Source organism: Oryzias latipes, chromosome 21 (genome assembly GCF_053564925.1).
Source record: "Oryzias latipes strain Hd-rR chromosome 21, Olatipes_Hd-rR_3.1".
Lineage (NCBI taxonomy): Eukaryota > Metazoa > Chordata > Actinopteri > Beloniformes > Adrianichthyidae > Oryzias > Oryzias latipes.
The window spans coordinates 23587787-23731965 of NC_136257.1; the positions used below are offsets into that span (position 1 = coordinate 23587787).

The 144179-nt window shown below is 38.4% G+C and overlaps 5 protein-coding genes and 1 long non-coding RNA gene across 12 annotated transcripts; 2 read left to right on the plus strand and 4 right to left on the minus strand.

Moving 5' to 3' along the window:
* Positions 1-499: 499 nt before the first annotated feature.
* slc4a10b (solute carrier family 4 member 10b) lies at positions 500-30725 on the plus strand. 4 transcript variants are annotated; one of them, XM_011489733.4, is made up of 25 exons: positions 544-729; positions 1440-1481; positions 8180-8261; positions 10699-10845; positions 11111-11249; positions 11660-11820; positions 11993-12178; positions 15018-15106; positions 17396-17553; positions 17636-17723; positions 19204-19350; positions 19435-19535; positions 20139-20313; positions 20402-20535; positions 20670-20915; positions 21433-21538; positions 22713-22874; positions 23077-23190; positions 23268-23429; positions 23507-23758; positions 23829-23897; positions 24525-24698; positions 27146-27265; positions 27355-27419; positions 28440-30725. In XM_011489733.4, the coding sequence occupies exons 1-25, from the start codon at positions 703-705 to the stop codon at positions 28513-28515; spliced, it is 3222 nt and encodes a 1073-aa protein (XP_011488035.1). In that variant the 5' UTR covers positions 544-702; the 3' UTR covers positions 28516-30725. The 4 variants fall into 4 exon arrangements, with proteins under 4 accessions (XP_020568760.1, XP_011488035.1, XP_020568759.1 ...); XM_020713101.3 differs by lacking the exon at positions 1440-1481 and having other exon boundaries at positions 500-729; XM_020713100.3 differs by lacking the exons at positions 544-729; positions 1440-1481 and adding an exon at positions 1689-1834.
* Positions 30726-35850: 5125 nt separating this feature from the next.
* gcgb (glucagon b) lies at positions 35851-38006 on the minus strand. Of its 2 annotated transcripts, none has more exons than XM_020713102.3 (4): positions 37557-38006; positions 37374-37479; positions 36781-36936; positions 35851-36470 (listed from the first exon to the last, which is right to left on the minus strand). In XM_020713102.3, the coding sequence occupies exons 1-4, from the start codon at positions 37648-37650 to the stop codon at positions 36350-36352; spliced, it is 477 nt and encodes a 158-aa protein (XP_020568761.1). In that variant the 5' UTR covers positions 37651-38006; the 3' UTR covers positions 35851-36349. The 2 variants fall into 2 exon arrangements, with proteins under 2 accessions (XP_020568761.1, XP_011488036.1); XM_011489734.4 differs by having other exon boundaries at positions 36204-36467; positions 37557-37786.
* fap (fibroblast activation protein, alpha) lies at positions 37977-52616 on the minus strand. Of its 2 annotated transcripts, none has more exons than XM_011489737.4 (26): positions 52158-52616; positions 51922-52003; positions 51690-51779; positions 51503-51597; positions 51351-51425; positions 51202-51254; positions 50060-50132; positions 49802-49922; positions 49578-49732; positions 49013-49110; positions 48784-48913; positions 48288-48326; positions 48105-48203; positions 47952-48022; positions 47829-47882; positions 47596-47720; positions 47370-47426; positions 46885-46983; positions 46477-46546; positions 46202-46396; positions 46044-46098; positions 45860-45959; positions 39073-39131; positions 38901-38973; positions 38646-38719; positions 37977-38468 (listed from the first exon to the last, which is right to left on the minus strand). In XM_011489737.4, the coding sequence occupies exons 1-26, from the start codon at positions 52158-52160 to the stop codon at positions 38367-38369; spliced, it is 2247 nt and encodes a 748-aa protein (XP_011488039.1). In that variant the 5' UTR covers positions 52161-52616; the 3' UTR covers positions 37977-38366. The 2 variants fall into 2 exon arrangements, with proteins under 2 accessions (XP_011488039.1, XP_078795414.1); XM_078939288.1 differs by having other exon boundaries at positions 38901-38981; positions 39072-39131.
* Positions 52617-54008: 1392 nt separating this feature from the next.
* ifih1 (interferon induced with helicase C domain 1) lies at positions 54009-67000 on the minus strand. Of its 2 annotated transcripts, none has more exons than XM_020712909.3 (16): positions 66432-67000; positions 66165-66324; positions 64178-64261; positions 63874-63924; positions 62399-62631; positions 61665-61875; positions 59270-59487; positions 58780-58881; positions 58538-58661; positions 58060-58275; positions 57512-57768; positions 57269-57418; positions 55970-56131; positions 55693-55886; positions 55515-55608; positions 54009-54802 (listed from the first exon to the last, which is right to left on the minus strand). In XM_020712909.3, the coding sequence occupies exons 1-16, from the start codon at positions 66861-66863 to the stop codon at positions 54602-54604; spliced, it is 2889 nt and encodes a 962-aa protein (XP_020568568.1). In that variant the 5' UTR covers positions 66864-67000; the 3' UTR covers positions 54009-54601. The 2 variants fall into 2 exon arrangements, with proteins under 2 accessions (XP_020568568.1, XP_004081944.1); XM_004081896.5 differs by having other exon boundaries at positions 64142-64261.
* A 1136-nt stretch (positions 67001-68136) lies between these two features.
* kcnh7b (potassium channel, voltage gated eag related subfamily H, member 7b) lies at positions 68137-111944 on the minus strand. The gene is made up of 15 exons (XM_011489738.4): positions 111469-111944; positions 111008-111238; positions 96116-96271; positions 93416-93856; positions 88000-88211; positions 84923-85348; positions 81793-82192; positions 81479-81678; positions 80438-80690; positions 76301-76506; positions 75908-75995; positions 75644-75793; positions 74095-74251; positions 71058-71238; positions 68137-70936 (listed from the first exon to the last, which is right to left on the minus strand). The coding sequence occupies exons 1-15, from the start codon at positions 111542-111544 to the stop codon at positions 70673-70675; spliced, it is 3441 nt and encodes a 1146-aa protein (XP_011488040.1). The 5' UTR covers positions 111545-111944; the 3' UTR covers positions 68137-70672.
* A 27224-nt stretch (positions 111945-139168) lies between these two features.
* LOC144988661 (uncharacterized) lies at positions 139169-139691 on the plus strand. Its single transcript, XR_013652623.1, has 3 exons — positions 139169-139308; positions 139409-139465; positions 139560-139691. It is a non-coding gene; the product is annotated as an uncharacterized LOC144988661 (long non-coding RNA).
* The last annotated feature ends 4488 nt before the right edge of the window (positions 139692-144179 follow it).

Consider the following 144179-nt stretch of genomic DNA (forward strand, 5'->3'; position numbering starts at 1 on the left):
TTCCATAAATCTGTAGGTAGTTTTAAAAATGAATATTTACCATTTACTGCAACTCTATGGGGACAAAACATAATGTAACAGGTCATAACTAAAAATGTTCCAATCAAAGGATTGAAGACGGAAAACATGAGCTAATTTTTCTTCTCTGAAGTAGAGATCGATATAGAACATGACAATTAAAATTTCCAATTCATAAATGTTTTTAAAATATTTATTTTATATTATTTATTTAATATTGAGTTTGATTCAATATTTTCTTAGCTAACTGTATTTTTGCCATGCTTATGGTCTTTTATTTTTTGTGTTCTGATAACTATTATAATGCTGTTCAGAATTCTGACATCTTTTGTATCCACTTCTTAATTTCAATGACAATAAAACATGTCAGTTGACAAAGACAAACAAAGTTCTGTTGTGACTATTGGGGGGGCGCCTGGGGAGGGTCTCGCCCGGGGAGTAATTCAGGGTAGAACCGCCACTGTGCTTGCCTCACAGACTCACACAGAAACATGCAGTCAGCTAGGAGCGCATGTCTTCTTCCTGAGCGCGTAAGAGGCGCTAATCACCATGAAGAGTCAAACGGAGGAGCTCAGCAGCAGCATGTGACCGCAGGCAGCTCCGCTCCACGCCGCACCGCTCAGTCATCGCTTCACCTGCAGGACCACACGCAGCTCAAGACTCTGAGTCCGACTGGACGACAGGATGGACGCTGCGGAGCCGAGAGTGCAGGTAAAGCCTTCAGAGAACGCGGTGGTTTATGGGCAGGCATTCTTTCACTGAATCCTGGCTGAGGAGGACTGCGGTGCTGAACAGCCAAATGAGCTCATATGTTCCTTTCAAGGATCAGAAACATGACTGAATGCTGTGGTGCTGAAGCTGTTTACAACCCTGCAGAATTTAATAATATAGGTTTCAATATGGAAGTTACAAGACATGCGCAAAAGACTTCTTACCTAATTGCTGCTAGAAAAGCATTTTTAATGAATTGTGAATTAACTTTTTTTTTAAAAATTAATATAAGTTTGGTGAAGCTATGTTTTTATATACACTAACACTGTTATGACAGACATATGCAAATCCATTGTGATTTATGTCATGTGTAGCAAAAATAATCCTTATAAAATAAATCATTCGTAATCTCTCCTTTGCTGAAATGATCTCTTCCGGATGAAAAACAGATAAAAAGTCACTGACCTCTGAAAGATGAGTGTCTAGGCTCTCAGGGTGTTTGAGCATTTGTACTTATTATCCACTTCCTGTTTATTTTAAAGCAGATTTTTCCGTTGAGTGACAGGATATAGTTTATGTTTTTCCAGTAAATGTTTAAGCTTTGGCTTTAACATGACCTAACCTTGAAAACCCATCAGTCTCATCATTGAAACAGACCCATCTTTAGGTGTTTTACTCATAGGCTCAAGCCAGCATCGATTTTCTTTCAGGTCAACTCTTCATTGGCTTCATCAGTCAGCCGAAGAAGTTTGGTGAGTTCATCACTGTTGCAAATAAATAATAAAACTGCCAGAGTCAACACAAACTCATTTACAGTTTTTTTCGTCATGCATGAATGGGAGATAATATTGATTCAGTGCAGCAGCAGCGAGGTCTAAATCTCATGACCAGAGAGCGCTGCTGCCCAATGCCCAGTCATAAATTCCAGTTGTTTGGCACAACAGACGGGCATCAGCTTTTATCAGCCGTGGTGTGAAGCAGGGCAGCAGGAGTTTGCTCAGAGCTCAGCTTTTCAACAGTCACATTCTGTTCAGACGGAGAAGACAAACACAGACTGCTCATGCATTCTGATAACTTAGTCCTTCCTTGGGGCTTCGGCGGTCAGGTAAGATACTTTTACCATTTCAGATTGTTCTTTGTTCACTCTGCTTTACTGATATGTGAACAATGTTTCTTTAAGTTAGTGGGTAAAATCTTAAGAGTTAAGAGAGAGTCAAGGTGTGTCTCTCTTTTTGTCCAGATACCACTGATGAAAAATAAACATTTTGCAGCTTTGGGGATGGATGCAGGGTTGGTCAAATGACAGCTCAACACAAAAAACAAACAAACACATTGAGAGTAGTTTGAGATAAAGGGTACTTTAAATGTGCTTTCCAATGGCATGTACAAGTTCTGGGCAGAAACATTTAAGGATTATGGTGCATTTTATGCCACATAAAAGCCTGAGTGCAGCTCGCTGATGGTCTGGAAATAGCCATCTGTGGGGATCAGATCCACATGTGCCTTCACTTTGACTCTGTCGTGGGCTGTTTTTCTTAAGCGTAGAAACTACCTTTTATTTTGAAAAGATTTCTTTTGAAACCTCACATTTTTCTTTTTTTAAAATCATAATCCAATGAAATACTAAGAGAATTGACTTTTTTGACGTTGCTTGAGTGTTGGTGCCTGTTAGGACCTGTATAATGACAAACATGTATGTCCTGGTCTGCTGCATCATGACAGAGATTTTGTGATTATGGAGCATTCTGCCGTTTCCTGGAAACCCCCACAAATGCACAGTTCATTACATTTACAGTGAATGTAATGCAGTCTTGTCAATTGCGTGTGACCCCTGTGTACATTCATATGGGCTAGCCTGGCTGGTATGTTGCGTATCAACCACTGGCAGCTTAATCTGAGAGAGGATGCTGATCCCTTTCCTGTACACAGATTATCAACATCAGCTCTGCGGCCTGAGCAGTCCATGTGGCGCTGCAGCTGTGAACAGCAGTTCCATTCATTATCATAATGCCTCGATGGTCTATTGGCAGTCAAGGTGGCTCAAGCAAAGCAAGAATAAAGCTAGCTCTGACCCAAAAAAAAAAAAAAAAGACGGGTTTTAAGTGCTTTGACAACTTTGGAAAAGTGAGCTGCTGCATGGTTGAAAAATAGATCCCGGCTTCTAATGGGCTTACAGTGCATTTACATTAATTTGATTAAAAATGTAACTTTTCTTCACAAAGCTTGGAAAGTTTCTTTTTAAGGACTTGGTTTACACAGGCCGTTTATTTCCTTTGTGAGTTAACCCTTGACTAAAAATAAGAAGCTCCCTTCTATGAACTTAAGTTTCATATGTTCTAAATAGTTTGAAATAATTTGCAGGTTCTTTGTGCGTTAACTCTTCAATCCTAAAACTTATGAGCAATCATTGAGCTTTTCGTGAGCTAAAGAGTTGGCTGTATCAGCTACATAGCAAGCATTTTGCTGGTGGCAAAACAATAGATGGAAATGTGATTCTTTTTAAACATTTAAAGTGGTACACATGTACAAGTCTCCTGTGTAGTAATTCGCATATTTCCATTGGACAGGGTATCCAAAATGTGACTTCAAACAAGAGTAATGTTACTTCAAAATAATGGTACTGTGATGGAAGGACTAAAAAAAAACATGAAGACAGTTGAAAAATCAAGGAAATTAAATGTAGATGCAAATTTAGGTACAACTATATTTAAAAAAAATGTTCAACTAAAAAAGGAATGTCCCTTTGTTTGCTACGTTTTTGATGCAATGTTTTCACTATAGTGTACAGAAATAAATTGGTGATATATATTATGAAATATCATTCAAATGCCTAATATCATCTAACACATGTTGACAAACACTTGATTTTTATAAAGGTTATTGAATATCTAATATCAGGTGTCTCTCTCTTTTTTTTTAACAAGCGTTGCAATCATTACATTTGTCATCTATGATCTCAAAACACTTCCATCATTCCAACATCTACAAATTATTTGCAGACACTAAGGCAGAAGTCTTTGGCTGGTTTTTACATTGACAGTTTCAATTATATGCTGATCCTGATTTGTTATTGATATTATTCTACATCTTTATAACAAATAGTATAAATGTTACCTAAAAAAGACAATAGACATACAGCCCACTGTAGCTGGTGTGTAGCAATACTAACAATACTAGCCTTTTGATTAAGGGTTTTTTCCTCCAAAAAAGTTAAGTGTATACATAATTATGACTATCCCAATTCTGCATCCATCTCCATTTCAGAAAAAAAAAAACATAAACTTGTTTTTCTCTTTGGATTCTCCCATCATTCGTGTATACAAGACTGCATCTCACTGTTGAATATTTCTAAAATTTTAGCATTTCTCTTCATGTAACATATTGATGTTAGATTTGTTGTTTACACCCCTAATTTGCATTGTGATGTGAGTAAAACTGCACAATTTGACAAAAAAAAAAAAATTATCAGCACACTTAGACTTTCGTATTGTTCTTTCAAATTTCATATTCACATACTTTTTCTTATATTTATATTATTAATTCTAAATTTGATTTAAAATATCTGAAGTTTTTAAAACTTCAATCAGCTCCTCCGTGAACCGCCACCTTAATGTGGTGGAGGAGTTTTAGAGCTTGCGTTATCCCTGGAGCTAAGTTGTCTTGGGTTTAAACCCGTGGTAGGGTCTCCCATGGTAGACAGGTCCAGGGTGACGAATTAGACAAAGAGCAATCCAGAAGCCCCTTATGAGAAGAACAAGCAATGATCCCGTTACTGGATTGGTGTCACAGAGCCAGGCCTGAGGTTGGGGCTCCCAGGCCTTCTTGGTGTCTCTCGAAGGGGTACTGGAAAGTGCCCCAATGGGGGACTCCATTGTCCACCTGGGGGACTACAATGCCCACGCAGCCAATGACAGTGGCACCTGAAGTGGCGTGATTGGTATGAATGGCTTCTCTGATCTGAACCGAGGGGTGTTTTGTTATTGGATTTCTGAGCTCGTCTATAACGAATACCATTTTCGAGCACAAGGGTATTCATCAATACATGTGTCACTAGGACCCCCTAGGCAGAAGGTCAATGATCAACTTTGTAGCTGTTTCAGGTGACCTTCAACCTGGTGTCTTGGACACTCGGGTAAAGAGAGGGTCCACCCATCATTACCTGGTGGTGAGTTGGATTCGCTGGCGGGGAAGGAGGCCGGGAGACCCAAACTCAATGTGAGGGTCTGCTGGGAATGTCTGGCTGAGCCCTCTGTCAGGGAAGTCTTTAACTCCCACATCTGGGAAAGTTTCATACAGGTACAAAGAGAGGCTGGGGACATCGAGTCAATTGAAAAAATGAACTTTCTCTATAGGGTGGCTGGGCGCTCTCTTAGAGATAGGGTGATAAGCGGAGTGCTTGGAGTAGAACTGCTTCTCTCCCACATCTAGAGGAGCCAGTTGAGGTGGCTCAGGCATCTAGTCCAGATACCTCCTGGACGCCTCTCTGGGGAGGTGTTCCGGGCATGACCCACTGGGCGGAGGCCCTGTGGAAGACCCAGGACACGCTGGAGAGACTATGTCTCTCGGCCAGTAGCGGCCAATTGCCCGGGGCGCAAATTTCAATGGGGGACGGCTTGTGCTTGGAAGAAAATAAAAATGGCGCCACTATCGGTTTTCTATTATCCATTATTTCACAGACTTTGGAACGGCCTAAAACCAGCGAATTGGCGCCCCCCCCAGCTGCGCGCGCTCCTGTCTTAGAGAAGGAAAACGGGAGGGGTAGTGGGCACAGGCTGCGAGGAGCGCAGCCTAGATAACGCAACACCTGGATCCTCGGGTGCCGTTGGATCACTCAGCCTATGTTAATAATGTCATTATTTACTAACTTTTGTAGATACGTTTATTACCTGTCTTTTCTGTCGTTTAGTTGGTGTCAGTATTTGACAAAGACAGCAGGTAATGCAGTAAAACAGCTGCGCTTCATGAGATCATAAATGAACAATCCATCATTTGTTTATTAATGTTTTAAGGTTATTTGGAGGATTTTTACTATTGGTGTTGCACAAAATTAGAAAAATGCCAAATATTTTTGGAGTAATCCCACTGATGAGTTCCATGATGTACTGTAGTTTTTAATGTTTTATAAGACTTAAAAGTTATATTTACAATTACAGTTTAAAAAAAAAATCAAATCCCTCTGATCCATTTCACAAAGACACACACACAGGACGTCACACACCAAGAAATGAACTTGATAAAAGTAATGCCAGGAGTCCAGCACTGAAAAAATGACAAAGAGCAAAGAAAACAGAATGATTTGATTTATTTCTTATTATTAAAATTTCCAGGCTTTGTTTGTTTTGTTCTGCAGCATGTTCATATTTGTATAATTTTGACAGAATACATTTTTACGGAGAGCAAAATATTATACGTTATTTAAGGTTTAACTGGATTTATTCTGGATTAATATTCATGTCTATTTTTTGTTCAAAAAGCTCAGTTTTAAAGATTTTAAAGGTTTAAAAGTTTAGCTTTAGTGTGTTCAATAACTGTTTATCTTGTTCAACCCAGAACCTAAAGCGTGTTTTTAATTTAGGCCCCCTGTGCGACTGAGTTTGACACCCTGTAACACGAGTCATCAAATTCATGCTTTTTGTGTAAAATGTTAAATAAAGATAGAGACAAAAGGATGTTGTCAAATTTGTATGTGTGCAGGGGGGCTGGTTGGGTTACTTGCCGGGGAGTAAGTTAGTGTAGAACCGCCACTGCTCTTGGCTGTCCTGGGAACGTCTCAAGTCCCCCCGGAGGAGCTGGAGGAAGTGGCCGGGGCGAGGAAAGTCTTGGGATTTTTGCTTAGACTGCTATCCCATGACACGGAATCAGATGAGTGAAAGAAGATGGATGGATGGATGGATGGATGGATGGCTGGATGGATGGATCAATCAGCTTTTTAAATACTAGTTTCTGCCAACATCAGCAGATTTTCTTCATGCCCTGCCCTGAATTTCCTACTCAGTTAAGATAATTATTTTTTGTCCTATAACTACCATCAATCTACCATCAATCTTTTTATTAGAAATGGTTGTCAAACAGAAGGACTAGTGCTAAGACTCACTGAGTGAAACACTTCAACGATAGTGTTTTTATTCTTGACACAAAGCTTGGTGGGATGTTTTTTTTGTGGCATGTTTTCTGTGCAATAACATGCCATATATATATATATATATATATATATATATATATATATATATATATATATATATATATATATACATATATAGATGAACTGTAAGACAAATTTTTGTTTGACTATATTGTTAAACTATAACAGATACAATTTTTCTATAGAATTTTATTGTTAAAATGTTTATGAGTTGGTTGTTGTGGAAGCGATTGAGTGGCATAATTAAAAATAAAAGTTAAAACCAGAAATGCTTTTTCATTTTCAAAATGAAGCTGCATTTTTGGACTGAAAATTAGTCTTTGTCTGTTAGCAGACGGACACACGTAGATAGCACTGACATCATCGCCCCGCCTCCCCTCTGGAAATGCTAAGTCGAATTGAATTATGCGACATTATTCGCAGGGTGGATGTGAAAATGAAAATGCAATCCCCTCTTTGCATTTTCGTTTTAATTATGACACAGAATAAGCTGTTTTTTTTTGTAGAAAATGAAAAAGCATTTTGAAGGATTGATTTTTCATTTTAATTTTGAGTCATTTGAGTTACATTTTGAAAATAAAAAAGCATTTCTGTTAATCCATTTTAATTGTCAAATTAAATATTTCTAAATGAATTTTTGCTGTACATGTACCAGAAAACTTTTTGAAAATGAAAAGTTAAATACCATTTTCTTTATGATTTTAATTGACAGAATTAGCAGTGTTGAAGAAAAAAATGAAAAAGCATTTTGTCGGATTGCTTTTTAATTTTAATTTTGAGTCAAAAAATGCAGCTTCATTTTGAAAATGAAAAACCCTTTCTGGTTTTGACTTTTATATTTTATTATGCTACAGAATCGCTTCCATAGGTTGTTAAGGAAAGCACCGTAACTTTTTTCAGATGAAAGTTTTATTTTTTAAAGCAGAATAACTGGGAATGACTCACTCTTCACATGGTTTTATCATTGTGGCTCAGATTTACGTAACTGAGCAGAACAGGTCACTGCAAAGGTTTACGCTGAACAGAACTGCCTGGACTATGATGAAAACCTTTTCTTTACTGGATTAAGACCTGCAATCAGTTTCCAAGACAACTGTGCCGTTCATTGGGGATAATGTGTTTTTTTCTAAATGCCTTTCACTGGCATGAAAGACCAACTCAGCAAACATTTTATTTTGTGATATCTTCATGTCAGACGGATGGCAGCTCAGGCAGAGGTTTAATTCCAGCTGCTTTGATTCGGTGCTGTGATCATTGTACTCCAGACTTTTCAGTCAAACGCTTGTTGTTTTTTTGTTTGTCTAACAGAGGAGTGAAGACGAGGCAGTGGTGGACAGAGGAGGAACATGGACCCAGCAAAAAGCCAACTTTGAGCAGGAAGATTTTGAAGGTATCAGATTCGTGAGACCGGGAATTGCTTCTGCTGCTGAGTCCACCCACTCTGTCCTCACAACTGCTGCTTTCCTCTTGATGGTTGTTGAGAGCAGAGTAGGAGGCAGAAGCTGTGGGTGAGCTGAGGATGCATCAGTAATTTCAGTTCACAAGGAAAGCCTTAAAAAAAAAAAACGATCAGGCAGCGAGAATGACTAATTCAAAGAACTAAATGCCAACACAAAAACAAAGAAGGAGAATTGATGACAGAATTGTGGATTTGTAATATGGTAAATTAGCTGGCAGTTTGCACAAAATATGGTCCTAACGATTTTACACAGCATTCCTCTTGTGATTTAATCTGTCTCCCTTTGGCATTACAGGAGATTTAAAACAAAAGCTCTTAACCAAACTTTATGTGAATTAGAAATCATTTGGAGCAGAAAAGGTTTTAAGGCCGCAGACAGTTTTAATCTATTTTTATTGAGTTTTAATTCCAAAGCTTACTAGCAGAAGAAGCAGCAAAGTGAAAGAGAAAAGCCCATTTTCCCTCCCTTCTCTAAGTCATGCTGACTCATATCTGCACAAACGCATTCATGCAGTAGTTTTGCTGATCAGTTATGTCATAAATATTGACATAAGAAGAGCAGAATTTGCTTATGTTTTGTTAGATATTGAACTTCAACAGTAGCCCTGGACCCTCTAGTATTTTGACTAGTATTCTTTGGCATCACAGCAGATGTGTTTTACACTCTCAGCAATGTAATCCTTTGTAGGTTTAACAGTATATGGCAGTGTTTTCTATGCACAACCCAGCTACCCTACGTATGATAACCAAGTAAAAATATCGAAACCATAAGACCAATGCAATACCTCAAAAGTGTATTTATCAATATTTAGTTTTTAAGGGAAACTTATAGACTAATATTGGATTTCTCTTAATTTTGGGGATTATATCTGACAGCTGATGAACAAAAGTGATTTCAATAAGGAGAGATCTCGTAAGTGTGATTGAAAGATTTATTAGTGAAGCATGAATTGTCAGTAGTCTTTGACGGCTGGAGACATCTTGCTTGCTTGGGATGACCTCGGAACAAGTGAAGAGACCCCTGAGCCCATGCACTGATGGTGGTTAAGGCCATCAGTGCTGAATCGAAGAGCCAGGAGGAGAACAGGACAGAGGTGGGCCGGCAATGTCTGGAGGCAGGAATTTGATTGTGATTGGCTGTAAATAAAGTGAGCACTTTAGCTATTGGCTCAGAGTGCGGACTAATTGATGAGTGACATGTGGAGTGAAGAATCAGCAACCCAGCATACCTGAAGGTGTGGTAGATCTTTAATAAAATTGCGCCAAAGCTTCAGTAATATCTCAGAAAATAATAATAAGAAAAAAATCAAGAGATCAATGCCAATTGAAGAGTTAAAAAGTAAATATAAACTCAGTTAAAAATATATGTACAGGCTTTTCCGGATTAGAAAAAATCTCAACAAACCACAATGTACAGTTTATAGTAAATTCTATGGTGAGAAACAGTTTAAAAAAATAAGTGCAATTTCGGAGAAATGAAATGAAAGAAATCCTCCAATAAGAAATTGCAAATGAGGAGTGGGAAGATATTTATCATGTGTATTCCTATTTAAGTTAAAAGTGCATAATACATGGTATGTTATGCACCACATGCATTTGTTGTTCTTTAAGATAATTAAGCTAAACTCCATAGCTCTGGAGACCCATGTCCCACACCTGCCTTACTTCCAGTTTTTACAAAAAATGCTGAGAGGCCGACCTTTTCTGTAGCTTTCTAGGCCCTTAAAAATCCTTATTGACATTAATTTCCAAGAGATTTCCCAATACCAGTTGAGGTGGCTCAGGCATCTGGTCCGGGTGCCTCCGTGGGGATGTGTTCTGGGCATGTCCCACAGGGTGGGGGCCCCGGGGAAGAACCAGGCCACGATGGAGAGACTGCGTCTCTCAGCTGGCCTGGGAACGCCTCTGTATGCAAAGGCCCAGTAAACCTTTGCAAGTGTTTTAAATATCTTAGGTTATACTGTAAAACACTTTCCCCAATATTTAAATTGTTCTCATTGTGTTACAAGGTGGATTTTAAAGCCTTATGGAGCAAAAGTGCAGAACTTTGTAATAAAAGATGAACTGCCAAAGGCAGGGACTGTAAAAAAAAATAGATGAGTGCTTGACAGGCATGTCATCAATAGATGGAAGATATTTGGAATTGTATGACAGATAATCTTATGTATTCTATATATTTTTCCATTATTACTAAAATAGAAACATTTTTTATAAACTCTTGTTGCTTCAAAAATTACAATTTTTTTTATTTTTAATCAATTAAAGCTCAATTAAAATGGAAGAACAGAAAGCAGAAGCACATCAGCATAAAGAAACGTGTTTGTTGTTGCTGATTTTTGTGTAAACCCTTTTAGATTTGTTTCCACAGGCCACAGGACTCTGTACATTGGGGTCCATGTCCCCTTGGGCAGTACTCGGCATCGGAGCCATCGCAAGCACCGTCACTATGGCAACAAACATTGGAGGAGGAGCAGGAACTCCCCTCTGGTGGAGGGTCGAGAGTCACCTCTTTATGGTACTGGGCATAGATATAGATGGGATCAGTGTAGTTGAGACCGGAATTGAAAGATTTTCCTGTTTATTAATCCTTTTGATCAAAGGGATTCTTTAGTTTTGATCTCTTGGAGACTGTCTGTGATATAATTTGTCGCATAAATAGTTCCTCACTGGCAGCACATTCAGATCTAAGCAGTCTGGAAGCTTTAGCTGACTATGTATGAAGCAAAGTAAATCTTTTTTTTCTATTAGCTTCAGTTCATTGCAAATCCTTGTATTACCAGACACGCCCTCCCAAAGAGTGCAGTTCCTACTGGGGGCGGAAGATGACGATGAGGAGCACATCCCTCATGACCTCTTCACAGAAATGGATGAGATCTGTGTGAAGAATGGGGAGGATTCAGAGTGGCGGGAAAGTGCCAGGTGGGGATGTCAGTCATGGTGGTGTTACATGTACACAAAGCCAGGATGTCTTTACAGACGGCTCAGACTGGATGGCACAAGCACGATCCCTTTTATCCTAATGAAAAATACATATTTGCCCCATATGTTTATTTCCACCACATTACGTAATTGCAATCCAGTAATTGTTTTGTGTCATTGGAGGAAATCGTAATGCTCTGTATGAGATCTTCTCTTGACAAACGTAGTCACCAAGGAATATTTTATTTAGAGAGTTTTCCAGATGAGGCCAGTAAGGAAGGAAAAAAATAAAGAAAACAAGATTTGAATGCTCAACGTGGAGGCCTCAGAGTGCATCAAAGTGGAACAGATGGCTGGTTAGTTTGCTGTCTGCTCGCTTGTCTTGATGGAAACACAAACCTCTCTTACAGGTGGTTGAAGTTTGAAGAGGATGTGGAGGATGGAGGAGAAAGATGGAGTAAACCCTACGTAGCCACACTGTCTCTGCACAGCCTGTTTGAACTGCGCAGCTGCATCATCAACAGCACGGTGCTGCTGGACATGAGGGCGAATACTATTGAAGAGATTGCAGGTCATCTCTGTCTTTTAGGCCTACTGGAGTGACTTTTGTTATGTACTACCGAAATAAGGGCATAGAAGTTGCTCTCTGTCGGTTGTAGGATCTTCAAAATGGTTCATTCTCTGTTTGCATAAAGTTTAACAAAAGAATATGAAGGATAACAGCTCCTACCTTTCTGCCTTAGATATGGTTTTAGATCACCAGGAGTTATACTCACCACTTGGAGACGAGCTCAGACAGAAAGTGCGTGAAACACTGCTCAAGAAGCACCATCACCAGAACCAGAAGAAGCTGGCCAACCGCCTGCCGATAGTACGTTCGATTGCAGACATGGGCCGACGAGCGTCTGACTTCAATCTGGACAAAAATGGTAAGAATGCTTAGGAACAGCGAGCAACCAGTGAAAAGGGAAAAACCTAACTTAAATTTTTATTAAATTTTAATGCAATTTTTAAATAATTTATAAGGAAGAAAATACGTAAAATAGGTTGTACCTATAAAAACATGCTTACTTGACAAATAATCTCCAGCGTGAACCTCTAGGGTTGTGAAGGATGCTTGAAGTGGCGTGGCCAACTGAGTAGGAAAGAGTACAGAAATATTTACTTAAGTAAGACTAAATTTACATTGTCAAAATACTAAATTACAAGTAAAAGTACTATTGGAAAAAAATAGGCTACTTAAGTAAAAGTAAAGTTTTCTCCCAAAAAATGCTCAAAGTATTGAATAGCTGATTATTTTTGAGAAAAAAACCTCCTTAACAATGGTGACCTGCATCCTAACAGTACATTATTGTTTATATATTAAAAGCAATATTAAAGTAACATTTATTTTGGTTTAGATAAAGATGTCAGAGATTTTAGCAAATAGGATTAGCCAAAGCTGCTTCATTCTTAACTTTTTCCTTTTAAAATTAGTCTAAGTTCATTTGAATATTATTTCAGGATGCTGCAGCAGAAATTGTAGCTTTTTTTGTTGTATTTAGTTCTTACTAGTTAAACTTGCACTTAAAGCTGTGAATGTAAAAATCTTTACCACATTAAGATAGACGTTTTAAAGAAGCTTAACATTATTGTGCAAGCAGTACTGGTTCAACCAGCCAACAGAATAACAGAATAACTAGTGGTCATGGCAGAGTGGAGCATCTTTACTCAGATACAATCTTTGTTCTGATAAAGTGAACAGTTTTGAGGTCGTAAATGACAGAAAACAACATTTCAAGCTGAATGACAGATATTGAGAGGAGGTTTAAATGTAATATATTTTAATAGATTTTGCACTCCAGATAAAAGCAAAAGTAGAGTTTCATGGTCATACTCAAAGAAATTAAATATACCGGTACTGAAAAAAGCTATTCAGTTGCAGTATCATCAGTAAATGTAATCCACTACTTTCCATTCCTGCATATATTCACAATAACAACTCCGTTTGAAAAATAGGCAACTGAGTGGAAACATGGCCCTTTTTGGTGCCAATCATATGCCAATTATATGCTTCTCATTATCCAAAGGTTTAGGCTCCAACAAAATCAAAATAGCTGATTTTGGGCTTGCTTGGGCTTTTAACATGCAAGTGAATGGGAAATTGCTGATTTCTGAAACCAGCCTCAGGTGGTCCTTTTAGGAACTACATCATGGAGTACTACTTGTCTTTGCATTGAGGTTTGGTTATACCATTTACCCATGAAGGCTCAAAAGACAAGTAAAGACGTTTTGAAGATTTGATCCATTTTTGTTATTTTTAAAGCAGAAATGAAAAACGTGGATGAAGAAACTTAACCAAAAAGGCTAAATGGATGTTCCATCTCTAAAATTCTCAGAGATATTAAATACTTTTTTTTGATAAAAAATTTCATATTTATTTATTTAAAACTCTGCATCTTTTCTATCCTCTGTCCTTTCCAGGTGTCTAGTTCTTGGAGAATTTTTTGTCTCCAGCTATTTTGTCCCTCAGTCAGACTTTGAGCATTTTAGTTGCTGTAATTTACTTTTTATTGCAATTAATTAAAATTTTATTTATTTTTCTACAGCAGCTTACCATTTTTTTTTTTTAGATCTTTTATACTGTGTAGAACTTCTGGCCGAGCCTTGCTGGAAAACAATCTCAGACTTTGTAAAGGAGTAGGATTACACTACAGGAAATATCCTGCTCTCCAAATGCTGCTTCATCTTTGTCACAGAGCAAAAACGACCAAAAACCTTTGGGTTCTTAGAACCCTGGGGCCACTTCATGCCAATAATTATCTGTGACTCTCTGTATCTGTTGCACCTTCTGTCATGGTGAGAAACTTTTGAAGTGTCAGGAGGTAAAGCAGATGCTGTTATAATTAAATAAAGAGAACCTGAAACACAGCTTGCATACTGTATACAAGCAAACCGGTGCTATTTTTCTGGGCCTTAATGCATTCTTAGAATAGATCTGCAACCCAGTCTCCTTTTATGGCTGCAACAACTTTACTGTTTTATTGAAAAGTCTTAGTTTTTTAAAGATCAAATTCAATAAAAATTGTGTTTGTAATATGTTCTATAGGCATTTTTCTCATGATGGAGGACATATATAAAAAATTAAGTTTGAAATTGCATTATTGCAGTATTTCTTTAATCAAATTATTGAATAAAGAATCAATATTTTTTTAAAAAGCTTGTAGTTTGCTTTGTTTGTCAGAGCTTTCATCTGACATAAAGTCAATTTAAAAAGGTTTAAAATGGCAGTTATGCATCATTTCTGATCATGTGCATCTTCTCTTTCCAGAGGTTTAAGAAAAGGATTCGGAAGAGGTCTTTCTGTGATGCGAATACTTAGTTGTTGCATTTTTGTTTTATCTCTGTGAGCGCATTAGCGCCGTAATGAGTGCTAATTTCTGACCACACAGTTTAACGGCTGCAGGAATTAGGCCAGACCTGTCAGCCAGCTTGGCAGTGATTTTAATGATGAGCCTGATTTTTTTCTTTTTAATGCTGCAGTTTAGCAGATAATTTGTGAGGTTTTACTTTAACAAGAGAGAAATGTGCATGGATATGGCCAATAAAATATTCCCTTATCTACTAACCTTTTGTCTTCTGTGCGATGCAAGGTGCGTATCAATAACTGGATTGTTTTTCCAAGAGGTTTTCATAATTTCTTCCCCCCTAGCATCATGTAAAGACTGTGTTTCATGGCTCTTAAAGAAAAATCTTTAGACCTGATGTTGGGCTCTTTTGTTTGTCCAGGTCAGATGATGGCATCCCAATCCCAGTTAGCATGTCCAGATGGAAAAGCAGATGTTAGCAGAGAGAACAGCTCTGTGGACTTCAGCAAGGTATGAAATAGATGTAAATATTGGTATGGAAGATGCATTTGTGGAGTGAGTGGCAGAACTGAAAATGCAAGATACAGGTTTCTCTGCCAATATCAAAGAGTCTGTTAATTTTTTTTGTGTACAGAACACAGTACCTTGTGTTTTGTGTCCTGATTGGCTGTAGACCATTGTCAATAAGTCTCCTTTGTGTCGTGTCTCCTGGACAGTACAGAATGCATTTAGCTTGCTGAGAGGATCTCAGTGTCACAAGAACCCCCAGACGGCTGGTTCCAATTGCAGCAGGTTTATTAGCTCAGCTAAAATTCCAAAGCTAAATCAGGGTCAGGCAGGGAGAAGTCAATAACAGGAACGAGAGCATCAGAGAAGAGACAGGGGTAGTCAGGATCCAGGGCAGGCAAACCGTCAGAAACTGGATCAGGAAATCAGACGCTTGGTCATGACATACTGCTCAGTAAATAAGGCACAAACAATACTTTGCACTGAGTGAGGCTCAGTACAGTGCTTAAGTAGACTGTGATTGATTGAGTGAATGTGTGTCAGGTGTGTGGCATCCAGGAAGTGCACACTGGGGTTGCTGAGAGATGAAGTGAATTCAGTACTCTGCAGACTGCTCCTGCCGGTGACCAGAAGGGGAGACAGAGCTCTGACTTCTTACACTTTGCTTTTATCTAGAATACTGGATTTATTTCTCTACAAAGGTTTGAACTTTGAGAAATTCAACAAGAGAGAAAATTGAACCATGTATGTATGTATGAGAAAAGCGTATAAAGGGTGTATTGAGGATGTTTGAACCCTAAAAACATCTATAATTATTTAAAAAAAATTAAAGCTGACTACTATGCAGATTCCTTAATTTATGCTTGAGAATAATTCAGAATAAAATGAAGACTGTTGATCCTCTGATTTCAAATTAAAGCACAATATTGATAATAAGAATGGAGGAGCTTTGGAGCTTGTTTCTTCTGACATAACTGTAATTAAGTGAAGCCACTAACTAATATTTACTGTTTATCCCACAAATGCATGGTATTTACTAATGTGGCCTTGTTTAAAATGTCAAACTAATGGGTTTTCCAACAATAAAAAGATTTATTGCCAAGAAGCATTGATGCAACAGAGAAATAACCTAGCATAAACACATTTTCTCAGGTATAAATACACACATTAATATGTATTTCAGCTGGATGTTGCAAATAATTTGTTAACAGCCCAGTTTTGGTTCAGCATCTTCTCAATGCTGTTAATTGCTGCTCTTGTACAAGGGGCCCCTATTGACCAAAAAATGATTAAAATAAGAAGGCAGTTTGAATGTTTTCTAGTTTTTTTTTTTTACATATTTGAGAACTTGTAACATAAACTAGTAGTCAGTTTTGTGGTTGCACATTTTTATTTATTAACTGCACTCGTTTATGCCTAAAACAGGTATATTTGATTGCATTTCTTTAAATTTGCATGAAGAGGTGGTTCGGTAAATTGACCAATATCCCTTTCTATGGGTAAAAAGAGCAAACACATTTAAAACCTGGATCTATGAATAATACAAGAGCAAATGTGTCACAAGTTTATCATAATAGAAACAAAAAAAATTCAATCTACATGTATAGAATGTTCTATAGAAAATTAAAGGTTAATTAAAAAGCAAACAGGTGGTCACTTTATGCTGAAAAGCGGTGTAGGGAGAGATTAGGATTAAAAAAATGTTGAGTAATAACTATTTACGGACCTCACATATACAGTAAAAGACAGAAGACCTCTATATAGATTTTGTTTCTGAAATAACTAAAATGTGCTCGACTGCTATTTTAAAGAGTTTAATGGAAAATTATGAATCTGTTGGATGCTAGATATTTTTTTCCCCAATTAGAGATGTATTTGTACTAAATAAATACAGTGTAATGTATTTGTCTTATGAAGTCTTGAATTATCGTAAAAACTGCTTTTTTACAGCCACATTCAGTGTGAAATGCAAGTTAAAAACTAAAGAAAAACAGTTTTTTTTTAACTTATTTCAGGGTTTTATAAAATTTACTTTTTAAAAATTGTGTTACTCTTTAATTTAGATAAGTGTGAAACAATTACAAACACAAAGTTGAGTAATGTTTAGACTTAAAGCTATTTAGACTCTTACATCCTGGGATTATTGTGAGGATAAACCATTAAAAAAAAACATGCCACATGAGTTATCCCCCCCCTATTATTTAAGTAATCCCCATACTCAAAGCTGCTTAAGCCATCTGAAACGGCGTGTCAGACCTTTCACATGTTCCTGCACCCGGTGTCCTCTTTCAGATAGACCTGCATTTTATGAAGAAGATCCCGCCGGGGGCAGAGGCATGCAACGTGTTGGTGGGAGAGCTAGAGTTTCTGAACAAGCCGGTGGTGGCGTTTGTGCGCCTGTCCCCCGCCATGCTGCTCAACGGGCTGGCCGAAGTCCCAATTGCCACAAGGTGACTGACTGCAGGACTTAATGCTAAATGCTTCCATGCTGCTGTAAAACGGTCACTGGAAACGCTCTGACTTTGCTTTCAGGTTCCTCTTTATTCTATTAGGGCCCTTTGGTAGGGCGGCTCAGTATCACGAAATTGGGAGGTCCATTGCAACACTTATGACAGACGAGGTAAGCATGGATCAAGGAACATCTGCACCGTGCTGCTGTCACCCTTAAATGAATTCCAAAAAAAGTGTACAGATTGCTCAGAGTTTCAGCCAGATATCATTGTCAGATTTTCTTCTCTTTGAATAAATTCACAGACCAGCAGAACGGAGCAAATTCCCAAAGTGGTGGAACATTTCAAAGTGTGAAGCACAGCTCAGAGCTTTCATAACTTGATTTTAGCGATTAGTCAGCCCTCATGCGCTCCTCTTTTGCCCACAGTTTATATTGTCATCCATCAGGACAGAAAATTTCCACAAGTTTTTAGGCCTTTCATCAAATAAAATGTGTTCATAGAAAAAACAGCTTTTCACGAAATTCTATAATGTACACATATGACATTTTTATACATGTGCATGTTGATAGGACATTTTTATTTAAAGCCTTGAAAAGCTTTGTTTAAAGACCTACTCTGATGAAAATTGTGTTTTTTGGTGTTTTTTAACACGTTCTTGTGGTATTTTTCTGATGATGATAGAGAAAATTAAGCTCAGATTTGCTTTTCCGAGTATTTCTTTATTCAAACCATTGTGTAGCCGGAGCAGCTGAAAAAAGATTGTATTGTGACACACAAAATACACAAAATGAGCTTCTTGCTCCAAGCTCTCTGCAGGGGGGGGGTCCATGTCAACAGTCCCGCCCACAGCACAGAGGCGTTTTTCTAATCAACCTCTGTTGCTCTGCTGAAACTATGTCCCAGAAAACGACACAGGTTTTTTTTGTGGATACGGCTAAAAATTAAATGGCTACTGCAACCTTTTAAAAAATAATCAAAAGATGAACAAAGTGGGCATTTAAACATCTCAAAGAGCCATCGGAGTAAAATAAATATTGAGACATTAAAAATTTTATGTGCCACAAAAAAAGTATGTTTTACATAATCTGTATTTTAAATTTTCATGTTGATGGTTACATGTTTCCAGATGTAACCATATTTTCTGAAGAGGGTGAATACCTTTAGTGCCAAAATTTCTGCCACAGTGTTTGACATTTCTTGCTCAATATTTGTTAGTGTGGAGCAGATCTGTGTTTGAAAGAAAATGTTTTTTGTTCATCCCGCCATTTGTCCCTAATGTTTCTGCACAGTAGTTGTAATCTCCTAATACACATTGTACTGAAATGGGTTTTTATTTTCTTCTTTTGTCTGTAGTTAAAAAAAAACCACATTATGTGTTTCTGTTTGTCTACTCTTAAGACTACTGAATGACAAAAGGTTGCATTCACACCACAATTTGTTCACTTGCTTCTAAAGGTGTGAAAGCTCATCTGAACCCTGGTGTAGAAAACACTTGTTTTTTAAAAAAATAGTCTGTTTGCTTGATGGAAAATCTAGTCTTCTGCACGTAAACAAAGAGAAACTTTTTTTTTTTTGCCAAAAGATGATGAATAAATAAGATGTTTTTAAAGAAAACTACGGCAGTCTGTCACTTTCTTCTGTCTGCAGGTTTTTCACGATGTCGCCTATAAGGCCAAAGACCGAAATGATCTGATCGCCGGTATTGATGAATTCCTTGATCAAGTGACTGTCCTGCCTCCAGGAGAGTGGGATCCAACCATTCGTATAGAGCCACCAAAAAATGTCCCTTCTCAGGTCAGAAGAACGTTTTGTTTAATCCTTTTAGGTCTCAATGGTTGCAGGATGTGAAGGTCAAGTGTTTGTGAACTGCTGTGACAGGAAAAAAGGAAGAAAAGCAACATATTATCGAATGGTTTAGTTGATGGGGAGGAGGAGGAAGCACATGGCCATGGAGGTCCAGAACTGCAGCGAACCGGAAGGTAATATTGTTGATATATTCTTTACTTTTTTTCTTCGAAATATCTTTGTAGACCTGAAAACATTGTGTGCCGGAGCACAGAATGGTTTCTCTGGAAATGCATTAATAAACATTTATACTTCTCAATCTGCAGTGTCATCATGAAATATGTTGTCCTTTGCAATACAGCAGGTCTGCTGTGTAATTAAAGAGACAAAAAGAAAACATACCCAGCTGATATTTGTGGTGCAGTAACAACTGCTGGTTCAACTCACCAGTTAACTCATTTCCCATGTCGCACCGATGTGAAGCGTGGAATAAAGTCATGAAAGCAAACATTTCCTGATATGATGGTGTCAATCAAAAAGCTTAATATAATGCCGAACATCTACAATGTTTGTGAGGAAACTTTAGCTGTAGTTCAAAGTGGTTTCCATAGAAACCCGTTTCCTTCCAGTATTCTATTTGCAGCTAGACTTTTCAATACCAGGGACCTTCCTCGTGGAGCAGAACATTAAGTAGGAACAAGGGGAAAAATGGAAAGAGGAATTTTTAATGAATTGTTTTAAAAAGAAAGGAACATGAAGTGCTACTAAAACTGATGAGTGGTCTTTCTTTTTTTAAGGCTGTTTGGTGGTCTCATTCTTGACATCAAGCGGAAGGTCCCCCACTATCTGTCTGACTACACTGATGCCATTAACTTGCAGTGCATCGCCTCGTTCCTCTTCCTCTACTGTGCCTGCATGTCCCCTGTTATCACTTTTGGGGGGCTTTTGGGCGAGGCTACAGAAGGAAGAATAGTAAGCCTCGTTTCCCCATCAAACCTTTCTGCTCTCCTGACTGCACACGCTTCTGTTTGCTTTAACTTCTTCCTCTGCTGTGTTCCAGAGTGCCATTGAGTCTCTGTTCGGAGCCTCTCTGACTGGAATAGCGTACTCCCTGTTTGCGGGGCAGCCCCTCACCATTCTGGGAAGCACAGGCCCTGTTCTTGTGTTTGAAAAGATTTTGTTCAAATTCTGCAAGTAGGTTTCTCGGCGCCGGCAAAAATACACATTTCAGTTTGACAGTACAAAGAAATTTAATTTATTGCAGCATCTGTTGTAGTTTCCTGTTATAAATAATTTGCTCACATGTGCACCTGTGCATCCACACACAGGGAGTATGGGCTGTCTTACCTGTCCCTGAGAACCTGCATCGGCCTGTGGACAGCTTTCCTCTGCCTTCTGCTGGTGGCCACGGATGCCAGTTCCCTGGTTTGCTACATCACCCGTTTTACAGAGGAAGCTTTCGCCTCGCTCATCTGCATCATTTTCATATATGAAGCGTTGGAGAAACTGACCCACCTTGGCGAACATTTTCCTTTTAACAAGAACAACAACCTGAACAAACTCACCACGTACTCGTATGTAAACATGATTCACATGAAAGGATGTAAGATTGTTGTCTGTGGATAACCAATAAGCACTCCATTTAGTTTCTTGATAAATGATCTGCACTTGATTTATTAAGGGCAAGATTATGGTAACTATGCAAAAATAAATAATAATTGAAACAGGATGGGATCATTTAAATTCCCTTCTACTCACTCCCTTACAAGAAAACTCTACTCGACTTTGATTGATAATCAATACGTTTAATCAATCTAATGTGGCATATATGTATGCATCTCTGCAAAACAGTCTATGATTATGAGTATTTACACACTATCAAGAAGACGGCATTTAACCATTTTTGTAATTAACTTCTTTATTTTCTAATCAATTTATTCATTAATATCTGTGTATTGTATTTTTATTGCAGTATTCTATTATTTTTAATGCTTGGAATCAATCAATCAAATCAAACATGTTTAATTTCAGAGCAGCAAGCACACAATCAAGAATTATTAATGACTCTGGATGTTCATGCGTGTCCTGCAGATGTACTTGCATTGAGCCTTCAGATCCTACCAATGAGACCTTGAAGTTTTGGGAGATTAACAATGTCACCGCCTCAGAAATCTACTGGGAAGCCATGGAGGCGAAGGTAGGACTTCACACTAGCCTTTAATCACAACAATTACAAAAAGTCATTTATAAAGAGAAAATAATCCGATTGCATGTCTTTAAGTGGCCTGCTTTCCAGATGAAGGATACTGAGTAGATGAGATTAAGGCCATGTGGGTTGGATTATACTGGATTATTTTACACCTAATAACGATGTAACTTTAGGGAGACAAATAGATAAATGGATGGATAGATGGATAGATGGATAGATAGATAGATAGATCGAATTCATTCCAGACTCATGCTCCAATCAGTAAAAAGGAGTACACAGACCCACTACATTAAAAATGTGTGTCAAGAATACACCAGTTGAGGGACAGTATATAGTTAACAAAAAAAAAAGAATTTAAAAGGATATGAATAAATACAAAGACAAAAACATTACTTATACATACCACACCATAAAAAAATTAGTTACAATGACAAATAAAAAGACAGTCCCTCCAGTGTTTCCATAAATATGACTGGAAGTGTATGGCACTAAATCTAATGTTGCTTATAGCCAAGATGAGAGTATTCTCTGAAGCATTTAATCTGCAGATAAACTTGAACACGAGTGGCTTATATATATATATATATATATATATATATATATATATATATATATATATATATATATATATATATATATATATATATATATATATATATATATATATATATATATATATATACTGTATATAGGATAATTTCTTTACTTAGTTTTTTCAATAGTAGCATACTAGAGCTGCCAAGTAAGAGATCTAGAGGAATATCAACGAGAAGGTTTATGGATGCTGTAAAAGAAGAAATGAAGGGAGCTGGTGTTAGACTAGAGCGGAGCCATACCCTGGTCCTCAAGAGCCTCCACCTTGCCCATTTTCCAGCTCTCCCTGTCCTGTTTGATGCTAAATCAGGCGTTTTCAGTCATTTAGGATGTGGAATCACTTGAGTCAGCTAATCAGCAGCAAGCTGGTCAGTAAGGACTGGAAGACAAGCAGGGTCTCTTGAGGACCAAGGTTGGCCATCCCTGCAGTAGAGGATGCAAAAGACAGGGTAATATGAAGGAAACTGATTCCCTGTTGCAAACCCCTGAAGGTAAACCGGAAAGGAAAGACATAGTTCAATATTAGTATGCTCACTAAGGCTGCCTTTTTTTTTTTTTTTTTTTGCAGGACTGTATTGAAAAGCAGGGCGAGTTTGTGGGCAGTGCCTGTGGCCCTCATGGACCTTATGTTCCCGATGTTCTCTTCTGGTGTGTCATCCTCTTTTTTTCCACCGTCTTCATGTCTGCCTTCCTCAAAGAGTTCAAGTTCAGCAATTACTTTCCCACAAAGGTATAATGCACTGATATCCCCTCTTATTTTCTTGGGAGCAGTTATTGAAAGCTGTGAAAATGATAGCATGGAACATCAGCAAACTCTAGTGGCCACAGAGGAAAATTGCATGACCAAAATGGGGAGGAAAAGTAAAGTTTTACGTTTGCATAATAGGTGTTTTTAGAACTTTTTTTTAAAGTTTTTTTTTTTATTTTCGCAGGTGCGATCCATCATCAGCGACTTTGCAGTTTTTTTCACCATTCTCACCATGGTTTTAGTAGACTATGCCCTGGGTGTTCCCTCTCCAAAACTAAAGGTTCCAAGTGTATTTAAGGTGAGCTCTGACACAAAATAAAATTAGATTAATAAAGAATTTTTCAAAGTCTTTAAAAATTGGTGATGTCTCATTAGCCGACCAGAGATGATCGAGGTTGGTTCATTAACCCGTTGGGTCCCAATCCCTGGTGGACGGTAATCATAACTGTGGTTCCGGCTCTACTCTGTACCATTCTCATCTTCATGGACCAACAGATCACAGCTGTGATCATCAACAGGAAGGAAAACAAACTCAAGGTACTTTCCGTCTGGCTGAAGGCTCGATTTCCTGTTGCAGAGCACCTGTGTTCACCTGGACTTTCCCTATCTTCTAGAAAGGCTGCGGATACCACCTTGACCTGTTCATGGTCGGGCTGATGCTGGGCGTGTGTTCTTTGATGGGCCTGCCGTGGTTTGTAGCGGCCACTGTCCTCTCCATCACACATGTGAACAGCCTGAAGCTGGAGTCTGAGTGCTCAGCTCCCGGGGAGCAGCCAAAATTCCTGGGAATTAGAGAACAGCGATTCACGGGTCTCATGATTTTCACCCTCATGGGCTGCTCCGTCTTCATGACGTCAGTGCTTAAGGTGAGCCTGCAATTTTGTCTTTTTCTTAAGTTCTCATGTGACTGTAAATCCGTTCTGACTCTATTCTCAGTTCATTCCCATGCCAGTGTTGTATGGGGTGTTCCTTTATATGGGAGCTTCTTCTCTCAGAGGCATTCAGGTAAACTATTTTTGAGTTTCACACACACGTCATGTCAAAATTTCTGTTCAATTTGAGCTTTAAAAAGAAGAGAAACAAATTTGTTTTTGGATTAACTTAAAAGTACAATTTTTTCCTTTCATTCTTTTTCTGTTAATTCAATGAAGACTGACCAAGTCTAAAGTAAAACATTTTCATTAATTTAAAAATGTTATTTCATAAAAAAAGCAAAAATCTGTGATTCAAAATGTAATGAATACTGTGAAAAAGGCTTTGGTTCACGTTGGGAGAAAGTGCAGCATGCATCAATTTACTGGAAAAATCACTTAAATACTTACAGGTTTCGTACTGAAAACAACATATTCTGGAACAATAAAGAAATTTGTATTTTTTCCTGAACGATTCATCTATTTTCCAAGTATTATCTGGAATTGTGATCAGAGATCCAACTTCCATCTCTACATATTCAGTGAGACAGTGAAGCTCTCCAGAGTCTGGTAACTTCACTCTGAATAAACCAACCTGGAAATGATTTTCCTAATCAGGTCTTTCTATAAATAAGACAGGGAGGCTGCAGATCTGTCAGGGAGGAGGTTTTTGTGGTTTAGTTTTTTTTTTACATCTTATTCTCTTTTTTGTCTCCTGCAGTTCTTCGATCGTCTCACTTTGTTTGGCATGCCGCCCAAGCATCAGCCAGACTTCATCTACTTACGACACGTTCCCCTGAGGAAGATTCACCTCTTCACCATCATCCAGCTCAGCTGTCTGGTTCTGCTGTGGATCATCAAAACCTCCAGGGCTGCCATCGTGTTTCCCATGATGGTTAGTTGACAGCAGGCTGGTAAAACCTACAGACGTCTGGCACCCCAGAGTTTCTCACATTCAAGGGTTACAAATGGAAAGCAAATGGCCGATAAAGTAGGGGGTGCATGATGTTTAATGCAGAAATGCTCTCCACAAAATGCTTAATTTTACTATAGTTTTGTTCAGAACTTTAAAAGCTTTGAATTGAAAAAGCCTTTTGGATAGAGGTGAAACGTCTTCCAACTTTAAAAACTAAGTCCAGATGACAACCCCTAAACCTACTACTATGGTTTATAAGCTAATAAACATACCGGTATTCTTAATTGTTTTTTTTTTTTTATTTCTTTAATTGATGAGCGAGAAAAGTCTGTCTTTTTCCAGATCAAAAAGAGGAGATGCTCCACCACAGCTCTCATGCCATAGCAGAACAAGGGTGCCACTCACATCCTCATGTTAACCAGATAAAGCTCAACACCAGAACTATGTATTGATCTGCTAACAATAGATAGACTTTCCTAAATATCTCAGCTCCACGTCAACAAAAAGTCTGCCTGATGAAAAATAATTAAATCTGGACACTCAAGTGTACTAGAACATGGCTTTGTGTGACGCATTGTATCTGGCTGTTAATATATCAGTCAGGACATTTCAATCAGTGAACAGATTGCACCTGATTCTCATGCCTGCCAACAATGCTGATGATAACAAAAAAAAACCTAGAACTTCAAGAGCTTCTGTCAGTTCTGGTGAAGAGCCACCAAACAAGTCTAAAAATGATTTTGCACTCGCACTGAAGAGTAGGAAGCTGTACATTTCATGGAATGTAAACAGTTTGCGCACAAGTCTAACATTGCCAACAGGAGTGACAGTTCACATTGCGGTCGCAAGAGGGCGCCAACGCAGACAAAAAGGAAGTTAAAGTATGAAAAAGGGAGAAAGAAGGGGAAGCTGACTGGCTAAATAAAGAAAATAATCACTGGAAAAAAAATGAGCAAGGTTAATGCAATGTTGATATTAAGCTTTTGCTACAAATTTTAGAGAACTGGATTGAACTCATAAAGATTGATGCGACTTGGTCAATGTTGATGATAAGAAAGCTAATCAAGGAGTTTATGAAAATGCTATGACTTCAAGGTCTTTAACCCAAAAATGCACTGCAGAAAGCAATACTTCCAACAGATGAGTACCGGTATGTAGAAAAAACAAAAACAGATGCTCATGGGGATTGTGTTCATCACAACTATCCCTTTTTCACTGGGAATCCAGTGCTGTCCACTGATGTTGGTGTCAAAAACTCTACATAAGCTTCTGCTACATCAAAACGTGGCTGTAGAAACAGTTAAGTTCCACACAGAAGCAGTCCACTGCTCACAGGAGATTCTGTCTAGCAGAGCATGCAGCTCAAAACGAAACCTGACAGCTATTATGATCGCTATAGACACGAGTACGTTTATGCTTGCACAAACATGTGAGACCTGAAGTATATCCCACTTTTTTTCTCAGTGATCACAAATCCCCTCTAGTGGAATTTTGTCATCTTCACATAATGCAGCTCAAGCACCAAGATGCTTGAGGATTCAAACATTTCATAAAGAAACAGATCTGATTTATGGTCTTTTTTTTTATACAAGTTTTTGACTCATTTAATTTTGCATTTTGATGTTTTAAAGCAAGTGAGGGTGTTTCAGTCATTGAACGCATTTGATCTCATGCTATGTTCACAGCAGACTCGGAAACGCACGTTCAAACGACCATTTCCAGTGAAAAATCTATGTAAGCGGGTGCATATTCGCATTTTAGGCTTCCGCGTTCAAAACTCTTGCGTTTGCGCGTTGCTACGCAAATCTTTAGGTCCGCTTTCAGGGTCGATGTATGTGAAAATTAAACCAATGAACTTTGATCAACAAGGAACTCTGATTCGGTAGTGATACATGGATGGCATCATTTTAATTCACGCAAGTGCCAACCATATTGAAACTTGATCATGGAGGAGAAATTAAATTGGAGAAATTGTAGTTTGTGACCAGCCATAATTAGACGACAAGTCTTTCATATATCAGAAAGGAGCTGTGAAAGAAAAAGACTTGGAGCCAAATTCACTTTGACATAAATTAGCAACAACTGTGTTCACAACTTCCAACTGTAGATGCATGCACTTGTGTAGGGTAGCGCCAGTCCAGTGTGTGAACACAGTATGCTAAAAGTTATGTAATTATTATATCATGTAATTATTTAAGGCTACACTTTTTTGTTTTATTCCTCAACAACTAACGCAGCAATTGAAGAAGTAAAGGAAGTTCCGATTGGAGATGCTTTAGAAAAGAGCTTTAGAGTGAGAATATACGTTGTAAATTCCTTTCCTATTTTAGACTCCATGAAATAAATTAAAATTCAATTTTTTTTACATGCATGGTGCATTGTGAAACCTTTGTGTGTTTTCCGTTGTTTCACTGTAAACCGTGCAGGTGTTGGCTCTGGTGTTCATCAGAAAGTTGATGGACTGCATCTTCACCAAGAGGGAGCTGAGCTGGCTGGATGATCTCATGCCAGAAAGCAAAAAGAAGAAGCTGGAAGACGCTGAGGAGGTATGCTATGTTTATGTTAGCAGTCAATTGAATGTGTTTGGTAACATTCGTGCATGAAGACTGAACTTTCTGTCTTTATTCATCCATAGGATGAAGAGCAGAGTATATTAGCAGAGGAAGAAGGGGCTGTGCAAGTGCCATTAGGCGGATATAAGTGAGTTTCTATACAGTTCATAAAGTTTTACTTTGCAAAAAAGCAATAGCAAAAACAAGTCAGTCCCAACAGGAAGTTACAATAAAATATTGTGACTATTAATGCAAAATGATTTTTGACAATATACCCAAAAAATGTTTTAGTTCAATTAATTTTTATAAAAAATCCCATCATGCCCTGCAGCAGTCCTGGACTGCAGGAGCCACATTGTTTTTTCAATTCTTCTTCTTACCGCATGTTTGAGCAAACTTTGGCCCCCATCATGTATCCGGTAAAAATGTATTTTTGACAATTTTTGAATAAGCAAAAAAAAAAAACATATGGGAAAAGACAACTTTTGTTTGAGCGATTTTCACGAAACTTTATACACACAATTAACTAGCTTGAGGCTACAACCACAGTTTCGTTGACCCTCGACCTTGGAAAGAGGCTGCCATCTGGAATTAAAATTAATTAATAAAATAACTCACCTTTACTAATTTCTACAAATTGCAATCTATTGCCTCCCAACTCCTCAAGCATCATTCAGAAGCAACTTGGGAAAAATGTTGATTTTAAAGGTTGTAAATTTTTTAATGGCGTTACCATTGTAAGCTTGCAAAAGCGGCGTTCCTTTATTGCTTGTAAATTGTCTACCGGAATTTTGTGAAAATGTAATACGTGAAACCTTGGGTCAAGCTGAACAAAACGATGTGATATACAATACAACCATTCTAGGAATGTTGGGGTGGTTAACAAAAAAATAAAACCTCTGTTACCAAGGAAATCCAAAGTTTACTTTTGGAGATTTTTCTAAAAATAAACATGTTTGTCACCCCCTGGCAACCCAAAAACAAAATGGTTGTGAGATAAAAACAAATAGAAAATCTGCCATTTAAAAAGAAAAAAGTGTTTTTTCTGACCAGGGCGGCAGGGGCAGAGGGGGAGAGTAAGGGGCGTACTTTGCATCTTCTGGGTTTTTGGGTCACAACAATCTCGAGTTGTTGAAATTTGAACTGTTCGCTGTCTCTTGTTTTACAGAGGAATTCCTGTCATTAACATCACAGATGAGATGTCAAAGGGTTCTTTTGGAAACACTTGGGATGCCAACGGTTGAGAAACTTTTCTGGATATTTTTTGCAACGCTACTTGGATCACATTCAACCAGTCACAACCACAGTCTTTGTTTGTGTCTTGAGTCGCTCAAAAAAGCTGTAAAAGTCACTTGAACTTAACTTTTAAAGAGTTTGACAATGTTTTTGTTTTGTTCAAATTAAGAAGTGTTTTAAAACTTAAGAGGCTGTTATTTTTGTTTTTTCATGTCGTAAACTTGCAAAAAAAAGTGTTATACTGCCCTCTGCTGGTTGTTTAATTTTTGCCAAGACAACTCCGTTGTTTTTTTAAACATTTTATGAACTGAAATATTTTTAGGAGCACTAAGCTTCACTTTTTTTTATAGGGAGTTGTCAGTTATTTCCTTTGTCTTTATTATACATTTTAATGTACATTTGCTTCTTTATCCCTTGTCCTATCCTAGGCACTTTAACATTGGGAGTTGGGTCATCTAGACCAGTGTTTTTCAACCAGTGTGCCGCGGCACACTAGTGTGCCGTGGGAGATGGTCAAGTGTGCCGTGGAAAATTGCCCTCATTAACTGATCTAAAAGCATTTCCCATCTCCAGGAAATCAGCTCTTTGTTCATCCAAACAGGTCCTGATAAAACACTGAGTAGTTAGGAATATAAACGATCATAAAATACTTTTTTCTTTGTGTTTATTTGATTCTATTAGAGACATTTTAATAAGAATGACGGTAACGCGAAATAGCTGCAGCTATAACTGTGTAAGGAAAAGTCCCGCAGCTTTTACTGTCTCCACGACTCCACCAATCATTCTTGAAGGCTTAATCACATGTCATCAGTCTGACCAATCAGAAGTGGTTAAAGTCTCCACTTCCTTGTTCCAATTTCGCTCATAACTCACTCAGTTCCGACAAAAACACCAGCTAAAGCTCGTCTTTAGCAGTGTAGCTTTCCACAGAATCCGGTATCAGACCGTGGAACAAGTGAACAAAACCATGAAGCTCAGAGACGCGAGTCTTTCTGCCGTTTTCTCGCAGTTTTCACACTACATCTCCCATGATGCATTGGCTCAATGAGTCGTCCTTCTTACACGTCTTGAAAACACAACGAACATACAGTTTGTATGTAACTTAACTTTTATTACATCTTTTAGAAAAACATCTGCAACTTCCTGCTTTTTCTGCCACAATTATCACAAAAATGCACGTCAGATTGCCGGGGGGGGGGGGGGGGGGGGGCTGTACATCAAAACAGACTATGAGTTTCTGCTTTTTTTTTTTTTTTGGATGCTGGTGTGCCGCGGGATTTTTGTCAAGGTTAAAGTGTGCCGTGGCTCAAAAAAGGTTGAAAAACACTGATCTAGACCCACTAGACAGTGCACTGAACCTTTTTTCTTCAATGGTTTGTGATCTTCACTGGTGTCCATAGATTACATGAAATCTTTCCACCTTTATCCACCTTTGTCATGGTAGGGAGAACATGTCAATGCAAGGGTGGGGTCATCTAAGATAGCGCAAGGGTTAAAGTTAAGAATATGTTTAATTATTTGCAATTTTTCCAAACTCAAGTTTTCCTTAGATAATTTATACACAAAATAATTGTATTAATTAAAAGTTTGTTCTTTTCCAGTTGAGGAGGTTACCCGTTTCGCATTAAATAAGGCCCACAGCCCCATAATTAGAGTGAATATTGTGCAACTCTTTCAGGTTACCTTCTTTTGGACGATTACTGTTTCAGAGGTATTTTTGGAAGTCTGTGTGTGTAAATTAATGTGCAACTTGACAATTGGTGCTTGAACAAAGAAACCTTTATAAATATAAACTGAACTCTGTGTTTTACCATTACATTGATAATTCAATATTTTGATAAAGAAATAGCCCTTTTTGCTAAAAGATTGGCACCATAATTCTTCATAAAGGTATTACTTTAAATGTAATTTTGTTGTGTTTGTACTATTTGGTATTTGCTACAGAGTGTTTATCTTTTACCAGACTTAGTATTTTGTAGTTAAACTTTACTGCTTAAACTGTTGATGTCCTTTAAGGTTATTCAGATGTGTTTTAGTGCTGTTTCTGCCTGATGTTTGTTCAGTCATTGTTTACAAGTATTCTTATTCAAACATTTCACTCTCAAAACTGCTAAGTCAAAAGAAGTGGGATGAACTGGTTAGGGAATCATCTATGAAGCAACGTTATCCTGTTATACATTGCAATTGTGTGAACCTAAATAAATTTCTATGTGCAGTACATGTGCTTCCTACTTTTGTATAAAGTATTAGTATAAAGTAGTTGCTTTTTTCCCCCCTATATCTAAACAGAAAGGGGGAAAAAAGCTAAATTGCAGACAGAACAGTTAAAAAGAAGTAGGCAGGTTGTGACTTAATTTGTGAAAGAATGTTCACTGTACACAACTGAGTTTTTTTAAATCTATACAAGTGTCAGATCTGGTGATAATGATGATACTCGAACAAAAGAATCTAAAAAGCACATACAGAAACATGAGGGAAAACAAGAGAGCAGAAATTGAACAGAAAACTTGCTCAAAGTGAAACCACAAACTTAAGTAAACTAAATGTTGTTAACTAGAAAAGAAAAACAGCTGTGGTGATTGGTAACCTGAACCATGTGTGAATGTGAGCAAAAACATCCCAAACTGGTGGCCTAAGAAAAAACCTAAAACATATCAGAAAGTAAATGAAACAAATGACTTAATATCCCTAGATGCCCACAGATTTTGCATTTACTTATAAGAAAAATATTTATCTTTATCTATGACATAAGAAATATGTTAAGTCCACAGATTAATTTTGTATTAAAGTATAATTTTGGACCATTTTTATTAGTATAAGAAAAACTGAATTAACAAGTTTAGAAACACATCTGTAAGTCTAGTAAGTCAATCCAAAATGACTTAAATTAGAAAGAATTAGATCATTTTTGTGATATATATATATATATATATATATATATATATATATATATATATATATATATATATATATATATATATATATATATATATACACACACACACACCGGTATATATATCTGAAGTACAAGATCAGAAGGTGCAAGGACTGCTACAGGAAGAAGCTGGAGCAGCACCTGGAACAGAACAACATCCGTGATGTGTGGAGAGATCTTAAACACATCTCGGGCCACGGTGAGGCTGGAAATGGACTGAATCTGTTCTTTAAGATATTTGATTCTGCCCAGCCCCCCGTCTCCATCCACATGGCCCCCTCTTCACACCTTTCAAGCTCAGGCGTCTCCTCCCAGCTCCAGCTGCTACCACCTCAGCACCAAGCGGTCCACTCTGCCCTTCTTCCAACAGAAGCAAAGGGACCCCCCCCCCCCCCCCCCCCAACGACTCACAGCACCAGACCAAAAACCGCCCCCCCCCTCCACCCCCCCACCCCCTGCCTCACCCTGAATCAGATTAGGATGGAGTTGAGGCGAACAAAGGCCAGGAAGGCTTAAGGCCCTGACAACATCACCTCCAGGCTCCTCAGAGAGTGTGCAGACCAGCTCTGTGAGGTGATGATGTTCATATTTAATATGAGCCTCAGACTGGAGAAGGTACCAGTCCTCTGGAAGACTTCCTGCCTGGTTCTGGTTCCAAAAGTACCTCGTCCTACGGAACCGAACCCCTTCAGACCTGTCGCCTTAACCTCCCACCTGATGAAGACTATGGAGAGGATCACCCTCAGCCATCTCCGCACCCAGGTGAGCTCAGCACTGGACCTGCTACAGTTTGCATATTGACCAGGCATCGAGGTGGATGACGCCATCATCTACCTGCAGCATTGGGCCCTGTCACACCTGGAGTCCCCTGGGAGCACTGTGAGAGTCATGTTTTTTTATTTCTCCAGTGCTTTCAACACAATTCAGCCAATACTGCTGAGGAGGAAGCTGGAAGTTGCAGGTGTGGACCAAAATCTGGTTGCTTGGACCATCAACTACCTCACAGACAGGCCACAGTTTGTGAGGCTGCGTGACTGTGTGTCTGATGTGGTGGTCTGCAGCACAGGGGCACCTCAAGGGACTGTGCTCTCCCCATTCCTGTTCACCCAATACATCGGACTTCTCCTACGACTCCCACCACTGTCATCTGCAGAAGTTCTCAGATGACAGTGCCATTGTGGGCTGTGTATCAGGGGGGACGAGCAGGAGTACAGGGGGGTCATCACTGACTTTGTTGGCTGGTGTAAAATTAACCACCTGCTGCTTAACACCAGCAAGACGAAGGAGCTGGTCCTGGACTTCAGGAGGTCCTCACCATCACATTCACCGGTGAACATCCAGGGTTCAGACATTGAGATTGTGGACACATTTAAATATCTGGGTGTTCACCTGAACAACAGACTGGACTGGTCCAACAACACGGATGCTCTGTACAGGAAGGGTCAGAGTCGCCTTCACCTGCTGAGGAGACTGAGGTCATTCGGCGTGTGCATACAGCTGGTGAGGACCTTTTACGACACTGTTGTGGCCTCAGTGGTCCTTTATGGAGCTGTGTGCTGGGCGGGTGGCAGTACAGGCAGTGACTTGAAGAGGCTTAACAAACTGGTTAGGAAGGCCGGCTCTGTCCTGGGCTGCACACTTGAGTCCATTGAGGAGGTGGCGGACAGGAGGATGTTACCTAAGCGAACATCCATCATAGATAATAACCCCTCCCACCCCCTGCACCAAACTGTAGAGGCGCTGACCAGCTCCTTCAGCACCAGACTGTTACACCCACAGTGCAAGAAGGAGCGTTACCGCAGGTCATTCCTCCCCACAGCCATCAGACTGTACAACACCGTGTTACAGTGACACTCCACGGTCCCAGGGCTGTTTTTCTTTCACTCATTAATTTATTTATTTTTGTTGTAGTTGTTGTTTTTTTAATTTTCAATTGTTTTTGTTCCTGAACAGTCGTTTGTTTTGGTGCAAACTTTATTACTTATTTCTGTATTTAAAAAAAAAAAAAAGTTTTTACATGTTTTGTGCAGTTGATCACATGTTTTGCAGTTCACCACATATTTTTTTTACACTTTTGTAGCTGTATTTATTTATTTAATATTTATTTATTTAATACGAATCTCAATTTTGATAATAATTTTCATAACAATGGTATTAATAATTTTAATTATAATTTTTAATAATTTCAAATGAATGTCATTTTTGATGTCCTTTTTTGATGTTATATTATATAGATTATTTCAGAATGTCGTTTTTGCTGCCACAAATAAATGAAATCTCCCCATTGTGGGATTAGTAAAGTCATCTATCTATCTATCTATCTATCTATCTATCTATCTATCTATCTATCTATCTATCTATCTATCTATCTATCTATCTATCTATCTATCTATCTATCTATCTATCTATCTATCTATCTATCTATCTATCTATCTATCTATCTATCTATCTATCTATCTATCTATCTATCTATCTATCTATCTATCTATCTATCTATCTATCTATCTATCTATCTATCTATCTATCTATCTACATATAAATATATATATACATACATACATATACACACACACACACACACACACACACACACACCCACACACACACACCCACACACACACATATATATATATATATATATATATATATATATATATATATATGTATGTATGTGTATATATATATATGTATATGTACATATATGTATGTATGTATATATGTGTGAATCTACAATTTCCATAGTCATGAAAATAAAGAAAACACTTCGAATAAGAAGGTGTGTCCAAACTTTTGGTCTGTACTGTACATACCGTATATATGTGACAGATTTTACTGAGAATGTTACAGTAGTGATGTTACAAAGGCTAAAAGTAGTGGTGTAACAATCAACCAATCAATCCATTTATGTATATAGTACTTTTCATTAGCATGCTGTTGAAGACAAGATGCTGAACAAAATCAACAGATAAACCGAAGTTAAATGATTTATTTTAATATTGGGAAATATCATTTGGACTGAGGCATAGCAGGTTTATTTTACTAAAACGTAAAAACGTTCCATCACAGTGGACAACAGACATGTGAAAGGATTTGTCATAAATTCTTATTTACACGTACACATATTTTATTTTGATTATTTTGCAAAAAATACAAGGAATCCGGAAAACATCACCTGCACTGTTCAGTACCCAGGTGTTTATCTCAGTCACACTGGTTGGATTTTTGGCTGAAGATCCCCTGAAGACCCCCTCACGCCCCCTCAAATAAAACCTTCTTGCTCTGCCACTGTTCTGGATTAATTTTCCGTCAGTGAATCAGATCCAATCGGATTGCTCAAAATGCTGACACTGTTGTTGTTAAAATGAATCATAACACCCCTAGTTAAAATGGTTTCATTTATTTGAGACCATGTAGTGAGATAACACATTAAATGACAAAAACCCATTGAACGCATAAAGAGGTAACTTTAAAATATTAAAGCTGTAAAGAGAAAAATTAAACACTGCTTAATTGCTTTGTGATTCATGCAGGTGTAAATCTTCACCATCTGTTTGAGTTTAATCACCACAGGTTGGAACTGCAGCTGGATTAAAGCCAATTAACTAAGATATTAACTATTATTGGCAAAAATTAAACCTTTAAAAGTGATAACATTCCCATACACATAGTATATCATTGAAATTATGTGATTGCTGAGAACTTTTACCAGTGTTTTGAACATTTATGGCTTGCTGAAGCTCAAAGCGCCCAGAACATTAACTGTTAACTGAAAAGGCAGCTACACTAAAGCCTACAATGACATGAGGAGAAAATGTGGTGTCAGTGCCGCTCCACATGTTTGCCAATTCCTAGCCCTCATGGGTTTGTCCTGCGAGCAGACAGCAGTGGGCAGAGGTTCCTTCCTGCAATAAGCAGATGGTTTGATGTGCTGCGGATGACAGCTCAGACGTGTGGCACACCCAAGAGAGTGTCAGGCTGCTGGCTCATGTGAATCACTGTTTAGTCTCAGCGCCAGGAGAAAATCAAATGTGTCGACCCAGTCGTTCCTAACGAGTCTGACAGCCAGTTGATTGGCATGGTTTCCTTTGCTTTGATTTAGCATAAGTGTCCTCGGTGTGCAGTCTGAGCATCGGCAGTGAGCAGTTGACAGGTGACACACACGTCTGTGTTAGCGTGTGTAAATTCCACAGCGCAGTTCCCAGTGGATTCATGTGTTTATTGATTTTTTTTCTCCCTTTTAAAGTTGGATTAGAGGAACATGACAGGAAAAATAAGTGCTGGTCTGTGGAGAGTATTGGTTTGATATTGGTCCATCAAACCGCATGTCTCTACAACAGTTTATGACAATGAGTGAATGCTTTCATAAAAATGTTGGCATTTCTGAAAAAAACAAACCATCACACACACATTTTTGTTTAAACGCTTATTTTTTATTTGTCTTCAGGAGGAAACTCTGGAATTGTACACATTTCTCTATCTAGACCTAAACAATTCAAAAAGAAAATAAATCGTGATAAATGAAGCCCACAGGCACAGTTGAAGGAAAAATCGAAACTGCATCTGAATGTCCGAGAAGGTTAACCCTAAAGTCACATACGATGCTTTGAAAGACACAGAAATGCAGCGAAACCAAGAAGATGAAACATGTGTGAGAAAAAAGTGATTGAAGTTTCCTACAACATTTATGATTTAGACACAATAAAAAAAAAAAAAAAAAAAAAAAAGACTTCAAATTGGTTTCTTTTGAACACTAAAGGCCAACAGGGTATTTCATCAGTGGGATTTATTACCAGAAGAAAGAGATTAATACAGATTGAAAAACTGAGCTAATGGCACAAAGTCGTTGAAAAAAAATAGATGTGCCATATTTGGGGATGGAAAAAGTTACGAGGAAGTCGAGTTTGAGTTTAGTCTCTTCTGCCCCGGCCGGCCTTCAGCCAGGACACAAACTCCTTTGCTGCCTGGTCCTGCAAGTAGGAGCTGACATCGCTGGTGTAGGTGCCGTCCGCATGACGCCTGAATAAACTGCTGAAGAAACACCCAGAATATATGTCAACAGTTGACGTCAAACCAATCTCTTAACCACTTCATGCCTGAATTCATCTCCGATTGTATAAAAAAATATATTCTTCAATGTTTTTTCCATTCAAGGTGATGCTAAATTAAGTGGAGTTCTGGATTAAATGGGCCATATTATCAAACATACGGCGTGGAGGGGTTAAATCCTACATTAAGCGTTGATACCCTCTATGCTTCAGCATTACATTTACGTCAAACAAAGCCTATTAGTGTAAAACACTTCAAAGTTAGAGTAACCTAAGAGAAAATAGACACTCACCCATTCCTTTTAGAATTTTTCAGCCACTGAACAAAGTCGTGGGCTCTTCTTGTCTCCAGGTATTTGCTGTAGTCGTTGGAAAACGTCCCCTCCGAGTGCCTCTTCATGTTTGGGGGCTCGCTGAGATCACTGAACATCGAATTTTCATTCATTAACCTAAAATCACACAATATGAAAACAACTGAGTACACTTGGAAAAATAACCTTTGAGTCTAAGCTTCACAATCTGCTGTTAAAGTCTAGTAACAATAATAACAAAAAACATTAAAAATAATTCATTTTTACTTTCTCTGGACATAAATGTTAAGCCGATCAATACACAATTATAAGACGTATAAAGAAAATAAAAACAAAATAGAAAAAAAGTATTTCAAACAAAAACTTAAGCTGTTAAGAAGGTTAAAAGTATCAGTTGTCAATCAACAAGTTTCAGCGAAACATCAAATCCCCTCTGAACACACTTTCTGCAGCTAACATCTGTTTTAAAAATCAAAACAATCAAAACGTTTATTTCACAAGTTATAATGTAGTAATCCTCCAAGAAAAATGACATCAGAGGAAAGACAGAAAAAATATATAAAAGTTGAGCTTACACAGAATTTCCATCCGCGTCCTGATCAGGCACCTGCCAGCTGCTTTGGATGAGGATGAGGAGCAGAAGTCCAGCAAGAGACTGAGCTGTTTTCATTGTTTGAGCCTCTTTGGATAAACACAGACCTTGAGGATAAGTACGTTTCTATGTTTAAATACATGTTTTTTAGAAACAAAAATCTTACCTGTGCTCCTTTTGAGTCGAGTGTTTGACACAAGAATTTGCTGCGTGCTGATTGGTGCTCTTCCTCTTCCCTGTGGCTTCTGAAGCTGTTTCATGGTCTCTCAGTGATCTGCTCAGTCTTATATAGCAGAGCTGAAGAGTGGTCTCCCAGGTGACTCCCCCTTTACCAAAACCTCAGCAGATCCTTGGCTACACTCAACATATTAGTCAGCATCTGGCTGGTTCTCCTGATCGTATTTAACCTTGCTTAAAAAAAGCAGCCTAACTGCTCTTTTCATTTATTTTTAATGACATTTGCTCAATTTTTTGGCCATCTTTCTACCTGAAACTAGTTTTAGAGATGGATTATTTAAAAAAAAAAAAAAACCTCACTCCTCAAAGTATTTACTAATTTTTTTTTTTTTGGCAAGAAAAATTTCCCTTTGTTTATTTTGATCATTTTCGTTTATTGTTTTTTTACTAAGAATTTTTGCTATTTAGCAGATATGAAAATTTCAGTTAAAGAACAATTTTAACAATCTTTAATGTAGCTGCAGTACAAATGACACCACGACAAAACAAATCAGTGCAGTGTTATTCATCCACCAAAAACTTCCACTTTTTTGTACAAAATATGTTACCTACAGATGCATGCAATGGCTTTATTTCTAAAAACCACAAATTTAGATGTAATTCCACATAAACTGCAACTGTATGCCTATATCAACAGTAACGTCTGTGTGGCATGTAAAATACACTGAAATTTCTTTTTACAAAAATAAAAAAAATGTTGGGAATATTTACTATAAATGCTGACATTTTCTTTCCCATTTCAGTTGACATTTACAAGGCATTTCTGCAAAAAGTGACTCATGTGGTTGAATGCGTGATAGCGGGCAGATCCTGAGAGAGAATGGTCCCTGTCAGTGTACCACTGAAATGAACAAGACAACAAGTTCAGCTTGTTGATGGCGTGATCAGATTGCCTGATACGTGAACAACTGTCCACATTTGAAATCACACATTTCTTGCATGAAAGGTTTTTTCCATTTGAAATAAATCAACACCCTCAAGGTCAATATTAATCCCACTTCCCAGAGCCAATATTTACCATCGCCTCAAAGTCCACTTGCTCATCCACCAGGGCTTTGGAGATTTGTGCGGCCTGCTGGAAATGGACGTTGTCTACAGGAAGGACAGCGCTTTAGACTACGTGACTGAACGCTAAAGCTCAGGTTTCTCTCAAAGCAAACATGGTTCATTTATGGACACATTTAGAGAATAACCAGGTAGCATGGTGGGAAATGAAGCAGACACTTGTTTCAATCAAAAAACCTAAATGAGTGGAAGAAATGATGAAACGTACCATCTGCTGTGCCATGAACCAACAGGAAGTCAACCTTTGTGAAGTTCTTGGCTCTGGATGTAACAGTGGAATTCTTCCAAGCCAAAAATAAATAAATAAATATCCATAAAGTCTGCAGACTGTTTTAGAATTTTTCTGTGTTTTTGACAACTGTGTTTGGATCGACACTCACTTTATAATTGTCAGGATTCTCCTCTGGCTTGCCCATGTAGCGTTCAGTGTAAACAGCATCTAAAAAACAAAGGTTAATAAAGTAGTTGTGTGGTGTGTTACTTACAGAAAGAGAAACTAGATCTTTTTTTTTCAATGAAGAGATTCTTCATACAGAGATTTAAAAGTTTAATTTACGTAACTTTAAATCCCTAAGCCACTAAGATCATCTTTTGTTCTTTTGTAAAAGTGTCCCCAGTAGTCTTTGAATTATGATTGTAACATGTTTAGGCAAAATCAAGAAATCTGTGTCTTTTTCTAGGACATAGTTTCTTACAGAGCAGCAGTAGCTCAATAGAAATTCATCTCTGTCCCCCTGGTGGTGAATTTACTCATAAGGATAAAGTTACTGACCCAGAAGGCAGATTTGTAATTATTAATATATCCATTCAGAATAAGGACCTTTGCATGGCCCGAATGTTGACAACTCTTCCTTTTTTCACAGATTCTTCACCTCACTATTGGTTCACTCTGACTCCACAATCATTATAGGAGGAGATGTCAATCTGATTCTGGATCCTGAACTTGACAGACTCAGCACAGCAGCACACCAACGCACATGGCGGTCTACAAGTATTCTAAAGCAGTACATGAATGATCTGGGTCTCTGCAACGCTTGGCGCTCATGTCATCCAAACACTAAAGGTTCACCTTTTTTTCTCCGTTTCACCACTCACACCCTCGTTTAGACTATTTATTAGTCAGTTAATCTCTTTTAAAAGATATTAAAAGTTCCAGCATTCATCCAATCATTATCAGTGATGATGCACCAGTTTCTGTTAATATTTCTAGGGAACTATCCACACCCTCAGGTACATCCTGGAGGTTTAATACATCTCTGCTAAAACACCAAGAATTTATTCAATTCTGTAAAAAAGAGTGGGCAACCTTCTTAGACTTCAACAATACTCCAGACATCCCACCGTGCGTTCTTTGGGAAACAGCAAAAGCAGTAATGAGAGGGGAAATCATTTCTTACTCAACTCATAAAAACGCAAAGAGAAAGCAGATTTATTAGAATTAGAAAATAAAATCAAAACTCTGGAGGCTGCTTGTGCTGCTTCTGCACAGGAACACATTCTGGGAGATCTGAAAACATTAAAATTGCAGTTAAATGACATCATTAATAAACAAACACAATTTCCAATACAAAGACTTGAAAGATTTGAAAACTCAAATAGATCGGCAAATTTCTAGCTTAAAATTAATACAGAAAAATCAACAATCACATCTATTATGGACCAAACAGGAAATGTCACTCACCACCCGGTCAAAATTAATAATGTGTTTAAAGACTTTTGTAAAAACGTATACACATCACAGATCAATCCATCAGAGCGAAGTATTGACTCATTTCTTAATAATGTAAACCTACCCAGGTTAAATGAGGATCAAATCACAAACTTAGACTCACCACACTCATTGTCTGAACTCCATGGAGCTCTGTTACTTATGCCTAATGGCAAAGCACCAGGGCCTGACAGCTTTCCTGCTGAGTTTTATAAAAAATTTTGGGAACAGCTGGCACCAACGTTTTATAAAACGGTCACATTTATCAATGAAAGCCAATCACTACCACCTAATATGAACTCAGCCAACATAATTCTTCTTCTAAAATCAGACAAAGATCTCACTAGTCCTTCAAGCTATCGCCCCATTTCTTTAATCAATGCAGATGTAACAATTGTCTGCAAAGCACTAGCACAGAGAATAGAAAAAAATCACTCCTTACATATTTAACCTTGATCAAACTGTATTCATCAAAGACAGACACTTGGATGACAATGTGCGCAGACTTGTTAAAATAATAGACTTTATCACTATTAAAAACCAGGAAATGACTATACTGTCGCTGGATGCTGAAAAAGCTTTTGACAGAGTAAATTGGAAGTTCCTCATCGCTGCCCTCCATAAGTTTGGGTTTGGAGAATCATTCCTCAATTGGATTAAAATATTACATCACAACCCCAATGCATCAGTCAGAACTAATAGACAGACTTCTAACAGTTTTTTTCTTGAAAGAGGAAGCAGGCAGGGTAACCCACTCTCTCCCTCTCTTTTTGCTATATTTATGGAGCCTCTAGCTGCATCAATAAGACAGAATGAGAGCATTAAAGCAATTAAAACCAAACACAGCCATCATAAAATTAGTCTATATGCAGATGACATATTACTGTTTTTAACCCTTGTGCTATCCTAGGCACTTTACCATTGGGAGTTGGGTCATCTAGACCCACTAGACCAGGGGTCGGCAACCCATGGCTCCGGAGCCACATGTGGCTCTTTCATCCTTCTGTTGTGGCTCCCTGTGACTTCGGAAAATAATGAGTATTTTATAATAATTAAATTTAATTTTAGTTTGTTCATCTTCTGGCTCTGTACGAAGCGCGTACCACATCAAAACCAGCTTCCTAAATGAGCTCGTATTTATCAGGCGAGAACTGCAGAGCTGATAGCAGGAGGACACACGCGGTCCGGAGTGATCTTCTGCCGGGAACTTGATGTGCCGTGGGGCAGAGAGAAACTTTCTGATGACTGAGAGTTTGCGCCAGTTCCAGCCCAAAAGTCATCTGAAAACCGCGAGACCCAGTCAAAAACCGCCCAACACAGCTTTTGTTGATGTTTTTTTTCCGTACTGGACTGATTTAGCAAAATAAAAGATTTTTCTAAATAAAAGAAAGTTCAGACTAATAATAAAATGTGTACAATATTGAATGTTTCTTTAGCAGGCCGCCTTCTTCCATTCATTTGCTTAACCCGCTCTATCCCCGCTATAACCTGCGTCCGGCTCTTTCATCCTTGTGCGGCGCTGGAGCGCCCCGACTATCGTATTTTGCGCTCTCTGTGTGGGACACACTGAGGAGCACGGGGAAACCAACTCTCAGCTGCAGAGGATTTGAACAGGTGAACAGGTAGAGAGGAAAAGCAGGTAAAGAGGCAGAGGAGGGGCTTTGGCTTTAAACTCTGTCAGAGAGATGAAAACACGGGCGTCAGATTGAGACGCAGCTTTCCCTGCGGGAGTTGAAGCAGAGACTTTCTCTGAAATGATTTTATGAACTCAAACATGGAAACATGATTACCAAGTAGAACTCTTCAAAATAATAAACCTGATCTCCACATTCTCCGTGTCTACCATGCATTGAAAAACACATCGCTCCATGCAGCGATCAGACCAGAACTAATAGTTCCTCACAACGCGACCGCGGTATCATCCTTTTAAGAACACAATGTGCATTTGCAGTGATGTATGTTTCAGAGGATGTCCGATTGGCCAATCTACATGTCAATCAAGTCCTGTACTTCTCAGTGGGGATTTTGATTGGCTGGTGGATTTTTAAGAAGTACTTTTTTTATCTTTTCTGGCCCGTGATCTACACTCATGTCCTTGAAAATCGACGTAATGAGCACCCTTGATATAATATATACATGCACAATATATATAATGATGTCAAACGGGTTGTGGCTCCGGGTGCTTTCTTTTCATTAGGGGCGGTCCCAAATGGCTCTTTGAGTAAAAAAGGTTGCCGACCCCTGCACTAGACAGTGCGGTGAACCTTTTTTCTTCAATGATTTGTGATCTTTACTGGTGTCCATAGATTACATGAAATCTTTCCACCTTTATTCACCTTTGTCATGGTAGGGATAACACGTCAATGTAAGGTTGGGGTCATCTAAGATAGCACAAGGGTTAAATAATTCACGTTCTGTAAATGAAACAGCAACAATTATTAATGAATTCTCCTCCATATCAGACAACTCAATTAAATGTAATAAATCTGTTTTATTATCACTGAACAGTAATGTGGAGCAAAGACTCACAATACCAGTCAAGTCAGGGAATATCAAATATCTAGGTATTTATTTTTCCCCTAAATTATCAGAATTGGTGCTGCTAAATCACATCCCATTACTGAAACGCATACAGGACGATCTAACCCGCTGGGTCAAATTGCCTCTGTCCCTCATGGGCAAGGTGGCCACGGTTAAAATGAAAATCTTACCCAAAGTTAATTATCTCTTCTCAATGATCCCCACTAAAACCGCCATTAAAATGGTTCAAAACTTTAGACTCATCCATATCAAGCTTTTTATGGAACAATAAACACGCAAAAATTAGTCTAAAAATTTTAAAAATCTGTAACAAGCTGTGAAGGCTTAGAATTACATAACGTCTACAAGTACTTTCTTGCCAATAGATTACAATACATCTTAAAATGGTTAAAAAATAATCCAGAAACCAACTCATGGTTGGACTTGGAACAGGCATTGTGTGGAAAGATCAACCTGTCAGATCTACCGCTTATACCAAACATTTAAAAACCAGGACTGTTTCCAAAGTATTAATATAAACACCACTTTAAAAGCCTGGTGGGAATTTCCCAAAATATCAAACTCTTCAACTCAACCGTGCAAAATAACAGCCATCTGGAACAACCCGGACATCCTTCTAAAAAAAAAAAAAGCAGGGGGTGTAACACTACTAGAGCACGCAATTATTGAAAGAAGATTCATAACACCCCAGGAACTTCAAGACAAACATGGAATAAATAACTTCTTGGAATATCAGCAGCTTAAGTCTATTATCACTAAAACGTTTAAATACAAAGACAATGAAGCCACCAGAGGTAGTTACCTCTATGATTAATTTTTCAATGAATAAAATTCTCTCCAAAATATACAAACTATTATGCAACTTAGGTAATAATATTTCACTCCGTTAGTCAGGGGGTCGGGTCCGGTGCCTGGGTGCGGCAGGCTGGGGTGCTGCGCGGTCTTCCGGGCTCGGGTGTGTGTGATGGGGGGGGTTGAGTGGGTGTCTGGCTTGGCTTGGGGGGGTGGTCTTTTTGCCTGTGCTGGGGGGTGGGGGGTTGGTGGGGAGCCCTGCTCGGGGGGGGGGTTCAGCGGCGCTGGATGGGCTGCCCATCTGCACCCGGGGCTGGGATCACTATCGGCACGGGACCCTGGGGGTTTGATGGGTCGAGTTCTCCGCTGAGGCAATCGGCGGTAGCCCCGGCTTGTTTGCTGCCTTGGTCCCGTCGAGGCCTGACCAGAACTCTCCCAGGGGCAGCGCCTGGGGGCTGGGGCCTGGGCTTGCTCCGGGGGGCAGCGCTTTCTCCTCTCTCTCTGTGTGGGGTGGGTGGTGTGGGGCCTGGGGGGTCGGCGCTTTGGGGGATGGGACCCCTGGGCTGGGACCCCTGGGCTGAGGGGACCTATGCTGGGGGGGGGCTGTTTGACCACCGGGGGACAGTCTACCAGCTGTTTCGACTTACCATCTTCCTCATATAATCTCTTATTAGGGTGATGGGGGGGGGGGGGGGGGGGGGGGGGGGGTCAGCCTGCAATGCACCTTGGGGGTAGGAGTTACTTTGGAGTGGTCCCCCTCCCATGGTTGTCCCCCCTCTTGGTATTATTTGCACCTTAGACATGTAGGGCCCTTGGTGGGGAGGGTGATTGAGGGGGAGTGACCAGGACATGTCCTCTCAGTGCCCTACCCGGCAATTTTAACTGCACCCCTTAATACACAAACCCTGTCGGCCCTGGCCTGGGTGGTGGATGTGATCACCCGGGGGGGCGGTTGTTCTCTATTTGCTGGCGTACGGATTTGGATGGCTGGACACTCTCCCTCCTTCTTTTTACATTCCATCATCCATTTTAGAAGAACATAAACACTCACTTGAGCACAGGTGTTAGCTCACCTTTGCACAAATATTTTGTGTGATTGAATGAATTGTTTCACACTAGTTGGCTTGAAGGCATAAGTATGCATGTGGAAACAGTATTTGTGTTGTGTACATGTTGAAATGTGAACATTTTGGGAGCCAAAAGGTGTGTTTATAACATTTGAGTGTGTATGTGGACAGGCCCCGCCCTTATAGAGTTGTATTACATCTGAACCTCACTATACTAAGTATAACCATCTAGAAACTTGTTGCTTTATGCTGCCTTATGGTTTTACCCCCCCCCCCCCCCCTTTTTATAATCACCCTTCTATCCCCCCCTCTCTACTATCCCTCTCTCTCCTTCCCTCCTTTCCTTTTCTTTCCGGTCCCACACAAAAGATTTTCAAGTATGACTAAAATGAATAAAGTTTGGCCTCGATTACAAAAGGGGTTTATTCAGACATACCTATGGTTTGTCAGAAGATTCATAACCCCTTTTTTTTAAAGTAAAATATGTCCAACGCAAGAGGCCTTCAGCTCTCATCTGTTTGCCCAGCTGTTGGACAGGACAAGTAAAAAAAAAAAAAAAAGAAATTCATCTCTGAGTTGTGGGTGAGACTGTTGGCGTAGAGCAACCCCACCTCCCTTTCCCTTCCAGTTGCTGAGAGCTCTTTGTTTACACGTTCTCCTACTAGCTTACAGCCCTTCACACCCCTAACCTTTAACACACCTTAGAGCCTTTATGCTGCAGCTAGGCAGCAACACGCTGTTACAGGTATTTGTGAGGAAATCAAGTATAAACATAAAGGTTACAAAAGTCCAAAGTATCGTTTTTTAAGAAAATGTTCAGCCCTTTTCAAAACCTTCCCAAAAGCCTTTTGAAGATTCTCCAGGCTCTTATTTTAAGTCAACCAATTTTTTTTTTCAATCATTTCCACAGATCTTCAGGTTTTGTTCACAGGAATTGACCTTTGAAGCATCAAGAAAAATGCCACAAATAACACAAAAGCTGCTAAATCTGATGACCTATTAAAATGTCTTCAGACTTTAAATCAGTTCTTTACATTATAAGGATAATTCTCCACTCACCATAATATTGCCAGTTGGCCACTGGTGCAACTGCAATCCCACACTTGAAGAGCCCAGTTCCAGCACCCAAGGCCAATGAGGCAACGTATCCACCGTAAGACTAATGAATTACATTAGCAGATGTAAGAAAACTGTTTAAAAGCTATAAACAAAGACATAAAATAGCAGGGCAAGAGAAACCTACCCAGCCCCAAATTGCAATTCTTTTTGTGTCAATAAAACCCATGTCAATGAATTTCCTGCAACGCAGAAGTTAACAATTATTTGACAAACACCCCCAAAAACACTTGGAGATCTGAGTCATCTAAGATCTTATAAATCCCAAAAGTCCAAACGCCTTACCTTATAGCTGCTATCTGATCTTCAACTTCATATGTGCCGAGCCGCCTGTAGATTGCATGCATTATTTCATCACCTTGGTAACCGCTTCCCCTTCCATCGAAACTTGCAACGATGATCCCATGAGAAGAGGACAGGTACGAGCCCCAGTTAAGCTTGAAATTGTAGCTAACACTCTGACTGCTTGGGCCACCGTAACTGAAAGGTACAAGATCATTGAGCGCGAAGGGTTTCCACTACTAGTTTCTACTTCACATGCTGGGACAAAGTTCACTTACACGTCTATAAGAAGTGGATATTTTTTGGACTTCTTGAAACCTGGGGGTAGCATCATTTGGTACCAAAGATCTGTTGGTAAAAGTAAAAAAAAGCATTCTATTCTAAGGTTTAATTCAGTTTACATCGTGTGTATAAACATGGAATGTAATATAATAAAAGTGAGGATAAAGGTCATATATAATTAGCATGAATGTAAAGTAACAACATCTCCAGGAACCAGCTGTGTTATTACACAGTCTATATGCTGTCTTTTGCACACAAACTGTTATTTGTATATTTTTACAGATTGTTTAGAAAATGTAAGCAAATGTTTTCAGTTTAATCCTAAAATGGTGAAGTATAAAAAAAGAGACAAAGATCTGACAGATTTGGATTTTTAGTTCCATGCTCAACTGTTGTCTTCTCACCAAATCCTGACACTTTTAGAGTTCCATATTTCATGGTTGGCATGTGGAATCCAGAGAGAAGGTTTTTCAAATCCGTGTTGTCTTCAAGAATAGACAGCTCTGAATCAAAAATAAAGAAGTATATTACAATTAATTTAAGACAAAACAGACGTTTCTCTCTAAAGGTTGATCATTAAGTTTTCACAAAAACATTTACCATATTTTTCTACAATCTGCTGTTAAATATAAGCATATGTCCTTTTGATTTATGTAACTAATACTTGTCACCTTTTGATATATTGTGAAAGTGACCCCAGTGGTCTTTTAATTAAGATTATACCGTTTTTAGCCAAAACCACAACACTGTCATTTTCTAGGACATAGTTTCTGCAGAGCGGGAAGAGTTCATTAGAAATTTGCCTCTGAGGTGTGGGCGGGACCGATGGTGGGGATCAAGATTCCAAACCTTTAATTCATGTGAGAAAAACAGAAAGCCAAGTGTGTACCTCTAGGTGCACCTGAGCCCCTGTTGTCCACGAGTGTATATAAAGGCGGTCCAGGTCCTGACAGAAAAGAAAAAACAAACCAACACTCGCAAATACAAGTTGATTCCACTTCATCTCTTCTGCATGAAATTAGACAGGGCTGTTCAAGCTCCTATTCTTGTGCACAGATGTTCCCCCTTACATGGGTGAGTTATTGCTTAGGAGAACAAGAAGAAGGTTAACTGACCGTAGCAGTCCATCCGGTAGAAAGAGGCATCAAAGCTGAAGTAAGCTGAGTTGTGCTGACACCTGTCCTCATCCAAGTCACAGGTGAGGCACTGGGTGTCTGAATGGCTGCTTCCAATCAAAACTCTGAGGAGCAAAATGACCTCTGAGGTAAATTTGATTATTATAAGCTTTTGCTAATGTGTTTGTGAGTCTTTCTGAGCACTACGCATCAACCAAAATACTCAAACTTACTTGTAGAGATTTCTCTTGACTGGCACTCCTTGGTGCTGATTACTCACAAAGTATCTGTAAACCAAAAAAGTTCAACGATCTAATTTTCTTAATATTTCATAACTGCATGGTTTCGTCACTTACATGGCATCATTTGTTAGCTTGCATATGTAAATAACCTCCCATTTCCCAGAGGTGATGGCTGTTGTTTTGCCCTTCAGAAAAAAAACACCTTGAGTTATTAAGAACAAAAGAAACAAATAGTTAAATTTTGCAACTGGTATAGAGAATACTTACATCTTTCACAAGATGAATATGTTTGTAGCCCTTATCATCGCTCATGACTTTGTAGAAGCTGATCTTATCTTCAGCAAAGAAGAGGGGCAGGGGTCCATACTACAAATAAAATCCAAAACGTTCTCACGTGTTGGTACGTTGACTTGGTACTGATAGCTTAGATTTTATTTGTATAAAACTTACACGCCCCACCCAGCCCGTCCTGCTAGTTTGCTCAAATTCCTGCAGAAGGCAAAAATATTTATTAGCTATGAAATATATAATCCTTTAGAGACCCACTCCGATCATCTTTTGATGTATTTTAAGAGTGTTCCCCATGGTTTTTTAAGTATGATTATCAGTTTTTGGCCAAAATAATAATAAAAAAACCTGTGTGGTTTTCTAGGACATAGTTTCTGCAGAGTGGCAGGAGTTCTTTAGAAATTTGCCTCTGCATTGTGGGCGGGGCCATTGACATTGACTTCCAAAGGGCATTTTATTGTCTGCAACTCTAGTAGTGATTCTCAATGATTGGAATAAAGAAATACCCAGAAATTAAATTTTGAGTTTAATTTTCTTAATATGAGTTATACATCATCAGAAGAATGGTCCAAGAACATGCTAAAAAGTGGGTCTTCAAGTTGAACAAAATCCAAAGCAGAAGGGATTTCCGTACTGGACAGGTAGAACTTACACTTACCCGCTTTTCTCTCCAGCTACTTCCATCAAAGTCATAGATCTGTACAACCACATGATTCTGTTTCCTTGTGAGCCACTGCACAGCAATGCGCTCGTCTGTAACCCAGGTCACTGAGCACAAAATGTGATCACTACAGCAAAGGGGGACAGATAGTGACAAGGCCGTCACATGAAGCAGTCCTTAAAGCTCTTATTTTGAAAAATACAGTGCTTGAATGAAAAATACAGACCTGGATGCAATGGAAGTAGGAGGAGCCACCTGCATGGAGGAGGATGGATTTGTGACATTGACCACAAACAGTTTCACTTTGGTAAGATTGGATCCAGCCTAAAAAACAAGCAAATTCATTAAGTTTTACGAAGTTGGAGTAAGAAGACAGAAAATGGCCACAAGCTTCTGGATGTAAACAGATATGTGATGATTTAGTGTTTGCAATGACCTTCTCCTCTGCCATTTTTCCCACGATTGAGCTGTGAGAGTTCAGCTGTGAGACTATTTTAACTTTTTGTTTGGGCTTTAAGACACACAGCAGGCAGAATGACCTGTTTTGGGTAAGACAGCTAACCTATCCTTGAGTCTACTGGTACAGACACTTCGTGCTTTGAGAAAAACCTTTATTTAGTCGTCCTATGCCTGAGACACACCAAACGGAGGAGCTCAAGGTTGTCCACACTTAAAAACAGTATGTGTTCGGATGTCATTTGATTAATTTCTTCAATAACACGTGTTTTAACATTCATACCAAGTTTCAGGAGATTTGCCACATCATGAATAACTGTCGTTTATGATCCCACCTTTGGATAAGGAACAGCCACTGTTTCAGGGTATTGCTCGGATCCGTACCAAGTGTATTCAATTTTCTGAACTTTCGTGTCATTAAATTCTCCGTAGGCCAAGAATTTTCCCGTTGAGGACCACCATATTGCACCATTGGATGCGAACACTTCCTCTGGAAGAATCAGAAACAGAGGTTACACACATGCAAAGCAGAAACCACCAGACGTGAAACATCACTCACCCTCATACACCCAGTCAGGGATGCCATTAAGAATCTCATTCTTCTTGCCGTTCTGAGTAACCTGAACAGCTTTAGTGTTCATGTCAGAGTTTAAATAAATATTGTAGTTTGACACATAGGCCTGTGAACACAAGATTTAGATGTTTGTGAAAAAACTGGCTGTAGAAATAGAAAATTAAACTATTTTATTTACATTTTAGACAGTTCTCAAGTTAGGAAAACACACCACAGTGCAACAAAACACGGTATAATGCTTACAAATTGGCTTCCTGTGGACGCCCAGGTAAAGTACTGCACTTCAGAAGGAAGACTGACTGTTGTAACAAATGTTCTGCAATAAAATGGTAAAAAAAAGAAGTAAAAAAAAACTAGAGAAAAATCAACAATAAAATGGTGGTTAAACAGGAAAAATTCAGATTTTTACTTTTACAGAGAAGCTGCCTGTAAATACAGGCTAACAGCATTGGTGCTAAAAAGAGCATCGGATTCATCTTTTGACCCTTTTCCTTCACTGGAAAATACACGTGACCAGAAAATGACTGAGGTGAAAAATAGCGATAATCAAGATAAAAAAAGAGAGAACAGACTTTAATTTGCCAATATAACAATTGCACAATTAAATAAACAAACAAAGTGTAGTATTCATCAAATTCCCTCATCATTTTAGCCACAATGATTGTTTTTTTGCTTTATTATTCCTTTTTATTTGGTCAAATTCAAGTTCATTTTTCAGTCGGCTCAACCATAAAATGGACTAAGTGTAAACACATGTTTACACCCATGTGTTTACAGCTGGGTGCACAGTCAGTGTTCCGTGTTGGTGTTGCATCACAACAGTTTGCGCTTTCACCGCAGGGCTTCGCTGGTAAACTTGCTACTGAAGCAGTCAGTAGACCGTCACTATTTCACAGCAGAACAAAGGAAAACCAATTCTACTTTCCTTGAAGTTTACATTTTCTTCAGTAAGTTAGGTTTGTACCGTTTTTCAGTTTTTACATTTCTTGACAAATCAAATTTTTGCTTTTTTTTAAAATTCATTTCTGGATTTCAGTTTGGGTAAAAACTGATAACATACATTTCATTTTTTTTATTTTTAACATTTGTATGTTCTAAAATTAAACAGACTTTTTATTTCTTGAAAATATCTTATAACATCAGACCTCTAGATAGAAAAGTGGCGTGTCATTTACACAATAATTGTCATCTGTCTGTCTGTCTGTCTGTCTGTCTGTCTGTCTGTCTGTCTGTCTGTCTGTATCTATATCTATCTATATATATAATTTTTTAAGTAAGAAAACATGGCAATGCATTATTCAGCATTTTGAGTTTTGCAAACACAAAAATGTATTAATCTCGTAATATTGGTACACTAATACACACAAAAGACCAGGGCTACTTACGAATTCTCCTTATCATAGATGGAGTATGAGGCTGTGTATGAATGTCTCCAATTCTGTAGCATTTTAAGCACAATTACAACATATCTAATTGTCAATATTTAAAGTTTATCTGCAGTGTCAACACAGATCATCCAGCTGAGGCTTCTCACCTTTGTGTAATTGCTTTCTAAAGCAATGTACTTACGATCCCCAGACAGTAAATACCCAGTGGCCCCTACTTTGTCCTAAAATACAGAATATTATTAGTATAAACCAAAAATTTTTTTGTATTTAGATGAAAAAGCTTCTACATGTATATTACAAAAGTTGAGTTGCTCAAGAAAAGTGTCTCCTTCATTGTTTCAGCGTTGTAGAGGAAGATGTTCCCGTCAGTTGTTTTATGCAAATACTCCTTGTCTGCAACAGAAGGGAGTATCAGATTGCAGGAAGTTGCAGTTACTCAGACAGGACAGGCATTACTGCAGAAATGACTTTTATGAGCATGATACCTGATATCCAGTACAAGTTGTAGGATTTCTTTCGAAAGGTATTGTTGAAGTAATCACCCAGTGTGAAAGGCCTTTTGGTGCCATCAGACTCTGAACAGAAAAGCAAAAAGTACTTTTCCATACATATAATTCATGCATCGACCATATTGGGGAGAAGGTTTTTGGATTATTTTATGTCTACATGAAACTGGATCAGATAGAAAAGTGGGACAGGAAGAGGTGAAGTTCTTACTGCTATAGAAAACAGCTAGGATTGTTATCATAGTGACAGTGACAGCCACTCCTGCCAATATCCATATCACCTTGTTGCAACCCTGGCAAAAAAAAAAAAAAAGGAAAAAGTTACCAACTTCTCTAAAACAACAGCTGAAGTTTGCATTTCTCCATTTTTGATGATGGTCTGAGCCTCTTACATCATTATTTTTAACTATTCATTCTCAAAGAGCAGCTGGTTAATCGTTTACTGACCATGATAATAATGATGATGATGATAGTAAAGTCCCAGTGAGGGTCTCCGTCCAACAATCCCTGACCGCGTTTCGCTCCTTCAACATAAAAGCTGAAAACGCACAAAACCCCGCAACTTTGAACCAAGAACCGCAGAGGGAAAAGAGACCGAAGCTCCTCCGGCTGTCCTTTTGTCCAAGTTTCCTGAACTTGCAGATCCAGTCCGTTCCGCGGAGCAGTTCCAAACTTGCAGGAGCGCTGCGCGCACTTTTGGGAAGTGGCTCCTCAGTGCACAGAGAAGAGGAAAGCAGGAAAAGCCGGAGTCAGCCTTCCTCCAGACCCCGCCGACGCTGGACTCCACTGCACGCTTTAGCAAGGCTATGGCAGGTAAAGTGGATGCATTTCTGTGGAGTTTGTTGGTTATGTGAGGGTGAAGCAGTGGGGCACAGTGGGGATGGGGAAACTTTGGAGCTTTGGTGCAGCAGCTCACATCTGTCATCTAAAGGTAACATTTGGGATTCTACAAAAACACGTGAACTTATTGAGTCTAAAGATACTTTGAAAAAAAAAGTCAAATTGTATTTTTATTATTTCCTTTAATCTGAAATTGATTTTGCAAAATGTATAATACTTTTGTGAAAGCATTCTTTCCTCCTCTCCTATTGTAAAAATGGTTTCAATCAATTTTAATTGTTCTGTCGCATGATTTAATTTTGATCCAGAAAATTTAATTTTTTCTTCCATCTCGTGTTTATTTAAGATCAACGTTATAATAAAATCCCTATTTTAAAAATATCGCCTGTATGAATTAAGTAGGTTGGCATTTTATAACTTTAAAAAAAGTGAAGTAAAGCTTGGAAGCATTTATTTTGTTTGGCACATGACTTTTTGTGTATCACATTTCCCCCTCAGAGATATTGTTCAGCTCTTACAAGAAAAAACAGCTTGAACCATTTTTTAAAAATAAATTTTAAAGTACTTCACATTTTCAGATTTTTTGTACAAAAAATAGAAGGTTTTGCTGCATGTGACAATTCAAATTTACAAAAACAAAACAAAACAATTTTTTTTGACCTTTTTCATTACTAATACATACACTTTAATTAAAAAGTGGCAGTTTGAGTGTTCTTTAAATATTGGCTAATTTGGTAAATGGCTTTCTGTGTTTTTTTTTTGTCTGTTTGCCACCTCTTTAAAGCTTTTTTTGTTTGGTTTTTAATACAAGTAAGACTTTTTAACCTGTTAGAAAGTTTACACAACAAGACGGGTTCAGAAACTTCTGCCCAACTCTTTGCCTTTCTGTTCATCTGCTAATATGAACAGATCTGAGCTCAAATGAAGCAATCTTTGAGTTTAGTAAGCCGCTTATTTAAAAAGTTATGTTAAATACTTTTTTTTTAAGTGCTTACAAAACGTTTTAGGAGATGAAAAATGTAAAAATTACCTTAGTTTGTTGATGAGGATGTACAATTCTGCTGCTGGAGTATTAGGAAAAAACTTTTGGGGTCTTTATGCAAAAAATAAAACATGTAGCGACATACATCTGTTTCAACTATATTGAAACACTCCCTTAAAAAGGCAGCATGATATTGCTTTACTGCAAAATGTAATTTTTTTCTAAATGAAATGTTATTTCGTACAGCAGCCTGGTTTATTTTGTTGAAAGGCTTATAAAATCTGCAAAACATGTTAACAAAAGTCTAATCACAATATCTGAAATAGCAGCACCAACAATCTCAACAGCAAATACTTGCAGCTGACAAACACACACACACAATATCTGCAGCACCTGTTTGAGGGGAGTGAGCTGACAGGTAAACTCTGAGGGGAAATCACATGCTCACTGGCTCCTGTCTAATGACAAAATAGACCTTTGAGAGAAACATTTTCTTCTTTTATTGATTACTTTCCAGTTCATTTCATTCCCAAAGATACCACGTCTCATTTGACCTTTGCACGCATCATATGTAAATTTGTGTACAGCCTTTCTTTAAACCAAAAAAGAAAAAAAAAGGCACAATATATTAACAAATGCAGACATTTGCATCAGAGCTGGGTTTTAAACATTTCCCATGTAAGTACTGTATGTGCTTAGAAAATGCTACACCAACTCATCAAATCCACTGAATAATTTTCTTTTTTAAAGTAGTTAACTTTCCTATAACTTTTTAATGTAAAAAATAATAACTGCAATACTAATAGTTTGTGTGTTCAGTTCCGTAAATCAATAGTTATTGATAACAGTTTTTTTAACCAATTAAAAAGTTTATCAATTAATTTTAGATAAATTAGTTGATATTTAATGGAGTTTCAATCAGAAATAAAGCAGATAAGACAGTTGGGCAGTAAAATACAGTTTTCTTTAGCATCAACCATATGGGTTAATGATTTGCAAACATTTTGAAGACCAAAAAAACATTTAAAAAAAAATTAGTGCATTTGTATATTTTACATTTCTTTTTAAATCAGTTTGTTTCTTCATCGTCACTATCAATCTCAATCACCCGAATGGCATATTCATTGTAGTCAAAGGCAGGGAACTTGACAGGGATGTCACTCCACTTGCTGCATTTGCTGATATTTTCCGTATTTATATTAACCACAAAGTTTTTCACCAAAAGACAAGGCAGTTCAATCCCTCGGAACATCATCATCGAACCCCAGGGCTGCAACGAGGGGAGGGGAAAAGAAGTGACGTTTAAAAAAAGCCAACCCAATTACGTTAAAAATGATAAGAGTTACCAATTGATTATAAACAAATCAGCTTTAAAGTCCCACTCTAATGAAAATGATGTTTTTGGTGTTTTTAAGATGTTCTTGTAGCATTTTTTTTTATGGTGGAGGAAATATATAGACAATTAGGATTAAAATTGCATTTTTTCATTCAAATCGATTAGAATAAATAGGCTCAAAAATGCTGTTGGAAAAAGCTTGTAGGTGTGGTGTAAAAGCTATTACGGTTAGCCACAACCTCCCTGCCTCACTCCATTCTGATGCATGGCCTCTAGATCCATCAACGTCTTTGTGTTCCTCGTCTTGGCAGGCATCTGGCTTAATACGGCTGAATAACTACAATATTGTTCGCCATTTGTGCTGCACCATTAATGTTATGTAGCTAGCGGGAGAGCATGTAAACAGATGGATGATGGGATGTGGAGGCAAGGTTACTCCACGCCAACAGTAAGCCTCAGAGGTGAATTTTTAATGAATTACTGCTGCTCTGCAGAAACTATGTCCTCGAAAATGCCACAGGTTGGCTTGACGTTTGGCTAAAAATGGCATAATGATAATTAAAAGACCACTGGAAACACTTTCACAATAGATGAAAAGATGGTCGGAGTGGGACTTTAAAAAGTGATGCCAGGGATGTTTGCTCACCTGACCACAGTCCTTGCAGGCTATAATGCCATTGGTCTCATAATCCACAAGTCGTTCTTGCAGAGAAGAATTTTCTCTCTGTATGAATAATTTCCTGTTCAAAACAATTATAATTCACATTAAATCTAGTTAGTAAAAAGAAACAAACCAAATCAATACTTCAAATTGCTTTCATTACCTAAAGTCCACTGTGGCGTTGACTCTGTGCATGTCTTCAATGATACTGATGTCTTCTCCAGTGCAGACTTGTTTGTTGCAGTGCCTACAGCTGAACTTCACTGCAGCTGGGTTCACATTCTTCATGACTTTTTTGTTCTGTCGGTTTTGTCTCACTCTGTTTTCCATTATAGCCTGCAGCTGATAGTCTGTAATCTGAATAACAGAAGAATAAAACACTTTTCTTACCGCAATACGAGTTTCCCTCCCACTGAAAATGCTTTATTGTTTGGACAAACCTGCTTGTCATAGTCTGCTTGACTTAAAGCTTTGATTTTCTCAATAGCTTTATGCATCATATCCTCGCGATGCTCGTTGACGCACTCCTTCTCAGCTACTCCGGAGTTCTTGACATCGACCACAGTGTAAGTGCTGTCCTCAGCTCTTCCTCTGCCTTGGGACTATGCCAACAACAAAGCAACCATCCACTGTTAGATTTCACATTCAAGAAATACATTTTTTGAATGTTATTAACATTTTTATTTAAAGATTGGTTAAAACTGCAATAAAATGGATTTGTTTCAATCCATGAGAATTGTTGGGGTTTTAAACAGTGGCCCTAAAGTGCAAATCACATCAACAAATCACTCAACGCAATATTACAACACAGTTGTCTTAACAGGCTTCACTTATTGTGAAAAAAATCAAATCAGTTATAAAATACAATAGCTGATTGGTAAACTAAACAAAACAGACTAAGCTAAACTGGGCATCCCTGAAGAAAAAACTTTAGAAATGTCCACATGAAGAAGGGGATCCTCTCCCAGGACGGACAGGCAATGTACCAGAACTCTTAGAGAAGAATTAGCTTATCTAACTCTACAACTACATATTTGAATAGTGTAGCAGATGGGCTTTATCCAGATGGAACTGGGGGACAGCCGGGGCCATGAGACGAGCCAGAGGTGAGGTCCACAGCAAAGACAGGAGCACAGACGAGCCTGTGGCATGGCAATGTCTGTCTTTAAGCTTCTGGCCACAGCCACAGCAAAAGTTCAGTGATTGCTAGCTCAACTCTTTACCACAGTTCGAGTAAAACACCCTTCAGCTATCCCTCTTCTTCAAAACTCAAACGTCATCATCAAATCAACCTTTCCGATTTCTTATTTTGTTAACATTTCCTATCAATTTCTGGAAATTATTATGAGGTTCTTTTTAAAGTTATGGATTCTGAAATTGTTTTTGATTTCTAACATTTTTAAAATTACTTTTTAAATTGTCGTTGCTATCTTTAATCTCTACAGACCTTGCATCAACAAGCAGGGTTATTACATTTTGGGTTATATTACCACAGTAGTTAATTCTGCTTAACTGAGGCCCTGTGACTTTGTGTAGAGGGTTAGCACAAATATTAGCTCCAGTCTTAAGACATTATCATGTTTTTACTTGTACTGGAAACGTACTAAAGTGAAGTAACAAGCTTCCATTCAGAGAAAAACAAACTGTCTGTTTTAAAAGCTAGAGGAAAAACTGCCCAAAAAATCTACATACATTTAAAAAAATGACATAGAAGTGTCATTAAACAGAGTTGACATCACCTGGATCATAGCAATCTCATTGGTGACGTGTCCATATCGGATGACAAAATTGCACGCTGGTATGTCCAAACCTTCTTCTGCCACAGTTGTTGCAACCAACAAGTTTACTTCACCAGTACTGAATTTCTTCAACACGTCCTTTTGCTCTGCCTGTAAAAACACAATTATTGTTACTTTTAGGAGGGAGTTTAAAAACAAGTACTATCTAAAAAGGTGTTGGTATAGTACTTTGTGTACACTCACCGCAGTCATTGGTTTAACATCGCTCTGGTCTCCTCCTCCAATCACATATGCTGGTTTGATTCCAATGTCATCAAACTTTGGATTTTCTTGAATCCACTGATTTAGAGTAATGGCGCTGTGGCGCGTTTTGGTGAAAATGATTCCTCTGGCCTGCTTCCTGCTGCTGAACTCCTTCAGGATTTCAGTTCTCAGCTTGGACAGGCTTTCATTTTCATACTCTGGATTCTTTGCCAGACTTTCCAGCTCTTTCTTATTTTCTAAAAAAATAAGGTTTTCAAAAGTGTGAAGTTAAAATCTTATAAATTTCTCCCAGACATGACACTTATATGATTTTTTTCTTCTTTATTATGCATTTTTGGCTGCTGCAACTTATACTCTGGAGCAATTTACTGTACAATCTGAAATATACTGTACTAACAATATTGTTTTTTAATCTTAAAAACAAAATAAAAGTGCTTTTTTAACTGTAAAAAAGAAAAGAGTGCAATCAAAGAGTGCAATGTATTGCTGATAAATGAAATGAGCAAAAAAAAAGAAGTCAACAGTACCTTTAAACAGATTGAACAGAAATCTCTCTGTGTCTGTTATTTGTATGTTTTGCTCCTCATCTGGAGCACTTTTCTTCTTATACTGCTCTTCATAGTAATTGTTCAGGAGGCTGAGGGCGTCGTGCATTCGAATGGTGTTGCGGAGAATCAGGCCGTTATTGTACTGACGAAGGTATTCAGCACAAACTCGCACTTTCTGATCTCCCTCTCTAGCAGCTAAAATGGTTAAAAAAGGAGTTTTGTCAATTTATTTTTACATTGACAAATTTTGCAAGATATATATATATATTATTAAGATATTGAATTATGAAAACTGTGTACATTTTGCACCGATAAAAAATGTAAATATAAATAATTTCTAGCATTTAGAAACAGTTTTTCCATATTAATTAAACTTGCCTTATTGAACTAATAAAAAAAGGTGTTTTTGAAATGTTTTAATAACAATTAAAAGACAGAGAAATAAACATGAACTCACCCTGTCTTTCTTTCTGAACAGACCACTGTTCATACACCTGAGTGCCCAGGTCGCCAGTGGGGTTCAGTTCGGCGTGACGATGAATTTCATGCATGATTCTTTTGATCACATCACCAAAGGGATCCTGAAAGTCACATGTGGTTGTAGGCAGAAAAGCACTTCACTAAAAACAACTGGTAATCTGCGTTTCTATATCAAAAATGACAGCCATCCTGAAAATCCGGGCTTTGATACAAACATACTTGTTTTTTGTCTTCAACAGTCTGAATAGATTTTCTTGGTTCCCTTTTGAAATCCCTGAGGCTCCTTGTCATGATTTGGGAAGCATCTAGGTTTGCACAAATCTAGAAAAGAACCAAGCATTGGCAAAGTTAAAAGTGGAGCAGGCTATTACTGCCCGAGGTTTGAGTCTAACTGAGTTAAAACCACATTGGTCCTTTTTTTAAACTCTGTGGCAATGGGAAACTTTAGAGCTTGGCCCAAATAGCGAGTTCCAAAGCGATTAAGAGAAAAATCAGGCAGCAAAAGGAACTTTAAGCCACTAACTAACAACATAAGGAAAAGTTATTTTCTGATTATAAATTCTCGCTTTTGTATGAATCTTTAATCACATTAAGAAAGAGTCGAAACATGTTTTTGCTATTTTGCTTTAAGAATTGATTTAGTATTTTTTTCTCCCACAATAGTGCACATACGGACATTTATATATGCAAAAAAAGCTGACAGTATTACTTGGAGTATGTGCTCCTTGGCTTTCTCCAACCTTGCGGCTCGTCCAACCCCTGGCGAGGCGGTCAGACCCAGGATCTGAGGGAGGGGCACAATCTCCTTCTGTTCCTTTTTGAGTTTTTTGTTCTTGTGTTTCTGCTTCAGATATCGCATCATTATGTGGTTGTAGGCCTCTCCCTTCTGAGTGTGGTGGCACTCGTCAATTATCATTAGTGACAGATCTGCGTGCACACATGGCAAAACAATATCCACTTAAAAAGATACACATCATAAATGTTGAAAGCAGATTGGGTGAACTACAATTTTTTTTGTAGTTTATCCCCAGAAAGGGGACAAAAGCATTGAGTGGCAGCTTGATGTATTGAGGGTGATAAAAGCTCTCTTGTGAATTTGATCATTCGCACACTGATTGCTCAAACAGGCAGACAGCCTGGACACCAGTAGTACAAAAAAAGAAAAGGTGCATGCTTTCAGGCGTTTCAACAAACAGCATATGCTCCTCTGTGATGGATATTCCACCTTAGACTTGTGCATGCCAACAGCAGAGTCGGAAGAGTGACAAGATCCTGTCAGGGGAAAAGCAGCCTTGATTCATCTGGGCAGCTTTACTTTCCAGAATACGTCAAAGTTGGAAGTTAAGATCAGGACAAATTGGAGCTTAAGGTTAAAAAACACTAAGTAGGGTTGTTTTCTCAATACTTGCTTTTCCCAATAATCACTAAAGGGATTTTCAACATTTCAGTCAGAAAATCTCAGGTCTCTAAACTCTTTCTTTAGCTGGGTTTGCAACATTCGCATCAACATTATACAAATCTTTTAAACTACTTTTTAAACCTCTAACCTGAAAAAGAAGATATATTTTATCATACTTTATCTTCACTTTAGCTGTAGCTTTCCAATCACCTGAGAACCTCTTGATCTCCCACACTCCAACAAAGCAACAAAGCTCTCTTTTCTTTTTCAGCTTTCACCACTTGCTCTGGATCCTCTCATCCATCTTCCTCCAAAATATCTCCTTCTCTTCTTGCTCACATTCTACCTGGGAGGCACAACCACTGCCAACATTCACCACCACACCTTCAACTTTCAGTTTCAGACTCAACTTATCTTTTCAGACCATTTTCAGCTAATTTCTCCATTGGGATCACTCCTTCTCTCCTACTCTTCTCTTTCCATCCACACCACAACAAAACAGCTCGAACCTGCTCGCAATCTACAAGCTTTGCTACTTCTCCATCTGGTCTCTTGAACACATAGGATATTCATCTTTCTTCTTCCCATCATGTTGGCCAAGTCTTTAGATTTCCCAGTATAAGTTCCTGTAGGTCAGAAACTCTTGTCTTTCCTTTTCTCTTCTTGCCTACAAACATACCTCCCTCCTCTCCACTGGATTCCTGTAGGTCAGCAATGGTCATCATTGTTAACCTGCGCCATGACTGATCTGCCATGAAAGATGTTGGTTTATTTGCAGGACCGGCTTTGGTTCTAATGCCCTTCCTGACATGACCCACTGCATTTCCTCTGACTTTGGACCGGCTCACATAAGCACTGGATTGTGCCCCCTTGTGGTTGCATTACACTCTACTCAGCCGCTTCTGTAATAGATTTGCGGGTTCAATTATTTTTGTTTATGGTATAGATTATTTTTGACATGACTCTCGAAAAGAAAGACTTCTTTTATATTTGAATATTTAGATGAACAAAAAAAAGAGCTTATTTGTGAGCACTAAGTCAACTGGGAATGAAAACTCAGGGTGTGTCCAAATTCAAGGGTTGCATCCTTCAATGGCCAGGTCCTTCGTCGAGCGGGTAGGCCGGATGGTAACGGCTGTGAATTTGGACGATAATTCCTTTAGATAATTCCAGCTGCTACATTGACGAATGTCCTGTCGCCTAGCAACCGTGAGTCCCGAACAGAGAGGAGTAGTGAACCAGGCATGGAGCTCAAAATTTCCCTGGTTTATTTGATCTAACTTTTAATCTTGGAGGTGTAATTATAAAAAGGAGTAATTATTTCCAACTCCGGGTCCTGCTTTAAAGTCCGCCAGGTTTGGTCGCAATGCCTCTTGGGATATGGACAGCGTACTGTAAAACGATACACTAAACCAATCCTTGAAATCAGGTAAAAGAAGGATGTATTTGTTGGCCGCATTTAAAGGAGTCGTTGAATTTGGAAAGCACTTGTCGCGGCGCTGTTACATAAACACCCTGCAAATGCAGCCCGGGAAGAACGCACCCCTCGAATTTGGACACGGTCTCTGTCTTTTGACCCACTGTCCATCATTGGATTTCACTGAAGGCTTTGGGGCTGAACAAGTATGTTAATAAAGATAAAAGATGAAACAACAATCTGAGAGCTGAATAAACATCTCCTGGAGAGCAGGACAAATCTTCATACCGCTCAGCTTCACTCCTTCATCCACTCCACTGGTTGCTCTTTCCAAGTAGTTTTCCAGAATCTGGGCTGTGCAAATGATGATGTCATTTCTTTGCACAATCTTGGCAAAAGAGATCTTCAGCTGGGAGTCTCCACTGACTCTTTCCACTTTGTACGAATGCTTCAGATAGGGAGTGAACTCTTTGGTGTAATGCTGCTCAACCAGGGGAACCTAAGGGACACATTATGCACGCAAGGTTATGAAGCTGACACAGCAACTGCATTGTTTTTAAAGAAACTCTATTTATTTCTAGCCCAGCCTTAGCTATAAATGCATGTTGCTTTCTTTGCTTTAAGACAGGGCTTCTAATTAGTTCAGCAATGATGAAAGGGATTTTGAGGCTTGTTGTTTAGAGAACAGAGCAGCCATGCTCAACTGCAAAACAACAATTAAAACGTATGGGTTTGCCCTTTTAAGCTCCTATGTAAATTATTCTAGTACAATACCGTCTCTACTATAATTCTTTTAAGAGAAAGGAGACAGTTTTACAGCTGGAAAACTTTTTATTCAGATGGGAGTCATTTGTTTTTTTTTGTCTTCCAGCTCACAGCAGATTCCTTACGTGTGGTATACGAAGTGCAGGGGTGTGTGCAAACTTAAAGAAATGGAATTCACAGCAGGCTGACCCTTGTGTGTAAATCCAGTATATTCTTTGGGACTGAAATGTAAAACCCCTTAAATCAGAAATCAGTACCTTGTTCACCAGGACAACCACCTTCCCTAATTTCCCCTCCGCCCTCCTGAGGTCCAGATGTTCTTTGGTAATGTAGACCGCGACTCTGGTTTTACCACTTCCTGTCGGGAGGCATATGATGATGTTTTTTCCCTCCAAGGCAGGTTTTGCGACTTCCATCTGATAATCCCAAAGAGAGATCTCAGCTTTTTCTGGGGAGCTGGGCTCTCCTGCAGCAGCAGAGGCGCTTCCATCTGTGGGGGAGAGAACATATTTTTAAAGAAATTCTGGTAGAATAAAACAAAAAACCTTCACATTGTGGTTTTAAAGTTTTGATGGAATGTCTTAAAGCTGCAAAATAGCACACATGCAATCCATTAACAGCTCCAAACTATAAGTGTAAAACCAGTTTTTGAAAACTACAGAGCAGAAATTCACTAAATAAACATCCAAGTCCTAAACTAGATGAAATACAAAGAAGTGTCTTAGATAGATTATATAAAAGAAAACTAAAATGTTTCCGATAAACTGAAATCTACATTGTCATAGCAAATCACTTCAGTTTCTTTTTCCTTTCTGAAGCAACAGTTTAGGTTTTCTTTTACAGCACATGTAACATGATCCACCTTAGTCAAAGTTGAAACTGCCAGCAGGCTATGACTCATTCGTCCTCTCTAAACTCTTAAAGGCCCTATATATAATCAACAGAGGCCGGGACTCATGCAGTCTAACTTTAAAGGCCTTATAGTGAACGCATAAGTGCAGCATCATTTTTGCGACTGTTTATAGAGACTCTGCAAAGCTGAGTGGACGTTAAAATGAGTTATAACTGTGTTGTGAACATTTGTCGCCCCCCCACGCTGTGATTTCCTCTTCGAGTTTGGCATTTCCTCTACATTATGAGTTGAAACCCCCCAGAAAGTTATTATTTGCTCTTAGCAGACGGCTTAATTTTCCTCCCAGACTTGACGTGGCAGAGGTTATACTGATGCTTCAAGTCAACCTCATGTGAGGAAATACAAGTCAGTGTTGATGGAGCGATCCAGCGGAGTGGAAGTAAACAGTGGTCCGGGTGGCCCCCTGAACTTGTACCAGCAGCTCTCAAACATGAGAAAAACATGTATTTTTCCCAGTAACATCTGTGGTTGGTTTAATTAGTGGAAATGCGCTTGGTATAAATTTAAATGCCATTTCCTGTCTAAAAGACACAAACGTGTACCTCATTTGTGTAACTGATTTTTTAGGTCATCCCTATACTGGAAACTAGCACATTAACTTGAACTGAACCCACTGCAATACGATGGGGGCGGGCGTGTTGTTTAATGATAAGGAGAAAATCCTCACAGTAATCAAAGTTTTTATAGATTTTGCCGGCATCATCCTCTGGCTGATACGTTCCAGAGATTTAAGACAAGATCACACCTGGTTTGTGTCTGCACTGATCTTTTTAGATCTAAAACTATTCTGCAGGATGACTGTAGGTAAATGAGTCTCACCTGGCTGGGAACGCTCCTCATTCTGCAGCAGGTCAGGATCTGAATAGAGATCTGGAAACAAATGATATCAGGGGTCATAGGTCATCAGTCCTTACAAGAAGCTGTTTGTTCTGTTTTCTAAATAACAGAATGAATCAAAGTATTTAGCTGCAGACACACCCATTAAATATATAATGTTATGTAAATGTGGGTGTGGCTCTGTTGGACTTTGACTGCTTTGTCATGATGTTTTTCAGTGGTACTTAAAAATAGAATAGCACATCAAAACCTGCAGATTCTTCCTGAATCTCCTGGATTCCATTACTTTCTTTTGCTTGAGGACTCTCTTCTCCTGCAGGTTCACTCTGTGCAGGCTCATGTTTCGGTGAAGGAGGCTCCTCATCTTTTCCTAAAAAAAAAGATAAAAGCTATGGCAACTTGACCAGTGATTTTATAATTCATTGATAAGATTGTAAATTCAAACACACGGAAAATTGCAGACACGGACAACGTTCCTCTATCCAGAAAAAAAAAATCCCTCACAGATCCATATGATTGCTTTTGAGCATTCTAATTTGTGAAAGAATGAGTTTCTCTCATGAGCTTGGGGCTTGGTGAATTACAGTGGGACAGGATCAATGTAACAAGTGCAGTAGGAAGTTTTCACCTATTCCACAGTCAACTGTCGGGGGTTTTGAAAGGAACATGTGCTCTCTGGAGTGACACATATCACTTCTCCATCAGTCTGATGGAGGAGAAAGACACCTGTCTGCATAACCCTCCGTTTAAATGTTTAAAGTAGGAAATTTGGTGAAGGGAGGATCATGGTGTGGGTTGTTTATCAGGAAATGGACTCAGTCCGTATATTTTCAATCAGAGAGTATTCTTAGAGATTCCATGCTCCTCAACCATTGACTGTATGAGCTCTGGACTGAAAGTGGTTTACTTCCAGTTTAAAAAAAGGCCCAGATTTAGCCAGCCCACTTTGGGATGAAAGTACTGTATCTGGGGGTAGGGTGGGGGTGTTAGGGATGGGTGTGGTGGGAGTTTGAGGTGCAATATCCTTTCAAGCCTGTAAAATGCATAGAAAATCATTCTACCATCATATCAATTAATTTATACAACTATAGATTTTCTCTTTTGATATATTTAAAATGTCTTACAAGTCTTACAAGTGACACTACCCTCTGCATTTGCCAGACTTGGGACATGTACAAGCAGGACACTGGTTTGTGCCCTGTTGCGGCTGAATTTTTAGTTTTTTCCCCCTTTTATGTCGGTCTGACTATTTGTCTCTCTCTGTTTGTCCATCCTTAGCATTTTTTTTGGTCTTTTATTCATTCATCTTCTAAACCGTTTTTCCCTTTCGGGGTAACGGTGTGGGTACCGGATGTTCTCGGGTTGCCGGATGTTCTCAGGGTCCTTCGGGGTCCTTCCAATGAGTTATATCACTAGAGGAGACATCACGTGGTTCCTCATGGGAGGAGAGCACCGCCATCTTGGTGAGGTCAAGGTTTGAAGACCAAACCACTTTTTATAACATTTAATAAAGAGCTCTGTTTTTACTTTCAATCACTTCATTATATGAAAAAGAAGAATGGCTTGAAATTGCTTAGTTTTGTTCAGAAATACAAACTTCACGAGTACCCCTAACTTAACTAGTATTAGACTATTTAGATTTTTTCTATGTTCCTTTATTTTATTTTACTTATGTTTTTATTTATTTGTGTGTTATGTTCATTGTTTCTTTTTTTCCCCTCTATTCTTTATTTTCTATGTTAATATGTTATGTTTGGCAATGGTGACTGATCTTCGACGCAATATTCATTACATTGTTATTGTTCGTTGTGAACGTTAATGTCATTGTTAATGTATGATACCGCAATTGTCAATAAAGTTTTTTAAAAAAATTAGCGATGTTAACTCATTGGTCGTGGCAACTTACAGCCAATCAAATAGTGTGACGTCATCATTGGTCGAAGGACCCCGAAGGACCCCGAGAACATCCGGCAACCCGAGAACATTCGGTACCCACAACGGGGCTGTCGGAGCCTATCCCAGCCACTTGTGGGCGAAGGCAGGAGACACCCTGGAGAGTTCGCCAGTCTGTATTTTATTCTATTTGTACGTTTTTTGTGTCATTTTTGGCCGGTTGTGTTTTGTGGTTATATTTTTTGTAGTTTTTATTTCTTTAGTAAGTTGTGGCTTTTTGTGGGCCATCACATTTGTGTGTGTGTGTGAGGCACACACTAAATTTAGGGGGCATTGGCCCCCTTGCTCATGCCTTTATCCGGCCCTGCTCTGAAGCTCACCTGGTAGTCTACCAGTCAACTCGCAGTACACTGCACGTTCCTCAGCTCTCAGCAGAACCTGAAGGAACTCCGAGAACCAAGGCGGTCGTCGTCTTATGATCCTTTTGAGAAGTTCTTGGGCTCCCCTCCCGTTTCCGTAGTTGTTAGTCTCCGCTAAAATCTAAACAGTAACAGCAGGTGAGCCTCAGTGCGCACGTCACGGGGCCACCTGTCATCACGTGACAACAACATCTGAAACCCATAGAAGCAGATGTAAAAGTGACTTACTCTCTCTTTATCGTCGGCGGTGAGCAGCTCATCAGAAAAACAGAGTTCACAGACGACTGTTGTCTTCATCCCCGCCAGACTGGGAGCCAGAAGCCGGATCAGCTCCACGTACATGTCATTCTCAGCCTCCTCTTCTGGCCTCGGAGGTTTCGTTAAGTAATCGGCCGCGAGCTCCGAGCCTCCGTGAGACAAGGCGTCAATGAAGGCCCGGAACCATCCTTCATTATGAGGCCCTTTAATCACAGTGTCTATGAGCAAATCTGCCGCTGCCCTGTCACCGTCGGTGATCAGCTTCTGCTTGATCTGATCTTTAGGCTCCTGGTCGAGAAAGTGTAAATAAGGCAAAACCTGGTCCACGGCTATTATGCCTTTCAGCTTGAACCTGACGCCGTCAATAAGGTGCTCGTGTCCTTCATCTGCTTCAGATGCCATGACGGATCTCCTGGATGGCCGAGAGGTCCTCTGAGCGACTGGAGTCAAAGTTCCTTCACCTGCAGGTTTTAATAATGACTCCCTGCTGGGAAATCCCAGGAAACGTCATTTCTTTCACTTTCGTTTTCCCAAAAGAAGAAGCAATACCTTTAAAGACCACCAGATGGCACTACTGCCACACGTAACTAGACATCTGACTTTGTCAACGTAGTTCTAAGTAAAACAAACAAAAACCTAAAAACAAAACACAATTATAGAGAGACTACATTTTGGATTTTTAGTGTCCTAATTTTCTACAAGGTATTAATGAAATTAGTCGTTGTTGGCTGTAAAGGCACACTTCTGTAAGAACTCAAGTACAATCTAAAAAGTTATTTGGAAACTGAAACTATGAAATTATTCTGGACACCACCTAAAAAAATAAAACATCAATATTAATAATAATAACAAACACAAGCAGATTAGAATTTTAGCAACTTAATTAACTAATGTTATATTTTCAAAGTAAGCAGTGTATGGTCGGCTTATATTATGCCTTAAATAATTTGTTTTTGGAATGTTTGAACCTTCAAGTGTGAAAAGGACACATTCAAACAAGTGATAAAATAACATGTTTTAATGAAGATTTAAAAAGAAAAAAAATGTCTAAATTTTCTTGTAGATTTAAGTCCCTCCTGTAAAGCAGAGATTGAGTACCTGGCTTGTTTATAGGGCACAAATCATAATGCCAGGATCTGAGACTGAATGCAGGTGCATTAGGGTACATCATGTATATCTGGGGATCTACTTTCAGATTTGGACTTCCAGTAATAATTCTGTTTTAAGATCAGAATAGTTCAAGTTTGGTTAAAACATTTATTACAAAGATTAAAACGTGGTTTTTGAAAATGTTTTGACAGGTTTTTCTAATATAAAATTTAAAAATAGTCTAGTTGAAAATGAAAAAAAAGTTATATATTATAAATAAAAAAATAAATGTAAATATGTCCAAGATCAGTGTTGACACCAGTGCAATGTTTGTTAAAAATCTTAGCTATAAAATATTGATATTAGTTATTGCAACATTAAATCATTGTGAGCCTTAGCTTCTGAAAACCCAAGTGACCTATAAAAGTATGGCAGGCTGAAAGTGCCATTATTTAATAATTAAAGAAACTAATACATCATTTACCAGTAATAATGTAAATTTTGTAGGTTAAAAAGTTTTTCAAACACAAAATAGCTTTTCAAAAACATATTTTTTTAAATTCTCCACTGGAAAAATACCCCAAAATGACTGTGGTTTCATTTATTGCTTCAGGAGTTTCAAAACAAGTTTATGCACAACTTTATTATTACAGAATCTCTCATAAAACGCATTTTTTCAAAAAACAAAAAAGACTGTTTACATCTTGCATTGAGATGTATTTACAGTCACACCATTTTTTTTACCCTTTATGTACATCACGGTGAAACTTCATAGGGAAAGTATTTATTGATACATGTCAAATTTTACTTCTTAAAATTAAATGTTTGGATTGTATAGGCACAAGACCTAACAAAAACTTGTGATTTATTCCCTCATCCTTATTTACAAAGAGATCAAATCATTTTGTATCATCTTGTTATATATAAGACTCATAGACAGTATAAATTTACTTGAATTATTAATGATATATATTATGTTATGAATAATTCTTAATTTTTTCATTTAAACAAGGGAATAATTCTTGAGTTTCTTTATTTTTGAGGGTGTGGTTGAGTCATAGTCAGTTGGATTTATTGTTTTGGTCATCACTATTATCTTTAAATAGTCCCCCTTAAACGCTGGAAATAAATAATAAATTCTCCATTGAAATAATTGCATTTTAGATCATTTAAGCAAAAACAAAAAACAAACAAAAAAAACATCTTTACAGTAAAAAAAGTAAATCTCATATCTGTTTTAGATGCATATTTACACACAAGCATTTCGTCTGCTCCATTTTTATATATAAGAGAAAAATGTCAGAGGTCCGACTTTAGGAAAACTGCAGAAGTCCTGCAATCTGCATGTTGCATTTGCACAAACAAGCATGTATGATGTGTGTGATGAATGCTGTACAGTAGATGGACATCAGGGGTTGAAGTAGTAATGCACATCATGGAAAGACAATTACTATACTGATATCGTAGTGTATATTGCAGTCCAATTGTCCATAAACCCTGAGTCACACTTCAGAGAAGACAGGCAAGCAAACAGATAAAAAAACTCTCCTCACCCTTTTGTCAAAATATTGTGTACTCCAGATCTTGCAGAGAATTGTTTGCACATGTAACCTACACCTTTAATGCACTGCAACATCAGTTACATCTGTGAGCAGAGCAGCAAATTTACGGTTCCCAAAGTCCTGATTGCTGTGCAGCAGTTACATAAGCTGGAAGAAAAATGTCTGTGGTTGTTTTCCTGTTGTAAAAAAGTCAGGTTCTCATAACTCAGCTGATGGCAACGAGGACACAAAGCAGAGCGGGGCCCTACTTTTGGCTCCCATCCTTGTTCCGTTGTCTCAGGCTGCTCAGGTCAGCAGCTGGAACAACCATCTGTGCTCGCTGGCTTGCCAGCAGACCTTGAAAACAGTGATAGACTGTCACCATTCAGCGCTCATGATCTGCAGTCCAAACTTCCATCTTTTCTTGCCTGACTCAGATCTTCAACACACTGAGTGATCAACCAGCAATCTGACAGTGAGTACGACTGTGGATAGTTTACTCCCGTTTTCTTCTACCAGCACCTGGTTTTATATAGGTAACCTATATTTATGATCTTCTGCTGATGCTTTCTTTTTCTTTCTAAACAAAAGAGCCTAACTGCTGACTAGCTGGTAATAATAGTTTTCTTTTCCAGATTTTGTCCTCAAATAAAGTTATCGTGTTAAACTGCTGTTACTCTCACCCTTTCTATCTATCAGATGGGTCGAGCGTCACAGCTAAGCGTGCAAGACCACAAATCTTTTTATATCTTCCTGGACAGATGACAATTATGCTGTTAATTGCGTGCTGGGGAGTCAGCCAGCTCAAGAATCACATTTCGGGATGAGTCTGTCTCCAACTGTTTTCAGCCAATTCCACATGTTCTACAGGAAACCGATCCTGGGTCGCTGCTGGATAAAAGCAGCCCGTCTCCCAGCTGCTAAGAAGCTGGTTCTCTCTGTGTGAGGTATAGCTGCATGCAGCTCGTCTTGTTCAGAGAAGGGAGAGCAGAGGCTCGTCTTTCTGATTGTCAGAGGTTTTTTTTTCTGAATATAGTGAGGAAATCTAACTGTACGACAAGCCACCCGGCTTGATGGCTGTCTCCAGTCTGAACTCTGAAGACATTGAAAAGCTGCATCTTAGTTATATTAAAAACAAACGGACAAATACATAAATGAATAGACACAAAGCCCAATCGAAACAGGATGTCAGTTATGTTTGTCAAATCCTAGCACAACTAAGTGAAGCCCTGTTACCAGCATCCCTGAATTTAAGTAGAAACTGTAACTTGATAGTAATATTCTCAGAAAGCTTACACATATGGGTATCTCCATGCACATACAGTATTAACAACGACTGATGATGAAAGTGGATCTTGGTTTAACATAGATAAGGTATGAAGTTTGCTGCAGCTGTTTGGCTCCCCGTGAAGTCTGTTTTCTTAACATGTACACCAGAAGAAAATCTCTATTCCATAACAAAGCCACTTTAAACAGGCAATACAGATGGCTGTACCAGCATGCTCATACATATCAAAAAGGTGCTACTCAGAAATAACAGTATAGTAACCTCAGAGTTAGAGGAAGGCGCTATTGATTGGACTACAACCTTGGAAATTCTGGCTCTGACACTGGTCTCTGCTGGCCAATGACGTTGTGGTCGGGGTCGGAGGGTGTCGCGGAGCAAAAGAAGGAAGATGAGCTTTCAGCTGGAAGAGGGATCAATGCAGTTTGTTGCTGTGGATCTGTATGTCTCTGCTCAAAAAATGCTGCAAGGCTGCCATCAGGGGGTGCGCTCACGACGGCTGAGCTGCACACAGAGTCTTTGGATTCCTGAATTGTGCTCTCCAGTTTCTGGCTGGGGCCCTATTGACAAGAATGTCAGGGTGAGTATAAGAGTTTACTAAAAATAAAGATGTTACCAGAACATCTCAGGAAGTCACACACAATAGATTTATTTGTTAAAAAATATATATTTTTTACACACTTGAGTTGCTGTATGGCTGAAAAAGCTGCTTGCCGTCTGAACAGCTGGTTGAACCTTTACAGCAGGTCTGTGATAGTCCAGACTGGCAGTCACAGTGCTGTAGGCGGGGGGTCCCGGAGTCGACTGTCTCTGCAGCATCTGCAGGATGGACTGGATATCTGATATCAATTGGGACTCCAGCCTGAAAAAGATCAAAGCAGGGAGGACAGTTAGACGGAGACAACGCTCAATCTCTGACAACGGGACACGGATGCTTAATTCTGAAGAGTGTGATTCTGACTGGGTCTGATAATGGCTAAAAGCACCCTCTATCTGACTTCACTGAGCAGTAGATGGAGGGTCTGTTCCTGAGAGGAGGAAAATGGTAAGAAGAGAGCAGATTCTGCAGGAGAAGCAGCTGAAAAACGCAGCAGCCTGGAGTGAAAATGAGCTCCATGTAGGAGGTGTGACACCAGCATTTACGGTGGGAATTACTTATCATACTTGTTCTGGTCAATCTAATTATAAGTAGACATCATCCAGGATCTATATTTGGAGGTGTCAGGCAGAACCATTAGAAAACGTAGCCACGAGCATTCACTTTTGACATATAAAGTCCCGTTTTCATTCAACTGGATTTATTATATTTTAAACAGATATTTTAAAGAATTTTTCGTGTCATATGCTTTAAGACGAGCGAGCCGCAGAATCGCACGGCATGACAGAAAAGTGCTGCTGATCCTGCAGCCAGCATGCATTAGATGAGAAAAAAAAACAGGTCAGAAACAGTGCACTGGATAAAATGTCTTGTTAGTGCTTAATAAAATGTGCTAGTCCAGCTTTTCAGGCACTCTTATGCTATCTTTCGCTGTCTGTTATAATTCCTGCTAAAAATAACCCTTCCTGCTCTTTTTAATGTCTGTGTCAGGTGCCTGTTGATGCGTCGTTGAAACCGTGGCCAATGCATGTCTTCAGAAAATAATGAGAAGAAAATGTCAGCTTCTGGCAATTGGCAGACCACACATTATTTCTATTATTAAAAGCTGATTCAGACTTTACACTTGGTCATCAGTTTTCTAAATAGTTCTTGCCGGCGCTTGCAAAATAGCACAGACATCAGTTCCAGCTCATTCTCAAGTTTGAGGTGCAGCGGTCCCTCCATAGAACGGTATATTTTGCGCACGGTGGATTCAGTCTTATTCAGAGTCTTTAAGCAGCTTCTGCCAACTAATAGCCTTCCTCCACCTACTCACGAACATTCAGAATAACTTCCATGTACTTTTAAAAGTGTGGGAGGTGACAATGATAAAAATATGGCACCTCATGACCATTTAACAAAAGTCGCTCGAACAGTTTAGTAAAAAGTCCAATGAAAAGAAGCACTATTATTTTAGTTGATTGACTGGTGCTTATCATGTAAACAAAAAATAAATAACTATTAAAAAAAAACGTGATAGTTTCTATCACATGTTCAAGCACAAATCTGGTATTTTTATTTTTTAAATGTTCCTACATTTTCTTAGTCTGCACGCAAATCAAAAATGTAATCTAAATTCATTCATCGTCCTTAGTTTAGGAGCGTTTTACTGCTGCATTTTACTGCTGCCTTTTCAAAAACTGTACAACCAAATGAGTCACGTGATTAAAATATAATCAATAACAACCCATCAAATGGTTCATCGTCTTCCGTTTTGTCCCTTTTGGGGTCACAGGGCTGCCAGAGCCTATCCCAGCCACTGGTGGGCAAATGCAGGGGACACCCTAAACAGGTTGCCAGTCTGTCGCAGGGCCACATATCACACATCCATTCACACTCACACTCACACCTAAGGACAATTGACAATAGACCAATTTGCCAATTGACCTATGGAACATCTTTTTGGACTGTGGGAGGAAGTCAGAGACCCCGGGGAGAACATACAAACTCTACACAGAAAGGTCCCCCAATGACGTTCTGTTTCAAGTCCCCCAGGCAGGACTTGAACCGGGGAGCGCTAACCACTGTTTCACTGTGCCAGGCTGCATGGTGGAACAGTGGTAATCCAAATTCAAATTTGACCATTTAGGTTTCTGCACACAAGCATGCAAGTGCCTAATATCAATTCTATTTTTTTCCCTATTTGTTTGTGAAATAAATAAAAAAGTTTAGGAGCGTTTTACTGCTGCCTTTTCAAAAACTGTACAACCAAATGAGTCACGTGATTAAAATATTATCAATAACAACCCATCAAATGGTTGGGGTTTGCTTTCTGGAGAACCATATTTTCCGCACTATAAGGCACATTTAAATGCCTTATTTTTTTTTTCAAAACTCCGGAGCACCTTATGTATGGATTCATTCTGGTTTTCAAAATGATTTTGCGCTCCGTCTAAATGTCAGTTTTTTTTACGAGCTGGGTTGGGTGTTTTATAAATACACTATTTTATCAAAAGTATTCGATAACCTGCCTTGACTCACATATAAACAGTGTCTTTATGGACCTTGCTTTGTGCACAGTATTATTGGAAGAGGTAGGGGCCGCTTCAAACTGTTCCCACAAGGTTGGGAGCATGGAATTGTTGGGAGCATGGAATTGTACTTAGCCAAGCCCACGTACTAAAAAACAACCCCACACCATAATTTCTCCTCCACCAAATTTCACACTCAGCACAATGCAACCCGAAATGTACTGTTCTCCTGGAAACTTCCAAATCCAGACTCGTCCATCAGATTGCCAGATAGAAAAATATGATTCATCACTCCAGAGAATGCATCTCCACTGCATTTCTGTCTCTGCACTGAGTGCTTGCCTGAGTGTTTGATTTCAAACACCAGTTCAAGTGATTAGTACACCTGATTCTGATCATTTGAATGATAAGCGAATATTTATGATTGTTTTGTCTCGCTTAATATGCCTTATAGTTTGGTGCGCTTTACATTCGACACAAGTTTGAAAATAGACGACTCATTGACAGCGTGCCTTACAATCCGGTGTGCCCTATAGCGCAGAAAATATGGTAATTCAAAATGTATTAAAGGAAGGGCAGCCTTAACGTTGATGATTCTAAAAAGCCGTACCTGTTTAAGTGATCCTGAAGCTGACCTAAGCGCTGTTCCACCTCTCCATATGTGACCTCACTGGCAGAGTTCTCATACTCACGGAGGTCCTGGAAATGTGCCGACTCATCCAGATAGTCTGCAGGTTTCTTGCAGGCCCATTTATCACTCTGCAGATCTGAAGAACGTGATCAACACACGTGCCTTTCAGTCTGACTCTGGGTTAGTTATTGAACATTTCATAACACAATGATAAAAAACAGACCATAATTAATCTCAGCAGGATGTGTGGGGAAAAAGGTTCCTTGCTGTATCTTTATCAGCCTTGGTGCACCAGGGATTATTGCAGGATTGTTTACACTGTTATCTCTGTTAGACACACTTTTGTTTTCCACCTGTTCTTCTGTGATATGTGATTGGTCCCTGTGGAGCTTTTAAACAGGGAATTGAACATTTAATTGTACATTTTAAATATATATCAGGCTGCTGTGTGCAAATGGCCCTAGCACAATAGATTATCTATATAAATCAATCAATAAGTCAAGCAGAAAGTGGTTGTTATGGCTGTTGGTTCACAGCAAGAAGGTCTGTGTTGGAGCTTGTTTGGAACATTTCAGAGAGGAGTTTCCAGTTCTTTTTACGAAATTTTTAGGGTTTTTTCAAAGATAAAAATGTTTTTTTTTGGGTACGTGTTTTTAACATTTTCTTGTGGCATTTTTCCGATGATGGAGGACATTTATTAAGAAAATTGCACACAAAATTGCATTTCTGAGTTTTTCATTATTGAAATTGTTGTGAACCAGGAGCAGATGAAAAATTTGTTATGAAGAAAATACGCTGTTTTCCTCATTCGAGGTGGCATTTGGCTCTAAACTGTACGGCTGGATAGCTCCAATATTGCTCGCCATTTTTGTTGCACATCAGGTTGAACGGTTGTAAACAGAATGCTTGCAGCAATGGGAGGGGGGAAGGGGGGTGGGCTTGCTTTGTAGAACCTATGTTTATCTGTGATTTTGAAAAGGGACTTTAGCAAAATAAGTTTATTTTTAGTCTCCTTTCTGAATACAGCAAGTTGGTTATAGTTTAAATGTGCAACAAAGTGCTCTTACAAGTTGAAAGTGTTTGCATTTAATAAATATGAGAGACAGAAATGCTGCCCTAAAGCCACATACTTTAAATGTAACAAGACGTAAACACAAAAAGACACAAATATACAAGAACAAAAATCCCATATAATAAACTGACAGCAGGTTTTGGAGATAACAATTGAAAACAATTGTTAATACTGGTTTTGGTTGAATTTATTTTTTGTAGCACCTTGAGTCAATGACAATACTATATGTTATAATGCTGCTTTTCTTCTGTTCATGTAGAAGCTAGAAAGTCACTTTTGCAAGTCTCATTCTTCAGGTGAATATTTTATTGCCACAAAGTTAATATCTAAAGTTTTAGGTTCTAGGGTTTGAGTCAGACTTTAGTATCAAGCCCAAATCTCTGTTACTGCATCAGGATAGCTGAAAGTGTGTTAATTTGTTTTTTTCTTTTTACAATCATTATTAAGAATAATTACCTTCAACAGATGGTGTTACCTCCAAGCCATCTCTGTGAGTAAGCTCTGTGTCCAGGGCTGGAACACTGAGTGATGAAGAACCCAGGACCACTGAACTTCTCTTTAAACATGAGCTAGAGCCTCTTCTTTTTTGATCACCTTCATCCATTTCTGTTACACGTAAAAAAAATATCATATACATATATTAGCATTAAAGTAAGAACAAAACACTTTTCTGTGTTTACTTTCTCAACAGAGCAGTACAGCAGGAAAGTCTCCACTGACCTTTGGGTAAACCTGGCGTGAAAGAGATTCTTCTTTTTATGGGTTTATTGGCCTCGCCATCTGGTTCACATTCTTCATCATCACAGGGCTGCAGAAGTTAGAATTTATGTCTGAATGAAAGTGGTGTCATTCTTCAAGTTGAAATCCAAAAAAAAAGTCCATGCAATTGTAGCAGCAACTTAAACTGATCTCATCCCATCATTGATTGATTGATTTGGTTTATCTTATCATTAATTGTAGACAATACAAGAAAAAAATCACACAGATTTATCAAACTTATTACAGAAATAATGAAATACATTGATTGAAAAACAAACAGAAACAAAGACACACTTCAGTCTCATTTGTTTCATTAAATATAGTGATTATTAACTGAGATCAAGTTATGTCTACCTTTGTGGGTTCATCTCTGAGGTTGAATGTAAGCTCCAGGTTGTTGAAGAAATAGTCTGCAAATTCTGGGTACATATCCAGCACTTCCAGCAGATCCTCCCTCTGAATGGTGCACAGGTCACAGTAACTCAGAGCTCGCACATCCGCGTTAGACTTCCCCGGCTTGGCATAAAGATGAAACATTTCTCCAAAAATGTCATTTTTTCCTGGTCACAAACAAAGACACATTCCCATCAACTATTCAATTATTCATCATATTGCTAAGTAGAAAGTTACGTTAACTGCATCTTTTCCTGCAATGGCTTTGAAAGTGAACATTTGCAGATAATGCGAACTTGTTTGGAAGTGTCTTCCCAATCCTCAGCTCTAAATCAAACATCCTTCCTTTCTGTTAAGTTTTTCCAAATCCTTTGAATCATTTTCCTTTCCATCTTTGATCGCTTTTTCATCCTCAAAAATAACGGTAACACTTTGATGTGAGACCAAAATAGAGGTTAATAATGACTGAAACCCTTTTTCTTTTACTTCAAAGGAAGTATTTGTGTCAATTGAGGCCAGTTTTTGATCAAACATCCACAATGCTTTAAAAATCCAGTCCATCATAGGTTTATTTTGGGAATAAAAGAGTTTCCTCCACTGAATGAGGGTGGATCCACTTTTCAAAGGTCAAGAGGTCTGGTTTAAAGGGCATCATGAAAAATCCCTTTGTTGACGTGTGGGGTTCATGAAATGTCAACACTGAAAGCAGGGGTTTGGCACAGAGATATGATAGACTGTCTGCTGTGTGCCTTTCACGCTGCACACCTCAGAGGAGAGCTTCTCACTGAGGTGTGCACCTCTCTCACATGCAGCTTTCATTGCAAGGATTTAAAACCCTGTTGGAAGTGTAGACTAATTCCTGCGGAGTGATGTAATGGAATGGCTTTGAATGTGTCCACATCATGCTTTAGCACTTTGAGTGGACAAATACCGAGGGCCAAAACTTTATAATCCAAATAAATTACAAAATGAAAGGAATGACTCATTCATGAACCAATATTTTAGTATTGACAATAAAATAAATAAAGTTATTTGTGACTGTAAACAACCTAAAGATCCACTCCGATCATTTTTGAGTTTTTGTAAGAGCGCTCCCTCTGGTTTCTTAATTATGATTGTTGTTTATATTTAAAAAAAAAAAAAAAAAAAAAAAAAAAACTGTTGTTTTCTAGGACAAAGTTGGCAGTAATTTTTTAGAACTATGTTGTGGGCAGGACGGTTGGCGCTCAGCAACCCAGCCCACTCTTCCCCTCCCTGATGCTGAGAGCTCTCTGTTTACATACTCCCCTGCTAGCTTAAAAGCCCTCACAATCCCAAACTAAAACTAAGAAAATGGTGAGCAATATTGGAGCTATCCAGCTAAACTGATTTGAGCCAGACGGTAGCTCAAACAAGGAAGACAAAGACGTACATGGATCTAGTCGTCAACAAGTGGATGCATCATAAGAGAGCTTGTGGCCCGACCATTGTATTTTCGTCACAACAAACATGATCTTTTTCAAACAGCATTTTTGGCTGCTCCTAATTGACAACGATTTGAATTAACAAGTACCCAGAAATACAATTTTGAGCATAATTTTCTTTATATGTGTCCTCCATCAGCAGAAAAATGCCACAAGAACATAAATAATAAACACCAACACTACTATTTTCATCCCAGTGGGTCTTTAAAAGGTATACGATATTATTCCAAATTTTTATTTTACTGTTTTGGTCGAAGCTGTGGGCTTAGTTAATTGAAAATGTCTTATTTATCAATTACCTTCTTGTTTTCTCTGAAAATACAAGATAAGAAAATCATTTCTTCCTTTTCTTATAGGTGAACAAAGTTTCTAGTTGTCATAAATCCATATTTATGTTATCAGACAAATAAATTAAAAAAACAAGATGTGTGCTTCAAAAACTCAATATTCTGATTAAAAAGAGATGCAATGTAAAAATAAAATCTGTTTATATACTTCCCAACACGCTACAAACTTATAATTGGTCACACCACAGTTTCATTTCTGTCTTAACTTTCACTTTTCAGTTTGCATGCTTCCTTAATCCATGTGTCTTTTTCATAGTCAAAACCAAAAGATAAAGCTAGATAAAGCTAATTCCTCTTGTGCTTTGGCAAAATAAGATGTTTCCTTATATACTGCCCTTTTTTAAACATGTGGACCAGCAGCTCTGCGTGTGAAATGCCACTAGCTTCATTAAAGACCTTATCCCCTTTTCTTATGTCTCCGGAACTCCACGGTACAATACAGCGAGAGTTTCAACCCTATGACCAACAGACTATTAAAGAAATGTCACACTAAACTAGACTTATTAAATCTGCGAAACACACGGACTCTGACTTGAACAAAGTCTCTAGTTTCACAGGGATAGGTACAAAATCTGTGCTGTTAAATTTTTACATTTTCAACTCTGCAACCCTCTGTGCATAGCTGCATGGCAACAAATTGAATCATAACAATTTAGTGGATAATTATTTTTTTTTTAACTGTCTCAAAGAGTGTTTTAAGTGCAGCTTTTTTTATATAGATTTAGAACAAACAAGGTTTAATGCACACTGACCACTTTTAATTGCACTTCAGACTGTGAGTTGAGCTGATGCATTTACAATATCATTTCCCTCATTCATGTGGTGCAGAAGCTTTTGCCAGACAAAATCCATCAGTAGCATTAGTTTTAGCATCAGCTTATTTATGGATAATGTTACACAAAACCCCGTCAGAGGGTGTAACTGTTCTGCCCTGAAGAACAAGATCAGCCCCTGATTTTGAAGAAAAAACAAAGTCTAACCACTGCTTGAAGAAGACACTATTTTTAATGTAGCATCATTAGCTCATATCCAGATAAACATCAGACATGAGTAGGCGCTCTTATATGCTGTTTTTCCTTTTTTATTTTTATTTTTTTCATTTTTAACATTGCTGTTTTAATTAAAACTGTGCTGAACATTGGTCATCGTGGATAAATTAGTTGATTATTTTTGCATTTGTCAATTTTGTCATATAGGCAGGACTTAGTGGATGTTTCTTTTAACAAAATCACAAAAGCCTTAAGCTGTCAGTTTAGGTGAGGGGTTACATAACAACACATCTGCTTCAGTGCCAAAAGGAAGGCAGGAGTTGTGTGAGAACAAAAGCATGAACACCTTTGAAACATCTACGCCTCAGGCTGCAGAAATTCTGTGTATGAAATCAGGATGCTGAAAAATTCCATATAACTGAGTAACAACTGGTTCAGCTTTGATGATTTTCTTTTTTCTTACTTTTTTTCTTTTATCCTTACGCTTTCATACATTCATCACTTCTTTCTTAAATGTTAAGTGCTCTGAGGAACAAATGACTTGCAGCAAATTCTACGGCATTAAGATTTTTCAATAAAGATAGACAAATTAAAATGTTATTTTTCATATCGAGCCACAGTTTTTGCTGCAAGCTTTTACGTATTCAGTCAGCTTTGGCTTTAACCCCTAAAATCTTTATATTTGTACAAAAATGGAATATAAAACCACATCAAAAAGTAAAATATACTTTCCTACGGTGCAAAAACCATATCTTAAGAAAATAAAAAGACCCTTGATTCAAGAAAAATGTCGTAATTTCTGTCTTGAAAGAAAATTAATAATTTTTAAGAAGTTTTTCAAAAGCAAATTAATCTAGAATGTTCCTCTTAAAATAAGAATTCTCCGTAAGACTACTTTCTTACCCGAATGGCAGTTTTTTTTGTTTTTTAAAAACAAAATCTGCCAATAGGGCAAGCATTTTTGACCTTTTCTAAGAGGTCTGTCTTTGAAGAATAAAGTTTTATTGAAGGCATCACAATCACAATTTAAATCTCCTTGTATTCAGTTTGAAACCTGGCTTTGCTGACTCTAAATCTAAATTCTCTAAGTTATGCATTTCAATCACTACAGAAATTTACTCTATGGCATCATTTTCTGTTTTTTTTTTTAAATATCAAAACTAATTTATTTATTTATTTTAATTTTATCTTGGTCTGTTTCTTTTATTTAAGCGAATACATTTGTGATGTTCATTGCATATCCAAATTAGGAGGGGGAAACTTTGAAGTGTAAAGTCATCCACAGTGTAGTATATTTACCTAAGATGGCCACAACAATGTCATCTTTCAGGATCTCAATGGAGCCGCGAGACAGGAAGTAGAGAGCAGTCAGAACATCCCCGCTGTGGACCAGAGTGTCTCCAGGAGGTGCATGAGTGGTCCTGAAGCGCATAGCCAAAGCCCTCAAACACCCCTTGGTGGCTCCTTGGAAAGCGTTGCAGTCATTAAGCAGGTTTCTGTTGAGGTGAAGGCAAATATCTGCCTGCAGACACTCAGGAAAACCTTTTAACACCTGTGATATGGAAACAATCTCTGAGTACAACCATCCAAAAATGTCCAAAACCCCATAAATAAAATAGAATACAAAATGTTCTTTAAAAAAAGGGCAATTCAAGATCCACTTTTAAGACATTTGTGTCATTGTTTGCATAAATATCTATAAATATCTTAATTGTGAATTCTTAGATTGCTATCTGGGTCTGTTCTGTTTACACTGCAGCCTTCAACATGCAGCTGTTTTCCCCCTGACCCTTTTTCACAAACATGCCCTGAATGCATCTTTGTGAAGAGCTGGATAATGAGACCCATCTCAAATCAAATTTCAGCCAAAAGCAAAACTTTCTTGAACTTCAATCTCAACTAACTGGGAAAAAGTAGTTTTTTGCTGGAAGCTCTGGGATCACCAGAAATCCTGAGGACATTGTTACATCATGCTGAGAACAACTGGCTCGTGAATTTGTGAGATACACTCTAAGCTTGAAAGTAAAACCAACACAACAGCTTTCTTACTCACAATTTGAGTTGTTTAGCAGTGATGTTTTAAATAAAGTTATGCATATTAAAGCTTCTCTGTACCCAATGAGAGAACTTAAAAAGAGAAAGAATAAAATGCATGTACCTCCTGCTCTTACCAATCAAGATATGTCAATCCAAATGTCAGGCAGACAAGAAAGAGAAAGTAGAAAGTTTTTTTTTTAGTAAAAAACCTTCAAGAAAATAATTTAGTAGGATTGATTTGTTTGATTTTTAATCCTTTACAGTTACATGAGAGAATGTGATAGATTCATTTGTTTTATTTACCGTGTTCAAATCAATGCCGTTAGTGTAGGTCCATGAGTGCTGAAAGTACTCCTCCAGCCGTTGCCTCAGAGGGTTGGGAATCTGATGAAAGCGGATGAACTCCTTGACCCGTAACATTTGAGCGTGATAGCGGGCGGTCCCTGAGTACAATCTCTGAATGATTGCAGAGACGTTTCCAAAAATACTGGCATACATGAGGGCTGAAATAAAGACGGTGGTCAGTGAAGCTGAATCTTTTTGAAAGTTAAAAAACATGCCGTCAATCTAGACTTAATCAAAAATGAATGCCTTAAAGCATAACATGGAATACTCACAACCAATTAACATGACGCATATGGAGAAGATCTTCTCTGAGTTGGTGTTTGGAGAAACATTTCCAAAGCCAACGCTTGTCAGACTGCTGAAGGTGAAGTAAAGAGCTGTCACGTACTTGTCCTTGATGGAGGGACCTGAGTTAGGATCACTGTAGTTGTATCTTTTTCCTATGGACACACCCAGGTTGTCTAGCCAGCCAATCTTGTGGTCCAAGTATGGCTTCTCCACGTTACCAATGGCATACCAGATACAGGCCAACCAGTGGGCAATCAAAGCAAAGATGCACATGAGCAGCATCAGCACTGCGGCTCCATACTCAGAGTATCGGTCCAGCTTCCTCGCCACACGCACCAATCGCAGGAGCCGCGCTGTCTTCAATAGACCGATCAGTGTGGTTGTCTAAAATGAACATAGAGGGAAAAATGTCTATTATTCTTAAAAAATATCCACACATAGCAGGTCATTTTCTCCCTCACCCATGGAGAAAGGCAGAACTGTTAAATAATACAGCATCATTTTATGGTTGACTGCTGCTGGGTTTTTCTAGCTGTGAGGGTAAGTGCAGCTTCAGTAGTAGCGGCAAAGGCAAAATCCTGCATCAGTGAATTTTGTAGGGGAGCTAGGGGTGTTAAAGAGGCACTGAACCTCAACAGCAGCTACCTCAACCTTACTCATCACAGATGCACAGAAGCTGTGCTTCGGACTTCAAGAGAGTAGACTCAACTCTCTTTTCCAACACATTAGTTCAAAAATTGAACTTACAACAGCTAGCTATCTGTTAGGAAGAACCATTGACTGTATATGAGAACTGAACCAAGTGAGTGTGACATCACCCATAGAAAATGACTTACTTCCAACCAAATAAAGTCAATTCAGTCTGCATTTTTTCACAATATAAACATAGTTAAAGCCAGACAACGTCAGCAAGCAGTGATCAGTCCAAGTCAGTCTGAGTCAACATTTCTATGGCAAGCACTCTTGCCAATCAGGAGTGAGCTCAGGAGAATCTGTCAACTACATTCGACATGGGACCACCTACTTTTATTGAAGCATTTAATTGGTCAGTTTATGACTTGAATAACTTGCAGTACAAGAAAAATACCAAGAAAAAAATGGGATCAGCAAGAACATTTTTAAAAAAAAGTAGCAGATCAAGAATGATTATTCTGACAAATAGAATGGTGGAGTAATATCTGTTTATTTCTCAATAGAAGTCTATGAGTTTTTGGCTTCTTGGAGTCAAGCGAGTACTTCCTCGTTGGAATAAAAGGGGGAAAGGGTCACTCTGTCCAGTTCTCATACACAATCAGTGGGAAGGACTTGTTGAACTCTAAAATCTCATGTACAAAAAATGGAAAACTGTTTTTGTTGTTGCAAAAAACCATGGAAAATCTTAGAGGCAAAACACTTTTCAAGATTTGAACACAATCTCTAATTGAGTTTATTTATTACAAAATGCTCCCCAGGAAAAAAATAATAATCAGAGAATTCATACTGTGCTCATACAAAGAATACATCAGACATGCAGCATGAACAGCTTATTGTCTGGTTTTCATTGTTGCATTTGCACATTTCATCTCATTTCTGCAAACGATACACATGCAAGAAGGAAACTGTCTAACCCAGCTTTTAATCTGAAATGATTGGGACTTGCCAAGTCTCCATTTCAGGAGATGTGGCTCCTTTCAATAAGACATGAGCACTTAAAACATGTTTAATTGATTTTTATAGCGTCTCTAAAATATTGATGCACCAAGGAGAGAAAAATGGTGTGGGAAAAAGAAGATATGTACTTTTTAGTACAAAAACTATAATCCATGGACACTTGAACAAGATTTTCATCAAAGTGGGTCTTTAATTAGTTTGTGAAGAATAAAAAGAGAATCGCTAAAACTGATAAAATGTTTGTTTGTTTGTTGAGGTGTTTAGAGTTTAATTTTAAACCTTTAATAAACCTTACAAAAATATTTAAAAAGTAACATTTTGGTAGCTGATATCAATAGGATTCCAGAACACAGAGCTAACTCTTTGTTGTCGATGGCAGAATTTGTCAACTGTGGACCTCATAGTATATTTATCTCATTTCATAGTTCCTAACACAAAAATCCCCTGGATTAATATTTCAGAAAAAGTCATATTTGGCACAGAGGGTTGTTAATAATTCAATTCTTCAAGAAAAAAAAAACCCTGAGATAATGATAGTAAAATAAACATATAAAAAACCCACAAAATTTTCTACCACTCAAATCTGAAATAAGTCCTTTTGTTTTCACTTCTGTCATACTTAATCCTCCCTGCGTGGTGCCTGCTTTGCCCAGAGCTTTCACAATAGATTTCCCTCTTTGCAAAGACAATAAAATTCATGTCACATATATTACCTGCCTCAATCCTAAGGTTTGCTTGAGTGCTTGGAGAGTGAAATTGTCTTTTTAAGCTGCCAAATGAAATGAGCCTAGTGAAAGTCATCTGCAGCCGACTATAATGCTCTCATTCTCTGAATGAAAATGAAGCTGAGTGGGTCTTGTTCAGTATATATTGCAAACATCAGCTTAAGGGGCTAAAAATAGAACTTATGAATCACCCTGTCATCAGAGCGTGTGCAAGTCTATTTATAATTTAAAGCAAAAATTGTTGTTTAAAAAAATGTAGTCAAAAAAACAAAGTCTTACTAGAAATAGAAAATACATGATTTGTGGCAGATTTGTTGTGTTTTTTTTCCATTTGTTGTGATTTAGTGAACTTACTCAGCAGTGACAGCAGCAGCAGCTATGATGGGAAAGATGATTATGCTCCATAATCAGGAGATTTTCCGGTGTAATGGAGTGCCTACAAAGCACGATAAAGCCCTGAAGTGGATCCAGATCTTTAGGGAGAAAATCCTCGCACACAAACAAGCTGACAGGCCTGGCAGCCGGCCTGCCAATGGTCTTCTCACATCTACATCTAAGCTGAGCAAACAGTGCTCTGGGTCTGCTCTTCACATGGATGCATCATTTACAGCCATTTGGTGAGCCGTCCATTTTTTTCTTTTTTTTGTTAATGGATAAGTATGGGAACCATTCAGAAAAAAAAATAATGTAAAAGGGAGGAATAAAAGGCCAGTGAAAGATAAAGGAAGCAAAAACATACCTCATCTGATCCTGAGCCAAAGATTAGAAGGTCAAATGGGATTGCTGCAACCATATCTATGAGGAACCATCCTTTAAAATAATGGATCGCTATCTTAGCTGGGTGGCTGACAACCTCCTCATTCTGGTTGACGTAAGTGGTTCTGAAGTTTATGAGGATGTCAATAATAAACATGATGTCCACCATTAAATCTACAACATTAAGAGGGCTGCAAGAGTATCCACATTCCCGCCTCTTCTGCTCTTCTTGGTCATTCAGGAGAAATGCAGCAGAGTATGGAGTGAGGATCGCCGTGTAGATGACCAGCAACAGGATCAGCCAATCCCAGACAGCTTTGAAAGGGCTGTAGTGGAGGATGGTGAACTTATCAATGCGAGGTGTCTGGAGTTTGTACTCCGGCAGCACATCAGCTCCGAGAGACAAGACCTGGAAAATCAAGTAAAAGAAGGGAACCATGTAGGGATTTAAAAAAAAATATATATTTTCGTTTTTACTAGAATTAAGTGTTTTCAGTCTATGTTTTCATTTCTTGTAATTCTGTACAATTACTGTTTGTCTAAATTTAAGTTTGAACTAAATGGAAAAAAGGAGACTTGGACTCGATGAGATGCCAAATTTATCCCAATGCCTTTTTTAAACTTTGCACACAGTCATTTATTCTTTTACTTCTGTTAATGATGTTTATTTTATCATTTTGAAACAAATACCGATATATAAAAATAGAAATAGAAAACAGCTGAGAAAACCAGCATTTCACTACTATTAAATGACAATGAGGGAATTCATTCAAAACATTTAAAAGTTTATTTAAAAAAAAAAAGTTATATTCCCTATTTAGTTTTTATCCAGATGGCTAACATTTCATGCAGTCTTTGTTTGTCATTAATAAACATTTTTTTATGAATAAACTGTGGCTGAGTTCTGAACATATTAACTGCCCTGAAAGTCAAAGTCTTGTCCTATCTTGGCTTAATGACTCAGAACAGACAGAGAGAAGGGTAACTTACTGCAGAAAAAAGAGTTGGAGTGAAGATGATTGTAATTGGTCTTTTCAGTACATTGCCTTATGTTCAGTGCATGAATCATAGACCCACCATGAATGCAGTCAGACAGCAAATACAGCAGTTATTTGTCTGCAGTGAGTCCAGACATGGAGGTCTACAGTACAGAGGCTTTTACAGAGATGATTTGACTTCATGAAGACTTCAGTTAATTCATTTCTAGGATGGTTTTTGGCTTGGCTGTTGCTGGTATCTGTTAGGAGTAACAGCCATTATATTTGTGGTTATGTAACCAACCAATATTTTGCAAGTGTGTGGACTTTAACAAGTTACAAAATACCCCAGTAAAAGAAAGGAAGGTGGGTGGCAACAAGATGTGCACTTTTTCTCTTCTAAACCAAAGGCATTATCATAATCAGTGGAATATTTTCTCTTGACATACAATATACTTTGTTAACACCAATTTTGCTTTGATTTAGAGTTTGGATGACTTCTTATAGGAAAAAGAAGAGACACTCTGTGAATTAAGTTGGTCACATGCTGCCTAGATGATGTATCTTAGAGAAGAAGCACTGAACCAGCAGGCACAGAAGGCTTATCTCTATCTTCTTTTCATAAAGAAGGCAGCTATCTACCAGTGTGAAAACAAACAGCAGTGACAACAGGGAACAGAATGGCATCACAGCAACATCTGCAGAACTTTTGGCACATTGCATCATAAAGGGGCAGATAATAACAGTTTTTTGGGGGGAAACAAATCCCCTCCCTTTTTTGGCCGCTTTCTCGGCTTATCGCACTGTTTTTAGCCATGTGCTCTAAATCTCTCTGACTTTGAAACAGGATAGAGATGCTTGTTTTAGTTTATGTTTTGTGTTCATTTTGTAGTATGCTCAAACATGTATTCATAAAATTTGCATGCCTGTATTATAGTAATTAATAATTACAAGATCCAGGAGAAGCCTGGATGTATCTGTGTTTTTAAACAGCCTATGCGATCACAAGCAGCAAGCGACTAATAAACTTTATTTTTATTATATGAACATGTTCCATTTCCATGCGGTGAAATATTTTTAAAATCTATTGATGTTTCCACTCATGATTACACACACAAGTGTATTTAGATTTTCACGTTTAAGCAGAAACAGTTAAGCGTTTATATACACCTATATAAAACTCTATTTTGTACTACTACATGTAATCCACACCTCAGCCACTAAACAATGTTTTTATTCTAGAAATACCACTTTCCCCTTAATGAGGAAGATGAGAATGAAATGTGACATATGCTACTTTTGTAAGCCATAGGATTATAAACTGCTTTTTTTCACCTGGTGGGGACAAAAAATTGTAATCTGCAAAGTAACAGCAGTCTATCAGGTTATCACAAAATCCTAAATCCTCCTTGGAGGCAGCCAAGCCACTAATTCCCTTTGAAATCAGTAATTGTCTGTTTCAGACAGAATAAAAAGTGGCATATTTTTATCGGATTAAAAGAAAAAAAATCCTGTACAAACAAGCAGTTGATCAAATTTTTCTATTGATTTTCCATTCTTTTTATTGACATGGCATTATTTCTATGTGGGTATGAAAGCTTTCATAACAGATACTGTGAGCACATGTGAGTCTGGGAATGCTACATGAAGTCACACCTCACGGTCATATTTTAGAGTTTACTACAGGTTGACAATTTCCTTTCTTGGTGGTTGCTATGGTTACAACTTGCACCCGTCCTAGCAATGTCTCACATAAGGGTAGTGTTTTAAAGTAAAAACAAATGTGAGAAATGCTTTTCCAAGTCTCTTGAAAGGCTTTAGATATTGTTTGACATAAATGGAGGCGTTTGCCAGACTTGATGTTATGTCACATGACAGATATTGCAACACATTCCTAAATCTAAACAATGTGGTCAGAATAACATTGTCCCTCTGGTTACACTGAATCCACCACTGTAACCTGCACACCTTAAAATGCAGAAACAGATAGTTTTAAACATGACCTGGGGAAAAAATGTGACATTTTCGCACAATAAATTCCACACAATCCTCCGTTATCAACAAAAGAAACTTTTGGACTCACCTGTGTGACCTTTTCTGTGACATTGTGCGTTCTGTCTTTGACCTTTGGGGCTATAATGGTCTTCTCAGATGTCTGAGGAGAATGAGTCTTTTTATCAGTCACCTCGGAGAAGTTGAGTGCAATCAGTGGAATCTTACTGATAGTGCTATATTTGTTGATGTTCGAATCGGAGGTAGAGCCAAGCAAACTGGACTTCACATGGTTAAACGGGCCTGAAGAGTTAGAGGGAAAAAAAACTCATTAATTTCCCTGGTAAACTTATCTCAGTTTGCAAACTGCGAGAAAAGATTAAAAGATGCTGCATTATTTTTATAATAATAAATAATAATAATCCATTTTATTTAAAGCGCCTTTCAAGAAACCCAAGGACACTTTACAAAACAGAGGTTAAAAATAGACATTAAAAGCACAATAAAAATAGTAGAAAAAATAAAAAGTGAATCAGGATGGGAAGGCAGAAATGAACAGATGGGTTTTGAGTTTAGACCTGAAAGTAGGCAGAGAGTCTATGTTATCTATTTATCTGAATAAGTTACTTTTAGCAAGGATTTATCTAAGATTAATGGAACTGATGAGTTTCAACCTCCACATGAAAAGTATTAGCATGATATAACAGTGATAAAGATAAATCTATAAACTGTAGATTTATTTATAGCAAGTTATGGAAGCAGTCATCTTAATCTACACAGAAACACTGAAGTAAAGTATGTTCATATCAATGAATAAAGAAAAAAATATTTATTTTTACCACTTTCAAATTCTACAAAAACAAAAAATTAAAACAAAATTTAGATTAAAATGTGTTCTCATTTAATTTGTTGTGCTTATATGTTGTAGACTGAAAACACATGGCTTAGTCACATGGTTGTTTGGACCCATGGAGAATCGTGGACGACATCTTAAAGGGTGGGCAAGTGTGTCTTGCAGTTCCCTTGAGGCTTTTGCGCCCACCCCAAGGAACGTCATGAAATAGAAGACACCAGTGTTGTGTATGTGGTAAGTGTAATGTGGAGTATTTGTAAGGACAATGTAAGTTACACGAACTTATGATGCACGTGTGATGCTATCACACTATGTCCATATGCCACATTCTAGTCCAGGTGGTGGGCAAACTTTTTGACTCGTGGGCCACAATGGGTTCCAAATTTTGAAAGAAGTGGTGGACCAGAAGCAGATGCTTGGAGTGTTTTGGTAATCCTCCTCATAAAAGAAAGAAAAAACATAGAATCTGGACGAAAAGATGATTTAATTTTGATTGAAAATACAATATTTCAGAGAAAAATAATATTGTTTTTTTAACTGTGATTTTTGTGCTCATTTTAGTGCCAATGGGGAAAAACACAAACATGTGGTGTTGGAATTATTGGAAAAATGAATACACGACTTGCAAAACATACATTAAAGTAAGAACTGCAACAAATCTTTCAACACCACATGAATGCAGAATAACTTTTTGCATCTAAACAAAGGTTAATTTGAGTTTTAGTGCACCATGTATGGGGAGACACCAGAATTATAGGGAAAACAAAACACTAATAAGGATTATTAATATAATTTATTCCAGTTTGGCAGGCTGTAGTTTGCCCATCTCCACTCTAGTAGGTAAGTGTCTGTAAGATGCCCACACAAACTACCCTGATTGTCTAATTTTCTTATTTCTAACAGTCAGGCTGCAAGCACGGGTCTCACACTTATCACTTGAACAGCACTAACAGGAACCTTTCACAGAGCGCAGGCTAAGGGGGGTTGAAATAATAAAAAATATGTACGACACACCTGCGTCTCACCCTTACTTACTTGTACGTGTAGTAAGTGTGAAAACGTTCGCTCCCGCGGACTCACAGAGTGCTCCGCAATCATAAAATCTCACCTGAAGGGCAGTTGTGACTAAGGTATAAGGCTTTAAATTGAAAAGAGTCTTTCCAAAGCAAAAATAACAAACTGAAACACAACCAAGTGCAAATTAAACTCAAGAGCACAACCACTGAGAAACCAAACACAGTTCATTTCAATTTGGCAACAAATACCACAATCTAACAGCTCGTTTTAACATTTCATAGATAAATCATTGCAAAATGATTTCTTTCTAAAAGTCTGCATTCATGATCTTCAACTACATTTTGTTTTGCAAAAAAGTAAATTTTTTGACCATCTTATAAATATCTATTATCAAAAAATATTATAATTCTTAACTTTAGCATATTTTACTACAAAAAAAGGTAACTCTGTAGGCTAAAGGTACACAAACAATAAGAATAATTTTGACCAGGATAATCCTACTTAAGATGATTGAACAAAGAATGTCAACAAAGTTGGACCTTCAAATGATTTGATTTGGTTTCATTTTGTACTTTTGAAGGGAGGCTGAATTGGGTGGCAGTATTACATGAAATTCTCTTTGACGATGATAAAGTGTAAAAAAGAAGAAGAACGACATGTTAAAGGGCTTCTGCACTTTTTCAGAAACAACTTAATCCAACTTTCCTGCTGCTCCTTGGTTTTAATGGCTTATACATCTACATTCACACTGTATATGGCATTAATTTTTTGCCCAAACCCCCCAAGAGCATGTATCAAACTCCAGGGTTCCCTGGCAAGCAAACTGTCACCAATATTCTATGGTGTTTGGTAATAAAGATAACACAGAAGTTATTTTGTCTATTGACAACCAAAACATAAAACAGATGTCTGCATTTAAATTTTTAGGGGTTATGTTGGATGACAAATTAACATGGAAATCTCATATATTTTATTTAAAAAATAAAGTAGCCAAGAGCCCTTTGTTCTGACCAAATCTAAATATATTTTGCAATGTCACATTATGCACATGTTATATTGCTCTTTGGTTTTACCTTATTTTACATATTGTATTGAAGTGTGGGTAAATACATATGAAACTAATATAATGCCCTTAATTTTATTACAAAAAAGAGCTATTCGAATTATTCACAAAGCTAAATTTAGAGATCATACAAATGAACTTTTCATTAAGTCAGGTTCATTAAAACTTAAAAATGTAATCGAATTGCAGACCTTATTAGTTATGTTTAAAGCCAGAAACAGCTCAGAAAAAGCTTTTTTATTTTTACCAGAGGAGATGAAAATCATAGGAAAAGATTTGATTTCAAACAACATTTTGGTCGAACTAAAGCAAAAGTGTAGGTTTATAGCAGGGGTAAAAATGTGGAATTCCCAGGAGAATCAGTTAAAAAAAGTTGTCATTATCATTATTCAATTTAAACAGATGTATAAAGCTAAACAAATTACCGGTAGACTGTACAAAATTGACTGTTGAATGGAATGTTTGGAATGTATATACTAAATGAGTTGAATGTATTTACTGTGTTTATTTGAACTGTATATGGTGAAATCTGAGCACAGGTGATGGTGTGAGAAATGTAAATATGATGCAATGTTTAAAAGGAAGCAGACAATTATAAGATTTGTATTCTTCAATTCTGCTCCTTTCCAATCATGAAAATTTTCAATAAGGTACGACAAACATGTAAAAATATTGGACATTCAATCATTTTCATGAAAGGAACAAATAAATAAATGAAAATCAAATTAAATGAACTACAGTGATCCCTCGCTATAACGCGGTTTACTTTTCACAGTTTCGCTACTTCATGGATTTGCATTGTGCATTGTGTTCTGCATTCTGATGGGCTAAAAAGTCACTCCGCTTCTTCTCTACCTGTGCGTCAATAACGTTGCAGTTTAATATTTTACACGGACGTAAAACAGCTTGCCAAATTTAAATTTAAACAACCCGTTTACTGGATGTACAATGCAAAGGCTTGGATGACAAAAGCACTCAATCTGGATTGGTTCAAAAACTGCTTCATCCCGGAGGAGGATGACATGAGTCCGGATGACGTAAATGCCCTGATTGATGCAGACGCACATCCGCTGACCGATGCAGACCTGGCAGAAATGACAAAGCCACAAAGCGACGATGAAAGAGAAGAGGAAGAAGAGGACACAAGTGTGGCTAAAGATGACGAAGAAGGACTAACACTTGGTTGCTTAGCAACCATGGTGAGAATGGCCACTGAACTTCAGCGAGTAGCTCAAGAATGGGACCCTTTGATGAGCCGTTCATTACAGTTCTCCAACATAATCGATGGTGGCATGTTGGTGTATAAGGATCTTTTTGCAAAGAAGAAAAAACAGCGACAACAACTGCCTATCACTATGTTCTTCTCCCGAACAAACACACCTGCACCGCGGGCTTCAAAAGAAGAAAACACTGCAGAGCGGAGTCAGGATGCAGCAGCTCAGACTGAAGAGCAGTGAAATACACCTGAGTAACTATTTGTCCGACTGTACTTTGTGTTTTTTTCATAATCCTTTTAAATTTTCTCCAGTTTAATCCAATTACACGGGTCGCGGTGGGCGGTGCTAATCTCCGCACTTTGAAGCCTTCTGTTCACATCGATGATTAAAATTCTTATTTGACAGTACAGAACAGAAGTTATTTGTTGAAAAAAAGCTTCTAAAGTACCTTTATTTGTAAAATAAATGTTTCTACTTCACGGATTTTGCCTATCACGGGTTCTTTATGGAACGTAACCCCCGCGAAAAAAAAGGGTTTACTGTATATTAAAGTGGACCAGAGTTATTTCTTAATCTATTCCAGAGTTCAGACATGGCTTTCCACCTGCCCAAATGAGGCAGTCTGTTCCTAAAAATCCTAGTATGAAGTTAAAGATTAAAATGAATCTTACAGCATGCATAAATAAAAGCAAGTGGTTGCTCTAAAGTATTGAATGCTCACTCATCCTGTCCTTCTTCCTTCAGGTACCTGACAAGGATTTTGTGAGGTGTTTACATGCAAACACTCCACAATGACATTTGCTGTCAAAATTTCCATTTTGTGCCAGTTTGAGTGTGAAGCACAGAGGAAATCTCAGACCATCCTCTGCCTCGGCAAGTCATCTGACGCCCCCCCAAATATTTCCAACACAATAATCCCACCGATTAAAAGAGAAAGTCTGAAGGGTGTTATTCCTTATTGTGTTCTTTGAAAGTCTTGCTGTAAAATGTAACAACGCCATAAAATCGTGCAGAAAAATCTATAATGACCTCTGGATGCAATGCATAAAATAAAATGGAAGCCTTGACACTTAAATAATAGTTTATTCTAAGTTGTTTGGAAATCCTAAACATCCCAAATATGAAAATCCCAACAAAAATCCCCAAATCATGAAGCCTTATTCTTAATTTTATATGAATTAAAAGATTGCACCACTACTTAATGTATTCTTTTTCACATCTTTAATAAACTGTTCAGCCAAAATGTCTTTAGTCTAATCAAGTCTAATTAGTTAAACGGGCACTTTAGAGTTATCAAACGCGTCAATCTCAGCGGTGCTTCTATCATTGATTCGAAATTGCTACTCTCTCAACGTACCTTCACCTGTTTGCCGATCTCCAAATACGCTTTTGGAGTTGGAGCTATAACCTTCAATTTCATGGATGGATGAGGCTCTCCTCATGCTGCTGGTGCTTCCTCTGGGAAAGGTGTTTGAAAGCGATGTGGAGGACTGGTGTGACTCTGTCTGGTACAGCTTTTCCCAGGGGAGTTTGAGAGACGAATGATCGAGTGGTTCTGGGCCGATGCTGGTCTGGGAGCAGTGGTGACTTGAGCTTATGAGGGCATGCGTGTCATTGACCTCAGTAGGACTGCAAACGCTCTTTGTGGGTGAAGGAAAGCTGTCCAAAGCCACTGAGTCCTCATCTTCTTTGGGAGAGTCCACCATCACAGCATCTGGGTCTTCTTGCGGAAGAGACTGCTTGTTGGTATTCATTAAGCTCAAAGCAGCCTGACGGAAGCGGAAGAATCTACTTCTTCCTGAAAAAAAAAAGGTAACTTGTACAAGACGGCACAAACACTTGCATTCAGATAATTCCTTACTGCGATATATTACATTATATGAAAAATTGCATTGTCTTGATTTTACTCTTTTTTTTCTTATTTAACACTAACAAATAAAAAGTTACTTGGGTAGCAAATTTTATCTTGTTGTCCATCTTTCTATTTGATGATTTTATTTCAAAGGGTTTCACAATTAAAGATACAGTAAAGTAAAGTCATGCACATCTGTGCAAAGCATAAGAGTTATGGAATGTTAAGGAGCGTGTGTTAATTAAAGTATCATCTTCGCTGTTAAAAGGTAAATTTTTTTTAAATAATGCAGCAAGTTTGAACTTCATTTTTTGCCGCACTGTAAATCTACCACTTCTCCGGCAATGTAGTTGCGGAAGTGGAAATGTCACACAACTGTTGGATCTTTTTTAAAGCCTTCAGATGTTTGCAGATGTTTTTGTAATGTAATGTAATGTTTTTTTTGTAATGTCATCTGCAGGAAGTATCTACTCCAAGCCCATACAGGCAAAATAAGACAAAACAGAGGCAGCACCGTTGTTTTAATATTAGCCACAATCCCAGTCATAACTGACTTCAAAAAAAAATTGGTCTCTAAGTTATAAAAACATCAGTTTCAGTCGTAGTATTTCACAGAGTCATTGGTTGAAAAGTCTGTTTCAAGTTTATATGTCTTAGTTTTTACAGTTTTAATGAGGCAACATTTTAGCTATAATTGAGAAGTGATTTTTTTTTCATAAATATTTCTTTTCCTCTAAAAAGTTAAAATGATGCCACAGCACTAACAGCTGTAACATTTAGGAAAAAACTTTTAAAAAATAATATTTAATTAAAATATACTATGTTGAGATGTGGTGGAATTTGGATAAGTTAGATTCCCATTACATTAGTAAGAAAGATTTTTAACAATATTTAGAGCAATGATATAAAAAGGAGCACAGATCAGTGGAGACGTTTTCTTCAGTGGTGAACATTAGAAGTTGTCTGTAAACCACTATAATCCAGACACTGGTCTGTTTGCAAATTCTGCTCAATCCTGGTCACAGAGGAAGTCAATATTGTTCTCCACAGAAGTCACAATTGAGTTAAAGTTGATTTTGCCTATATCATGCAAAATCCACTTTTTGAGCTTTTTAGTGTAGTACAATGTAAAGTCCTCACTATAAACAACCTCAAAGGGATATTTTGATTCATTCACAAGTTTCTGAGTATTCCCCTAAAAACCTGCAGTCTGAGCACAAGCCCCTCCCAATCCACGGTAAGGGTTAGTGCTTAGTGGCAGAAACATTTAAGAAATAAACATAAACATGAAAAAAAACCATTGAGAAACCAAAAGTGTCAAAGCAAACCTGACAATGCAGACATTTCCATACACTGGGGGTAAATAACTAAATGAAGACAACTGTGAATGATCATCAACACAAACCTGGTGAGAGTGACAAGGAAAACAGAACATGACTAAAACTACAATTTACCAAACATCCAAGGGCAGAATCCTCACAGTTTTGTCCCATTTAATGCTGAAATATTTGTGAACCCAAATTTTTTAAAACAGGCATTAACCAATCAGTTGTTTTTATTTTTTGTGAAATCTCTCACTGTAATTTGTTGGTTATTTAAATTGGCATTTAATACAGTTGAGATTTTTTAAATATTTGCCGTATTAGTATGATCTAGATTGAGTTGTATTATGACAGTTTGAAATTATTTGAATTTATAAATATGTAAACTTTCTGATCAGTCTAGTTTTTCTTTATGAAGCTTCTCGAGACCAGCTTGAGTGTAAATTGGTGCTTTATGAATACAAATAACTGACACTTCACAGAATACTAATATTTTAAGTTATGAGAGGCCATTGACTATTTTTTTGTAGTTTTAGCAAGAAATAATAAGACAGACTTTAATATGAAGAATCACAAAGAATCACTGTTTTCTTGAGAAAGACAGATCCTTCATAAATGACATGACCAGATAAGCATGTTACCCTCTCTTGACACGATGCTTGTTCCTTTAATGTGTGTAAACTGAAACGTGCTGGTTAACTAAAATATGCATGACACAGACAAGAGTAAAATAGTCACTCCTTAAAGTGATACAATTTCAGTAAGGGATTACAAACTTTAAGTGGAACAACAAGAAGGAAAATGGTTATGACGGTATTTTATGTCAAGATACTTGCAAAACGACAAAAGCATGAATCAATGAACCGGTACAACTAATACTTACGTAGATCTGACCTTGTAGGGGATGTGGGGCTTATATTCTCGGTTGAGTTGTCACTTCCCTCGTCCACGACATGTTCAAAATTCATGATAAACATCATCACCACGCCTTCTTCGTTCTTCACTGGGATTATGTGAGTGCTGCACTGAAAATCAGACCCTGAAAGACACGCAGAGTCACTTTATGCTTCCATCTGTGGAAGGGTTTGTGGTCTTTGTGAAGGAAATTAATAAAGACCCACTCCAATGAAATGTGTTTTTGGTGTTTTTTCCCAAACATATTTAAAGAAAATTGAGTTCAAATCATTGTGAATCAGGAGCAGCCGAAAAAATGCTGTTGCAAAAAGTCTATAGCGGTGATGAATGTGATACAGTCGGCAAGTTCCTTGCTCCGCTTCTTTCTGATGCATCCATGTACGTCTTCGTTTTCCTCGTCTGAACTCGCTCAAAACTATAGGTTATGGCTGAATAGCTCCAATTTTGCTCGCCATTTTTATTGCACTGGTAATCTCAAGTTGGGGTTGTGTGGGGCTGTAAACTAGCTGGAGAGAATGTAAACAAAGGGATGATTAAAAACTGGGGAGCTTACTTCATGCTGACAGTCCCACCCCCAACTCAGAGGTGAATTTAAGAAACTACTGCCGCTTTGCAGAAACTATGTCCTAGAAAACGATGCTGGCTTTTTGATTTTGCCTAAAAGCAGTATAATCATAATTAAAAGACCACTGGGAACACTTTTACAGTATCATAAGATGATTGGAGTGGGACTTTAAAGTAATGACACAGTGTCAATGCACAATAATTAGAAATGTACTTTGTGTGTATTTGTTGATGAGCAAACAAAAGTTTGGTTAAGTCAATAAAACATCAGAGCCATAATACAATGATAACAGTAAACTAAAATAAATATAAAACAACAAACAATTAAAAAGAAAACTGTGGTAAATAGCAAATTACAGCTTTAGTTTTAGTTGAGTTAGTAAACTCCAAACATAATACTCTTATTTTTGAAAATAGTATTTTCACCCCACAATGTACCACTGAAACCCATATCAGAGACTCCCTTAGTGTTCTGTCTTTTTTACTTCTATCAAACATAATAATTTCCACCACGTGAAAATTCTATCCAGTGGCAGAACTGGCCCTTTGTCTGACATTCACTCAAGAGTTGTTGTGTTATTCATATTCACAGAGGACAATTATTACCAGTGTTCCCTGTAATGTCCTCCGGGCTCACAGACACCCTGCCAGCAGCATTCATTAGCAGCGGACTTGCTGTCTGACTAAATATAACAAGCTTGGTCTGTCTTAACATGCCAGAGTTGTTGGACAGATTTCTGCTGCAAAAAACCTCCTGTATTTCTATAACAGAATCTATTGTCAAAATCATTACCATGATAAAGTGTCTTTCATGGAATGAAAATCACTTTAAAAAATCCAAATTTAGTGATGACTTTTGTATTTTAACCATAAAAAGTGAAATAATGCCCCAATCTGACTGCGTGTCTTCTGTGTTGTCACTGTTCATAAAATTAAACTTTCCTTTGAGGATTGACTTTATTAAGATTATTTAATTGAAGGCTTTATATTTGTTTTCCTAAAAGAATATTAAGTGCGGGTAAATTTGAAATGTTATTATATAAGAGATATTGTTCAAAGTGGAAACTGAAAGTCACAAAAAAGACACATTTAACACATTTATGTGTGATTAGCCACCTTTCTATAAACTGTTAATAACTTTGCTGATCACATGGCACATTTCAAGCGTGAGGGGCAGAAAAAACCTCCCTGATCTTCTCTCAGATAACAAGTTGGCCAGAATACAAGATCACATGCTAGTTTAGATAAGTGGTGAAAAAGCTGTATTTGGAGCTCAAAGTAAAGACTGCACAGTTGTGTTCCTGTGGCGTCACACTTCCAGGAAGCTTTTCTTGATCTGTTTTGGTAGAGGTGACATTCAGCAGGGGGGCAGATGAGAAGGACCCCCATAGCTTAGCCTTTAGGCATGATCGTTGTTTCCCAATCTGTTAAGGTAAACCTTGGTCCAGAAATGTTTCTGCTGAGTTTATTATCTTGATTTAGTCAAGGTGTGCCAAGCCTCCTGCTAAATGACAGCTGGTATAGGCCACAATACCCCGACCCTAAAGAGGATGAGGCTTTTAGTGGTTAATATACCTTTTGATAATGAAGTCATTTGATATCTATTAACACTGGATTTGTTTTAAATATCTCACTCTATTGCATACAAAACTTAAAGAAAAACAGTTGCTTATGAGGTATACTGCTACATTTTTAGTTATTCCAGGTATTCATTAGTATTTTTAAAAACATCCTAAAAGCTTAAACATATAAATGCAGAACATATCATCAAGACTGATTAAAAAGGACATTCACAGTCTGCAATAAAAACCACCATTATTTTCAGTACAATGAAATAACAAATTGAACTTGACATCACCTATTAGTGCAAGAAGTAATGTTTTAAACATGCATTTGGCCTTTACACACTGTCATCTTGGAGTTTTGGAGGCTGAGGAGACATGCATAAGGTGCAATGGACCAAAAGCCTAGGAGCAATATGTAAAATCACTGGGTTAAAGGCACTTCTTTTCTATTTACACATAAAATTAGGCCTTTACGTGTTTTCAAAAGGTTACACATTTGGTGTTTGTCTTCAGAAAAAGGTCAAATAATCAAGTCAGGGTAAAACAGAGATTACTGATCAACCAGATGAACCCAACCAGAACAGTCAGTAGTTGTAATATTGGATGTGATGTCTTGTCATTGACTTGGGTGGTTACACACATCTGAGCAAATTAGATCATCAGTTGAAATGTGCGTTTCAAGACGAAAACCAGGCATAACATGTCGAGCAATCTCCCAGGAATTAGTATTATGGTAATTAAACAGCCCCCCCTAATTGGCCTTATCTTGACTTTACTGGAACATTGCAATGAACAGATCAGAATAGTAATTTGCTACTGCACTTACTGAAAAAGTAACATGCTAAGTCATGCATCAGTAAATAGTTTATAAATTTGGTTCAGGTGCTATTTGGGTCTTTGCTTTGATGTAATGTGTTGCTTGTGTTTATTTATTTTTGCGTACGGTATATACCGGGTTGTATCAATATATAAATATATGAATATATAAATATTTAAATATATAAATGTATAAAAATATATATAAATATTATATATATACATATATATTACTGTATGTAATCTATCTCTCAAAGCCAAAATTTGTGTTTCTTTAGTGTGAAACTTGTTCCTCTTAGCTCTTCCTGTTTTTCCCCCCTTTTATGTTATTTGAGTCATGTGATGTTTAGATGGTCTGTGACGTTTTCTTTTGCTCTTCTTCAGTGTGTCACAATTACACCTGTTTGAGTTTCCAATCATCTCAACTGTTTCCGTTTGGGTTAATTACTTCCATTCAGTACTTAAGTCTATGGTTTACAGTTGCTGTTGATCAGATCCTCTGTCTTGTAGCCTTTTGTGTCCTTATTGTTTAGGGTTTAGTGGCAATTAGCCTTTATCCTTCATTTTCAAGAGATGTTTTTAACTTATTTATGAAGGTGTTCCTGTTACTATCCTATCGATCTTTTGTTGGACCTTTAGCAACAATCTTCACATGAAAACTCAGTGTATTTTTGGATTTGGATGTTAAGAAATTAGCATTGGTATCAATTTTGTCAAAACCACAACAGCTAGAACCTTACATGATCCTCATTATATGATGGAACAAAACTGCTTTCAATTGACTCTATTGCTGTTGTCTAAACTGTTATCTAAACCAGGCTAAGTAATTGGCATCACGGTAAACTCAGTAGTCTTCCTTATCTCACTGCATCATACTCTTCCATTAGAAACATTTGTAGGCTTGAATATATCAAGCATCACTGACACAAACCATCAACGTCACATGGGGGGTTATCAAATCAAAGGTCTAAGCCTGTTCTCACTTAAAAATACTACTGACATGCAAGACAGGACAGAATTAATGGCTGCTGGAATATTTACAGTTCAAATGCTCACTAGATGCATCTTAGAAGAAGAAAGTCAGAGAGTAGTAAAGAATGGAATGGATTACTACTTAAAGCCGATATTCTTTATCGAAAAAGACCATTTTGTTCTCTGTCAGCATAGAGGAAAAGTGGTTAAATCATGTCCGTGGTACCATTTTCAAGGTTTCATTAATAAAGTTATTTTCCTGTTGGAAATTGTAATTGCTCTTTTGACATTTCTTAATTTCCATTGGGAACTAATGAAGTATTTTTAATTGAATTTCTGCATCAGTTCATGTGGTCTGGTGGCTTTCAGTTTGCTAGATACTAAACCGCCCTGATATGATTACTTCCCCTTTTCTGCTTGTCCTGCATAGACAAACTTCAGTTTAGTGTTGTTTTACCGCCTACCTTTGGTTTGCTGCGTTAAGTTGTTAACGCCGACAGTACAATTTGATCCATTCTTGATTTTTGATTGCAGGGTGATTGGACACCATCCACCCCATTCACTAAATTGTAACTATCCTTTTTAATACTAACACGCTTTGTTAAAAACATAACCCACTCACACATTACTCAAAGACCAGCAGCTCATACAATGGTTGTTTCCCTGGTGGCCCCATGTCCTCATGGAGTGGGAGATCCCTGGAATTTCTGGCCATGTCTTGGAGCTTGGTCAGACCTATCTTCCTATTTTTATTTTCTGTCCTGTAGAACACCTCTGGCCCTCGTCGCCACGTGGTCGGGGAAGGGTGGTCCTTCTCGCTGCCCTGTGCTGGATTTAATTGAGGTCCAGTTAATGACCCATCTGGAGATTCATGCGGGAATCTTTTGAGAGGCTAATTATTCTATGGGGTTTGTGGGCATGTTGCTCAAGACTCCTGGGCAATGGCAGGCCCCTCATCTAGGATTGGTGGAGCACAGGGACCAGTTTCTGTTTAGGCTGGGGCTTGCACTCCCTGGGCTCTCCTGCTCTCTGGGAGCTGGGACTCCTTTGGTCCTGATTTTAGGTAGCTGTTGTTGAGTTTTCTGGGGTTGAATGTCCCTTTGAGGGGGAGGTATCTGAGGACCCTCGGCTGTCACTGGTACTGTGCTATCTGCTGTGGATTCTGTGCAGGGCGTTCTGGACTTTTAAACATATTCCGTGACATTGTTGTACCTTTTCAAAAAAACACACTCATTTGAGCACAGGTGCCTCACCATTGGACCAACACAGATATTTGTATTTGTGCAATTTGGATACATGTTTGGCGTGTGTATGTGTACATATGTGCATGTAAATCAGTGTGCATATGTATTTATGTATGTGTGGCTCTGCAAAGACGTTTGTGCAGTTATTTGTGTGCGTAGTATTTATACATGCAACATTTTCTGAGGTGAAACAACACTGCAGGTACTGTTGAACTGTTGTAACACACTGCAGGACATCAGTTTGGTGAAAACAAACCCAGCTGTGCAAACACAGCTCAATATGCAAAATCAAATTATATACGAGTTTTTCGTCTTCCTTACTCAATGCAAAAATGTATTTAATGATTGCTTTACATTGCCGTGTACTGTAGCTGAATGTTGAACAATCATCACAAAACCAATAAAGACAAGGAAAATGAGTTACTTCTCTAATGATAGGAAATGAAGGAGCCGTGTTATTCAAAGGAACGCTACCCTTATTATTACTTTTGAAAACTTTGTCGTGGTTAACACTCTTTTTTTTTTGTCCCTTTACCTCAGAAAGCGTATCAAGTTTGTCATTTTTGTCTCAAAAATTAAAAAAAGTTTTAAATTGTTAAAATGTGAAAGTAATATGCATTGTGTGTATATTTATATTCTAAGGTAAGTTCAATTCCCTTTTTTTAAGACTTTTATATTGTAAATTTAATTTTAAGTCTGTGTGTTATGTTAAATTACATTGAAGTACCTTGCGTTTGCATTTTTTGCTTCTTCATATTTCCATTTTTATATTCCCCCCATTAACCTTGGCTTTTATAAATGAACTGCAGAAGTGTGGGTTAGTGTCCATTTAGAGTTTAAATCTAATTCATCATCTTTATCTCTTTCTTAACCTCAAAACCTCATGCTAAGACCAGCCATTGTTACAGCTGCCATTTATAATCAGTGTTGGGGTTACGGATTACAAAGCAATTTAATTACTTTTGTCAGTAACAGAGGAACGTACCAAATTACACTTCATATTTCGGTAATTAATTACAATTACTGGACTACAGAAACCCGACTTCCTTCACTACTTAGGTTTTATAGGTTCTGACATTTTCTCTTGGTCAAATGAAACGAGACGGAGGTAAATTAAAAAAGAAAAACAAAGATGGGATCGGTCAAAGTACAGATATGCCCTCATTGCTGCAGTCACATTGCTTTCCAACCTGGCTCAAAGATGAGACAAAAGAGATGCTGCAAGGAGTCTTCTCCTCCCAGAGGAACAGCAGGTGAGCAGCAGAGCAAAGACCCGCCCAGTGTAGTGATCAGTTGGTTGCGAATGAAACAACTCTAAACCGGCTCTTTGGTATGAAGGACAAGAGCGGACTCCCAGGAAAAAGACATTTTTTTCTATAATATTTCATCTTTTCTTATTTTATTTTTCTATCTAAGTTGCCTGTGACTGCGTCTCTGGTCAATATGAGTTAGCGCAGCTAAGAACTCTGCACAAAAGGCAGACGTGGAGAGAGAAACAGGTGAAACTCATTGTTATGGAATACCTAGAGTCAGTGAAAATGAACATGGAGGCATTAAATAGTTCTTTGTGTTCTCAAAAGAGTGGCTTTATTTTAAATTTGATAGATATGAATATAGGCATCACAGGTTTTCCCCCCACATTTTACTTTGAACAGTGGCATAGACTACATGTGTTTTTGTGTCATTTTTCACACTGTTGTCTGAATTCTAATAAAAGTAGGGTTATGTCTTGAACCGGATTCATATTTTTCACAAGGTCATTGCTTTAAAAAAAAGTTAAGTTAAAGACAAGGGGTCAAGTTTGAGCAAACTGTTTTGCCCTCGAGAGTTTGTATACAAGAGGAAAAATAGTAAAGTAACGAGTAGTGAATTATTTTTTAGAATAGTTAGAGTCAAGTAAATTAATTACAATTTTGATCCAGTAACTAAGTAAAGTAATTAATTACTTTTTTGAAGTATTTTAACCAACACTATTTAAAATGAACATCTCTGAGAATTTCTGCAGTTCCTACTGGTTATGGGGGTAGGAATGTCTATTATTTTCTTAAAAATGTGTCTTCTGTTTTCCTGACAGCCAAGAAATGTTTTTACAGATGTCTGAATAAATAATCAGCATGTGAGGGCAAGATCCTTTTTTCATAATGGAAATTATACTACATTATCCCATTTCCATAATCAATTATTAAAACATTGCTGCTTTATCAAGTGATTCTCTGGACTCAATTACAATGACCTCTCAAAGGCCAAGCAGAAATGTGCTGATTATGTATTAAAGATTCATACACACATATGGTTGTAGGAAATAAGAAATATTTTTTTCATTATCTGATCATTTCTGTACAAAAGGCTAAAACATTTTGTGGTTTATTTGGAGTTTACAATATTCAGTAAAACCGTATCTGCTTTAAGTAAAACTAGGAAAGGGTGATTTTAGGATTTGTATCCGTCTTTCAGTGCACTCTCCATCACTGCAGCCATTAAACACAGGCATTGAACAACTGTCTGGTACAAAAAAGCTTTCCTAATGTTATCTGACGTTTTTCTGCTTGCAGGCTATTCTGTTTAAGCCAGTGCATAACATAACTGGGGCATAACCTATCAGGACTTGGATACTCAGGGAGAAACCATGCAATCTAACCCTTTGTTGGAACCCTTGAGGCTTGTGGCCATATCTTAATATCTTCTTGAAGCTAGATAGCCTGGCCTAATTTCATCTTCAATCATCATCCTCAGAGCCATTAGGAATAACTAGCAGCTCCTGCAGCTCAGACATTGCTTCACTTCTGTTTAAATTCATCCAATCATTCTCTGCTTCATAATCTTAAATTCTGCTTAGCTTTCTACAACTGCTTAGTGAAAGAACTCATATGAGCAGCATGGTTTGGTGGTTAGCAATCTCTGGGTAATTGAGTTCATCTTGCATGCTTTTTTAGCCAAAAAGGTATTTTAAATTGAGTTATTTGGGTCTTTAGAGAGCTCCCGCCTGCCTCATCTCATGTCTTTTCAGTGCAACTTTACATCTGATCCTAACATTAAATAAGTGATAGTGAAATACATTAACTGTTGTATGGAAATCTTGTATGGTATCACACACTGAAACAACAAAAGGGCTTAACTCAGTTTGCCTGGGATTGCGCCATCCATTGTGAGGCAGAGCTCAATTGTGTAGTCTCACAGCCCACGCTGTAATTGAACAGGAAGTACCCAAAATACAATGATTTTGATCATAAAAATTATTAAAATTATTTAAATCACACAGAAATTGCATTTGTAGCTCAGATTGGTGGGGAAATATGATTGCATCTCTCTAATTCATCCTATGATGGCAGGTGAGGAGGATTTAGGTGAGGCACAGCTTCACCTGCCTTTCCTGACCACACATCTCTGCCTGAGTATTTTTTGATCACATTTAATCCTGAGAGCAGAACTGAAACACTCTTGAAAATTACAGGAGATTCATGCAGCAGAATTAAGAAGAAGAAAGATGACTTTTTCATTATGTGCACTTTAGATCTGCTCTGCATTTATTTTCATTCTTTTCCTTTTTTGTGTGTGTGCTCTGAATGCTCAGCACCTTTTGCTCACACTCCTGCTCAGAAAAAAATGATTTGATGGAGACCAAAATATAAATGTTTTACAAAAACCCTATAACTGCAAATTAATATTTTGTGTTTAAATGTGTATTTTATGTGCATGGGAGAGACTCCATTAAACTTTACAACCCCTCACTTAAGAGAGAGGTGGAAATTGAGGGGGTTTTTTTGTGCAAATTTGTGCTCTCTGAATTTTTGCGTTCTCTGCTTTATTTAGGCTGCTGGAAATCCCATTTCACTAAAAGAGTCATCCAGAAGGGATAAGTTGAGTTTATATCCATTGCTATGTTCAGACCGGGCTCAGAAACACACATTCGAGCGACCACTCCCAATTAAAAACCCTATGTATGCTTGTGCGGGCTACCACATTCAAAACTCTCATAGTTATAAGTCTGTTTTCGGGCTCTACATACAAAACGCATTGCCATTAAACACATGACAAAAGTTAAACCAGTTAAACTTCGACCAATCAGGGACTCTGCTTTTGTAGCGTCTTTTTTAAAACAGAAGTGCCAAGTGTTTAAAATTGCAAATGCACCAGTACAAGTAGTAGCACAAGTACAAAGTATAAGTCTTAACTAATTGGTGATTCATGAAATTGCACAGATAAAGAGCTTGGCACAGTTTGACCACACAAAGAAGTAGTAGGCCCAATCCATGACATAAAAAAACTAGGTAGAGCAATGCAGAGTAGGTCCAAGTGGAAAAGGGCTATTTGTCTGATTTGCCCCTGAGAGGCCCAATGATAGAGTGGCACACCTGATCTCAGGAGCTAAGCTGTTAGTGTTTAGACAGGAGGCTGCCTGGGGATTGAAGGCTTTGCTGGACTGGTACCCTGCCTCTTGCCCAGTGACAGCTGGGATTCATGCTAGCCTCTCCACAACCCTGAACATAATGAAGCATGGATGCATGGATGAATTGATATGACACTAGATGAGGAAAATTGAAGTGCAAGACACCAAAGACGGTTTACCATGATTAAAAATGAATATGCTCTTTTAGACTTTAGTCATCCAAGTGTTCTGCCACACACCTTGTGTACTGCAAGGACTCACTCTTCTGTCACTGGACCCTCAGCTGGAGCACTTGGCCCTTCGGTCCCCTTGGTGGGGAGGCACCTATGAAACCCTGCACCCACGCGCACCAAATGTTCCAGAACAGTCAGCTAGGCTCTCACTGTTATGTAGCTATTATCCATTTAGCTTCTGCCTGCTTCATGGTTTCAGCTTCCTTTTGTCAAGACTCATTGAGGTACAAAGTATTATTACACCCTGTGGAATGAGATAGCTTTAGAAAACTACTGACTGAAAGCATTTATCTCATTGATAATGCATCCCTGTTGGAAGACAATTGTATAAGTGGCATCTTCTCCAAAACTGCCTTTGGTTCTGCACGTTGAGATGAAGAAATGAGGGGGAATAAATAGTTGCAGTCCTCGAATAGCAGAAGACTTTGGTGTGCTCTCACGTTGTTCCAATACTTTTAATTTCTAAGAATACACATAAGCTGCTTAACTTTTTTTTGCCTTTTCAGTGAAAAAAAAAGGCCAAAGCTTTGTTGCTTTTGATGCCACGTGCCGTCATCAAATCCAAATCTTACTTTTTAAAAATCTTCTCATGGTCGTTGTGAATGGGGGAACAAAAGCAAGACTTTTGAGTCTCAGATTATATAAAAATACAAATTCTACCATCAAAACTTCCATGTACTTACTAAAATACTGATAAAAAACATTACCCCCAGAACACAAGAAATTATTGATTTAGTTTACACCTGAAAATATTGATGAAGATGAGGAGATAGTAACATACAGCAAAAGCATACGCTTTACGCTCTCAAGGATAGAGAAGTTAAAAGGTTTTAGTCAGCAGATTAAGGTTTTCATAAAATCCTAGTTTTTTTTTTCTTCAAACAAGGCCTTCAGTTGTTTTGGATTCAATAAAGATAGTAAAAGGACACAAGTAATCGGTTTATTTGATTATTTTTGGCTCACACAACAAAGGAGCGTTTTATGCAAAGGATTGTTTGATTTTTTTTTTAAATGGTCACTTAAATGGTGTGAGGAGGATATACATTGAATACTTTCAATTTCCAGCCATCAACTTCAATTTGTTGGCCGACTAGAATCAATAGGTTCATTGCTCACAAGGATGGCATGAATTTTTCATTCCCCTACAGCACTTGGAAAGCATGAATTGTGTCCTCCATACCAGTTAAATGCATTTACTCTGTAAGCTGCTCATTCCCAATCGCTGCACTGTCAGCCCTGACATCTTTATTCATGAGCACACACACTCGCTGCAAATACATCTGAGAAGTATTAAGAGTTGTGTCTCAAAGCTGTGATGCACCCCAGGGAGGATTGTTGAGACTGTAGGCAGAGATAATGTAAGATGGTCTCTCATTCACAACTCCTCAAACATTACAGGCACGTGACAGCGTAGATTTGCAGTAAGGGAGATGCAAACATCATGGAAGGATGGGGAATGAAAGGAAGCTGCTTAAAAATATCCTTTTATCATAAACTAAGCTGTTCTGCTCTCAATTTTATTTTTTATTTTTGCAGGTTTTTGCAAAAAATCCCTGTTAAGCAGTTGGCTCCTGGCTTGTGTGCCATTAGCAAAGCAAACAATAAATAAATAAAAAAGTATAAGAGGAAAGTGACCTGAATGCTAATAATAGATTAAACTTGTATCCATTGCTTGGATTTTCACCAAACTCACAATTAAAAATTAAGACCTCGGCTCAGAATTTTTGAATAAAATATTACTTCCTGCCTTCTGCTTTCACTCCTTAAAGGACTTTTGTGCTTGTATTTTGCCTTAGTGTTGCATTACCAATAAACACGGTTTTGGGGTCAAAATAAAAGTTCACCATGATTTGGAAAAGAATTTTGCAACTTATTCTCCCTCCCCACCATTTCAAAATGCACATGTTTCAGTTGGATCCATGTCTTCTAAAGGACATTCCAGATTCAATATCAAGAAGTCTGGAACTATGAGAAGTCAAGCAGTTCATGCCAAAAATGGCTCAAGAAAAGTTATCTTTGCAACCAGCAAGTAAAACTCGCATACGTGTCTGTTTTAGGTCCCACTCCAATCATATATTAATCTATTGTAAAAGCGTTCCCTGGGTTTTAATAATAATTATGCCCCTTTAAGCCAAAATAAAAAAGGGTTTTCTAACGATTCACAGTGATTTGAATAAAGAAATACACAGATATAAATTTTGGGAAAATGTTAAAAGAACATTTTAAAACACCAAAAACATGATTTTCATTGAAGTGGGTCTTTAAAACACAGAAACTTAAGGATATTTAGATCAGGCTTCAATGGACGTTGAGCATTTTACCTGTATAGCGATGCAACTATAGATATTTAGTTTGTTAATGCTACTTTATGAAGAGCAGCTATGTAAACTTTTTTTTAACCCTTTAACTGCCAGCTTAACCAAACAGTAGACCACATTTAGAAAACATCCATCCATTTTCCTAACCCACTATATCCTGTCCCTGCTACTGTTGGGCAAAGTCAGAGTTCACCCTGGACAGGTCGCCAGTCCATTGAAAGTCACACAATCACTCCCACTCACACATGCACATGGGACACTTTAACAGAGTAACAAATTAACCTATGAAGCATGTTTTTGAATTGCTGGTGGGAGCAGGAGTGCCCAGAGGAAACCAATGAACGCACGGGGAGAAAATGCAAACTCCACACACAAAGGTCCAGGCCTAGATTCAAAGCAGGGCCTTTTCACTGTGAAGCGAGAGCAATAACTGTGCAGCCCAGATTTACAAAAAAATATTTTTAAACATTGATTCTGTGAGTAACTCCCCTAAGACGATAGGCAGCCCAAGGAAACATATTTAAATTGATTTTATCTTGGATGAGTAGTGTAAAGGGTTAAGGAGTGTTTAAACTGGAGTCTCCTGAAAAAGTAGTGTTCTGTTTGTTTTTGAATAATCTGTGCGTGCACATTTCTGTAGGGATGATAAATGTGCTTCGTTTCACAGTTGGTGTACCTTTAACCCTTGTGCTATCCTAGGCACTTTAACGTTGGGATTTGGGTCATCTAGACCCACTAGACAGTGCTCTAAACCTTTTTTCTTCAATGATTTGTGATCTTCACTGGTGTCCATGGATTACATGAAATCTTTCCACCTTTATCCACCTTTGTCATGGTAGGGAGAACACGTCAAAGTAAGGGTGGGGTCATCTAAGATAGCACAAGGGTTAAACTAAAGGTAAGCCTTAGATAATGAGGACAATTTTACATGTAATGTGTTAGAAGAGCTAGTGAAACAGTTTAGCATGAAGCTGCAGAACAATTCAAATCTCCAGTTTTTGTTAAGACATCTCCCTGTACCATTTTCTGTTTTCGGTACAGGACAATGGCTTCCACTTCATAGCCACTTAGTAAAAGATTAGGTTGCAGCTTTTTATTTTTTAAACAAACCAATTATAAAGAGCTGGCTTCAATTACAGCACCCAAAATTGTTGGTTTTACACGGGGGCAGACCAAAAAAGAAGCAAAAATATCAGTCTATGACTTTTTAAACCAACACAATTAATCATGCCATTGTAAATACACGTATGTGTCACTTCAGATAACTTTAGCATGTTATGGGCGTGGTAATTATAATAATACTTTATTTGCACGCGTCAGATTTGATCTAAATCCCCTCAAACTGGTGCTATTGTACCAATAAGTCCCAATGAGTGAAGAGGAAAAGTGATCCAGGGGTGTAAGGTGTGATTTCAGCTTTTCTCTGTGCAGAGCCGTGCTCCTGTGAGACCACAGCAGGAGGTGGTCAATCCGGGGATTTAAGCCACTGAGTGGAAACATTATATTAAATTTCTCTGACTCCGGATTGCTTTCTCTGCTGTGCATCATTCATGGCCAGACATTCATACCCTTTAAACCACAAACCCCAGTACATTTTTCAAAGCTTTCAAAAACCACATTTATAGAAATGATAATAGTAAGTGATCACTGTGTACAGCAGATGTGAACCTTTACTAGAAATAACTAATCGAAATAATTACAGAAAAGTAAATGCACCTCAAAACAATCTAGGAAAACTGGTAGGTCTAAACATAGCAAATTTCTATTTTAAAGTAATTTAACTGATAAAAATTCATTTTTTGCAAAATTCCGCTAATAATTCATATCTCTATTAAATATTTATCATTTCATTGACCTAACGGTTAAACCCAAAATTGTGATTTCCACAGCTCTCTCATGTTCACTGTTTGCATCAGTGGTTTAAAGATGAGCATGATTGTTGTTCATTCAAAGAAGAAAAGACTTCAAAATCTGAGCACATCAACCAGCGGCTGATGTCACAATTTCAACATCTGTCTTTTTTATGGTCTCTTACTGTGATCATCGCTTCCTACACCCAATCGAACTTTAGAACCCCGTTCATAATGAATGACCCGACCCAGCTTTTATTGCTTTTTTTCTCTCCATTCCACTAAATTATGCATTTATATGTAAAAAAGAAAAACCAAGAAGCACAGTTTATGCAAATGGATTTTCCCTTGCATGGGTAAATAAAGGCATGCTTATTTAGTGGGCTTAAGACCTGAAATGATAATAGTTTAAAGACAAAAAAATAATTATTTTTATTAAGATGTTGACTGTAAATCACATTATGGCATTTATGAACACATTGGGTTCCATTAACAGGTACTGTCACAATAATAGAAACAGATTTAAAAGACTATAATTGTGAGTTTACCTGTACTAATTTTAGTCCAATAATTTAAATCCTGTGCAAACTCTTTTGCAGGTGTAAGGATGCAAAATATTATCACGTGTATCAGTATAATGCCTCAGAAAACTAACAAAAACCACGGAATGGATTTCTTTACCCAAGATGTTTTCCTACCCTGGGGTAGGAAAGGTGGGGTTTGCAGCTTGTAACTGACTCTGGGTCGTTAGTGTGCAAGTGACAGGCCGCATCATGAAGCGGAGAGTGAGAGTAGCTGCAGCAGCCTGGTAAGGCTATCCTCTCTCTTTGCAGCTCAGTCGTCAACAAAAGACTCCTCTCACCGTCGAGGCTTGGAGTGAAAGTCACCATTGTGCCATGTCAGTTACTCACCATCCTTCCGGTGGTAGGTGATCTCCACTTTGCGCTCCTCAGACCCAAGCACAGCCTGAGTCACCTGCTTGATGGCATCCTTGTCTGTCAGGTCTCCATGAAGGAAGTCACAGGTGCAGGGCCTCTGCATGATATCTGGCCTGGAGAAGCCTGTCATCTCACAGAAGCCATCGTTGCAGTAGATTATAGCACAATTTTCCACCCTGGCATTGGCTATTATAAATTTTCGGTCTGCAGGAGAAGAAGAAATATGAGAAGGTTTCTTAAATGAAAAATTAAGATGGTTATGGCGCTAATCATTCTTAAACTATTTTTTAAAAAAAAGTAAATATCTACCAAAATCACACAAAACTGATTTTAATTTGATATTGAAATAAGTTGATGTAGTTGGATGAATTATGAAAAAATGTAATATTTATTCACATGCGCACAATTAAATAAATAAATCCCAAGATACTTACTTTGACCCTCGAATTTCCGAATAATTAATCCAAGGAACGTGTTTTGTGGCGCAACGTGACCTCTTCTTACAGGCATGATTATTTAAAGATTATTTCCAGATCTCCAGTAAAAGCGCCTTTACAAGTAAATCCCGAAGTTGCCAATGTTGTCTCTTTGTGCCGTTTCCTTGACCATGCTCGACGCGCAGCGCACTTTCCCTCCTCAGACTAACCTGCGCACTTGGTCGCGGACTTCTTCAGCCCGCTTGGGTGCCCGTGCGTTTAAATGCCTCCTCGCCGAGTAGCACGGAACCGGGGAGGTTTGTGTGGCTCAGTTCGCAACGCATTTCGTGTCGAGGATGGATGGGATCCAGACGCGCGCGGTTGTGCTGTGCTGTGCGCTCGCAGTGGGCAGCGGTTAATATGTCAAGGGGAGTGACGTTGCTCCCAGCGGGCTTATGCGCGCTCTACCTCGGGTACCCCCCTCCTGTGTCACTGCTGCTGCAGCTCTTCCAATGCCCCCGTGTGAAAACACCCCTCCTCCTTCTCCTCCTCCAGGGAGACAGACTTCTTTAACTGGAGAGCCAAAGCAGATTATCACAACCGAAAAAGGTACATTAAAGCGTCATCTTTTTGACTTTGGAGTGGATTTATGTAGTTTTACTCATAGTCAACACTGCTTCACTCCGTTGTCATCTGTAAGCTCTTCATGGGTTTCCCTCTAAAACACAAACAGGGATGGGCTGGAAGTTAGTCAGGATCATTGGAACATTTGGGTTCTTCTTTATTCGGCTTTCTCCTGTAGATATGGTGTGCTGGGATCATTGTCTTGTGATATGACCCAATTTCAGTCGAGCTTTAGCTGACAGACAGATGGCTTCATGTCAGAGTCAACAGGGCTTTGGTGTACAGATGAGTTCACCGTTTGCTCAATAAAATCCAAGTTGGACTGGTCCAGTGGCCTCAAAAGAAGCCCATATCATCAGTGCACTGCCTCCATGCCTGAAGCTGCTGTGAAACAAAACAACAAAAATGTATGATTCAAATATTCATTTTAGGGACCAAAGGATGATATTTACTGAAGTGTTTTTATTTATTTAATTAATTTAATTTAGCTTCTGTCAAAATCTGACAAACTGTGTTTCCTGTCTTCTCAATTTTGTTTTAAATTTATGGAATTGCTAAAACAGTAAAAATACATAGACTGTAAACTTTATTGGACCAAGACCCACTCCAATTAAATTTGTGTTTTTTCTTTGGTGTTTTTAACACTCCATCTCAGAGGCATATTTCCGATAAACTCCTGCTGCTTTGCAGATACTATGTCCCAGAACACAACACAGGTTTTTAAAATTTTGCCTTAGCATGATCACAGTTAAAAGACTAATATATCAAAAATGATTGGAGTAGGACTAAATGCAGTTTTCATGCAGCTGATGACTTTTTGTCCAAGAATCCCCATGTTCACAAAGTGTAAACTTTATTTCTTTGAGGAAGGTAATTGATCTAAATCTAAATGATGCTAGAACAGATTGAGATATAACTACTGAAACTGTTTATACTGAAATTAGTATGTAAATACTTTCAATACCTGATTTGTCAACCCCCTGACCTTACCTTTATTGGTGTGAAAATGTAAAAGAAAAGTTATTTTTCAAATGTCCAAAGAGGTTCTACATTTTAATCAACGGAAATTAGTGTTAGTAGTAGATTTGTCGAAGAGTAAGGTGCAGTCTCTTGGTTTAGTCTTTCCGTGGGAAGTTTTTTTTTTTCTTGTTTCAGCTCTCAGAATTTTTTCTTTTCTCCATCAATTTTTTTTTTCAAGGATTTTGAAGCACTTCATTGGATATGTAAGCAGTTTTTAAAGATTAAAAACACAGCATTAACTATTGATGGCCAGTATCACATTCTGGGAATGTAATGAGTTGGATCGCTTTTCATTTTTTTGACAGAAACAGTTTTTTAAATCACAAAGTCATAAACATGTGTTATTTTGTAGGGAAAGGTATCCAAACCACTTTTGATTCATTTTGCATTTAAGTTCTGCCATTTATTCTGCCCAGATGACAAAGGATGGTCCTTAATGTCCCAATGTTGTTTGCCTAGTCGTGAGTGATCACCAATATGTATGCTAAGATGAAAAAAACTTTGTTTAAAATTGGTTTATTGGTGCTAATTTAAGTGCTTTTCTACAGACTTAGAAACTTTATTGTAAGTAAAACAGCCCATTTGGAGGAGCTGTGCATTTATCTACGGTATGTAGAATGTGCAAAAGGCTTTCTGCTTTGTTGAGTACTTCACTAATTAACATACATCAGTGGACCAACATTTCAAAACAGCTGTCAAACATCCTTGTTTAACCCAGGGTTATGTGCTGGACCTTATTTTTGAGACATACTTCTGTGAATGTTCAATTTGTAAATTCTATTTATATGCCAATTTTCTGATGTAACTTTCTTTTTCAGGTTAGCTGGAGGTTGTCTTAGTGAAATTGAGTGTATCTTGTTTTTTCACTGCTGGATCTCTAATAAAGAAAGGTTTAAATAATTTACCATTGTAACAAGTAAAACAAAACAAAGTTGTAAAAACTCAGAAGGACTTACGGAGGTAAGTTATAGCATCTTACTACTAACCAAATACATATTTGCATGGGTTCTAAGAAAGATGGTTTAAAGTTTTGACTTAGTAAAACGTAACATTTTTAGTCAAAAAACATCTGAAAAGATTTTATGGTGTTTGCATTAATGATGAAAGCGTTTAGAACCATTGCCATTTTTCTTGTAATTGGAATTTACAGAATAATCTTTAACTAATTCAAAGCTCAGACACGTAACAACAACAACAATAAACCACACAGGCTTCACTATATGGTGCTCATTGGGGCGTAAAAAAACGAATGAACTTAACCAAAGTTCCACGACTTTATATCAATGAGATGAGTCAACAAAATAGTTTCTGTTTTTTTTTAAGTGAGACTTTTTCACCAGACATGGAGTGAAAGCTACATTCCAAAAAACCCAAAGTTAACGTACAAACAACTTCCATGAAATAGGCAACAATACAGCAACATAAAACATACTGCTATTCAATATGAAAAGGGTTATATAAATAAGGATTGATTTTATATTATCTTTTCACAAGGAAACATTTCACATGTGGCTACTGTTGACCAGTAACAGTAGCAGGATGTTGTCACAGGACATGACATCACTAATTCTAACTAGCTTTACTGACAAGGACAACATAATTGAAAAACTATATTAAAGGAGGTCAAGCATTAAACAAATGTCACAGCTGTGTGTGGTAAATCTTGACTTCCCTGACAGAAAAAATACGAAGAAACATTATCTATCTAAATGAAACCATGAGGGCAAACCCACTGTTTACAACTTTGTATGTGAACTGAAGAACTTTGGAAGAAGGCCTAATTGACACAAAATCCAATGAAGTGTAGGGTGATTCTGCCAGTAACATCCACCACTACGTTGTTTATTGTCAAGCACAGAGTGGGAGGAGTGATAATTTGGGCTATCTTTTAAGCTTTGCACTAACATGACTTGGTTGCATCCCTGAGCTAATAGTCACCTATAAAGATTTTAAATCAACCAACTTTTCTTTTAATCTGATACAACATGTCAGCTCTGCCGTCATTTCAACTCATATTTATAACCTTTGTGTTTTACGTTTTGACCATCAAAAAGGCTGCACAAAAAATTGTTGTGTGGTCTTAGTGCTGAGGGAAGCAAGCTTTTTGTCAAGCCAGAGGTTACTTTGACAAAGAAACTGTCCATGGTGCTGCAGTTTCAGCACCACTTTTTTATTCTTTGGCTGTTGGAGAAGAGACATCCACCTTAATAATGTGCAGTTGAATCCCTGCAGCCTTTTTCACACTTATGCACACATATGTGCACATACACACACACACACACACACAAATTCTTCCTGATTTTCAAGAATGGTTGCACAAACCAGCTCAAGTGCATCTAATCTATGCAGACTGCAGCCATGTGGTGAACAAATAAAAGTGTATGCAGAGTGTAAAACCGCACTAACAGTTTTGAAACAGCTCCAGTGCTTTAGCCTAAACTTATCGAGCAGCATCTGGCCAACCAAGAGTGTGAACAATTAATGCACATAAATCAAAATCTAATACAAAGATCATACATATTTCATAAATAACATTCATCTGTTTGTATTTTTGGTTCTCCAATCCCTGTCTCTTCAGTAAATAAAAGCAAGCAAATTTACTAGAAAATATATGCATTTAAAATACAAGTCGAGGGTCATTTAACTGCCTCTGTAGAATGCATTTGCAGTTTTAGGGATGTCGTGATGGACTTTTCGGTTGTTGGGAATATGTCAGGTAAGTGGGTCACTTAGTACTTCTACTGAATAAATGGAAGTCCCTGACCAAATCCCACTGCCAATCCCTAACAAATAAGCTCCCTACTCAGGTTCTGGAAGTGGTTTAGGAAAGGATTAAAGCTTCGCTGTTCTGGCTCCCTCAAACGACTGTCTGGGTGGACAACCTGAAGTAGAACCAACATTGGACACATTACACTGCGCGAAAAGAATCTAGCCACAGGGGTTGCAAGCCAGTTGCCTCTGTGCCGGTCCCAAGCCCGGATAAATAGAGAGGGTTGCGTCAGGAAAGGCATCCGGCGTAAAAATTGCCAAAATAACCATGCGAATCATCCACAACACTTTAGACATACCGGATCGGTCGAGGCCCGGGTTAACAACGACCGCCACCGATGCTGTTAACCTACAGGGTGTCGGTGGAAATTTGACTACTGTTGGTCGAAGAAAGAGGGGAGGCAGAAGGGTCCGTGGCCAGAGAGAGAAGGGAAAAGGCAGGAACATAGGTTTGAGAATAGGGACTCTTAACGTTGGCACAATGACAGGGAAAGGCAGAGAGCTGGCAGACATGATGGAGAGAAGGAAGGTAGATGTACTGTGTGTGCAGGAGACAAGGTGGAAGGGCAGCAAGGCACGTAGTATTGGAGGAGGATACAAACTGTTCTATCATGGTGTTGATAGGAAGAGAAACGGGGTAGGTGTGATTCTGAAGGGGGAGTTTGTAAACAGTGTTCTAGAGGTGAAAAGAGTCTCAGACAGGATGATGAGCCTAAAGTTAGAAATTGAAGGGGTGATGGTGAATGTAGTCAGTGGGTATGCGCCACAGGTTGGCTGTGAGTTTGAAGTGAAGGAGAGATTCTGGAGTGAGTTGGATGAGGTCATAGAGAGTTTTCCCAGAGGAGAGAGAGTTGTTATTGGAGCAGACTTTAATGGACATGTTGGTGAGGGCAACAGAGGTGATGAGGAGGTGATGGGCAGGTTTGGTGTGAAGGAAAGGAATCTGGAGGGACAGATGGTGGTGGACTTTGCGAAAAGGATGGAAATGGCTGTAGTCAACACTTACTTCCAGAAGAGAGAGGAACATAGAGTGACATACAGAAGTGGAGGTAGGAGTACTCAGGTGGACTACATCCTATGCAGACGAGGTCATTTGAGAGAGGTTATTGACTGCAAAGTGGTGGTAGGAGAGAGTGTAGCCAGACAGCACCGCATGGTGGTGTGTAAGATGACTCTGGAGGTCAGGAAGAAGAAGAGAGGGAAAACAGAAAAGAAGACCAGGTGGTGGAAGCTACAGAATGAAGAAACTTGTGAGGAATTTAGGCAGAAGTTGAGACAGGTCCTGAGTGGTCAGGATGAGCTTCCAGATGACTGGGAAACTACAGCAGAAATTATCAGGGAAACAGGTAGGAAGGTGCTAGGTGTGTCATCTGGAAAGAGGAAAGACGGTAAAGACACTTGGTGGTGGAATGAGGAAGTACAGGACTGCGTCCAGAGGAAGAGGTTGGCTAAAAGGAAGTGGGATGTAGAAAGGACTGAGGAAGGTAGACAGGAGTACAAGGAAGCGCAGCGTAGAGTGAAAAGAGAGGTGGCAAAGGCCAAACAGAAAGCTTACGATGAGCTATATGACAGGTTAGACACAAAGGAAGGAGAAAAGGACTTGTACAGGCTAGCCAGACAGAGAGACAGAGATGGGAAGGACGTGCAACAGATAAGGGTGATTAAGGACAGAGATGGAAAGGTGCTAACAACTCAGGAGAGTGTACAGAAAAGATGGAAGGAGTATTTTGAGGAGCTGATGAACGTGGAAAATGACAGGGAAAGAAGGGAGGAAGATGTGGTTGTTGTGGAGCAGGAAGTAGCAGAGATTGGAAAGGATGAGGTTAGGAAGGCTCTGAAAAGGATGAAAAGCGGAAAGGCCGTTGGTCCTGATGACCTACCTGTGGAGGTATGGAAGTGCTTAGGAGAGACAGCAGTGGAATTTCTAACGAGGTTGTTCAATAGGATTTTAGAGAGTGAGAAGATGCCTGAGGAATGGAGGAGAAGCGTTCTGGTTCCGATCTTTAAGAACAAGGGTGACACGCAGTACTGCAGCAACTATAGAGGAATAAAGTTGATGAGCCACACAATGAAGCTGTGGGAAAGAGTAGTGGAAGCCAGGCTTAGGAAGAAGGTGGAGATCTGTGAGCAGCAGTATGGTTTCATGCCCCGTAAGAGCACCACTGATGCCATTTTTGCTTTGAGAATGTTGATGGAAAAGTACAGAGAAGATCAGAAGGAGCTGCATTGTGTGTTCGTAGATTTAGAGAAGGCGTATGACAGGGTGCCGAGGGAGGAGCTGTGGTACTGTATGAGGTCGTCTGGAGTGGCAGAGAAGTATGTCAGAGTAGTTCAGGACATGTATGAGAGAAGTATGACGGTGGTGAGATGTGCTGTAGGTCAGACAGAGGAGTTCAAGGTGGAGGTGGGACTACACCAAGGATCAGCTTTGAGTCCTTTTTTGTTTGCTATGCTGATGGACAGGCTGACAGACGAGGTAAGACAGGAATCTCCCTGGACAATGATGTTTGCGGATGACATTGTAATTTGCAGTGAGAGTAGAGAGCAGGTGGAGGAACAGCTAGAGAGGTGGAGGTTTGCTCTGGAAAGAAGAGGCATGAAGGTCAGTCGTAGTAAGACAGAATACATGTGTCTGAACGAGAGGGATCAAGGTAGAAGCGTTAGGTTACAGGGGGCTGAGGTGAAGAAGGTGCAGGAGTTTAAGTACTTGGGGTCAACAGTTCAGTGTGATGGGGAGTGTGGAAAAGAGGTGAAGAGGCGAGTGCAGGCAGGTTGGAGCGGGTGGAGGAAAGTGTCAGGAGTGTTGTGTGACAGAAGAGTGCCAGCAAGACTCAAAGGAAAGGTGTACAAGACAGTGGTGAGACCAGCTCTGCTCTATGGGTTAGAGACGGTAGCAGTGAGACAGAGACAAGAGGCTGAGATGGAGGTAGCGGAGATGAAGATGTTGAGGTTCTCCTTAGGAGTGACCAGGTTAGACAGGATAAGGAACGAGTACATCAGAGGGACGGCTCATGTTGCCTGTGTTAGCGACAAAGTCAGAGAAGCCAGACTGAGATGGTTTGGACATGTTCAGAGGAGGGATAGTGGATATATTGGTAGAAGGATGTTGGAGATGGAGCTGCCTGGCAGGAGGGCAAGAGGACGGCCAAAGAGGAGATACATGGATGTCTTAACAGAGGACATGAAGTTGGCTAATGTTAGGGTAGAAGAAGTCTATGATAGAGTGAGGTGGAAAAGGATGATTCGCTGTGGCGACCCCTGATGGGAAAAGCCGAAAGAGAAAGAAGAATTAACCCCTTCATGCCGTGTATCACCAATTTGCAACGTACCATATAATCCAGGATTCCCCTTAATCTAACCTAACCCTGAATGAGAAAAAAAAAAACATTAAAAAAGTCTTAATGTAATTACAAAAGAAATTCAGGCATGAAGTGGTTAAAATTCCAACAAAGAATGAAAATGATAAAAAAATTAGGCTAACAACAATAAAAAGTATCAGTAAAATGATGTAACTTTTAGCTTATAACTATTTTAGCAGAAATTGTAGTTACATTAACATTATTTACAAAAGTGTGTTAGAAGTATTTCTTTAATTTTTTTTCTTGCCAACACTGTTTGCTTGTAATAAATGCAAAAGTATTAAAAATGTATAACAAATTTTGAAAATAGGAGCAGAAATAGAATAACTTTTCTTATTAATTGAATTAATTGGGGATATCCCCTAATTAATTTTTCACATTTTTACTCTGTACCTATTGGGAGTATTTGCATTATACTGTTAATGCACAGTTTGACATTAGTTGAGTCTTCTTCTATTGGACTTCTCTTTGACATGAGCTCACTTTGAAAAATAAGTAAACTAAATAACATTAAGTTTGAGTTTGGGGAGCAATGGTTCTGCTCAGCAAATATCATGGAAAGATAATCGTGATGTGCATTTCCTCCAGTAAAAGCTGTAGCCTCCTCCGGCTGCAGTGCTTGTTGTTTTATCAAATCACAGTTCCATTAGAGAAGCCTGTGGCTCATAGTCCTTTTAACACTGCTACAGATGGAGCTTTGATTATATTGCCTTAATCAGGATGAAAAAGTTTCCTTTCTTTTTCCTTTTGTGGATTAATTGATTATTTTTTGTTTAAAAGTTATTTTTATTCAGTTCAGAAACTCACACGTGAGAAATATCATTGTTCTATTCATGTCACTTTCACAAACACTCTTGATCTGGGCTGGCATATGTGCTGACTGGTGAAAACAAAGGCTAGTGATGCAGATGTCTGTGTGCTTGTGTGCGTGGGTTGGGGGTGGGGGGTATGTCTCAGGGCTGCACACATGGGAAACAGTGTTCCCATGCAAAGCTGGACGCCTTGGGTGAAAACATACATGCGCTATTTGAGGTTAACCAGAAAAGAGCGTCCTGTATGTAATTATGAGCTATATTTTATCTTTGTACTCTATTTAAATATATATTTTTGTCAAGGTGGAAGAAAATGTTGATAAAGGGTACTTTCACTTGACCTTTGCATGCATCATTTGACTGATAAAGTGAATGTCAATCTGCTCAAGCAGAGATCACTCTTTCACAGACGAGTTCATTTCAGTAATAATAAAATATGATTTCCGCAATGTCAGCCACTTGGATTGAATAAATCATGAACCATCTCCCTGACCCTTTTTCCCTTTTCAAAGGACAGCGGCGTGTGGATATCATGCTGTGTTGTTTTGAACATCACACCGCCATTCATTCATTCAGTGTGACATTCATTCATGGCCCATAATCTCTGAGAATCTAGAGCAATCTGCAAAACAGCAGCCGCTACAGCAGCATGCAGTGTCCAAGAGCCTAATCCAGGTCTCACGACAGAAGTGCTCTCTCAGTTCGTCTTTCTCTCCTTCACTCTCTCTGGCACTGCCGCCCATATGCTTACACCCAGAGAACAAGTCACAAGGCTTACTCATCATTTGTATGAACCATTACAGCCCTGTCTCTCAGAATAATCCACCACTGCAAAACACTGCCGCTGTGCCTTAGCCCATGTACTGTTGCATGCGCTCTCACCATCTGCTCCCAATGAAAAAAAAAAAAAAAGGCCACCCAACTTGTGGCTTAGTGTGAGACTTCACAATATCATTTAATCTGCTAGAGGTCAGCACTCTCTCTCCCTTTGGCCTGCATATGTTAGACCAGTCACATGGTCAGAAAGAAATTGTGTTCATAAATATTTTTCTGCCAAAACACAACGAAACTGAGGGTTGTAAACCCAGCTGTGAACAGTGGTTTTGCACACTGGGGTTGCTCTAAAGTGTTCTGCATCACATGATGTCATTACTTTGCAGGGTCAGAGATACTGCAGCATTTGTCCCCAGTGTCATTGCTGCTTGGCCCTGCATGTCTCGAGGCACATGCACCATATGTTCCCACAGACATCATCGGACACCAAACTGCTGTTTGACATTTTCCCAATCAATTTTTTGTTATCATAATGAAACAGGATTAAAAAAAAAAGTTCAAATAAACAAACTCAATAAGTATCCAGTGGGGCATCATGGCTCAAAAAATGCAGAAAGGTTCTTTCCAAGAAGTTTAAAATTATTCTTGAATTACCGGCTATGTAATAAAAATGTATCGGTCGAGGTATGATGTCAAAATCCCACTCCAGTCATCTTTTAACCTATTTTAAAAGCATTCCCAGTGGTCTTTGAATTACCAATATGCTGTTTTTGGCCAAAATCAGAAAAACCTCTAATTTTCTGTGACACAGTAACTACAAAGTGTCAGGAGTTCATTACAAAATCCGCTTCTGAGTTGTGGGTGGAATTGTTTTCATTGAGTAAGCCTGCCTCATTTCCTGTCATCTATCTATTTACATGCACTCTCGCTAGCTTACAGCCCAACAAGCCCAACCTAACATTACTGGTGCAACAAAACAGAGAGCAATATTGAAGCTATCCAGTAGTGTAGTTTTGGGCCAGACTGCACCCCAGGTGAGGAAAAAGAAGATCAATTTGTTTGCAAGTGAATGCATCAGAATAGAGCAGAGCAGGGAGCTCGCAGCTTGCCGTAGTAGCTTCCACATCCCACCTACAAGCTTTTTCCAACGTCCTCTTTTGTCCTGATTCATAACGATTTGATACTCACAATTTTTAACTTGATTTTCTTTATATATGTCCTCCATCATGAAAAAAAAGGTCACAAGAACATGTTAAAAGCAATAAAACACAAATAAGACTGTGAACTAGAAGCACCAAGATTTTGTTTGAAACAAAAGTAGACTGTTTAGTCTTTTACCCACTCTTTATTTGAAAAGACGTTGAGTGGATAATTTTTTAAATGTTATTTGCACATTTAAGGTCATGCCACATCTGTATTATATTCAAATGCAGGCTTTGCTTAGTAGTATTTATTGTGGTGGAGAAACTCTGCTCCAAGTACCTCAATTCTCTGATTACGGGAGGACTGTCATGTCTTTGCAGCATTGCATGGCAGTAGGTGAAAGTACCACAGAATTAGTGGACTGGGGTGGTTGTTACCCTTATAATTATGGAGAATATGGAGAAGGTGTTTGAAATTCCGGGGAGTCACAGTCCTCACTCAACCTCCACAGGTCAGTTTATTTCTGAGTACGGGAGAGGACACTTGATCCAGTAGTTAATCAGATTCAGAAACAACAATGTGGTTTCCATCCTGGTCGTGCGTGGAACTGTGGACCAGCTACCTTCTCCATGGAGAGGGGGTGAGGGAATTCATTCATCCAGTCCATATGTGTTTTGTGGATTGAAGAAGATGTGCAACCGCGTCCCCCGTGGCATCCTGTGGAGAGTGCTCTTTGAGTATGGGGTTCAAGGAGCCTCCCTGGGGGCAATTCGCAGCCATCCATCAGGAGCTTGATCCTTGTAGCTGGCAGCAAATCGGACCTGATCTGGATGCATGCTGGACTTTAGCAGGGATGCCCTCTCTTACTAGTTCTGTTCATAATCTGAATGAACAGAATTTCTAGACACAGTCAGGGGCCAGAGGGGGTTTGGTCTTGGGACCTCAGGATTTCATCTCTGCTTTTTGCAGACAAGGTTGTCCTGTTGGCTTCATCAAGCCAGGACTTCCAGCGAGCGCTTGGGTGGTTCGAAGCCAAGAATAAAGAAGTTGGGATAAGCTGAACGGACTGTCCTCCTCATCCATTCATGCACTCACAAACTCCACACTGAAATAAGACCCAAAGGATTACCCCCCAACCCCATCAACACAACCCCCCCAATAAACAAGACTGCTGCTCAACGCACATTTTAGTCACACTGAACACTGGTCTCAATTTTATTTTTATTTTATTTTATCTTTATCTTATTTAAATGCTAATTTTATTCTTTGATTGTTATTTTATCGCTTGCTTCTTTGCACTGTCATGGTAGTGAGAAACAACATCTCGTCTCACCTGTGTATTTCCCTGCAAATACTACGTGTGGAATAACAATAAAACAAATCTTAAATCTTGAATCTCGAATAAGGTTCAGTGCTGGCAAGTCTGAGGCCACTGTCCTAACTTGCATGCATTTCTCCCAAAACTTTAGAAATGGTGTTGTTACCGTTTTCAAACTGACACACATCAATGTTTTGTGCCTCCAAATTTCAGATGGTCATGTAACACAATGCCTACTGTAAATCTTTTAGTTACGTTTTTTTGATTGGGAATTTGATTTAACTAAAAGTAAGTGATGTCTTGATTTACAAATTTTGACATTAATCATACTTAAAATGGTAAAATAAACAAACAAAGAAACTCTTTAAAATTCTAATTCACTGATAATTAAGAAGCAAACAGGGCAGCACTGTTTGGTTGTTTTGAATTGAATTGAACACATAGATTTTGTGTTCACTTCAGTCATCCATGGGCATGTTTTAATTGATTTTGTGGTAATAATATTCAAATAAAGAGGAGGGCATGTGTATATCCATGACAGTATATGTCATCATTCATAGTTTAAAATAATGAGGAAGATGAAAAAACATAAAGTGACATAAAAGCCTTTCATCGCCTCCTAATGATGAGGTTTTTCAGCGAAGGTCACCAGCATCAGCAGCATGCCGGTGGAACTGGTTCTCTGGGACCAAACAGGAAATATAAACATCATTTACCCTGACATTGATGATAACATCAAAAGCAATCAATACAAAGAGTAACTTACTTGTTCTTTTAAAAAGAAAATACCTAAATATAAGCATACTAATCGACTGTTTTTCCATGCATTGGTTTAAATTCAAACTAGAAAAAAATGCTGTAAAATCATATTTAAATATTACCAAGAATGGGATCAAAATCCATTTTAAAATCCTTTATTTTTAGAGAAATAACATAAACACTTGAATTGTAATGTTTAGCCAGATAATACTGAGACACTGATGCTTGACAGGTGACACAAAACACGTTTTTTTTCAAGTCTAGTCTATTCCCCTGAGGACAAAAAATGTAATGTGGAACTTCAAACATTAGACATATCCAAGTATCATCAAATTCAATAAGGTTGTCCATGTGACTTTTTTTCCAACCAAGTTTTAAATGAAGCAATTTATTACCATGTTTTGAAATCGCTGGCAAAGCTCAATGGAGTGATTACCTCATTCTGTTATCCCCTCTCCCATCAAAAGTTGCCATGGAAACTGGTGTGCCCCTGTAGATAAGTCACTGCCCTGCTTCCCCTGCAATGCTGGCCACTCTTTGTGCTTCTGTTCCATAATGATGATGTTTGAAAACTTATCTAAGACTTTTTTCTTTTTCGTTAAGGCTGGCTGACAGGCTTTGACGTTTACTTTAAGATTATTATATAATTAGACTACAGGAATTTTGGCTACTAAAATGCTTTTTTTGAGTTTATACTTCCATTTTTTTGTTATATTTGTTGTCTTAAAGAGCTTAAAGAGCAAAAACAGTTTGGAGGTTGTTAACTATGATACCAAATAAAAGAAAGAAAGAAAAAAAATACTATTAATAATAGTTCTGCAACAATATGATGCACTGTAAGAAATAAACTCGTCGTGATTGTTGTGTATTGATAATTTAGGATGTTAATTATGAATCTGCTTTTCTAATAGGTACAAGAAAAATTGACAGGCCGTTGAGCTTTTCACCTCCAACACTGTAGATCTCAAGGAAATCAAATGTCATAGGCTTGCTGGTTGGCACACAGCACAAAGAAACTTTTTCTGTCTCACATTTTTGGAGGACAGCATATGAAAAAAACAATCTCTTAAATAATAAAAAATATTGTGCAGGTTACAGATATTTTTTTTAGCATGTTAGAAAAAAGTTCCTGTCAAAAGTAAAGAGGTAACGATCACCAAGACCCCAGTTGACCATTTTCCTCACGCAGAAGATAAGGATTCTCTTTTTTTAGGTGATCCTGTTTTAAAGTTGAAAGTTGAAGTTGAAAGGAGCACCTGCTCAGCACATAAGAGGCTTTTTCATTTTCTGCTGGTTTAACCCTAGTGCTATCCTATGGGGTCAACATGACCATTGACGTATTATCTATACCATGACAAAAGGTGGATAAAGGTGGAGATGATTTCATGTAATCCATGGACACCAGTGAAGATCACAAATTATTTAAGAAAAAAGTTCAGGGCACTGTCTAGTGGGTCGAGCCTCCTGAGAACCGAGGAAAAAAAGTGTCTTCCAATTTTTGTTTTTGTGTGATTTCCTATCTATGTGGGCCTAAAAAAACACCTTACAATTTTATATTTTTTTTAAATATTTTTATTTGAATTTCCCAACATGTCCACTGTAGAGGACAACAGGACCATATTTCTGTGAAAATAGAACTCAATTAGGAAAATCAGAAAAAGGGAGCAGATTAAATCTTTAGAGTGATATTCACCCAAAAAACATTACATTTTGTTCTAAAACAATAAAACTCTATATCACTCTATTGTCACTTGTTGGACCATCTGCTACAGAGGAAGATTGACCAGTAAATTGAGAGCTTTGCTTATTGGCTCAGCTCTCTCCTCACCACAACGGACCGGAACAGCAACCACATAACTACGAGCACTGCTCTGATCAGCCTGTCAATCTCTTGCTCCTGTCTTCCCCCAATAATGGACAATACCCCAAGATATTTAAACTTCTCCACCTGGGGCAGGGACAATCTACCCACCGAGAGATGGCAAACTACCTTTCTTCGGTTGAGAACCATGGGCTCAGATTCAGCGGTGCTGACCCTCATCCCAGCTGCTTCACACTCTACCACAAACCACCCCAATGCACGCTGGAGGTCCCGGCTTAACGAAGCCAACAGGACAACATCATCTGCAAAAAGCAGAGATGAAATCCTGTGGTCCCCAAACCAGACCCCCTACGGCACCTGCCTGTGCCCTAGAAATTCTGTCCATAAAAACTATGAAGAGAACTATGATAAAGAGCATCCCTGCCAGAGTCCAACATGCACCGGGAACAGGTTTGACTTACTGCCGGCTATGCGAACCAAGCTCTTGTTTCGGTCATGCAGAGACCGGACAGCCCTCAGTAAGGCTCCCCGGACCTCATAATCCCATAGCACCCTCCACAGGATATGGGGGACATGGTCGAACACCTTCTCCAAATCCACAAAACACATATGGACTGGATGAGCGAACTCCCGCAATCCCTCCAGCACCCTAGATAGGGTATAGAGCTGGTCCATTGTTCCATGACCAGGACGGAAACCTAACTGTTGTTCCTGGATCTGAGTTTCGACTATAGGACGGACTCTCTTCTCCAGTACCCTGGCATAGACTTTCCCAGGGAGGCTGAGGAGTGTGATTCCCCGGTAGTTGGAACACAACTAGATCAAAAACACATCCTTGAAAATGTTGTTATCAATGTACTGTGAAAAGTACGAGATTGGACTCCGGTATTCACAAACTTTGGCGTCATCTTGATAGGCAGGACACCCTGCTAGCACAGGTGTAAACCTGTTTGGATGGACATTTAAAAACACAAAAAAATCAAGTTAATTATAAAAACAATCCTGAATCTCATCTTCCTCATCCTTTACATCATCCGAAAGCTCCAAATCTGAATCTCTCTCAACTATCTGGCATAGAATCCTCCCTGCTTCACTTCTTTCTACAAACATAATGTGCAGTCATTAAATACATTAAAATGGTCTCGGTGTCCTCTACAGTGGACATTCATTAAATGCCTGCTTTTTTAAAACAGAAACCATGAAACTGTTTTCAGATCTAAAAAAATTGTTCCTAATGTGTTTATGACCAAGAATATATGTAATTATCATGGTAAAAAAAGGAATAGATACAGAATATTTGACTTGGCTTTCACCTTTCCATAAAAATAGGTAAATGGTCTGGTAGCTATCTTGGTGGAGGTAAAACTTAAAGTTCCCAGCATGCAAACTCATCACATGACACATCACTGGAAAGCCCAGGATGTTCTCTACAGAGTAGAGTAGGTATCTCTTAATTCCTTAAAAATTTACAGGTAAACAAAATGTCCATTATAGAGGACATAAATGACTGGGCCGGGTCTCAGGAGGCTAGATGACCCAACTCCCAATGTTAAAGTGCCTAGGATAGCACAAGGGTTAAGTCAGGTATTCTGGAGTAGATATTGCCGTGGTGTGGTTTTTTGTGTGTGTGTAATTTTGAAAACCTAACCATCCAACTTATATGACATTGCTTTTTTTAATTTTATTTTCGTATTTTTTTAATAGTGCCTGACTGCATAAACAAAAGGTTTTAAACACCAAATAATTATAATCTGATGCATCTCGCCTAAAAACACACAATATGGTATTACAGAGTGTTTAAGTTTGAATAAAAATCGCGCATTTTTTTACTTATAGTTTGGAAATCAAAGCCCTTTAAGTACAAAAAAAGTACAAGGGGGAGTATTTTATGAAACTTTTAGAGAATGTAATTTATAAACAACTTTTTCATCTGGGTTTACATTTGATTTGCCAAGCAGATGTTTTTTGATTTATCTATTTATACAAATGTATTTAAAGCTACAAATTATATCATTTGTTTGATTATTTAAAACCTATTAGTCTACTTTAGAATGTAGCTGAACTACCGTGTCCAGTCCAGCCAGTTTGTGGTCCATCTTGCTGTGGTTGTAAAAAAGCAAAAGACAACACATTTGAAGCTGTGGTTTTCTGCACTCAGGTATGACTGTGCTGTCATCATGTGGTCACCTCTTGGAGTTGCAGTTTGTTTATCTTAAATGTAAGAGGTGTTGATGATGTAATAGGTTTACTGAATGTAAGAAAGAACTATTAAGGACTTGAAAAATTGCTGCTGCTATGTCGCAAATAACTTTACATAATAGAAAATATGAGTGGATGTATTTGCTCCTCTATGAACTCAAAGTTGAGCGGGACCCATCAGGGGTCAATGACACCAAAACCTGATTCTAAAAACATCTTCAACCAGTTGATCTCTCAAACCATCTCTCTATTTACAAAATTGCGTGTCGTCATTGGGGTTATTTTATTCATGGGCTCTGAAACTTGATGTTCCTCTCATCTTCTGTCACTAAACTTTCAATGAATCATAAAACGTGCTCTTTATTATGCTTTTTGACTTTTTTTATGCCTTAATCACAGACATCCATATAAATGTGTTTTTTTTAGTCATCATCTTTCACCTGGAAATCTATTTTTTTTAATCCTCAGACAATTCACAATAAGAACAATAAACACGATGAACTTATTTCTGACGTTTGAGTGCAAAATGAGGTTAATTTCTCTAAGAAGACAAATTAGCCATTTTATTAACATGTCATCACCATGTTTAATCCACAGTTTAACTGTGACATTTTACCAAGAAAAATAAGTTTCTTCATTTGCCCTCTGGTTTAATATCTACTTGAACATTTTTAGAAGAGTCACATTTGTGACCTGAAATGTGGTAGATTGGAATAACATGATCTACCAGCAGAGGGCAGTATTGATTAAGAAAGCAAGCAAACAGCAGGAATTTTTTTTGTGTTATTTTTATATAAAATGTGCTTCAACGTGAATTTATAGTTTTATTCATGCAAAAAATCTGTTATCTGTTGGAATTAATTTAGTGGGCATTTATAGTAGACAGCTTTTCAAAAGCAGTCACTTTGGCAAATTGTGTAAAGTAATGTTTTAATATCAGATTATTATTGCATTTTTTAGTGAACACACTTATTACGCTAACAGTAAAACGCCCTGTGAGGAAAAAAAAAAAGTGACAAACCTCATCCATCCTCTAAACATCCTCTGAAAATACATCCAGACATTCTGAATTCACAGCAGCCTGAAGACGCGCCAGATGAGCTGCTGGTGGTCATAAACCTTCACCACTACAGTATGTCCTCTCTGGGCAAAAGTTTATTGTAAACAACTTTAAAGGGAAGAAAGCGTGCTTGTCTATACAACAAAGTATAGATTGCAAAGTTCATGAATCCAGAAAGTTTTGAAGCATTTTTCTGGGAAAAACAAAAGGTATTTCGCTTTCAGAGCTCACCTTTGTTTTCCCCCTTGTGTGCAGAGTTCAGAACAAGTGAACCCTAATATTTTGAAAGACGCAGTGGATTATGACTCATGTATGCAAACAAGCATCTTAAGGTAGCAAGAGACTGATGTAAAGCTTGAGGATATTATCCTGGATAGTTAGGGGAAGGCTCCCTGGAGCAGCCAAACCCTTGGTTCTTTGGTTTGGATATTCTCAACTATGCTTGGCTGCCAGTGGCATAGATAGACAAACAGGAAGAAATTTTCATGAACATATATGTATTTATGGGAAGAATGAGCAAAATAAATGGATTATGAGACCCTTCAAATAAGAAGGTGGTGAGTATTAAAAGTCATTAAGTTGCACCTCTGAAGACTAAAAGTTGTCTTGCGAGGGGGGCGGGGCTGGCCCCATACCTATCCAACATTTATATGATTTGAATTATGAATCACAGTAAGGAAAACTCTGTGTTCTAAGCTGCTGAATATTTAAAGCTTTGACTTCACAGATCATCATATTGACATAGGAGGAATACTAATATCCTCTTTTCCAAGTCTGATTAGAATGTCAGTAGAGCTCAAACGGTGTCATTTATTTTCATTGTCTCATTTTTGCACTCATTTAAGTAGCCCTGATAACTTTTTTCTTCATCTTTGAACAAGGTGGAGGCTATGGTAACATAAGGAAAAGCAAAAAGTGCAGATTTGCACCTATATGTAGCATTTCAAATTTACTTTACTGTTGTTTCTGTGTATTTAAATAATAACTCTTTGCCAGTCAGTGTTCCTAGACCCCCTTTAGAGACACAGACGTCTATTGATGGGAATATTTTATTTAGGTAGTTGAGCCGGGGCAAAGTTACACACCGTTGTGTCATTTAAACCTCTCTCTGTGGTGGACTGAGCTTCTTTCAGGAAAGAGGAAGACAGAGAAAGAGGGAATTAGAGCCCAAGCAGGTGAGAGTGTCGAACAGTGAGGAAATCAATATGATGTAAATTATTAAGAGCTCAGGAATGCGTCTGACCCCTACTGTCTTGCAGCAGGCTGGGCTCTGAAGGCTGGCAGGTGGACGCGAGCTTGGATTCTCCCTCTAACACTCATTAGTGGCTGGAAGCTGGGGCTCCATGTGAGTGGAAAGGCAGGGATCACAGCAGGGAAGTGAAGGCCCAGGCCTCTCACATCCCGGCTCAGCCTTCGCTCCGGCTTTGCCAACCTCTCCCTGGAAGCTCATTAGTAAGTGCATTGATGCATAAGAGCTAGTCATTAGCTAGGCTTTTTTTCCGTCTTCATCTCTTTTCCCCCCGACACCATGTCGGATCCGGAAGACTGGTGGCAGGGCTGCTTTTAAAGACAAAAAGTCCATTTTACCGCAGGTGCTCTAGGGGTGATATAAGACGGTGGAAGATTTTTTTCTTTTTCTGTTTTGTTGTTTTTTTGTCAGGTTGGGGGTTGGGAAGTTGGACTAAGGGTGTCGGTTCAAAGTTTTTCAAATGGAGTCCATTCACAGCCCTTCAAACCAAAGAGTAAACATAAGCACTTGACCAAGGCTTTGGTTGAACTGCCTCTTTTCCCTCCATAGTTGGTTTTGATCTTGGGTATTTGCTTTTGCTGCTGGCCAGATCCCCTCAGCACCTGATGGCTACCCAGACTTTGAGTAAATATGATGTGGGGGCCCAGGCCTTTCAGAGCTGATGGGTAAATAAGGTCTCTGGTGTGTGCAGTGTGCCTGGCAGCAGGGTGAGCACTGGTGGGGAAGCCCTCTAAAGAAGAGTCATCCCCCTTTTTAAAAGTCTGGTCATTGAATTCTGTTCCTCCTTTCTTTAAACATCCTCTGTTCCACATCCCTGCACAGCACACAGACAGGTATCGTCCTCAGGAGGAGAACTAATTAATGTTTGTCAGTACATGAATATTTGTGGCTTCTGGAGCACTTGTAGCCGGACCTGTGGAAAAAGCTGTTGCACCTGCACCGGCAGATAAAACCAATAAATGGCAAAATTATTCCAGACACGCAGCATATGACTTCTCTCGTCTGCATAACTCCTGAAGTTATTCCCGTGTTTTGTCATAAGCCTCTGCTAATTTTCGGAAGTTTGCAGATTTATCTCATTTGAGTTTTAAGAATCTGTAATTAAAAGTGTTCAGAGATCATAAAGGATCAAGCTCCCATCTCCGAGGAGCAGTTTGGCATTTAGCAAGTCTTTAAATGTCAGAAAGATAAATGATGATGATAGCACCTGTGATAACATAATTACTTTTTCAATGGTAATCTTCCAGACCCACAAACAAATGGATTTCATATACTACTGAAATATTAAACAATTTAACACCTGATGTCTCTATGATTTATTGAAACAAACAAACAAAAGGTAAAAAAAGGGCCATAGGGGAGCCATGGTGGTAAAATTCAACAGTCCTCACTCATATTGTTCAACCTACATATTCTTTGCTTCCAGCTCAGCACACTGTTGTTATAGCCCACTATAACATAATTGTTATGCCCTATTTTCCAATATAATTTGAAGCTGTGCTGCATTCACCGCGGCAGATGAAGGGCTCAACAGCAGCAGAGTAAAAGAAATATATGAATTTCTATGGTATGGTGTCATTAGTCAGTTTAACCCAGGGTTTGCCTTTGTGAAAGTTTACTGAGTCAAATCTCAACGGCCTAATATGATCTGGCACTTGCCATGCTGGATCCCCTTATGCCAATTAATCCAGGTTGTAACTCACAGACTCCTGCTGACCAATTTACATCTATTGTTGATGGTTTTTGGCTGCAGGAGCCTCAGTCCTCCTTGTTAGAGCCAAAAACCGCAAGAACCCCACCACCTCTTTCTTTCCCATCATATTGTCTCCTGATTGCCAGCAATTAGTAAAGCCAGGCAAATAGGAAGTAGTTATTGCGATGCATGGGTGTTGTTGGCTTGCATGCTGGCTAAAAGCCCCAGAAATGTTTGCTAACCCTTAGGGTCACCGCCGATTCACTCGCACAGACAGAAAACAAGATTTATGTTGTGCAAATCCGTACTCATTCAGACTTTAACCATTGTGCCGTGCCAATCTACTCGCTCTGCTCTATCTGTCTGTCTGACATGACACTAATGTGTTTTTATTCCTGTTTAACCCAGCCTGTGATGAATTTGTTGGCACTCCAAGAATGAAGCGATGGGAAGCGGGTTGCCCTTGATTAGTTGGGGAACACGTGGCGACATGCAGAGGCTGATGCAGTGGCATGTCACAGAGGCAATGACCCATCAGTCTTCAAGTTTCCCCGCAGAGGATTGTTTATCCGCTGTTTTGTCTTTGTGTGACAAAAGGCAATTTAAATGTCTAAAGGATGTTGTTAATTCTATTTACTCCTAAATAACCTGGAATGAATTCACATCCACTTATTTGCTATACCCAGCCTAGCCAGTTCTCTTTATTCTCCCTGCAGTTGGCTCGGTTTTCACTGCTTGATAATTGAACACACAAAGGACACACAGCTGCCATAACACTCAAGTTGACAGCACACGAGTAAATCGTCGCAGTACAAGATTCTTTATACAAGCTGGCAAGCCAATAATGTAAAATTTGTTTAATGCCTTTGCCACGTTAAAGAGGGAAATTGGAAAGTGACATGACTGACTGGTGGCTTTCCTTGAGCGCTGACCAGCAGGCGCAGCAGAGGAGCCGAGTCTGGTGCCAAGTTCTATTTCAGAGCCTGCATTCCGAATGATTAGGCGGCTTGTGAAACAAACCCTGGTGACAGAAACAAGAGTATGGCCTGGCAACTGTTGGGCAGGATGCCAGGTGCCTGCTCTCCCTGTGCATTATCACACACTCACTCCATCTCTCTCGAGTACACAACAGCAGCACTGTGACCGCTGGATTATTTACCACCATAACCTCCATGTCCTTCACTCGGGGAGTATTTTCACAGATTACTCCAGAATTACAGAGTAATCAAAACTATTCCAATTCTTTCCCTCTATTTTTAACCATTCAAAGTAGTGGAGAAAGTGGGGGGGGCAGAACACTTTGGAAGGGTGGCAAATGAGAACAGCAGAGTGGAAGGCCATCACAAATAAAAAGATAAAAAATATGTTTAAAAAAGTAAAATACAACATTTTTCATTTAAAATATTGCTTTTGTAATTTTTCCAATCCTTAAAGAAGCTTGAATTGATTTTCTTTTAATTTTGTCAATAATAGTACTAATATTGATTCAAAAATTGCTGAGGGGGGCGTAGCCCCGCCCCTGCCTATTCATGAATTTAAATATTCAAGCAAGTTATAGCTTTAAAATTATGCATAAGACTATAAATGGGTTTATACATGTATCTGTTTTTAGCTGCAAAACCTTCATCTTTTCTTGATGGTGAGGTTGATTACTGAACAAACACTTTGAACAAACCAAAATGAAAGCATATGCACAATTTGCATTTTAATGAGCAGGTGAGTGTCATACAGCAAATTGTCCAGGCAAAGGCAACTCCTACAGTAACACTTAGGCTTGTAATAACAATTATTTAATAAGAGAGAATTCATACATTGCCAAAGCAGGTGCTGAGGTTTTTTTGAGCACATTTCAAGTGAATTCACAATTAGTTCATATTTGTTTTGATCTTATTTACTGTTTGTTATCAAAGGAATGTGTTGCCACTTGCTTTTTGCAAATTTGCTTTGATGGAGACATGCACAAGGAAGCCATGCATAAAATTTATGCATGACTGAGGCAAAGTTCAGTAGGCTTGTGCCAAACAAAACACTGTTCAATTAAAAGGGAAGTAATGGCATTCTATATAATGGGGGATATCGGTGCGAACGAAAACTGACAGAAAAGCATGATGGCTCATTCGTGTCATGCTATGCAAATGAGCCATCATGCGTTTCCCCTTGCTCTTTAAGAATACTCGCACATTCAAATTTACCATCATAATCTGTATGACAGAGGACATTAATTATGTTCACTGGCTGATCTCTGATTCTTCACAACATCTCTGATTAGAATTTCACACATTGTAACGACGTGCTTCAGGAGCAGAAGCTTAGAAACAAAAAGAGCACAAATCAAAGCTGCTAAGAGCTGGAGGTGGAGCTTTGTTTACAGATAAATGGAGATTTATCTCAGCTGATCGGCCGTTAAAAGCCAACTTAAATGTTCCAATGACAGAGAAGCAGCTCATCTCCTAGTATTTCAGTTCCCATTTTATGTTTGGGAAGTTTAATTAAGCAATAGATAATATTTTGAAAGAGTCGTTCACTTTAATGGATCCCCTGGGATCTTGGATAAACACAACAATAGAATCAAAGCATTAATCTATTTAATAGATGTGAAAATTAGGGATATAAATGGCTTTGAGCCTCAATTTTTATTTCTCTTGGGAATATTTACCCAATAAAGACAACACTTGCAGCCCACGTTGTACTTACGCTTTCATTTTCCCAGACACAAATGGTAGCCTTCGGTTTTCGAGGACAAACACCTAACACTCATTCAAAGCACATTTTTAACAACAGTATCTATCCAATCATTTTATCTGCACTCCCTTCAGTATTTCCCCCCGATCTTAACCATAAGAGAGTATCCGAACCCCATCCTTTTGTCTGGGGGAGTTACTTTTCAAACAAAGAACAAAACAAAGTCATTTGAAGGTTTCTCAAAAAGATGTTTGTCTGAGTGCAGCTCCATATTCTGCAGTCCTGAAACAGAGCAGAGTCAGTGAACCCTGCTACAATATGTGATGGAGGAGAGCCACATGCCCAGCATTCACCTCTGTGAGGCTGGACTGTTGTTTATCCCAGTAATGTCCATTTTATTGGGAATCTCACCGAGCCTTCACACTGCCTGCTGTGCTCAGCAGTGTGGAGAAGCCGGGGCCAGCAGAGGGATGGTCAGTGTCCGTCAATCACAATCACAAGGATCAGTTAGCAGCCATCAGTCTGAGAAGCCGTGCCCAGGTGTTTGCCTGTCTTCCATCTTCTTTACCTCCCCTCCACAAACGGACCCTTCTTTTCATTATTTGATGTTTGATCTTTCTGCTTTTATAAATCACGCGTCTTCTTTTTTTCCTACTGGTCATTTCTCAGAATAGAAGTTTTATGTTGAAACTCAAGGGAGGGTGTTTGCTTCTGTTTGCGGGAGTCCATAAGGGGGAGGGCTGAGAGAGCAGTCAAAGGTGATAAGAAGGGAACGACACAATATACTCAGACTATTGGAAAACAAACAGAAAACATTGATTTTTATCATCTGTACAGACACCCGAAGCTCACTGTGGCTGATGTTTACATGACACAAAATAAACAGTATATTGGAGCGCAGACTTGGACTCTGCATTTCATTTGCCGCCATGCCCTCGGTATATGTATGTCTTTGACCTGTTCCTGCCCCTAATTTTCCCCATCACATTCAGAGCAGACCTGCCAACGGTCAGCTTCATTACAGCCAATATCTTAAATCACCTCTCATGCACTACCCAGCAGTTTGAAGCTCTGTCTCCTCTGAATCGCCGTCATTTAAATGTTCCTGTGCTGATTGTGGGTGCAGGTGGTAATACATTAAGGGACTGAGACAGCCAGTGGCACAGTGCTGAAAGACCTTTATCCATTTGCGCTAAGTTTCTGCTCACATTCAGAGGCATGTCGGTCTAATTAAGCCAATGGTTTTGACTGTGGCCATATTCATATGGGACAGCTCACTTTAAGTTGTACAACAAGGTATTTCCACAGCACGTATACTCCGCCAGGCCAGTAGATTATGACATGGTCTAGGGAATTTCAAGAAGAAATTGTCCATTAATGAAAGCAGAGAATGGCTGCGGTGAAAAATGGAGACAGGTTATTGCTCTTTTACTTCCCATCCTTTAAGTAAAGAAGTCGAACATCTCCAGAGAGCCACACAATGTTGTGATTTTTTTTGTGTGTTTTTCCAAGTCAACAAAGTTTCAAGCTACTAAAACATAGTCATTTAATAAGCAATTTCTTTAATAAAAAAATGATATTTCATTTCTGTATGTCAAACCAGTGGCTCTGGTTCAGCTTAAATAAAAACAGCTTGTCTGTGTTTGAAGCATGCTGAGTTCTCACTGTGTCTCTGTCTCTCAATGATGAGCTCTTCAAGCAGGTAAAAGCTTCAGAAAGCCCTCGGCCCATTTCCATTCTAGCTTCCAGCAGTGTGAGTGGTGTGACAGCCTCTTGAGGTAAAGGGATTATTGAGATCAGGCCTCCCCCCCTGCTCCATGCCTTTGGCCCAGCCGGTCGAGCCAACCCAGTCAGTTCCCCGAGCCCCCTCGGTGCCTTCCAGAGCAGCCCACCAGGCGCACAGAGAGCAAAGAGGCACCAGGGACCCCTCTAATTGTCCATGCTTTGGGCAGCTCTCTGGCAAGGCAGCCTGAAGAAGGCCCTCTGTCCCAAGGCTTTCCCACTGCTCCCCACTCACAGATTCAGGGGGTGATACAGTGTCTGCTTTGAGGCTTTACATTTCAGCTTCAGATGGCTTTTAAAGTTGGCTTTGAACATGTTTTTAAACAGTGTTTGCAATTAGTTCATGTTTTATTGCAACATTTTTTCTCATTTTTAAAGCATAAAGTCACCGATCAGAACACTATTATCTTTGTAATAAAACAAAGCAGTTTGGATATAAGTGTGAATTCATTTATCCTGTAATTGCTGTACATGTGCCTGCATGCTTTGGGTTAACAGATCACTGCAGCATATCTGTATACATCTAGTTTAAAAACATAATAGTGTATCTTTGTCACAGTATGTCTGTTTTTTGTGTGTGTTATTTCTTGGAAGGAATGTTTTCTAGTCTGTGTCTGCTGTTAACCCGATGGTAAGAGCTGGAGGAATTATGGAGTCTGTCGCTGTTGGGAACTGGATGAGGGCTGACAAGGCCACCCATACAAAAGAAGGGGCAGCCTGTAGTCAACCAGTGGGGGGAAGGGAAGCCAATGAATGTGTACAGACCCAGCTAGGAACATACACACATTTATACTCTGATTTTTTTTATACCCAAACATACAATGGGCTATTTTTTAAACTATTTATGATACTTGTTGTTTCCTAAACAGAATCTATAAATCACAAATAAGAACCAAGAGTCAAATAATTGCAGCTCTGAGTAACTAATTAAAACAAAGTGTTTTCCATGTTCTATGGTTAATAATTAGCACTTACACAAAAGTCCATAAGAAAAATATACATAACAATGATGGGTTAAAGTAAAAAAAACAGAGCAAAATATCATCATTTTCTGTGTGACAGCTGCTCATAAACAACCCTTTACTGAACTGCTTCACCTGCTTCGAAGGACTTAATTGCTTAAAACTTAATTTAAAAACACAAGAAAATTTTAAAAAAGTGCAATGTGTGAAGAATTCACTAACTTCACTTCTATTTTCTTTTCCTAATTCTTTAGTGGTAGCTTGACAAGAAAAAAAATAAGAACCGCATGTGGTTTTGTCAACTATAAAATTTATTGGAAATATTAATGTGCGGCCAAGGTAGCCTGTACATTCAGGGTGAACACATAAAATTATAAAATTCTCTTTTATTCATTAGTTCATTTACATAAGACTAAATATGTAGAGATTTTCTTAAAATGGATTTACGGCACTAGGATTTATCAGCACCACCTTTTTAATATATTTTTAAAAGAGTTTTGAACTGTACAACGCAAAACTGTTTTTATACAACAAGAATTATCTATAGAAGATCAAAAACTGAGCAGTTTATAATGAAATCATTATCGCCACCGATCACGGAGGTTGAATGCAAGATCTGAATTATCATCTTCCATTATGCACTAAATTAATGCATCATTACTATTCGTTCTACTCGTTTATAATTATGTTAAATTGGCCTTCTTATCAGCAGAAAAAGACTTTGGATTATCAGCTTTTTGACTGTGTGGAATGTGCCAAATTCCTTGTGGATATGTGCCAGTTCCCCGCACAAAGAAGGAGGGAGAGATAATATTGGGAGGTTAAACTCTACAATTTTCTTTTAAAAGATGTAAGGAGAGCTTTTGCACAAATGCACTACTGCTTTATGAAGGAAATCAAACTGACGGGTCTGCGGGGCATTAACATCCACTTGACTCCCGGTGCAGGCAATTTTACAAGCCAACACATACATGGAGCTGACACATCAACACTGTTGATCTCTGCAATTGTGTTAGGTAACTGAATTCAGATGATATGTTAATGGGAAAGGGAAATATGCTGCCCTCGTTAGCATATGGGCCACTTGCATTTTAGAAACTTATTATCATTCTGCCTGCATTATTCTTAGAATAACTGTAATAATCAAATTGTCAAGTAGGAAAAAAGTGTTTCATTTTAAAGGCAGTGAGGTCAAAGATAAATGTGCTTGAAAAAGGAGAGATACGTTTCTTTGTTAATCAAATGTATGTAAATGAGGTTGCTAAACTGGTTATTGTTGAAGAGATAATTAAAAGACAGAAATCAAGTTTAGAAATTATGCAGAGTCCTTGTAGAAGTATGTTGCATCTTTTACCTGTTGGTAACAAGTACTAATCATAGACAAAAGAAACAGAGAATCCTTTATTTCTGAAATATTGTGAAAATCAACCTTCCTGATGGGATGCAACACAGAACATACTTTACATGTGACCTTAAAGTGGCTACTCCTCCAAAGAACGACAGGCAAAGGCTTAATTTGTCAGAAGATAAGACAGAAGGGCCCTGGTTTTGTACTTTTCTTTTGTTCCAAATTCCTGTCATTGGAAATGCGAACAGCAGAGGGCAGCTTGAATACATAAATACATACTAGAGGTGTGAATCTCTTGGTCATCAAAGACATGCACTGGTTTACATCGCTTAGTTTGCAACACACAGCTCATCTCCTTTTTGACAGCTAGCTGGGGGGACTGTGATCAGCAACAACCCTATCACAGCTGCACACTGGGGAGGAAGTGGGGAATAAAAGAACTGCAAAGTGACAGGTGATTGACCAGCACAGACCAAGAAGCAGGTAATGTTTTGAAAGCCCAGTGTCAATTTGTGAATCACATCAAATCTTGAGTTCTTTGTGTCTCCTCCCCTCCGCCTCTCTACTCCTCTCTTACCTGCAGGTTGCAGAGAGTTACAGCACTCGCCGTTGAAGAGGGAACCTCAAAGAAAACACTACGGTGTGCTGCTTTTATTGTTAAACCCGTGTTCTGCCATTGTCTGCCCTCATTTCTGAGCTCCATCTCTCTTCTCTTTCCCTCACTGTGGCGCAAGATGGATCTGCCAGCATGTGCCTGTGCTCTTCATCACTGTCAGGTGCCCCATGGTGGTCCTCCTCCTTTTTCTCAAACTGGGCACCAACCGCTGGCTGGAATTATTCCTCACCTCCAAAAACTCTCCCCACTGCTTTTAAATAAATGTGGCTGTAGTAAGCGAGTGGTGTTGCTCATCCATCTTACTGCGCGGCATGTGCAGTGTTTACTGAGGGAGACATAGAGTCTAATAAGCCACACAGTACTGTAAGAGCAAAGACACAAAGTGCAGAATGTGTTGTGATCTCCTTAGAGTGAGTGTTTGTTCAGAATACAAAGAAAGCCGTTTCCTTCATTGTGTCAGCAACTGATTTTATGTTAATCCCTTCAGAAATCACTGTAAAGCACATGCAGATTATCGCTTTTCCACTGATAGAGATGGCTTACTGCTACTGGTTTTGTTTTGTCTGACTAATCTGTGACAATGACAAATTTGTAATGAAGGTATAGAAAAATTCTTGAGTGTCAGTGCTTGCAATGCTTTGAGGTTGAGTATCGGGGTAATGTCCTCATGTGTGCAGCTGTTGTTGAAAAAAAAAGTATGTAGTGATTTCTTTTTTTGTGTTGTATATTGACAGCTAATTAATTTGTTTTTCTTTGAGGTAATTAAGCTCTTCCACATGACTGGTGATGTCCTTACTGTGCCCTACTTCATGCAAATTTCATTTCACTCTGAATCTTTGTAGGAGTTGGTTCAATTTCTTAACAAATGCACACAGTTTCAAAAGGATATAGAAAGCAAAAGACAAAACCTCAAGTATAAAAAAAGAATTAAAAAAAAATTAAGAAGTGCTTAAAACAAGTTCCATGATATGCCAGACTCTCTGATGATCTTTTGTGGAAAGTCTGAGCCCATCTGATTTCTCAACACAAATACATATACATCCAGTTTCCCCCAAGTTCACATTTAAATGGTTTCTGTAATTAACAAGTAAGCCGAGTTTTAAAATGTCCCGTTTATTGTATTTTCATATCTCAGAAATTCAGTCCTGAAACAGAGTGATGTGTGTTTTACAGAAGTTATGATAAGAGGCTTACACAGTCAAAATCTCAATATAGATCATTTGACAAACGTCTTTGGCGGCCACTCGTTAAATTGGTTTCACCCGTATATTTGGGCCTTATTTAAAAGATATCTTCTGAATAATGGTAAGCTGTTTTGCCCTCCTCTGAAAGATCAGGAAAAACCAAATGAACTCCACTTTACTCTGTTTTGTTTAATCTATAACGTCGTAGATTTTCTGCAGCCTTTTTTCCTCCAAGTTCATAGCGTCTATATTCTCGGACCGATTAATGCAGCTTAGGCACACCTATCTGGAATTTAAGACAAGCTAATACATGCGTTGCATATCAAGGACACAAGAACATATTATCTGATCATTCTTTGCATTCATTACATTAATGAATCTAATATGAATAAGTGTTCCTCTTCAGGAAAGGTAATTATCATAAACATTAATATTAATGTCATTATGTGGTGTTGTTGAGCTTAAACATTTGGTGACATGTCTCAATGTTGCAGAAACAAGAATGCCAAAACAAGTCTAATTGTTTCTTAAAATAAACAGTAATTTCTGAAAAGTGGAATCTTTTGGGCATATGAGTGTCAACTGCAGACTAAACTCTGTGTAGCGAAGGTCTGAATTGTATTTAGTTGTACTTATTTCGATCTGCATCTGCAGAAAAATCACTAAGAACAACACACGTTAAAAATGAGATGACATTTGTTGAAGAAAAAAACAAAACAGACGCACTATGTGTTGCTTGGGATAATAATAGTATCATCTGATAATTCAATGATTTTTTTTCTGTGAGATAAAAACAAAGAGAAAGCAATTATGGAGGAAATGTAATTAATCTGATCAGCGTGCCTCAAATGTTCTGAAGCTCTCACGCTTATTTTAGTACCAAATGCATCAACAAGCTGGTTGTATTTTACCCCCGCTGAAACATTGGCTGTCAACAGAGCTCCCATCAAAAGCAGCGGTACCATCCAGCGCCTAGAGCGTCTGGCTCTGTACTCTTTTTTTCAACCAGACTGTGTTTCTGGCAGCTGCACGCATGCACACTGGCCGAGGTCAAAGCTGTCACTTCAGAGGGCACTGTCAAATCTCAGCCAAAGCAGGATGATGTGGGAGTGCTCCCCACAATCATCCAGATGTTTCCAATCAGCTGGACTTCTTCTGCCTTCCACACTCACTTTATATGCTGAGTCTGAAGTGGACTTTTGACTGTTTTAGTGAACAGGATAATAAACGGCACACACCATGCTAATTCTGTGCAGCTAAGCATGTTTTTGTCAAGTTGTCTCAATTTTTTTTAATCTTAAACCCTGGTCTGAATGATAGTCTAATAACCCACAGTGGGTTTCTATATAGGAAACAATACAATATGTAACCTTGCATATTTACCTACATTATAAATTAACAAAAAATATATACATTTGTATCAAGTATAAAAGAGAGAACTTACCAAATAGATTTTTTTTTAATTGAGTGAATGAAAAAAAACAAACAAGACCAGAGATATAAATTTAAAAACAGGTTGGAATACAACAAAAAGACTGTGTTGTTCGCGACTTCCAAAAGTAAAAATATAAATATAAAAAACATTACATTACACAGTATATATGAGGCTGTTGTTTGTTGGAGAGAACAATGCAAAAATCACTGAAATATTGTGTGGAAAAACTAAATGCACCCATTTCAGCATTGGGACTGTAAGTCAAAAGTCTTCTGGTAAGTGTCTATTAAATTAAACGGCAAAGAGGAACATAGCATTCATCAAACTTTTCTAAATGTTCTCTGACGAATACTTAGAACATTTAACAAAGGGTTAAAAGGAAATCAAAACCACAGAAAGATAAGCAAAGCCCTGCTCATGAGCAAACTAACCTAAAAAAAAAGCTTACAGGCATGGAGGTGGAAGTGTGATGATTTGTGGTCATTGGAACAGCTACAATTGGAACAGCTACGATTGAGACAAAATGTACCTTGTTCTGCCAAATCCTTCCTTTTTTTTACATCTTTTGACCAATGATGTGAGACAAACATTAAATAAAAAATCTAAAAATTGGCTTTCTGTGAAACAAATCTTATATCTTTGGGTTTATATAATCCATCATTGCTTGTTTGCGTGTGTAATGTTAACAAAAAACAAAACAAAAAACCCCCCCAAAAAACAGCATCAACACATCCCAGACAGAGTTAGAAGAAAGTACCACATTTCTAAAGGACAGGTAAGGCCAAAATGTTGCCTTTTACCTGTGAATACATTTCAGTAACCATGCATTTCTTGTGTTTCAGCTGGACCACCTTGGAATGACCATGAATCCCCCCCAAAAAGATAAGTCCTTTGACAACAAAGGGTTGGGGCTCAAGCTCAGCTCTTTGCCATGACACTCAGCTGTGCAATATAACCCTTCACCCAGTCTGACCTTCTGAGAAGCAATTTTGAACATGTTTCAGTTGTGTAATATTACCTTTGTGACAGTTACACGTGGTATGAAGATGTGACGTTTTTGGAGCACAGATAGAGTAAGACGATGGCTTTTTCCCACCCCTTTTATTTTGAAATCCTTTGCCTTTTGTCTCAGAGAGAAATCCTTCTGCGTTCTAATGACAGATAATTAGGATGTACATCACCAAATACTCTCCTGGTTGCAAGGTGTTAGTTAAATATGGGAAAGTACAAAGCAGCCATTAGGAGAGTTTAATTTTGATTGCTCTTGTTAAGTTGGGTGTAAGAATCTCATTGCCTCGCCGGTTAATTCAACCAAACACACATAACAAAAACAGATCAAGTATTCATGGTACATTTGATGGTCAGTGGCGTCAAAACCTAAAACAAACTGTATTGTAATTTCTTAAATGGCCCTTTTAATTTCACAAGTGTCATGGCATTATTTAATTCCACATTTTTGTACCTCAAAGAGCAAATAATGAATCATCCTTGACTTCACACGCCTGCAACATTGAAGCAAGGCGTGCCTGCACCAGACAATGCAAATTACAGCAGTTCGGAATGTTATATTCAGCCAGAAAACCATTGCTAAACGGTCAGACGAGCTAGTCACAGATATTAAAATAAATTACGTCTAATTTGAATTTTAGACACAGTACATTAACTAATAGAAAGTTATTAACATTTCAAAAGACAAAAAAAAAGCTTTTGCTTAAAATTAACAGCAGCCGAGTCGACCTGTAAGCCATTCAGTCTGATCACTGTAATGACAGTGTAATGGCATATTTACATTAAAGTCCTGGAGTTAATATGGGATTCAGAATGCAAGGCTCAGTCAAGGATTATTTAGTCTGGCCTGCTTGCCCCTGTCTTAATTCCTCTGTCTTTACTTCAACATAAAGCAAAAAGTTCTCATTTGGTGTCTATTTTCTGTGTCTGTTCTGCACACTTTGCTTTCCAGCTCACCACCCTAATGTTCTCTTATTAAGTTCTAACCTTTAATCTTTCATCTTTTCTCTCTTATCCCCCCTTCAGTCTTTAAAGGCAATTATCCTGCCTCTTCAAAAATGTCAAAATTGCGCTCTTCATTTGGATCTTGAGGGATGAATGGACTTCTTCA

Bases quoted from the DNA above. Each gene is read 5' to 3' on its own strand.
- slc4a10b (XM_011489733.4), top strand. From the start codon at position 703: ATGGACGCTGCGGAGCCGAGAGTGCAG. The intron at 17,554-17,635 runs GTGACTGACTGC...CTTTGCTTTCAG, and splicing joins GAAGTCCCAATTGCCACAAG to GTTCCTCTTTATTCTATTAG. The intron at 21,539-22,712 runs GTAGGACTTCAC...TTTTTTTTGCAG, and splicing joins GGGAAGCCATGGAGGCGAAG to GACTGTATTGAAAAGCAGGG.
- gcgb (XM_020713102.3), bottom strand. From the start codon at position 37,650: ATGAAACAGCTTCAGAAGCCACAGGGAAGAGGAAGAGCACCAATCAGC. The intron at 37,480-37,556 runs GTAAGATTTTTG...GTTTATCCAAAG, and splicing joins TCGACTCAAAAGGAGCACAG to AGGCTCAAACAATGAAAACA. The intron at 36,937-37,373 runs GTAAGCTCAACT...GTGTGATTTTAG, and splicing joins GACGCGGATGGAAATTCTGT to GTTAATGAATGAAAATTCGA.
- fap (XM_078939288.1), bottom strand. The intron at 49,111-49,577 runs GTGGGATCATAA...CTTGTTTTTTAG, and splicing joins TGGCTGTTCCTTATCCAAAG to GCTGGATCCAATCTTACCAA. The intron at 48,023-48,104 runs GTAAGTATTCTC...TTTTTTCTGAAG, and splicing joins ATATTCATCTTGTGAAAGAT to GGCAAAACAACAGCCATCAC.
- ifih1 (XM_004081896.5), bottom strand. From the start codon at position 66,863: ATGGCATCTGAAGCAGATGAAGGACACGAGCACCTTATTGACGGCGTC. The intron at 57,769-58,059 runs GTACTGTTGACT...TTATTTTTTTAG, and splicing joins TCTGTTCAATCTGTTTAAAG to AAAATAAGAAAGAGCTGGAA. The intron at 54,803-55,514 runs GTGAGCAAACAT...CCCTCGTTGCAG, and splicing joins CCTGCAAGGACTGTGGTCAG to CCCTGGGGTTCGATGATGAT.
- kcnh7b (XM_011489738.4), bottom strand. From the start codon at position 111,544: ATGCCTGTAAGAAGAGGTCACGTTGCGCCACAAAACACGTTCCTTGGA. The intron at 82,193-84,922 runs GTATGTTTTTGC...TGTTCATTTTAG, and splicing joins TTGGCTCAGGATCAGATGAG to ACAACCACACTGATCGGTCT. The intron at 75,794-75,907 runs GTCAGTGGAGAC...TACGTGTAACAG, and splicing joins CACGCCAGGTTTACCCAAAG to AAATGGATGAAGGTGATCAA.